Source organism: Molossus molossus, unplaced genomic scaffold (genome assembly GCF_014108415.1).
Source record: "Molossus molossus isolate mMolMol1 unplaced genomic scaffold, mMolMol1.p scaffold_m16_p_16, whole genome shotgun sequence".
NCBI lineage: Eukaryota > Metazoa > Chordata > Mammalia > Chiroptera > Molossidae > Molossus > Molossus molossus.
Window position 1 is genome coordinate 36,562,357 of NW_023425351.1, and position 144,179 is coordinate 36,706,535.

The 144,179-nt window shown below is 35.7% G+C and overlaps 1 protein-coding gene across 9 annotated transcripts; it reads right to left on the reverse strand.

The window, feature by feature from the left end:
* Nucleotides 1–10,472: 10,472 nt before the first annotated feature.
* Nucleotides 10,473–87,224, reverse strand: TRIQK (triple QxxK/R motif containing). 9 transcript variants are annotated; one of them, XR_004959882.1, is made up of 6 exons: nucleotides 57,578–57,605; nucleotides 57,128–57,183; nucleotides 55,497–55,578; nucleotides 36,120–36,205; nucleotides 29,310–29,530; nucleotides 10,473–10,579 (listed from the first exon to the last, which is right to left on the reverse strand). XR_004959882.1 is itself a non-coding variant. In XM_036264167.1 (6 exons), exons 4-6 carry the CDS (start codon nucleotides 55,555–55,557, stop codon nucleotides 29,417–29,419), a joined length of 261 nt encoding a protein of 86 aa, XP_036120060.1. In that variant the 5' UTR covers nucleotides 55,558–55,578; nucleotides 75,489–75,648; nucleotides 86,778–87,053; nucleotides 87,154–87,224; the 3' UTR covers nucleotides 26,558–29,416. The 9 variants fall into 9 exon arrangements, 6 of the variants coding, with proteins under 6 accessions (XP_036120060.1, XP_036120061.1, XP_036120063.1 ...); XR_004959883.1 differs by lacking the exon at nucleotides 10,473–10,579 and adding an exon at nucleotides 23,358–25,818; XR_004959881.1 differs by lacking the exon at nucleotides 10,473–10,579 and adding an exon at nucleotides 23,358–25,903.
* Nucleotides 87,225–144,179: the final 56,955 nt, after the last annotated feature.

Below are 144,179 nucleotides of genomic sequence, written 5' to 3' on the forward strand. Positions count from 1 at the left end.
CAGAAGTGAAAGAAGTGAAATAACAACTCACACCATAGAAATTCAAAGAATAAGAAAATACTATGAACAGCTATATATCAAAAAGCTGGAAAACCTGGATGAAATCACAAGTTCCTAGAACAATACTGTCTGCCAAAAGTGAATCAAGAAGAATCAGTAAAACTGACTAGGCTGATAACAACTGTTGTAATTGAAATAGTAATAGAAATTTTAAAAACTCCCAGCAAAAAGTCTTGGACCAGATGGCTTCACAGGAGAGTTTTACCAAACATTCAAAGAAGAACTAACACCCATCCTCCTCAAACTATTCCAAATAAATCCAAGAGGAAGGAACACTTTGAAGCTCTTCTTACAAAGCCAGCATTATCCTAATTCTAAAAACCAGATAAACATACTACAAGGAAAGAAAATTAGAGGCCAATATCCCTAAGGAACATACATGCTAAAATCCTCAAGAAAATATTAGCAAATTGGATCCAGCAATACATTAAAAAGATAATACACCATGACCAAGTGGGATTTATTCCAAGGATGCAAAGTGGATACAATGTTTGTAAATCAATAAATGTGATATATCAATAAACAAAATGAAGGATAAAAATCACATAACCATATGTGATTTGAGAAAATCTAGCACCATTTTTTATAAAACCTCTCAGCAAAGTCGGAATAGAGGAATTGCACCTCAACATACTACAGGCTACATATGACAAACTTACAGCCAATATCATATATAATGGGCAAAAACTAAAAGTGTTTACCTTAAGAACAGGAACAAGACATGGATGTCCACTTTCACTACTCTTATTCAACATAGTACTGCAAGTCCTAGCCACAGTATTCAGACTAGAAGAAATAATTGAAGACATCCAAATTGGAAAAGAGGAACTTAAATTGTCTTTATTTGCAGCTGACATAATATTGTACATAGAAAAACCTAAAGATGCCACCAAAATCTACTAGAATTAGTAAATGAGTTTCAGCAAAGTAGCAGGATACATAATCAACATCCAGAAATCAGTGGTATTTTCATACACCAATAATGAACTTTCAGAAAGAGAAACTAAAAAAAAAAAAAAAAATCCCATTTATAAATGCAAAAATAAATAAATGAATAAGATACCTTGGAACAAACTTAACCAAGGAGGTAAAAGACCTTTATTCAGAAAAGTACAGGACTTTGAAAAAAGAAATAGAAGGAGATATAAACAAGTGGAAGCATACACCATGTTAATGGATTGGAAGAATTAACATCATTGAAATGTCCAGACTACGAAGGCAGTCTATAGAGTCAATGCAATCCCTATTAAAATACCAATGGCATATTTCACAGATCTATAACAAATATTCCAAAAATGTATATAGAACCAAAAAGACCCTGAAGAGCCATAGCAATCTTGAGAAAGAAGGACAAAGTAGGTGGGATCACAATACTTGATATCAGGTTATACTACAAAGCCATTATAATCAAAACAGCCTGGTACTGGCACAAGAACAGGTATATAGATTAATGGAACAGAACAGAAAACCCAGAAGTCAACCCATATCATTATGGTCAATTAATATTTGACAAAGGAGTCAAGAACATACAATGGAGAAAAGACAGTCTCTTCAATAAATAGTGTTGGGGAAATTGGACAGATACATAAAAAAAAAAAAATTAGACCACCAACTTACACAATACACAAGAATAAACTCAAAATGGATAAAAGACTTTAACTTGTCACAAAACCATAAAAATTCTAGGAGGAAATATAGACAGTAAAATCTCAGACATCTCACGTAGCAGAATTTTCACTGATATATCTCTTAGGGCAAGAGAAACAAAGGAAAAAAGAAACAAATGGGACCATATCAAACTTAAGAGCTTCTGCACAGAAAAAAAAACATCATCATCAAAATGAAAAGGGAACCTGCTGAACGGGTAAACATATTTTCCAATGACACATCTGATAAGGGGTTAATTTCCAAAATATATAAAGAACTCATACAGCTCAACAGAAGGAAGGCAAACAATCCAGTTTAAAAATGGGCACACAACTAAAATAGGAACGTCTCCAAAGAGGACATACAAATGTTCAACAGACATATGAAAAAATGCTCAACGTCACTAATCATCAGAGAGATGCAAATTAAAACTATAATGAAGTATCATCTCACCCTGCCAGAATGGCTACCATAAATCAACAAATTACAAGTGCTGGCGAGGATATGGGGAAAGGGGAACCATAATGCATTGCTGGTGGAAATGCAGATTGGTGCTGCCACTATGGAAAACAATATGGAATTTACTCAAAAAATTAAAAATTGAACTACTGCTTGACCCAGCAATCCCACTTCTAGGAATATATTCTAAAAAGCCCTATACACCAATCAGAAAGAATATATGCACCCCTATATTCTTAGCAGCATTATTTACAATAGATAAGATCTGGAAACAGCCCAAGTGCCCATCAGTAGATGAGTGGATAAAAAAGCTGTAGTACATTTACACAATGGAATATTATGCAGCTGTAAAAAAGAAGGATCCCTTACCCTTTGCAATAGCATGGATGGACCTGGTGAGTATTATGCTAAATGAAAAAAGCCAAGTCAGAGAAAAACAAATCTTACATAATTTCACTTATAAGTGAAATCTAATGAACATAACAAAGTGATGAACAAAAGAAGTTCAGAGGCATGGAGGCATGGAACAAATTGACATCTCAGAGAGGAAAGAGAGGAGCTGGGAAGAGATTAACAGAATGTAAATACATATATGCATAACTAATGGACCCAGACAATCGTGTGGTGAAGGCCTGGGGTGGGGCAGGGGTTGGGAGGAGGGTGGTATTTTTTAATGTGATCTGTAATCAAAACTAAATTTTTAAAAAGGTAAAGTCCTAGATTCTACTAAATCAGAGTCTTTGAGGAAGGGTCCTGAGATGTGCATTTCTATAAAGCACTCAGACGACTCTTGTTCTTTTTAAAGCGTGGCAAGGGATCATTTAGTTGAAGCCAGTGGAAACAGCCTGGGAGGCTTGACACAGGGCTTGGGCTTTCCCGTCTGCAGGAGTCAGACACACTGGTGAACAGCTCTGGGCTGAGACTTGGACTTCTGTGAAAGGTCATAGCTATTCGGAGTCTGAGCTTTAAAGACAGAAAGACTTGAACTCAAATCCTAGCTTTGCCACTTAACCTGCTGTTGAATCTTGAGGTTACTAGGTCACTATGAGCCTCAGTTTCCTTCTGTGTAAAATGTGGGTACTAATGATAGCTCCCTCAGAAGGTTTGGGGGTACTTAAAGGAGATCATGACGCAGGTCAAGTATGAAGTATGACACCTAGAATAATGGGATTGCCCAGTAAATTGTTGTCATCTTCATCGGTCACCACTGTCCTCTGCTCTGGGGAAACACTGGAAGTATTCAATTAATAAAGCATTTCTTGAAAACATACAACAGTTAAGCTGTGGAAGGGTTGGTTGCTCAGTGGGACAATAAGCAGAAAATACATTTTTGACCTAAAATTGGGGTGTTATGACACTTGCTATCCAATTGGGCTACTTTTGTGCAAGACAAATGCTAAAACCAATGGAATGCCTAGATAGCAGGTGAAAACTGGGATCTTCCCAGGTAAATGAGACCACGTGATTACCCATTTATGTTCCAATCTCTATAGTGCAAAGAGCCTGCCTTTGAAATGGAAAATCCCAATAGTGCACAGTCTGGCATCTTCTGTTGGTATCTCCAAAACAAAACAAAAGAGGACCCTGTATTTCCTCAATTGTAGACTAAATCGGGGCTAATAGTATTCTTTGCTATTTTGAATAAAATAAATTATTTCATTGTTTAGCAGATTGTATTTGCCAGGTGAAGTTACTTTTCAGACTTGTCACCTATGCATACCAGATAATGCAATGGATAAAATTACAAACACGTGATTGCTGGCAGGTCATAATTCAACTTCTATGGCTGCAGGGTGAACTAGGATGCAATGGAGAGCCATAAACAAGGAGAGTAAAATTATTTGGATTCTCATCCTGGTGCCATCACCAGCTGGCTGTGTGATCACAGGGAAATTACTAAACTCTACTGTGTCGCACAGCTCCATCAGCTGCAAAATGAGAAAAATGCCACCTGCCCTGAGTTCCTCAGAGACTGGTAATAAGATCAAATGAGAAGTCAGAGTAAGTGCTTTGAAAAACGATGACAAAAGAACACTTATTTTTAGTAAAAGATGGAGCCTCGCTTCTTGAACAGAAAGCAACCATATCTCTTCTTAAGCTAACAAATGGAATCGAAAGAGGGTATGTAGAATTATAATAAAACTGTAAAGATCTGGTCTCACGGGCTTCATTCTCCTCGCCCTCCCATTCTTGTGGCAGATGATTAATCATCAGGTTCTTGACTTCCCCCTTTTCTCACTGGCCACCCTAGAGTCGTAGCCACTTTTCAAATCCATCTTCGGGCTTTGCAGCTTATGCAGAGCAAAAAGCCTTCCCTAGTGTTAGGTCATGCCAAGGCTAAACCCAGAACCCCCATTAGCCTAATTGACAGCATGACTTTCCCCTGGGGAGAAGAGTAATAATCTAGCTATTTATCTTGTCTGTGGGTTTATCACCACTGTGCTTAGGCAGAGATGTTTAAATATAAAAATGAGGTAAGGCACATTCTTGCCAGACTATATGACATTAAAGCCAGGTTGGGGGTCAGAAGAATGAAAGGGGAGCATCTGGGATTGTGGTCCTCTCTGTTGCTGTTTAATGTCTCAAGTGGCCTTGGAGTAAGTGGCTGCTCAGGAGGGCACTAAAGGACATCTCTTTGTAATTGGGAGCAGGCTGGAGCTGTGTGGCCACCACTACCCATGGAGCTGCTGCCTGTAAGCGGCTAGACTGCTGCTTTTCTGCAAGGCAGAAGCCCATTAAAATCTTGAAGGGGCGGTTTAATTCTGCAACAAGATGTGTACAAATGTATGCCTCCTATTGAAACCCATGCAACAGCTTCCAAAGTTAATTAAAAGCTAATTTTCTAATGAGGTGGCAACACTAGCAACATGCTATCAGTATGAGCGGCAGCCAGCAGCCGGTGAGGGAACAGGCAACCTCCCTCTTCCAGGATGGAACATCCTACCTGCATCTATTAATTAGCCTCCAGCTGTTTTGCTTTAATATTAGACACCAGTATAGACTGTCATATAAATCATAAAATGCTTTAAAGGTGTTGCCAAAATATTGTTGATACTTATTTTGCAGTGAGGCTCTTCCCAGCTATAACATCACAGGCAGTCAAATCCATTCCAGGAAATGTTAAATCCAGGGGGCAGTGCCATGGACACCCTGTCAAGCGACAGGAGCATTTTAATCCTTTGGGCAATTATTAATTGTAAGCCAGAATTGCAATTAGCTTTAATAAATAGAAAATGTCTTAAATTAACTGCACTTATGTTGGTTTTGCCTCTTATTTCAATTTGAAACATACAGCCAAGTAGGATGACTCATGGTCATTATCCTAATGACGTGGGTCTCCTGGCCATACTCAGAATGTGCCAGACACCTGTGGCCATTCCTTGGCATTCTTCACAGGGAGTGTGGCATGATGTTATTCAAATAGATGCTGACAATTACAAACAAACAAACGAACAAAAAACCACAAATAAATAAAATAACACTTTCATAGAAACTCCAAAATACTGGCTATTTAAGATATAGCTTTATCTGTTAATTCTATCAATAAAGAGTTTGAAGGCATATTTAAGGTCTGTAAGATAATCTAATAAATTGCAAAGAAGCTTATTACATACTCATTTAATAGTGAGCAGCAGGTAGAAAAATTCAATTTGAAGGTGCTGCTTCTATAGAAAGTTTCTTGTTATCAGCTCAATAGTAGTAAATTATGCGGTCATCCTCTTAGAAAATAGTACAGTTAGGTCTTTCCAGTTAACTGGTCTTTATGTTCACTTTTATCTCTCTTATTCTCAAACTCATTTTCTCTCATAGTCTCTGTTTTAGCTTCTCTCTCCTACTTTCATTCACTTCTTTTTCTCTGTCTCTTATATTTGTTCATTGTTTCTCTTTTTCTCACTTTTGCTGTCTTGTACTCTCACATGCTAGTGCTCTCTAGAGTTCCCTGAAGGTTACTATATGGTATTGTTATGCCTGTGTTGCTACCAGTTCTCAGAAACGTCACGAAATGCCCCTCACATCTCACTGGCCAACACTGAGTCACATATCCATAGTAAAAACAACTGCCAGAAAAGGGAATGAGACTGTATTATTGAATTGGATTATCGTGACCCATTTCTAACCCATCCTGTTGGAAAGGATAAAGAAGAAAATGGTTGCTGAGTCAGCAACCAATAGCATCTGCTATGAGGATCATAAGCAATATTTAGAGTATGGCAGAGTGAGTAAAACAGGATCTGAATAATAACTCCCAGTATTGTTCTAAGAAGAATAAGATGACTAAAGCTGGACCTTCTAGAGAGGGACTTCCATGTTCTATGATACAGTGTCAGCAGGTGTGAGGAAAACCTTAACTTGCCCTAGGAGGAATGAGAGTTACATAGTATTCGTTTGTTCTTTTACAAATGTTTGTTGAGTGCTATGTGCCTAGCATTTGTGAACAAGACAAAGTCCTTACTCTCACAACACTTACTCTCTAGCAGGATGATGAACAAGTTAAACACATAAAGTGATTTCAAATGGTGAAGAAACTGAAACTGTGCAGAACAGAGAATTCCTGGTTTAGAACCTTCGAGGAACCTTCGCTTTGTCACAAAAGGCATCTCTGAGGAAGTGACTCGAATATAAAGGAAGAAAGGGAATTAACAATGAGCCAACTAACTGCTGTGAGTGCAAATTAGCTCAAAGGCACGTTCCAAAGAATCCTCGACTTGCCTGATGATGATTTCATTTCGGAAACATTATTATAACCACTGGGATTTAAAAATCATTACTAAGGACATACCATCTGCTAAGAATTTGTGTACTTTATTAGTTCATTCAATAAGTATTTATGAAGCACCTACTATATGCCAGGCACTGTCCTGGACATGTGCTAAAAAAATAGCAATTAACATTTCTGCAACTGGGGACCTGACATTCCCTTTAATCCATTTCTCATCAATTAAAAAACAAAAGTGATGAAATATATCTTAATCACATTTAGCAGATGGGAATATTGCAGTTAGAGATACTAGATATCTTGATTAATGTACTATTTCAAACCCTTGAATTTTGGTACTATACACACTGACTTTAAATGAACCAATAATATAAGAAAAGTTGTAGAAATACAAGGGTTAATTATATATTATGAAAGCAGTCTTCAAAATATTCAGAGTAAAGACAGGTAGAAACCTGTGATGTGGGATCTTAAAATAAACAGCGTTAAAATTATTTATATTAAAATTTTAATTACCATAATACAATTGTGATAATCCTAATGAAGACAAAAATGAGCAAGTCTTTAATATTGGTGGTTTTAATTAGAATTTTGTCCACAAGTGTTTGTGGATGAAAGTCGTTGTTATATAAAACTCCTAGAAGAAAACATAGGCAGCAAAATCTTGGACATTTCTCTTAGTAGTATTTTCTCCGATATACCTCCTCAGACAAGGGCGGCAAAAAAATAAATAAATAAGCAAACGGCACTACATTAAACTAAAAGTTTTCATACAGCAAAGGAAACCATCAACAAAATGAAAAAACAACTCACTGAATAGGAGAACATATTCACCAATGATACATCTAATAAGGGGTTAATATCCAAAATATATAAAGAACTCATTCAACTCAACACACACATACACACAAAATCCAATTTAAAAAATGGGCAAAGGACCTGAATAGACACTTCTCCATAGAGAAATACAGATGGCCAATAGGTATATGAAAAGATGCTTAGCATCACTAATCATCAAAGAAATGCAAAGTAAAACCACAATGAGCTATCACCTCACACCTGTCAGAATGGCTATCATCAACAAATCAACAAGTGTTGGCAAGGAGGTGGAAAAAAGGGAATCCTTGTGCACTGTTTCAGGGAATGCAGATTGATGAAGCCACAATGGAAAACAATATGGAGGTTCCTCAAAAAATTAAAAATAGAACTACCTTACATCCCTGCAATTCCACTTCTGGGTATTTATCTGAAGTACACCAAAATGGTAATTCAAAAAGATATATGCTCCCCTATGTTCTTTGCAGCATTGCTTATAATATCCAAAATATGGAAGTAACCTAAGTGCTCATAAATATATATTTGGATAGTCTAACTGGTGTAGCTCAGTGGTTGAGCATCAACCCATGTACCAAGAGATCACGGCTTTGATTCTTGGTCAGGACACTTGCCCAGGTTGTGGGGCTGATCCCCAGTGGAGGGCATGCAGGAGGAAGCCAATCAATGTTCTCTCTCATCAATGTTTCTATCTCTCTCCCTCTCACTTCCTCTCTCTCTAAAATCAATAAAGGAAAAATTATATATATAATTAGATAAAGAAAAGTGGCATATATATTCAATGGACTATTACTCAACCATAAAAAAGAGTAAAATCCTGTTACTTGCAACAGCATGGATAAAACTACAGGGTAAGGCTAGTGAAATAAGTCAGTCAGAGAAAGACAAATATCATTGATTTCACTTATATGTGGAATCTAAAGAACAATATAAGTGAACAAACAAAACAGAAATAAATACAGAGAACAGACAGATGATTGCCAGAGTGAAGGGTATTTGTGGGACTGGGTGAAAAAGATGAAGAGATGGAGAAGTACAGATTGATACTTACAAAATAGTCATGGGGATGTAAAGTACAGCGTAGCAAATATAGTCAATAATATTGTAATAACTATGTGTGGTGCCAGGTGGGTACTGGAAATATCAGGGCGAACACTTTGTCAAGTATCTGATTGTCTGATTGTCTAACCTTTATTCAGCACACCTGAAACTAATACAGAATAATATTGAATGTAAATTCTAATTGAAAAAGAAAAAGTTATACAATCATCTCTAAGACCAAAGTTCATAAGTTTAGTACCTACATTTTCTACTATGTAATTTATTGTTTCAAGTCTTATGGTCAACTTCACTAGCTATTAGGGAAATGCAAATAAAAACTACAATGAGCCCTGGCTGGTTTGTCTCAGCCGTTAGAGCATCTACATGGACTAGAGAGTCCTGAGTTCGGTTCCCACTAAGGGCACGTACCTTGGTTGCAGTTTGTCCCTGGCCCCAGGTTGGGGTAGTGTGGGTGGCAACCACTCAATGTGTCTCTCTTACATCAATGTTTCTCTCTCTCTCTTCCTCCCACTCTATCTGAAGATGAATACAAAAATGTCCTTGAGTGAGGATAAAAAAGTAAAAAAAACTACAATGAGATACCATCTCATATGTGATAGAATGACTATTATCAACCAGACAAGTGATAGCAAGTGTTGGAGAGGTTGTGGAGAAAAAAGGAACCCTCATTTACTGCTGGTGGGAATGTCAACTGGTATCACCACTGTGGAAAACAGTATGGAGGCTCCTCAAAAAATTAAGAATAGAGTTTTCATATGATCCAGCATTCCTTCTTCTTAGTATCTACCTGACCATTTTGAAAACATTTATTCACAAACACATATGAACCCCTATGTTCACTGCAGCATGATTCACGGCGGCTAAGACATGAAACCAACCGAAGTGCCCTTCAATAGATGACTGGATAAAGAAGATGTGGTATGTATATGCAATGACGACTCAGCCATAAGAAAAGATGGAATACTGTCATTTGTGACAACATGAATGGATCTTGAGAATATCATGCTAAGCAAATAAGTCAGACAGACAAAGTTAAGAACCACATGATTTCATTCATATGTGGAATATAAAACTGAAAGCAATAAATGAACACAAAAAACAAACTAGAACTCATAGACACAGACAGCAGTATGATGGTTATCAGGGTGAATGGGGGTAAGGGGTAGTAAAGGGTAAAGGGGGTCCAATATATGATGACAAAAGAAGATTTGACTTTGGGTGGTGGGCACACAATGCAATATACAGATCATGTATCATAGAAATGTACACTTGAAATCTTATAATCATATTAACCAATGTCAATCCAATAAATTTAATTTAAAAATAGTCATTGAACTTAAATGAAATTTGAATGTGTATGGGAGGGGTTTCCAGAGCTTTCATCAGATTCACAAAGTTTGTTCATTCAAAATGTTCTAGAACCATCTCTTTAGAAGTTACATATATTCCCAAAGGGAACTATCTAATAGATTTCAATGTTAAATGGTTTATTGAAGGAGAACACATACCAAAAATGTAGCAGAGATTTCTACAGAATACCATCAGGAAGTTTTAGCTCCTAAAGAATTGAGGTTAGTAAAAATTGTTAAAGACAAATATTTAAAAAATTAACTTACTTATATTATAAATAATCTAGAAAGATCCAGGTTTGCCTGTTGCTCGGGTCTGACTGTATAGTACTGACAGATGATGAGAATAGATGTGATAAAATCCACTTTATTTTTCTGCTTTGGTTTTCAAGTGCTCTTCAGATAGGAGAAGCAGGACAATTGCAGGGAAGAGGAAATGGAAGCCTGAAATCTATAAAAAGACTGAGAATTTCGATCAGTTTCAGTTGCATCTGTCTCCTGGCTTTCAAATATTATTTAGAACTCTAGGAAAACAGTATCAGTTCATTAGTCTAGCTTGGACACCCTTAAGAAATTATGAAGATTTGAAATTTGGAAGACTGGAGGTGAGTGAATTTAGCCCTGATGTTCCAAACAGGTCAGAGAATGTGACTGGTGTCAAGAATTTGAAATGGCTTGTTTAAAATATAGCTCGCAAACACTTATTATTTTTTAAAATATGTTTTTATTGATGTTTTAGAGAGGAGAGAGATATAGAAACATCAATGTGAGAAATATTGAATGGCTGCCTCCTGCATGTCCCCCACTGGGGACCAACACTGCAGCCTGGGCATGGACCCTGACTGGGAATTGAACCAGGACCTCTCAGTCCACAGGACGATGCTCAACCACTGAGCCACACAGGCTGTGCTAGCTCGTGAACACTTAAAATGTTGAGCCAACCTATCCCAGGCTTGTTTTCTTTTAAATTAGTGTTTCTCAAATAAAAGATTATGGAAATGCAGTAAACATACTGTGTACCATAATATATTTAATGGGTTCCCTATTTAGGAACTTTTCTTTTCTAGAGCAAAATACAACATGACTTTACAGATGTTAAATATGAAAACTGGAAAACTAAATGGAAGTGGTATCACCTACTCAAATAATGTCCTGCTAAAAGCAAACAGATTTAGAAGCTAAATAAGCACCGTTAAAACGCTGACTCTGGAATCAGACATTTTTATTTTTGGAAACTTAGATCAGTTATTTCTAGATTTTGACATTTAAAAAGTCACTTTACTTTTCTAAGCCTCAGTTTTGATGTAAAATGGGGATACGAGTATTATCTACCTCCCGGGATTCTGTGAGAACCCAGTAAAATGATGTACAGAAACGGTTCACCTAGGCTGGCACGGTCCCCAATAAATGGTAGCTTTTGTTGCTTTTATTATTCCTAGCTAATTAAATATAATGGTTCTGATAGTTGCAAGCCCAAGTGATGCTCAAGGGAAAGGGGCCAATATAATGGCATAATAAATTTTAAAACTGTTAAAGGAATTATCATATGAGAAATATTAGTAATAAGTCTAATAAGCTCTAATCTCACATGTTAATATTAATGCTCCATTAAAATGTAATTAATAATCATTAATGTTAATTTTATTTCAGAGTGAGGTTTGCCAAGGTACTCAGAGAAGTGTGAAGTCATACATAATAAATGTCTGAAACATTATAAAAACATGAAATAACAGTATTGATGTACATATAAATGGCTCGTTGAAAGTAACTGAAAAAAAGATAACCACTCTAATTTGCATGTTTGTAATTGTGTTTCTGTATTTTAGCGTCTAGTTATTCAGAGCTGTGAAGATATCTACTTCTCGGTGAAATTGTGCCATACTCATCACTCACTGAGATGCTTTGTTAATGACACTATTTAAAACAAGAAAAGAATTAGTTTGCTTGGTCCTTAATTTGGGAGTGTGCCAGGCAATGCTGGAAGTTGCTAACTAAATGACCTTTCATAGTGACTATCCTGTGTCATTGTAATATTAGGGCATTCTTATTTCTTTATTCTTCATTTAGTTCATTTATTGAGTTCCAGCTCTTTCAGCCCAATGCAGGAAAGGATGAACCGGATATAGAGCCAGCCCACAGGGGGATAATAGATGACATAAATCATTCTATTGCTGATGAGCTGTGGTAAGTGCTGAGGAAAGGTACAGCTAGAGAGCTCTGGGAGGAGGGGAAAATGCCATTTCAGCTGAGTCTTGAACCCCCAGTTCTACAGATCTTGGAGTGGGTTGGTGGTGAAAGGAAGGAAAGAACCTGGAGAGTAGAGACAGCATATCAAAGGGCAAGGAAGAAGCCCGAGGTGAGCACTGGGGAATGAGCCCTTTTACTAGGTTGGAACAAGGGGCTCACGTAGATTAAAGACTAAGGAGTACTAAAAGGGCTGTGGATTGAACGCCGAGGAACACCCAGAAGGGTGCACAGAACAAGGAGGGGAAGTGAAAAAGGAGGGTGAGGTGGGGTGAGCCACGAGAAGAAAGGGTGTCGAGCAGATGCAGCTTCCAGCAGTGTCAAATGCTACAGACAGGCAAAGAGATGGTCCACCGAATGGGGTAGGTAGGGGATTGTGAGAAATCTCAGCCAGATCAGATGTAGTGGAGATGTGAGGACGTAAGTCAAAGTGCAGTAGAGAGTAATGAAATGGAAGTGAAAGGAGAGTTAGTCAATGTAGGTGGGCCCTAAGAGAGATGCATTTGGTTATGAACAAAAGGCAGAAAGGGTAATATAAGGGCCTGGAAGACGTCCACAGTAAGAAGGGAGAACACACAATGCAAGTGAGAGCAGAGGTGAAGTAAGCAGGACATGGAGCCAACACAGCTAGTCCCTTGGCTACAAGGGAGACAAGAGGAATAATGTAGGAAGCGCTGTTGACACGGGTAGAAAACTTTGGAGAATAAAGATAATTGAGAAAGCAGCTATTGAACTCTTCTTTAGATAGTCTCAATCCGAGGTCCCTCTGAGTCTTATTTTGTAGATCAGTGGTCTCCGAACTAGAATTGTACATCTTAAGACTTTAAAGATGTTTGTTGTTCATTTACAGGACACACTGCAGTTTATGTGCATGTACTGCATGTGGCTAATTTTATGACAGTTAGAATATAATATTTTATAATAAGATTAGAATAAAAATAAACTGTTTTTTTTTTTAAATTTACTTTTTCTTTATTGATTTGAGAGAGAGAGGGAGAAGAAGAGAGATAGAAACATCGACGAGAGAGAATATCGATTGGCTGCCTCCTGCATGCCCCGCACATGGGATTTGGCCCACAACCTGGGCATTTGCCCTGACTGGGAATTGAACCGACGACCTTTTGGTGCATGAGTCGACACTCAACCACTGAGCCACACCATCCAGGCAACAATAAAAATGTTTTTACAAATACAGAGGTTATCTTGCAGTGTAATACCAAAAGAATGATAAACATAAATAAATATTTCAAATTTGCTCACATTTTCTTTATTGAAACTCCTTCTTCACTTGAATCATAGGAAGCCATGCTCATTTTCTTTTCTTTTTACTGTTAATATATACTTTTCTAAGCCTTCTTCACAGGAGATTTCTCATCTTGCGGATTTCTTAGTATTGGCATACCTAAAGATTTTCCGAAGAGTTCTCCTTTTCTCTAGTTTTATTCATTCCCTAGATCTCTTCCAATTTTACGACTGAAAATATCACCCTATATGACTCCAAAATTTGTATTCTTAGCCTGGACTTTCCCCCTAAAACTCAAGTCTTAGGTATGCAAGCTCCTATTCAACATCACATGAATCATTCCACACATATTTTCTTATTTTGAACTTATATGTCAGGTACTAGGTTTAGAACATGTAACATATTAATTACTAAGCAAAAATCTGTTCTTTTGAACCTTACATCCCAGTGGAGGGAGACTGAAAATGGACAATATGCATAATAACTACGTAAACTGCAGAATGTTCAAAAGTAAAAGTGTTAAGGAGTGAGTAAGTATGACTGTAGCAAGTGGCTGGTGAGTGCTGGGGTAGGACAGGTGGCATCAGGTTGCAATGTGAAATAGGGTAGGTCATTGAGAAGGTGACATTTGAGCAAAGACTAGGAAGAGGTGACAGAGTGAGTCACATGGAAGTTGTAGTCAGGGCAAAAGCCCTCAGGTCAAGCACGTTGGAAGGAATCAAGAACAGTCTGGACTGCGCTGTAGTAGAGCAAGTAGGACGACTGGGGACTCTTATTCTCTGCCTCCCCACCTTCTTCTTCTTCATAGCACTTCTCAGCACCCGGCATGTTATGTTTATATATCTGTATTATGTTCATGTGTTTAATTCATCTCTGCTTGTTTATTCCTCCAGAATATGAGTTCTGTGTGGACGGAGATTTTATTAGTTTTAATTCACTGCTATATTTCCACTTCTGAAAAGTACCTTGCATGTAGAAGTGTAATACATATTTGTTGAGTGAATGAATAAATAGGAAAGAATATGACAATATCGTAGGTCCGTGTCTACATTTGTGCATCTTTTGATTAAAGACAGCAAAAATTTGGGTACTACTGTAGCCATAGGCTGTAGAGCCCTTAGAACAGATAAACTGCATATTTTTATAACAATATGAATGTATCATAAAAGTTAGAAGGTTAAAAGCAAAATAATAAATATGTAAACATTATTAGGGAATATTTCTGGATAATATGATTTGGGCTGAATTTTTTACTTTTTGTATTTGTTTTAAATCCTCACCTGAGGATATATTTTTATTAATTTGAGAGAGAGAGAAAGGGAGCAAGAGAGAGAAACATCAATCGGTTGCCTCCTGTACATGCCCCCACCAGGGAATGAATCTGCAACCTGTATGTGCCCTGAGCTGACTGCGAATCAAACCCACAACCTTTTGGTGTAGGGGACGACACTCCAGCCAACTGAGCCACCCAACCAGGGCTTATTTTTTGTATTTTTCTATAATGAACATACAATTATATATTAAAGACTAACAAAACTACCATGTTAACTGCATTTAAACTTTTGAAACAGAGAGACGGGTAAGTGCATATGAAAGCCTTGAGTCGGGATCTTATTATAATTTTTGGTTCAATAAAATATAATTGTGGTATACCTCCACAAGCCACAATTTAATGAACCTGGAGCCTCATTTCTAGGACCAAAGAAGTTTGGGAAACATGGAGCTCAATAATGCTGTTTTGTTTCATTAAATGTCCTTACTGTCTGTGTGGAAATAAATGTGACTTGTTCCTGACAGATGATAAAAGGCAACAGACATCATTAGTGTCCATCACATGACTCCTGACACCTACTGGAGAGAGGGTCTCTGTTTGCTCATGATCAGAGGTAAAATCTTTCTACAGATTGATTTGAAATTACTTCTTAACTTTAGTGTTCAGATCTAGCCATGAAGCAGAGTGGCTTTCTATTCCAACCCTAAAAACCCTCGTGTGAGGTTTTACATCATTTCAGCTCTGCTTTTCTGTTATATATCGTTTCAAGGGGTAACCATGCTCACAAAAGAAGACGGCTCATGGAATAGTTTATTAGAATTTCAAAAAAAAGTGCCATCTCTTGGTCTGCTCATTACTGGGAACAACCTGACACCAGGCAATTTATGATTATTAAAACACATAGTTTATATTTAAATAAATGAATAAATATTACAATGATGCATTATATTTTCTTATTGTTTGCTGCTTCAATATTTACACATGATAAAAATAAATAACAAAATTTATGGCTTTTCATTTGTTTTTTACAAAGAAGTTATTGAGAAAAAATATGTATTGAAGAAATTACTTAAGTCTCTATTTTTTCCATTTTTTCCATGAGAATACATTCTCAGATTGGTTTTTCCTTTAGAATATGACTTCTTTTTAAGAAATTTATTTAGGAAATTTAAAAAAAGCATATTTTATTTGTTTTAGAAGATATTTCTCAATATTAATGTACCTTAAAAATCTCTTTTAAGAGATGTATAACTAACCCAAATGTTTTGTTTACAAATTCTTATAGAAAAAGGTTTTCTTATATCAATAAATGATAGCCTTAATAACTAAATATTTAATATTTATTGAGAAATTATAATGTGTAGGTTATTATACTAAGTACTATGGTGAAAATTAAAACTATAAGATCCCTCCCCTCAAAATACAGAGTTTGCCTGGCAGGTGTGGCTCAGTGGTTGAGCGTCAACCCATGCACTGAGAGGTCGCTGGTTCGATTCCCGGTCAGGGCACATGCCCAGGTTGTGGGCCTGATCCTCAGTGGGGGGCATGCAGGAGGTGACCAATCAATGTTCTCTCTCATCGATGTTTCTATCTCTCTCTCCCTCTCCCTTCCTTTCTCTCTAAAAATCAATAAAGAAAAAAAAGAAAAATATAGTTTCATTAGGGATATGCAAGTTAAAGACACAAAAACATTTTTAAATTCAAAATATAATAAAACCTATAGAAAATAAATCCAAGGTGACTTTATACATTTATCCTAGAAAATGGTCAATTTCAAAACTTTATTTCTTAGGAAATTATGGGACTGTAGACAATGCTGTCCTCCTGAACCTGAATCTCTCAAGTCCTCCTGCAAAATAACAGTATCAAAAAGAGTGTAAATAAAATCACAAATGACTCAAGCCTTTAGCCTTACTTGAAGTAGAAAATTCCACAATCCAGTTACCTATAAATAGAGACATAAACATCAAATTCCAACAGACCTCCTAAGGCTAACACAAGCCTGTAAGTGTGGAAAGTGAGAAAGAGAAAGCTTAAAAGGCATTATTAAAAAGTGGAGCACACAGAAAAGGCATAGATCCAGAAAAAATAAAGTACAACACGAGGTGGCAAAATTGGGGGTCTGGTATTTGTTCGTTCACAGTACCAGCTAGAAGAAAAAGGTTTGAAATGGATTGGTAGTGAAGCCTCAAAAGTATTGTTTTTCTTGGAGAGAATCATAAAAGTAAAGTTATAGCCTGAGGATGTAGCTGAAATGAGAAAGAAGAGAGGAAAACTGAGGATCTTTCAGACATGAAAGAGAAACCAGGCGTGCCGACCCTTTACCTCTCTCTATATCACTAAGAGCTTCCATTCAAAGAAAATGGCCTCACTAGGCTGATGGACGTAGGCACTCCTATACTACAAACTCTACCCCCAAAATGACTAGGAATGGGGAAAAAAAAAAATGAACCCAACCTTATGCAAAGCAAATAAAAGAAGAAAACAGAAAATTCAAATCAAAATACCCCAGCTCCTTACCAGAAAAGAAGAAAAAAAAAACACCAAATCACAAAACAGAATAATACTCTAACATGATTTTTTCCTCAATTAAAATCCTCAAAACAGAGTTTGAAGATTTGATGTAGATATGCAGATATATATAAAAATGTATATATAAATATAAACTAGGATCAGAAATCTTAAATGTTCAGACCATTAGTGGGGGGGAAATGAAATAAAATAAAAGTTGATTGATTTCAGTAAAGAAATTGAAGAGGAACAAGTCCATCTCAGAAATAAAGAATAAATTAAAAGGTACCCACAGTATAATAAATTACAGTGAAACTTACAAGACACTTTGAAGAAAAGCAGGATACCAAACACGAGAATAAAATGAGGCAAAGTAACAAATTAAAGGGTCAAAAAGAGAATGGTTGAAATGGAAGACAGTCAACGTCCACATAACCAAAATCTCTGAAGAAGAAAAATAAAACATGTGCTATAACCAATTTGTAAAACTATAATCCAAGAAAAATTTTAAACTATTTTAATAAACTCTGAGGCACTAGAAAAACAATTAGAATTTAAGGGGGAAAACATTCAAGGTATTCAGGCATTAAGATCAAATTATTTACCGGGGTAAAAAAAATAGGCTAGTATCAAACTTCTCAAAAGCAATATACAAAACAAAGCAACAGTGGAACAACATTTTAAAGAAATTCAAGGAAAGAAATTGCAAACCAAGTGTTTTATAATCCAACTGCCCCTCAAGTGTCAAGGTAATAGAAAAACAATTTTAAAAGTCTACAACAAATCCAGGGGATGCTTTACACATAAACCAGTCCTTGGTTAGATGAGCTTTTTTCAACTAGAAAACAACCTGGGAAATTTTGGCAAAAGAAGTGAGGACAAGTGTTTCATATTTTTAATATGAGTTAAATACCCAAAAAGAGGGTAGTAGCGTGGGTAAAAAAATTGTGTATGAATGTTATGTGTTACATATGGTATGTTCGGGCAAAGTAGAAAGAAAACAAGTAAAAATGGAAGAAGGGAAGATAAAGGAGATAGAATAAAATTATTGACTGCTTTATAGAAAATGAATCAGAGTCAAGGATATCATGTAAGATTGACAGTCCACAGAATAAAACATTATTTATAAAAAGTTAAATTTCAAGGCACTACAAAGGTATAAATATAAGAGAAACCTCTAAATAAAAATACCAGTGTTCAAAAATACCAAAATATTTTTTAAAGCAAAGACACACCAACTATAGAAACAGAATGTGACAAAATACATATGGCAACTATAACATAAAATTATTTACATAATTGATACCAATTTATTAGCCATCTCAAAAATGTGAATGGGCTAAACTCATCTATTACAAGAAAATAATTTCAAAGTGGTTCATAAAGCAAATTTCAACTCTGGTTTTATGCAAGGGACACACCTAACATCAGTAATTTAAAAAGTTGAAATTATAGCTACAGGAAAGCATGTATCAGGAAAATGAAACTGTAAGACAGCAGGAATTGTGATATTTATATAAGAAAAACAGAATTCAGGCCAAAGAACAGCAAAAATACTCTATAATGCTAAAAGTCAAAACTCACAATAAAGATATAAAGCTATGAATATCAATACAACAAATAGCAGAGAAATCATGTTAAAAAAGCAAAAACTAGAGAAGATGCATGGAGAATCTTAGTACCAGGCAAGTCAAATGGATGACAAATAAGTAAGAATATAGAAGATCTATAAATCATAGGTAGATTTTGTGTACCAATATTGAACATTGCATCATAACAGAAGACACCAAGTTTTTAAGGTATATGAATCATTTACAAAATTAGTTATATATTAGGTGAAATGGAACACATCATCAAGGTCCATAAAATAGAAATATTGTAAACAACATTCTGCTTACAGTGTGGCAAAATTTGAACTTAAAAGTTAAAATTTAAATAACAGGCCCCTCTCCCTGTAAACATGCATATACACATATATATACATATATATGTATATGTATATATATAAATTAAATAACACTTGGATTAAAGGGAAAATCCAAATAAGGGCTGAGAAAAGCAATTTAAATTCTCTATTTACAGATGACAGGATAGTATAGTTGGAAACCTTTCTCCAGCTGGTATGGCTCAGTGTTGAGTGTCGACCCATGCACCAAGAGGTCACCAGTTCAATACCCAGTCAGGGCACATGCCCAGCTTGTGGGCCCGATCCCCAGTGGGGGGCGTGCAGGAGGCGGCCAGTCGATGTTCTCTCTCATCGATGTTTCTCTTTCTCTCTCCTTCTCACTTTCTCTCTCTCTAAATTTAATCAATAAAGGAAAAAAAATTTATACTTGGAACCTTTAGAGAATCAATGGTAAAATTAAGTACAATGACAAAGATAATTAGAAATATAAAAAATTTTAAATGAAATACCTTCATATACTCTTCAAAATAGCAAAAATTAAAATGGTCAAACACTATCAAATGTCAGTAAGCTGGACCCTACTTTATATGTGTATTCATCTGATTATTATTCTTGTAGCAACATACATGTAGATATATAGTATGTGCTTCTTTTTTTTTTAAAGAATGGTTTATTGATTTTTAGAGAGGGACAGGAGACAGAGAAACATCAATCTCAAAGTGAAATATCGATGGGCTGCCTCCTGCATGCCCTCTACCAGGGATCCTGTTTGAAACCCAGGCATGTGCTCTGATAGGGAACCAACCGGCAACCTTTCGGTGCATGGGAGGATGACAACCAACTGACCCATGCTGGCCAGTGCTTTTAAAACATTATTTTATCATTTCAGATTAAAAAAACACAGAGAGTAAATGGGAATCAGATGTAATCACTGCATTCATGAAAAATAATGTATACATTGAAATTTCAAAAAGCTCTCAGAATTATGTGTTTCTAAGTCTGATTTAGCTACCTATGTATATAATTTCTCTTAATGCATTTCAGTATGTTTTGTTAATAAATAAAAATTATGTACAGGAGGGCCATGTGTTTAAAGAAAATCCTTTTCTGCTTTAGGAGTTTCATCAGAGAGTGTGTCAAAATTTCTTGGAAAAAAACAAAACGCTAGCTTATTTATTTGATAACATCAATATCTTAAAGTTTCTTCCTTCAGAACCTCAGATTCCAGTTCAGAGTCCTCAGTAACCTATCCAGTCCAGTCCAGTCTAGAGTCCATAATGAGACACATAAATGAGTATTTATCATGAAATAAATTTTGTGAAAGTCAGAGAACAACCATTTAACTTAGTCTTGGGTGGGAGGTGTTGGGAACTTCAGGTGAATCCAGGAAAATCTGAAAACAGACAAATCTTGAAGGATAAATATGTAGGCATGTTCTAGATTAAATAAGAGAAAATGGTTTTAAGTAAAAGAAGTTAAGAAGGTGAAATGAACACAAAGAAACATTAACAAACAACGTTCCAGCCCACTGTATACCAAATACACTCTGTATTCCAGACACCAGCCGCAAGCACTAATATGTTTTCGTACCGCTTTACTGGTTTTTTCTCTTGGAATACCTTTTCACCTTTGTGACATTTGTTTGTTTGATTAAACCATTACCATCTCTCAAGACCATGGTATGACGGCAAGGGTACTCTTTTGTTTCTATTTTTAAGGTTCATGGACTTGTGGTAAGGACAAAGAACAGTTCTGGCATGTAGCAAATTCCCAGAAAAGGTTTGTTGTTGTTTTTTAAATAAACAATCAATAAACTCAAAATCAGCTCCTTTCTACAGCATTCTTCAATTTTTCACTGTAAAAGAAAGAACCACGTGTTCTTACTTACAATGCATATAGACAGGGAATTGTGAAAATGACTTCTTAGTACCTGATAAGTGCACAATAATTATTAAATGAAATAATAGAATATAATGGAAAAAATAAAAAAATTTAAAAAAAAACAAGACACCTAACAGGTCTCTGGACTCATGATGTAGTTCACTAAACAAATTCCCTTGTAGTCCTTCCTGAATAGTGGAGATTGAAGGTTTTGCTCAATATAAAGAAAAGCACTTATGACCCAATAACCAAAGACAAATACTGTTTATTCCTTGTTAAATATTCTTCCAACACATTCATAGACACACATATATACAGACATGTATAGTGAAATAAAACAGAATCATATCACATGTAATCTTTGATCACTGCTTTTACCTTTGTCAGTAGGTATAATTATATATTATTTTAATAAATCCATCACATTTTATTTTATAGATGTAACATTAGTCATTTACATTGGGCATTTACATTGCTTTTTTTTTTTTATTTGTTAATCCTCATCAGAGGATATTTTTCCACTGACTTTTAGATAGAGTTGAAGGGAGGGAGGGAGAGAGGGAGGGAGGGAGGGAGAGAGGGAGGGAGGGAGGGAGGGACAGAGAAACGTCAATTGGTTGCCTCCTGTGACTGGGGCCTGGAATCAAACCTGCAACCCAGGTACATGCCCTTGACTGGTAATCAAACCCTCAGTCCTTCCATCCTTAGGCCAACGCTGAGTCTAATCTCTAAGCCAAACCAGCCAGGACAACATTGCTCTGTTTTTGTTTCTTTTGATGTTATGAACACTGCCATGGATAACATACTTTGTACATTTTGTATATTATAGGCATTGTTATATTAAAATAAATTTCTAAAGTATATATGATATTTAAGACTTTTAACATACACTGCAAGTGTCTTCCAGAAGGTGAGATTACCTTTCCCCTTAGCAGTATATGAAAGAGACATACATAAAGATGTGAGGAAAAACTCACATCTTTAATTAGCACTGGGTACTACATGTAATATTTTATTTTTCTAATGTTTTTATTGATTTTCGAGAGAGAGAAAGGGATAGAAACACTGATGTGACAGAGAGATACTGATCAGCTGCCTCCTGCACGCCCCCTACTGGAGGTCGAGTCGCAACCTGGGTATGTGCTCTGACCCGGACTCAAACCAGGACCTCAGTCCCTGGGACAACACTCAGTCCATTGAGTCACACCAGCTGGGTGTGGTATTTTAATTTAATGTGTTATAATCCAACAGTAATTCCTTTATTATTTCTGACTCATGAATCAATACTAATAATTTCCCTATTAAATATTCTAAAAATGTCCGCCATTTCTTCTAATGGTTTTTATGGTTTCATTTATTTCATATAGAAACCAGATATATCATCAGAAATTCATCTTGCTTTAAGTCATGGCAATAACTTAAATTTTTTAATTTCTAATAAATATTTATTTTTCAATAAATTTAATAAATTATCTTTTTACATGAGACACTACATAAATCTTTTTATTTTAATCTAGTCCTGGACACTGTACTTTTTATTTTGGTTTGTCTACTTTTCCTAGACTATGATATTATTTCAATTAAATAACTTTACAATTCACATTAATATCAAGTGAATTTAGGTTTTCTTTTCTGGTTCCAGATTAGAAGAAAAATTATATTTATATAATGTTGAATCATCTCATCCTAGGAGACAGCTGGTCTCTTTTATATTAAAGTTTTATTAATAACATTTCACCCTGTAATGTTCTTTGTCCAATGAAGATTCTTCATATTTCTTCTTGACTTTTTAGGCAATTCATAATTTTGATTGTGACTGTAAAGTATTTTTTATATTATGATATTTATATAATTATTGTATAGCTAAAGCTATTGATTTTCAAGTGAAACATGTTATATAAATCTTACTCAGTATTTTCTTAGTTTCTAGTCAATTATATAATCTAAAAATATTAGATATTTTCCATGTTTACCACTTATTCCTCCTGATTGCTCCGGCCAGTGCTTTGTAAAAAATGTAAAATAATGTCACAGCACAAAACTTTCATGATTTTAATGAGAATACTTCGAACATTAAGCATGATAATGAAGTTCTCACTTCAGTACTGAAAAGAACGAGCATTGCAATGGGTTGAAACATACTTCACATATGTAAATCTATGACTTTACAATAATGACAGCAATCATAGGAACAATGGCAAATAGCATGACAAATCCTCAGTGGTCATCGTTAGAGAAGACTAACCCATTACTCTGAAATTTGATAAAACTCAAGTATTCATCTATCCTTTCCTGCATGAGATCTACTTTAAACCAACCTGTTTATTATATATTTTAATAATTCCACTTCATAGTGCTGACAGAATAGCAGAAAATTGCAATGCCTAATAAAATAATGAACCTAGGAACCAATTATAAATGGATGCTAAAAGCTTTAGGTAAAATGCTGATGTAGAACCGTAATTTGGAGGCAATCAGGTTTTTACCACATGAACCCACTGATAAATTTTAGCATCACAGTAAGTGAGACAACCAGATATTATGTGTCTCATTAAGTATTATGAAATATTTTTGCCTTAAATAACAAAAAACTTGTTGGGATATAATTTAACCTAAGATAGTTTACAGAAAATAGGAAGAGTAGAGAACTAAATGATTAACACGATAAAAAAAGCAAATCTAGAATGTTGAATAAAGGACACATAACTTAGCTTCTTCAACAAACCAACAGCATTAAAGAAAAAAGGTTTGTTATCGTATAAAATATAAGAGATATACAACCAAATGCAATACAGATGCTGATTCAAAATGTATTATAGACATCTTAGAGACAATGAGGGAGATTTGAATATGGCCTTGGTAACATATGATGTTAATAACAACTATTTAATTTGATTAGCTGTGACAATAGCTTCTTCATAATGCAAGGGAAAAAACAACAAATAACAAATATAACACCAAAGTTCTTGTCAGAGATTTATACTGCAATATTTATAGGTAAAACATCATCATATCTGAAGTTTGCTTTAAAATACCTAAAGTTACAAAAAAAACGTGGGAAATATATAAGCAGCAAAACATTGGTAACTGTTGACACTAGGTGATGGGTAGACTTGAGGTTCATTATACTAGTCTCTGTAGTTTTGTGTCATGCATGTGATTAGTAAAAAAGAAAGCAGGTAAAAAAGTCAGAGATAGTGGACAAAATAGGTAAGGATCGATGCTGATTCTAAGTAAAAGAGTAGAGGCAGTTAACACAGTAAGTACATAATTAAGTACAACAAAGGAGAAGTGAGGTTCATATAGCCCAAGAAAAGACAGGTTAGAGATGGCCTGGAATTGAGAACTGAGGCAGAGGAAAGAAGGTGATGAGCAGGAGAAGGGACAAGAGCACTCAAATAAGATGCCTCGAAGGGCACTTCCTGTCTGGATTACACATGTTTGGAAACTAGAGCGGTAATTTTTTATATCTGAATTATATCTCCTTGATCTACCAACTTCCCCCACACTGTTATTTTATGTCAAGCATCCTAACAAAGGCTGAGATTGTGATCTCCTCATGGCCACTACTGCAAGTGATATCTCACCACTGTTTATCTATAAACTCTTCTTTTGATAAATGAACTGCTGAAATGTAAGAGACTTTTAAATGTTTTTAATCTCTCTCTTTATAAATAGGAAAACTGAAGACAAAAAAAATCCTCTGAATTTTGTGTTATCCTAGGATGCACAGGTTAGGCAATCCACTGACCTGCCTTGTCACATTCGATAGAGCAATCACAGAAACAATTTGTTACAAGCAGATGGATAGTTGAACACTAAAAAGGACGATAAACTAGAATGAAATTAGATATTGAAATCTATTTCTTTAAGGCTTACTATGAAACTTCAGTTACACAAACAATTGTATTTAAAGAAGTCAGGGGGTGGAAACGCCGTGCTAAGATGGGTGTCGTAAAAACAGAACTTTACACGTGCTCTAGCCTTTATAGTCACCATTTACTTGGTTGGTCCAAATATTTATAGTTCATTGTTATGACTGCCAAAACTGGCAACCACAGGATTGTTGTCTCAATTAGGACAGTAAACAGACTGTCTTTTTTTTTTTTAATGAAAAAAAATCTAAAATGTAATACTTCACAGTTTAACATGTTTATTCATCCAAACGAGCTAAAAAATAATGGTGTGACATCTGTTCGAGAGGCATCGGTACCTCAAATTTTGGCTGCCTCCCCACCAAATTGGTTGTTGTTTGTGAAAAATGAAGAATAGGGGGAGGTGCTGTCATCAAAAAATCTTCTGGCATTTAAAGTATCTTATTTTTCTAGAAATAAGGATCTCAAATCTGTTGCTGGTGATAAAAAAAAAAAATTAACAAGGAGGCAAATGCAGAATACAGCAGCAGTTCCACGTTCTAAGTGGGTGTTTCCACACTGCTGTAGTTCCTTCAGTGACTCCATTCCCTGTATACTTACCTGTATAGCTAAACCCTGTACAAAACACTAAAAATGTTTCTGTAGGTGCGGAATTCATCGGCTACAGTTTTTTCCTGTGGGTTGCAGGAATTCTGGGTATAGTGTCAATGCAACAAACTCTAGCCAGCAGCGTTCTATCCAGGCTTCATTGGAGCCACTGTAATGAAAGAAGCCTGTGCCGCTAAGGGAGAAGTGGTAGAAATCTCCCCAGAGAAGCCTCAGGTAAGTGTAAAGAAACCTAACTGTTAGTAAGAAGAAAAAAAGAAAATTATTTTAGATAGTCTTTGACCTGACAACCTTATGTTAAAGAAAAAAACACATTAAAATTTAACATTTAAGTTTATAGACGTTTGCTTCTGAAGTTTATCTAAAGCATAATTTGCACTACTGAATTATCACTGACTACAAATTTTAGAATATGGAAAATATAGTGCTTTAGTATTCATATGAATATAAATGTTATACTGAAAATTTAGTTTTACTTTAGTTGGGAATTAAGATGTATACTAAGTTTTATTAAAAACACTGAGTATGGTTTTTAACAAGATAAAAATAGCACATTTGGTTTCCTAGAAAATAGCCATCCCTCTACTCCACAGTCACTGTAATATTAGTTGTCTTGATAATAAAAAGAACCAAGATGAAACACACATATGTCCCAATACAACCAATGACCACAAATGCTAAACGTTGAGTTAATGAATATTGTGAGTTTTAAGTTTCATATATTAAGTGCAAATAATTTTGATCATTCACTATACGAAAAAACTCTGCCAGACTCTGAAAGAACTAAAAACTATAAACAGAAATTTTAACTTGCATTTAATAAATATGTGCAATCACTATATATTATTGAAATTACAAAAATTAGTAAAAACATATTACAGTATCTTGCAATCATTGGTTGTGATTGGAATATTCCCTCTGTCTTGGTGAAACGTTGAAAAGATAAAAAATTGTCAAGTATTAAAATAACAAAACCTATGCTGGTACTAAGATAGGCTTTTTGTTCATTTGTTTTCAAAGAAATTCTAGATGAGGTTATATTTTTACATTTTTTTCTCAAATAATTTTTACATTCTTTATTTTGTATGCAAAGTAAGCAGCAACCCTTCAAGCTCATTCAAATAGCCTATATGTTAAGTCTGCTGCGTTAGTTGCAATTTATTCTGCAGAATATGTTAACAGATTCTAACATTCTGAAAAGTCATTATAATTTTTCTGTTTTTGTCTTCTGAATTACTCTGAGCAGTCAATTATTGAAGGGGAAAAACCCATGCTTAAAATTTACATCTGGTGCCAGTCTCAGATTTATGCCAAACACCACTTACTATTCAAAAGTGTAGTCCCCTGAAACTGCAGGCTGACTACCACCTCTTCAAAGATTGAAACCAGACTTCAATCTGGGATTTCTCTACAGAGGACTGGCTGCTTCCCAGTTAATGTGAGTATGAAATATTTGCACTTCACAAAAACAGTGTTATATAAACATATATTGTCTCACTTTACCTGCCATTTATTAAAATCAGAATTTAGCCTTTGGGACTTATATAAGTCCATCAGTCACACAAGTGACTAGCCATAGGTTCAAGGTATCAGAAAACTAGGTAATGAAACTCAACTGTTATACTATATTTAGACTAATAGTTATTACTGTCAGAAAGAACATTTTTGTCCAATAACTATGCTGTGTACCTCAAACTAATATAATGTTGCATATTGATTATGTCTTCATTTTTTTAAAAGAAAAGAACATTTTCCCCCTAAAGAATACCTCCAGAGTAGAACAGGATAGTGAAGTTTTTTCAGAGTAATAAATATCCAGACATTTCCAAAAGTATAATCATCTATTTTATATACTGCAAATTCTGTTATATCTCACTTGAATTGGTGTCTTATAAACAATTTTTACATATCCTCTCATTTAAATTACCACTGAAATTAGCAATAATTTTATTTAATAGGACTGTTTTTAATACCATATGGGAGGGGAAATAACTAAATGAAAATTGTTCACGTAAATGTGATAGGAGTGGGAAAAAAGTATTTCTTGACATGTGGCATGTCACTTGGGAAAGTAAAAGGCCCATCATATCCAAAATGCCAGCTTGGATATCCCCTTGCCACCCACTTCACAAACAGACATAGCACATGGCATGAAATGCTGTAACCTTTCTTAAAAATGCCATTTGGATTGGTCTGCTGTGGTGAGTGTATAAGAACTCTTGGTCTGTCTCTTGAGTTTGTGATTTCAAGTTTCAAGGGGAAGAATCCAGTAAATAACACTGTCTAAATTTTGCCCTCAGATGTTTGGCATAATAATTTGTGAGGATATCGGAAATTGTGACTGTTTTCACACTGATGAATAATTATGCCACTTGAAAACAATCTGCAGAACATAATGCTAGAGTCACATCCACTATTTGCAAAGTCTCAAAGAATACGTAGGGTATTTATGAAACCTTTCTTCCCTTGGCAAGTATGAAAACAATCTTAACATTTTTCTTACTCTTCATAAATAGAATGTATATACTATAAAACATTTTGTGCACATACTTAAAACTATTCCTTTTCTATACATTTTTATATAAGGTAGTAGCTAACAACTCTAACAGTAAACACATATTTTTCCATTTTCTAAGCTTATGTATTCATGTGAAGAAATGTGAAGAAATTCCATTACCAGTAAAAAATATTGAGTATATTTGTCATTATATTGTAACAAATGCAAAATAGCTTGAAAAAATTATATCAACAGAAAACTGCATACGCCACTTAATGAGACATATTTTCTTCTATTTATTTTTCATGAAAGAATTCTGATTATCTGTCAAGAAACAAAATATAATTTTGTAAAATAACTTTGTATTGTTCAGCTTTAAGAGATAACCCATGAAAATTACTCCGAGAAGGTAGGACTTCTATTACTGTTAAGTGAAAAAGACTGCACAATTAAATGACAGATTGCTACATCCATCCCTGACAAGAGAAGCAAACTGATACTGCAAGCAGCCAGAACAACATAATTAAAATAGAATTCCAAGTTTATATTAATAGACTAATAAGTTAATTAAAATCAAGATCAACTGAACTTTCTACTCACACCCGTTTAGACAGCCTAAGAGGAAAGAAACTCTGTTTTAGAGACATATGTGGCTCTTTGCGCTTCTGTCATCCAGGTGCCATTTCTGATGGAGCACATGTGCACTGAACAGTTGGCAAAGAAGGAAAAAGATTACTGTGGCTGTATGTGCAGATAGTCTCTCTAATGATACAAAATATGTCTGGAAAGAAAGCAGGACTTCTTGGTAAAATGAAAATTTTCCTACGACTTTTTGTTCCTTCTTCGGCTTCTAATGTGATGAGTATGTTTCTGTAAATAAGGACATGCACTTTTACTTCTGAACAAAAATAGACGTAGTAATCTACAAGTGATGGAGTTATACACGTAGATTGGCTAAAACATCTGAAGGGTTTGGGGTCTGTTTTCCATTTTATCTAAATGTACCATGAAAAGGTTTCCTGTGTAAGTAGAAAGATTTATGAAAGTATTCGGTAGCATACATTACACTACATTGCTAGGTTAAGGTTCTTTTCTTGATGTATTATGCAGCTATTTGAAAAGATATTTCTGCAAACTGAAAATACCAGCAGAAAGAATTCAAGATGTTATAGTTTCGGTACTTCAGAAAGCACTGTTCCCAAGAGGTCCTTTTATAAAATTATTCCGTTATAATGCACTGATTGCTGCTCAGCTAATCTTCATCAGGTCCCAGCTCAGGGTCAAAGTCTGTGGACAGTCTGAGGTAAAAGAAAGCATAGAACGCCAGTAGGAGGGCCGATATAGCCGCAAGGACAAGGCCAACTTCCTAAGGAAGAAAAATACAGGCGTGAAATTGATAAAAGAAGATTGGATAATGTTATCGGTTTCATCAGATAAAATAACCATATTAATTCCAGTCTAGAATGAACAATTTGAACCTAATAATCACATTCGTTTGAACACTTTTTACCATTAAGAAGCTTATTCTGTTTTTGACAATATCTATTTCAGTGGCAAGTACATCAGTGGGTGAGTCGCTTCTGTTATTATTTTTATTTAATTTGTGTTTCATTAACAGTAAAATTAACATTTATAGTTTTAAATATATTTGCATAGTTTACATATCGAAATGTTGCGGGCAAGCAATGTAGTTTGTACCTACAAAGTTCATCTGTTCTCTATTTGGTCATGTTTAACTTTAGTTCTTGCTTCAATGAATTTATTATTAGTTATAGCAGTTTGAGATTTTTAAAAAAATTAAACATCTTTATTAAATATTATTTTGTTGAACCTCTAATTTTTATATTCTAAATTCTATAGTTTATAATGTGGTAGGACAAAACTGAGTACTCAGCGCAGGAAGCATGATACAGCATGATCACAACTATGAAAGATTGCTCTGGATATTTCCTTTAGTGATTTAATGTGGATTATATTAATCAATTTTATTGAACTGATGGCCAGAAAAATTTACTTTGTATAAAATGGCAAAACTCATATTACGTTTCAAAAAGTCTATAAAATTTAAAAATATATACACACCATCAAAGAATTTCCTCAATATTAACATATTACTTGACTATATAGAAAAAAGAGCAAATAGTGCCAGTTCAGTATCCTAAAGGGCTTAACACTGCCTTCCAATTTTCACTCATTTCTCACACCCCTTTCTGCCATTATTTTATGAAGCAGTCATTTATTTGCATTTGCATGAATGCATTTTACATTTCATAAAAATGCAAAATCAATAATTCAACATATGTCAACTAAAAAACTTTAAGAATATTAAAATAAATAAGCTGCCGGTGAAAATGGGGTTCTTCCACGGAGTTATGAGAACAGCATTTCAGGGACCCACAAACAGGAGGATATGGGTAGTGATAAGATTCACTGGAGCAAACACAAACTGTCCCCAGTGCCCGGTGTTTCATCCACGACCAGGTAGCTCGGCTCTGTTGCGCTGTGGAAGAAGTCCAGCCTCTGGGGCCTCAGACCTGCACTCCTGCTCACCAAGCCCAGGAGGGCCAGGGTCTAGAGACGCAGAACTTCTCTGTGCCTCTTTCCCCATCTGCACGTCCACTGCCAAAGCTGCACTTGGGCCTGTGCTTGGGTCCCCACTTGGACCCACCCACTACCATGGAGAGAGAGAGCAGGTGAATGAACAAATGAATGCACATGGGCTAACCCCAAGGGCCTTTTAAAACTTTATTACATTGGCTTGGGCGAGGGTAGGCTTTTTTTCAAAGCAGCCAATCTCTGTCTTCCAATGCTTCACAGGCTTGTGCTGGGCCCTCCCCCTAATCAATCCTTTTTTTGGATCTTCTAGGTTTAGTGTTCCTTACCCAGTCTGATCCTTTTCCAAGGTGTCCCAGGCTAGAGCTGCTCCTTGAAGGTCATCATTTTGGTTTCTACTGAGCATGCCTCAAAGTTCTGCCTTGTAACCTGGTTTCCACTGTGCATGTGCTTACCTCCACCTGTGCCATCTTGCTTTCTACTGCTCATCTGCACATGTGCCTACCAAAAGAATTGCCCAGGGAGTGGACCAGTTGTCCCCCAGGGAGACTGGAAAGTCAGTCCTTCCTCCCTACTAACTGTGTGTGTGTGTGCGCGCGCGCGTGCATGTGCGTGCGTGCGCGTGCATGTGCGTGCGTGCGTGTGTTTGTGTGTGCGTGTGTGTGTGTGCGTGTGTGTTTGTGTATGTGTGTATGTGTGTGTTAACCTCTTGGCAGAGATTCTGGGGTGTGTCTGAAGCTGTAACTTCCAGACCTAATCAGGCTTGGGCATAGCCAGTTTTGTTCCCCTCTCTTTTGTTAATCTCTAACTAGCAAACATGGTTTATAATCAACGTGGAATGTTAACCTGAACGTTGAAATTACAAATGGACACCTTATATAGATTTTTAGCTTCATAATTGCATGTATTTATATTTAAAATTATACAAATATATGTTAATAAAAGCCACAGGGTTGGAAAACTTAGTGTCAACTATTTTTCTAAGATTTTATTTTTCTGATCTAATATACCAATATAAAGTCAAATGAAAGTGAATCTTCCTTGCTGCAGTTTGGAACACTTTGGCATCTTAAAGGGCATGACAGCAGCAGACAGGTTTCATTTATTTTCTTATAGCCACAGCTGTGCTCCCAGACCCATCTGGTTACAAAGCAACCAATTTTAAAAGGATGTATAAACAAGTGACACACAACTGCAAAATCTATTTGTTCTGTATAGTGGACAGCAAAACTGTTCAACAGCTGTGATGACCATTCACACATGTTTAACGCAAGAAGAACGTTTTTACTCTTGAATGGAGGCCATGATTCTCATCTCATTGATAATTACCTCTAATTGGTGTTTTTGATTTCTTCTTATCTTTTCAAATAACTCTATTATCATCTTACTGTACATTTTCAGAATATCCAGAGGCATGAAAAACAGGTTTTAAGGGTAGGAAGCAGAGAATATTCATAAAATGCAACTTCAGAGGATGCATTAATTTAATTAAGTTTCAATATATGGTGTGGGAGGTAGGGCTTAAAATGTATGGGATGGGGAGGTACAGCAGATCTTTTTTCAAAATGTCCCTATTCTGGTGAGAAGATGAGTATTGTATGAACTGCATGCTTGGAGGGTTAAAACAATGGTAAGATTAGAAAATACTTCTTTCAGGATGCTGGTGACACTAACCATAACTTAGAGACCTGTAGGCACTTATGACTCTACAACCCACCCCCTACCCCGGCCAATTTTAGTTTTAAATAAAAAATAACAAAAAATAAAATGTTTCCAGCTGACTCATTTGAAGGGGTTGTTAGAATGATCTGGTTGACACTTGAATATTTTATTTATATAAAAGAGAAGTTTTTGATCCTAAATTTTTTTATCCTAATTCTTTTATTATGATTATACTTTTCAACTAAACCTTTTATTTTATTTTTATCCTCACCCGAGGACACTTTTGCATTTATCTTCAGATAGAGAGGGAGGGAGAGGGAGGGGAAGAGAGAGAGAGAGAGAGAGAGACATCGATGTCAGAGAGACACATCGACTGGCTGCCACCCACACTAGGGCCAGGGACAAACTGCAACCGAGGTACGTGCCCTTAGTGGAAACCGAACCCAGGACTCTCTGGTCCACAGGCCGACGCTCCAACTGCTGTGCCAAACTGGCCAGGGTATCAACTAAACCTTTTAAATAAACTAATTAACTATTCATTTGACAGATTCCGATTATCTTGTTCGTTCTAAATACTAGGAAACACAGGTACTAAAAACATTTTTAGTGATTTTGTAATTCTTGAAATATCTCTTAATTGGACAGCAACCAAATAGCACATATTATTGAGCAGATAGTTTTTAGGCGGCACTCACTGCATTACTGGGTCATATATTAGGACATTTTGTTTATATTGGTAAGACACAGGAAATAAAAATAGCTTCTCAATAGAAATTAATCCTAGATTTTGACAGTCATATTCACATCTTATTCTAAATCCTGACTGTTTCCTCAAAATATTTTCTATTTCTAAACATACATTTACAAAAAGAGCAAGAACCTTTGAAGTTAAGGACCCTATTGCAAAATTCTTTATATTTCCAGTTCACGATTTCTCAATCAACAGTGTTGACTTTACATGGTATTAAAATCTGGAAATGATTTTTTGTACATGTTCTTCTAAAAACAATCACTTCTTATTCATCTTTCTACAGGTTCTACAACATCACAGTTCTTATAGTAATTTCTAAATTAACAGAGGATTAACTAAGATTTTTATAATTTATATATAAAGTATATTAAAACTATGCAATGCTTTGAAAACTTTACAACAGTAATAATACTATGATATAACACTATCTCCACAGCAAAACTGAGAACATTTTGTAATATATTATAGTCACACGATGCAGACTTAGTTGAAATAGGGGCTCTTCAGGTCAATGACAAACATCCAAGGAAAATTTTATTTATATAAACCAGGTATAACTGATTTAAATAAATATTTTCTTAATCTGCACACAATTCATAAATGATTCTATGTTGCTAGGTTCAATGTTAAGTGCTTTCATCTTATTACTTAATTTTCCTAACAACATTGTGAAGTAAGGGGCATAATCTCCATTTCACAAATGTGCCAGCTTGAACTCAGTAAAATCAGGTAAAAGTAAGAGAAGAGGGATTTGATCCTAGGACTCTTTATTTTGTGTTCAGTGTTCTCATTTGTGATTTTTCTATTCCGTGCAGCTATTCATATTTTCTGTAGGTTTAAATTATTTTAAGGCCATAACTATAATTCACTTTAAAGAATAAGTTGGGAAGTGATAAAATATTGTAATACTATGGCCATCCCATATCAACCTGATAAGAGCCAAACATGTTTGATGTTCATTAGTCCCTAGTTGCTTCTCTGACATTATCAATATGGATAAAATCACTCACTGGGGAAATTAAATAGCATTAAATAGCAATTGCTAAAAGAAACTTTGTTATTTAAAATCCTATGCTAAAATGACAACCCAATCAAACTTTGACAGGACAAACTAATTAGTATGCTAGATTTGAAATGTAAAATACCTCCATGGTTCTGATTCTAAAAAGTTTCCTATTATTTTAATGAGCTCTTTACATAAATTTTCAAGCAAAGTAAACAACGTTTAAAGTTAAGGTTTTTCTCCCATAGGCATATAAATCAAAATGATATGCTAGCTTATTGAAAAAAAGTTATGTTCTGATGTCAGAAACTCTTATGCACATACTTCAAATTGTAAATAAAATCTAAAAAACAATTCTCATAAAAAGATAAACAAATCCCACACTGATTTTAAAAAGACAAATAATTGCACTACAAGGTAGACTTATCTGATATTGGAGACATAGCTATTTCCTTAAATTAAAACAATAACAAAAATTATAAGAGGCGGCTTAGTTGGTTGGAGCATCATCCCGTACAACAAAAAGCTTGTGGGTTAGTTCCCAGCTAGGGCTCCGGTGGGGGCATGTACAGGAGTCAACCAATCAGTGTTTCTCTCACATCTCTATCTCTCTCTCTCTAAAGTCAATAAACATACACTTAGGTGAAGATTTAAAAAATTTATAAGAGCAAATAAAAAAGAGGATGTGTATAAGAAAGTGGTATATAGTTACAGATAAACAGCTGCACTATTTTTCAAATTCTACTTTATAGTTGCTCCTTATATTGTGCCACAAGTGGAGTTTGCTACCCCAATATTCTTCTAAAAACAAAAACACAACATTGTGAACGATAAAAGTATGTGTCATATTACCTTGGTAATATTACAAGAGAAAATAAGTAAAAAATTAAATACCACTTTTAGAAATGTTATGTTATGGAAATAATCTTAAAGATAAATGAAATTTCATATGAAATTAGGAGAAAATTTCAAAAGATTAATCATCTCTCTTTTAAAAAAGCAATTTACTTTTTTTGTTAATTTAAAAACTGACATATCACTAACTGAGGAGACTGTTATTGTGAAAATACACCGCATCACACGGCAATGCTTGATCAGAATCAGCAATCAGGAGTAAAAAGAAGCAGTGTTTCATGATCATAATAGGAAATCCTGGAAGACAACCAAATATATCATCTGGCAGTGCAACAGCTATTACAGCTTGGTAGTAATACCTTGGCATTTGCTATAAGCTATAACTCTGAAAAATTGATTTTTTATCTGCCAGATAAAAACGAAAATCTCCTTTTAACATTTAAATAAAATATATGCACTAGTCATAATTTTACACACTTGACAGTAAAGCCACCAAATTAATTTTTCTATCAATAGTTTAATTTAACTCTAAATACTTGGCAAAGAATTGACATGGGTAATAATGGAAATATAATCTTGTGGAATTTCATTGTACTAACACAATGGATTAATATCTGCTAATATTCTCAGTTGCACATATCCCTTTTAAGCAGTTAATACACTGTTTATCTGAGAGAAAAAATTTGGGAACATCATTAGAATTTCACCATAGAGAGTACAGACAATAATAATTCAAAGAGTAAATTTACATATATTAATGATCTAAGATATATAATTACAACTAAAATTTAAACAACTGTCAAATGAAATTTATTGAAAATGAGAGTTTTTTATTTAGGCCACATAAATCACTGAAATGTATATTCAGTAGTTGGAAAAAATAAATTGCAACTTTAATCATAACTGATTCCTGCAAGTGACATTGTGTTTTATTTTAAGACCTGATAAAAATCTCAGGATAAGAAGGATGTTTCCCATTAAGTAAATTCTTTATAAAAACCTTAGATTCTGGCATTCAAATTAGATTTTGAAATGTCATAAAACATTTAGAATTCAACATTTATGCAAACCAGTGTTAGAAAATAAAATGGCATGCATATATCAAATTTTAAAGTTATCAAAAATAGGTACCTTTATGCCTATTGCTGTTTTCTTTGCTTCAGCTTTTAATTTGGTTGCTCGTAAAATAGGTTTGGTTTTCTTATAATCCTGTTTACCTAGAAAGAAATAATTTCAGACAATGAGTTATGCTTATATATACTTCTAGTTTAACAGCCATCTGAAATGTCAAAGAATGTTTAAATAGAATAAAACTGGGACACAAAGTTGCAAAGTAGTTCCCAGTTATGGAAACCATAAATGTGTCTCCCTAAGATCAACTTGTCCTCTTCCTCCACTTTTTCAGGAAGAAGATTTGACAGGCATTTTTGACTTGCCGTGCAGTCATTACTAAAAAAGGTAAAAACTATCTGGCCGGTGTGGCTCAGTGGTTGAGCATCACCCATGCACCAAGAGGTCGCCAGTTCGATTCCCAGCCAGGACATACGCCCAGGTTGTGGGCCCAATCCCCAGTTGGGGGCATGCAGGAGGCAGCCAATTGATGTTCTCTCTCATCGATGTTTCTATCTCTCTCTCACCCTCTCACTTCCTCTGTATCTAAAACATCAATAAACAAAAAGAAAAAAAAATTTTTTTAAATAAAAAAGGTAAAAACTTCTTTTAGAGGATAAGATGTTTAGAGTACAGACAGTAAACCTTAAGGAAGCATTTGGAAACAAATGCGAAAATAAATAAGTATACATAAGGTCCCATTAATAGGTAAAGTTAACTTTGTCTTCACAACTGAAGAATAATAGCTCATTATAAATGTATTTTATTATGGTTATATTAAGTATTTAAATAATCAATTTGAGAAAGTGTTGTTTTTCCAATTAACTAAAAAATACAAATAAATTTTAGTCACTGAACTTATTAGAGAAAATATGTAAATTTTATTTGCTCTTAATAAGACAGAATAAATATGACTAGATAAAAGATATAGGATAGCTACATTTAGATACTAGTTTTCTCTACCACATTTCACAGTAAAAAGTGAACAAAACTTCGTGTCACTAAATTTCTTTTTTTGTGTACCATCTCATGACTCCATCAAGTAATAAAACCGATTAATCTGTGAAGAAAATAGATATAACAACAAGAGCATTGACTAGAATAATATACATTTTTGTTAACCACACTCTAACCAAGTACCGGGGCAAATGAGTCTCCAACATAGTAGTATAAAGTGTCATTCTAAGTGGGAGTTAACATTTGACCAGATAATTTCTTCAACTATTTTACATTGTTATGTGGCCTTGTTTCCATCTTACTCTCTTTCAGTGATTAGTTCCTTTCCAAAACTTACCCTTTTTTTTTCCCCTTTAATTTTCACATTTTCCACACGCTGAAATAAATTTGAAAGCAGTTAATCTAAACTAAAATACATCATGAAAATTCAATGTATGTTTCTTAATGTATCTATGCAGGGAGATTGAGCAAAAAAAAAGAGAGAAACCTTATGAACATGGACAACAGTGTGGTGATTGCCTGGGAAAGGAGGGTGGTGGAGGTGGGGGTGGAGGAGGGTGTAAGGGGGATGAATGGTGGTGGAAGCAGACTTGCCTTGGGGTGGTGATCACACAACACAGTGTACAGATGATGTGTTGTGGAACTGTGCACCTGAAACCTGTGTACTTTTGTTAGCCAGTGTCATCCCAATAAATTCAATAAAAAGGAAAAAAATTAATAATAAATTGATAATAATTTTAAAAATTAGAAATAGCAGAGAGGAATCAAATGGACAGGAACAATGAAGAAATGGCACAGTTGTGTTCATTAGACACATAAAAGTGTTTGTTTGGCTGGAGGTATATTTTTAAAAGAAAGCGTGTATGCTATTTTCTTAACTACTTTTGTATAGCAGTCATTCTGGATGTATGAGCGTGCAGAAGCTTAATAAATGTTATCTGATGATGCAGGTCTAATAATCCAGAATGAGCCAATTGTAAAAATATATATCAAATGAAAAATTTTAATTATGGAATGAACAAAATACAGAAGAATATTACTCTGACCCATTTTATATTAGAAACATTTAATATTTCTGGAAAACCTTGACTAATTAATATTCACTCTGATTTCACATCTCAGTGGTCAGACTATTCATGTCATTTTTCCTGCTGAGATATGAAACAATTCAGAACAATGAAAATGGTGACATATCAAGTGCCTCCCACTTGGGGTTCCAAACCAAGTTTCTAATGAGAATTTACAAAGAAATGTAAAGATTATAGATTTTGGTCAAGAAGTCATTCTTGTTTTATCTCATATATGCCCTACAAGAATTCTAGGTATAATGGGGGGAAAATAAACAAATGAAAACAGATTATCTTATATTAATCCATATGCTTTTCATACATGTATGCAATATCCTGGATGGTGGGTCTCTCAAAAAACAAATTCAAATATACCTCAAAGAGTCTATGTTAAACTAAGAATCTATCACTCACCTTCACATGCCATATAACCGTTGGTTAAATAATGTGTTCTATATCAATTCAAATCTGATAATCTTAGAGAATAATATTCTAGATTTACATTAAATTTGATAGGAACATTTGAAACTGTATTTATAAGCAGATGGTTTTAAAAATTATTTTACATCTGGTACTGCCCCAAACAGTGAACCTGTCATTAATTTAGCATTCTCCTTGCTGACTATGATATCCCAAAGTAGATATTGTCAAACATAGTTTCAGGCTACTCAGTGAAAACATTTGTAGCAGCATCTTTTATGTTCTTTATAACTAATACCAGATCTTTCCATTGAAAGGGGTGGGAGAGAATAATGGAGAACTACTCATAGTGGGGCACTAGCCATAGTTATAAAAAATGTTAATCATCCTTTGCTGTTCATCATGATCGCTTTGTTCTGATGAAAGAAAAGCCCATTCTGAACTGGCTGGGAGTTGTACACCCTGAGAGTTTACCTCAGGAATGCTGTCCATTCCCTGATCGGAGAACAACAAGGAACTGCTTGACATAATGGAAAGATTAACGGCCTAGTTATTGGAGCAATAGAATCCAATAGTTATTGGAGGCAACTCACAGGGTTATCAGAGCACTGGAACCCCAGAGGGGAGACACCGGTGACCGCCATTTGCAATCCTCAGCCCACATTACTTCCCCATGATTGCAATCACCTGCATTTTACCCAATGTTTTTTTTTCCTTTTGTCTACCTGCTTTTCCCCACATAGGTACCCTTTGAAAATGGCTGGCTAAAGAGGGCAGGGCAGAGCAGATTTTCATAGGATGACCCACTGCTTTCCCATAATACCAATAAACGCTCATATATGGAATAAACGCTCATATATGATTCAACCGTGTTTCTGCTTAATTGGCTCAAGCAGTGACAGGTAGCCCAGACCCATTTGTTGTCTAGTTCCACCATCATATCCAAAGAGGTTTCCATCATGTTCTTTTTTTATGGCCTCAATAAGGATACCACCTAGCTGGTGTAGTTCAGCTGGCTGGAGCATGCATCAAAGGGTCATGGGTTTGATTTGCAATCAGGTTGCAGGTTTGATCCCTGGTCGTGGCGCATATGGGAGGTAACTGATCAATATTTCAATGTTTCTCTCTCTTCCTTCCTCTTTCTCTAAAATCAATAAAAAATATCCTCAAGAAAGGATTAAATAAAAAATAATACTTATGTTGACATGATTGTAAAAAAAATATAAAATAACATACTGAAGCTCCCGCCTCCTGAGTACTTACACTTAGAAAATATACATTTACATAATCAAGATTTTATATACAGATGATTTCTTAAATACATTGGGTCTGATTTTGGTTATATCAATAATGCAATAACCGAAGTAGCTATTTAGCAATTGCTCATTTCATTTTATTTATTTTATTTTATTTTTTTATTTTTTATCCTCACCTGAGGACATTTTTCTATATTTTGTTCAGATAGAGTGGGAGGGAGAGAGAGAGAGAGAAACATCGACGTGAAAGGGACACATCGAGTGGCTGCCACCCACACAACCCAACCAGGGCCGGGGACAAACTGCAACCAAGGTACATGCCCTTAGCGGGAACCGAACCCGGGTCTCTCCAGACCGCAGGCAAACGCTCTAACTGCTGAGCCAAACCGGCCAGGGTGCTCATTTCATTTTATATGAAGGAAAACCAACATGATTCGATCCTATAAAGCTAATCTGTGGCCTCAGTCATCTAGTTTCTCTATTCTCAATGGCAATATTCATGTAATTTCCTGTGACATAATATAGGTAACAAGAGCTCTCCCTCCCCACCCCACCCCATTTCCAGGCTTTCTGATTGACTGATTTGTGCTTCTATCCTCCATCATAATCCTATTAATACTATTTTATTATTTTGATTTTATATTTTTAAAATAATTTTTCAAGTACATTTCCACAGCTTTGTCTTTTAAGTCACATGGTATAAGGTCTTTAAGTTTCACCCAAGTTGTATGTATAAGCAATTCAGTGTTTCCTACTGCTGATTAGTATTCCATTTTATGAAGGTACCATAGTTGATCTATTCACTTATTGAAGTGCATTTTGGTTATGTCCAGTGTTTGGCAAATATGAAAGAGCTACTATAAACATAGGTGTACAGATTTTTATATGAACGTAAGTTTTCATTTATCTAAGTAGGACTGCTGAGACATGTGATAAGTATATGTTTAACATTGTAAGAAACTGCCACACTTTTCCAGAGTGACTATATAAGTTATCATTCCCACCAGCAATGAAAGGAAGTTCTGTTAGCTTTGCATCATTACTAGCACTTTTATTGCTTTATCTAGGTTATCTAATTTTATAGAGGACAACTGTTCATAGTATTCCCTTATAATCCATTTTGTATGTGTAATGACTATGATAACGTACCGTTTCATTACTGATATTGGTAATTTGAGTGTTGTTTTTTTCTTAGCTATTCTAACTAAAGGTTTTTAATTCTGTCAATCTTTCTAAATAAAAAATTTTGGTTTTATTGATTTTTTTCTATTCTTTCTCTTCTCTATTTTGTTTATTTCAACCTTAACTTTATTATTTCCTCCTATCAGCTTGTTTTGGGTTTAGTTTGCTCCTCTTTTTCAAATATGTTTAGGTGGAAGATTAGGTTATAAGTTTCTCATTAACAGGCATAAAATTCCACCTAAGTACTGCCGTAGCAGCATCTCATAAGTTAGCAAGGAGAAGAAAAATGTTGTACACAAAAATATACATACACTTCTTTTATATTTACCATTGCAATTACTTTTACTAGAGTTAATTTATGTTTTCTGTTTGTGGACGTGAGTAACTGCCTTATGTACTTTCATCTCAGCATGCAGGATTTCCATTAGTGTTGCTTTGTAGGGCAGGTGTGCTTTGACAAATTACCTGGTTTTGGTTTTCCAAGATTGTCTTAATCTCTCCCTTTTTTGAAGGATAGTTGTGCTAGATATAGAATTCTTACTTGACAGTAATTTGCTTTCAGCACATCATATAATGAGTTATTTTTCTCTTGCTGCTTTTCAGATTTATTTATTTATTTTTTTTGCTTTTTAAAGAACTTTGAGGTATAACTGACATACCATAAATCTGTCCATTTAAAAGGTACAATTTAATAATTCAAAATAAATTTATACAGTTCTATAATCATTACTACAATCCAATTTGAGAACATTTCCAACATCCCAAAAAGTTATCTTATGCTTATTTTTAGTTAATCCCCATCCCTACCCCCATCCCAAGTGATAACCAATACACTGTCTCTATAGATTTGCCTTTTCTGTACATATGAATGGAATCACACAATGTCTTTTATATCTGGCTTCTTTAACTTAGCATAAAAGAAGCCAAACATTATGCTAAGATTTATTCTTTAATTTTTAAAAAAATTTTTTTTCTTGCCCTGGCCGGTTTGGCTCAGAGGTTAGAGCGTCGGCCTGCGGTCTGGAGAGACCCGGGTTCGGTTCCCGCTAAGGGCACATACTTCGGTTGCAGTTTGTCCCCGGCCCTGGTTGGTCGTGCGGGTGGCAGCCACTCGATGTGTCCCTTTCACGTCAATGTTTCGCTCTCTCTCTCTCCCTCTCTCTCCCTCCTACTCTATCTGTACAAAAATTGGAAAAAAAAAATGTCCTCGGGTGAGGATAAAAAAATAAATAAATAAATAAATAAAATAAAATAAAAATTTTTTTCTTTATTGATTTTAGAGAGAGAGGAAGAGAGAGGGAGAGAGAGAGAGAAACATCAATGAGCAAGAATATCGACTGGCCACCTCATGCATGCCCTCCTCTGGGGATCAGGCCCACACCCTAGGCACGTGCCCCGAGCGGAAATCGAACTGGAGACCTCTTGGTGCATGGGTTGATGCTCAACCACTGAGCCGTACCTGCTGGGCTAAGATTTGTTCTTTATGTTTGATTTTCAACAATTTGACTATGATATGGCCAGGTGTGGATCTCTTTGAGTTTAGCCTCAAATTTGTTGAGGTTCTTGGATATAAAAATTAAAGTTTTTCATCAAATTAGTGAATTTTTTGGACACAATTTTTCAAATATTCCTTCTGACCCTTTCTCCCTCTCTTCTCATCTGAAACTATTACTATGTATAGATTGGTTTACTGGATCATGTCCAGGTCTCTGTTCATTTTTTTGTCATTCTTCATTCATTCTTTTTTCTTCATGTACCTCAGACTGGATAATCTCAGTTGTTGTTGCTGCTGTTAAACTTCTTTTGTTGGTGCTAGTGTTTAGTTATTTGTTTAATGACTTTTATGGTCTAATTCTGCAAAGTCTGTATTCTTTGTCACATATAGGCACTTAGCTTAATTTTCATCTACTGACTAAGAAGAATTTTTATAAATGCCTTGAACAGTAAGTCTTCTGGCTTCACTGAGGGGCTATGTGTGTGTTGGTTGGTATACATTTGCCATGGTTTGACAGCAGTTTATAGTTCTGCCTTAGCCTTCACTTCCTGCTCGCTTCTTCAAGACCACCAAGAGTTCCCTGGCCGGTTTGGCTCAGCGGTTGGAGAAATGGCCTGCAAACCAGGGAGTCCTGGGTTCGGTTCCTGCTAGGGGCATGTACCAAAAAAACCCAGACCACCAAGAGGAGAGATTATAGCCCTTTATGTCTTTCTTGGACATAGCATAGCTATGCACAGTCTTATGACTTGTTATGATTCCCAGGAATCCATGTCAAAAAATTTTAAAGACCTATAGACATCTTATTGCCCACTTGTTTTTTTAAGTTTTTAGGTCAGCCATATGCTAGTCCCAGCTAGTAATGCTGATATGGGTAGTTGTAATGTTAAATACTCACTACTCATTGTTTTTGTCAAATGCCATGGGAAAAGGGCTTTTCACAAAGAGTGAGCTCTAAATTAGGTCAAATAAAGACAAGTTCTGAGAATGCGGCTTTTCAGTTAGCTGCCAGACAGGTCAAAAATAGTGACAATTCTCTGAGGATTTCTGCCTTCTCTGGTGGCTGCAGGATGTGGTTTTTCACAACCACTACAGTTGCAAGGCTAAGGGGAGGAAAGTGGAATTTAGACAAGTTAAATAAAACAAAGCTCAGTGTTCTTACTGAAATTCAGCTGTTTTTCTTGAATAACCATTCTCTGGACTGTTGTAAGACTTTTGTTCATTTCCAAATATCTGAAAAACTTGACTTTAACAATTTTGTGCCATTGTTCTTTTGCTTTTATAAAGCAGAATTTTGAGGTCCTTACTTTCCATTCAAGAAGCGTTTATCTTTTTATTTTTAATATCATTATATTTTAAATGATTTTCTTATATATATCTTATATGTAGATCATTTCATAAAATTTCAACCTTTATAAATTTTCAAACCCTCTGTTCTTTAATTGGTAGGTTTAGGCATTCACATTTAATAAAACTATTAATGTATTGATATCTACCATTATATTATTGTTTTCTCTTTGTTCCCTTTGATTCATTGTTTTACTTTTCCTGCTTTTTAATTATTTGAACATATTTTAGTGTTCCATTCACATTATATAGTGTAATTTTGATATAGTTCTTAGAATAATGTTTTAATAGTTGTCCTAGTGATTACAAAATAATACTTAACTTTACAGAGTCTAACACAAATCAGTATTTTATTAAATTTCCTAATTTTGAACATATTATACATTATTTAAAAATGCTAACATGCATAATCCAACATTCACATTGTAATATAAAGGGAAAAAGCGGAACATTACTTTGTAGTGCTAGTGTTACTAGCTGTTTATATCTTTTGACTTTGCTGTGCTTATATTTGAACTTCTTAGACATGTGTCATAAGTTATAAAAGTTCTATATCTGTACAGATTTTAGATAACTCAGCCAGTTAAATGTCTGCAAACAAAGAAATATACAAGTGAATATACTATTGTAGTACAGGTGTGTTTTCCTTAAAAATGTCAGGCAAGACATTGGTGTCCTTGTTGGATGTATGTTCTTATTATAGCTTAACAGTTTTGCAATAAAAAATAAAAAGAACATGTATAGTTTGAAGGATTATACTTGGGTTACTGCAACTTTATATCCATCTTTAAAACTGAAGTTGCTCTTAGATAATACCTATGGTTTATTTCTGGAATAAAATTTACTACTACTCTTCTTTGGAGTTTTGTATTCAGTTTAGTTGAAGATTATTCTGAAATTGCTATATCTGTACTATTAAAAAGTTACTTTATTATTTTTAACTGTGTTTGTATTAACAGAATTTTCTTCATACTGTGAAACCACAACAAGTACAGGAACAAATGCAAATGATGGCAAATGTCATTCCTAATGCCCCATCTCAATCACCTCATCAAAACAGACATAATATTCTCTTTGATTTTCTCTAAAATAACTACACATTACGATTTAAACTTATTAGATAAAATTAGACTGGTAAATGTTATATTTGTATGTTTAAAATAAAGTTCTTTTAGAAAAATTTTTTTTCTTTATAATTTTAGAGCAGCGGTTCTCAACCTGTGGGTTGCAACCCTTTTGGGGGTTAAATGACCCTTTCACGGGGGTCCCCTAAGACTGCTGGAAAAGATATATTTCTGATGGTGATTCATAACAGTAGCAAACTCACAGTTATAAAGTAACAATGAAAATAATTTTATGGTTGGGGGTCACCACAACATGAGGAACTGTATTAAAGGGTCATGGCATTAGGAAGGTTGAGAACCACTGTTTTAGAGAGAGAAAAGGAGAGGGGGAGAGAGAGAAACATCAATGAGAGAGAACATCGATTGGCCACCTCCTGCATGCCCCCCACTGGGGATTGGGCCCACAACCTGAGCATGTGCTCTGACTGGGAACTGAACTGCGGACCTCTTGGTGCATGGGTTGACGCTCAACCACTGAGCCGCACACAAGCATAAAGTTATTCTTATAGAAAATTCCACAATATGGGAACCTGCTTTTGTGGCCTAGCAAGATTAGAGATTCTATTATCTTTCATATATATATACATACTTCTTTTTGTTGTTGTTGTTTTTGTTCAGACAGAGTGGGAGGGAGGGAGGGAGGGAGGGAGGGAGGGAGAGAGAGAGAGAGAGAGAGAGAGAGAGAAACATCGACGCGAAAGGGACACGTCGAGTGGTTGCCACCTGCATGACCCAACCAGGGCCCGGGACAAACTGCAACCGAAGTACATGCCCTTAGCGGGAACCGAACCTGGGTCTCTCTGGACCGCAGGCCGACCCTCTAACCGCTGAGCCAAACCGGCCAGGGCTATACATACTTCTTAAAAATAAAAATATATTTAGATGACTGCATTATTAAGATTGTCAATTCAAATAGAAAATTTCTCTAGAAATCATGACATTAGAGTTAAAATGATTTCAAATGAATCTGAGATTCTTAAGAAATAGTGTATCTCTATCAATGTGAATTAATTACTCATTACAAAACATCTCGTTTTGCAATTAAATTCAAGATCATTCTTGTGAATATTTGGAACAATAAAACATATTTACTTTTATGTGAATGCCTGAACTTACAAAAACTCATATAAAGGGAAAAATATACTTAGGATATATGACCCTTGCTATTTATTCCATAAAAGATTTTAGCAATTTTTTTCAAATGAATGGATTTATGCTGAAAACTGGACTTTTCAAAATTAAAAAAGTGTTAGAACTTGCATTTTCATATAGGAAATTTATATTATATAATTGCTATTTGAACAAGAATTAGAAACTGATTAACAAACTGCTTTGAGTATATGCACATCATTGTTAAGTATAATGTGAGATGTCTGAAGTAAGGTTATTTCGGCTAGGACGTAACAAAATATTATTCTCCATCAGGAAACAAATAATATACATAGTTCATATATTATATAGTGTGTGTGTGTGTGTATAATAGTTTACTATTTTTACCAGCATTGAGGTTCATAATTTCATGAGCCATTATTTTCTTATTGTTAGTAGAGAGAGTTGGCAGAATCTCTGAGAATGGTATTGCAAATAGTGTAACATCAGACATGTCACCGATTATGTTTTCTTAGTTAATTAATTGTGCCTAGCACAACTGAAAAATGTTCACGTATGGTGATAAAAGTTTTTATATCCTATTTTCTTAATTCTTTCATTTGTTAATCAAAAATTATTTATTGAGCACTTACTATGTAACAATGTTCAAGGTACTGAAAATATAGTAGTATGAGCTAAACAGACCAACTGCCAGTTACCTTGAAACTTGCAAAAAGATAGATAACAACAAATACTGAATGTGCTGGGTGCTGAAAGCACTGAAAAGAGAAGTTACGGGGCACAAATAAAGGGGAGAGATGTATTGTTCCAGATAGAACGGCCAGAAAAGGCCTCCTTGATAATATTACTTGACATTATCATGATGTCACTTAGCCAGATGCCTGAATAAATTAGGGAGGAAGCCACATGGATATCTGGTGGGAGCAATTTCAAATAGTACGAATATCAAAGTGCAAAGACTCAGAAAACACTAACACTTGGACAGCCAAACTGTCTCTCAAGTCCATAAAGGTAATAAATAAGTAATAAAAAATTTTAAATGTTCAATTCCTGATAGCAGGCTCAGTAATCCAGAACAGACCCTACATTCATTTGTCAATTTTAGTGTATGGGCTCATATGATAATCTTCAAAATAGGCAAGATCTTCAGCTTGGTTCCCTCATGTAGAATAAAAGAACTATTTTGAAAGTAAGAATGACATAGAAATACTACTCCTCTTCCTTACTAAAATGATAAATCGAAGGCAATGCATATTCCTGGAGGATTTAGAGATTGATTATATCATCAGAAAATAAATATACAATTATACTGATTATTTTCACAGATGGACTTGCATCCTTCCTGTGGCTAGTTGATCTTGGAGACTAACTGAGTACTAATAAATTGAAACTTATGAAAGAATTTTCTTACTGAAGTTACTATAACAGAATATAAAGTCCTTTGCACATGTTTACAGCTAGCTAATTAAGCTATGTAATACATTTTTATAAGTTCTGATCATAGACACCGCAAATGACTGTGGGCTTTTACTGAAAGGAACCGCAGTTTATTTATAGCCCTGCCTAAGGACTAGATCAACTCTCATCATTTCCAGTGTTACAATCTGACTCTGCGACGTTAACCCCACGATATATCACAATGACAATGAAATGATCTAAACTTTGGAGAATACATGAAAACTGCCCGGGATGCTTCATTCAGATATATGCACAGGAGGGAGATGAAAGAACATTCTGTTAAAATACGGAGACTTGTCACTTAAATCTGATTCATGGAAGTCCACTGATGTAGAGTAAGTCAGGATCGTCTCCAAGAAGAAACAGTCAACGTGCTGCACTTGACATTCTATATGCCATTAAGAAAGGGGCATAGGTGCATCTTTTTTAAAAAGTGCCATTATTTGCCCTGGCCGGTTTGGCTCAGCGGTTAGTGTTAGCCTGCGGTCCAAAGAGGCCAGGGTTCGGTTCCCGCTAAGGGCACGTGCCTTGGTTGCAGTTTGTCCCCGGCTCTGGATGGGTCGTGTGGGTGGTGACCACTCGATGTGTCCCTTTCACGTCGATGTTTCACTCTCTCTCTCTTCCTCTCTCTCCATCCCACTCTATCTGAACAAAAAATGGAAAGGTGTCCTTTGGTGAGGATAAAATAAAAAAGTGCCATTATTTGAAAATTACACATATCCACGCCTATGATCCAACATTCTTCTAGGTATATATGGTAGAGAAACTCCTATATGTCAACTAAAGGACAGACCTATCTTTAAAAGTTCATAGAATATTAATAATAGTATTCATAGAAAAAAGGAACTTAAAATAAGCCACTTTTCAAAACCAGGAGAACAGATAGAAAACTATCGGTATATACATAGAATGAAAAGCTATATGCATAGAAAATGAAATAAACTATTTCAACATTCACTAACAAGAATACAATCCTAAAACATGATGTTCAATTGAAGCAAGTTACATAACAATATATATATATATAGTATGATTTCATTTACATAAAGTTCAAAAACTTAATAATATATTACTTGACACATCTAGGTGAAAAATTCATAATCAGAATTAACACAAAATAAGATACTGATTATTGTATCTCTCAGAGGCTCACAGAGTGTTGTAATTGGGCAGGGTCATGAAAAGGCTATTTAAGACACTGGTATATTTTCAGTACATAACCTGGATGGTAGTTACATGGTTGCTCATGCTATTATTTTATTAAGTCTATGTACATATTTTATATATACAGAGAACCTGAAAAATTGCTAATGTTGGGCAGGACATGGAAGAATAGGCTTTCCAGAAAATTCTGTGCAACCTATTATATCTCTTACAGCTTATGACATGGCACAGGCGATAGAACCTGACCTGTGGTTAGCTAACTGAAACAGAAACAAGCCTACAGCAGATCCCAGTAAAACAGAAATGGCAGTCTATAGTGTTTTGGAATAGTGTCATACATTCTTTAGCAGGTAACAGCTTCTAAGAAACAACTTATGACCCTGGTTAGTGGTTAGAGCATCAACCCACACGTGGAAAAGTCACGGGTTCGATTTCTGGTCAAGGACACATACCTGGGTTGCAGGTTGATCCCTGGCTCTGGTTGGAGCATGTGCTGGAGGCAACCAATTGATGTGTTTCTCTCCCATTGATGTTTCTCTTTCTCTACCCCTCCCTCCCTCCCTTCCACTCTCTCTAGAAATCAATGGAAAATATCCTCGGGTGAGAATTAACAAAAAAAAGAAAAAAAGAACTTATGAACATAGAGGTGCATATATTCTTCTGCGGCATTATTTACAATAGCCTAGATTTAGAAGCAGCCCAAGTGCTATCAGTAGCTGAGAGGATAAAAAAGTTGTGGTAAATTTACACAATGACATAAAAAAGGAAATCTTACTTTTTGCAACTGCATGGATAGACCTGGAGAGTATTATGCTAAGTGAAATAAGCCAGTCAGAGAATGACAAGTATCGTATGATTTCACTTATAAGTGGATCTAGTGAACTAAATAAACAAAGTAGAAACAGACTCATAGATATAGAAAACAAACTGACAGCTGTTAAAGGGCAGGAGGTTAGGGAACTGGGTGAATAAGGTGAAGGGATTAGGCAAAAATAAAAAATTCCTCATACTCATAGACACAGACAACAGTATACTGACTACCAGAGGGAAAGGGGGTGGGGCAGAGGGAGGTAGAAAAGGGGATATAAATGGTGATGGAAGCAGACATGACTTGGAAAGGTGAACACACAACACAGTATACAGATGATGTGTTAGAGATCTGTACACCTGAAACCTATATAATTTTATTAACCATGTCACTCCAATAAATTCAATAAAAATTTAAATAAAATAAATTAAAAAAAAGAAACAACTCATGGATTGCTACCAAGATCTGAAGCAGACTGACTACCTAGTCCTGAGACTCTGGGATCATCTGTACTGAGCTACAAGACATAAATTGGGGGTTATCTAACTCAACAAACTATAAAATGTAGCAGTTAATAACTGTTTGTAGAATAGTTGATACCAGTTGGAAATTAACTGGTGTCTTTGGAGATGACCCCAAAACACAATCTATAATGGAAATCTTCCCAGTGGTCAAAGTCTGAGTAGTACATTTTGTTGTGCACTTTACCTGGAAAGAGAAGTAATCTAAAAGAGACACAATACACAGTATTATTTTTCCTGACTTAGAAGCTGAGCCTGACACCTAGTCAGTTTGATTCTTAATGCCTATTAGCAAACAGGTAAAATGGGGAAACACACTATTGCCTGGGATATTGCTGGTTATCAAAGAGTAAATGGTTTGTTAATACATAGTGAAGGCCAAAAGGAACATGAAAATGTGTGTGAATTCCTGGGGTAGTCCCACATACTATGATGACCAATGGTAAAATGTATAAGGTTTCTATGTAACTGTATAACTTAAAAGAATCATCTAGAACCTTCTGAAATGAAGATTTGAGTTACTCACTAAAGGCAAAAGGCTCATCAAACCAAGACACTTGATAGTGACAAGAAGATATAAAATGAATATAGGAGGAGAAAGGTCATAAATTACAACTACGATGATAGCTAGAGAACTGACAATAATAACCTGATCCCATATTTCTTTGCTTGCTCCTAGAGTGTAATGCCCATTTTTGTACACAACCAATTTCTCTGTAAAATCAGCATTATCACATTTTAAAAAATATTTCTTCCTCTTCCTTTAGGTTGGATCACAACAGAAAAAGAAAGAAAAGAAAAAGAAGGAAGGAAGGAAGGAAGGAAGGAAGGAAGGAAGGAAGGAAGGAAGGAAGGAAGGAAGGGAGGGAGGGAGGGAGGGAGGGAGGGAGGGAGGGAGGGAGGGAGGGAGGGAGGGAGGGAGGGAAAGACAAACTATCATTCAGTATCCCTCCAGACTGCAGTCCCAGCTTAGTTGGAAAACACCTGGGTACTTGTTGTGGATCTTCTTAGATCCTCTTCAGGTTTATTTCCTTGATAAAAAAAGACAGAAATCCAAATTGAAATTGTATGAAAACAAGGGAGAGAGGAGATAGAGAGGAGGAAAAGAGGAGGAAGAAATGAAGAGATTAACTAATTCTTGACTGATTCTAGGAATTAAGAATAAGAGTTTAGTTGCAATCGGCATGAACTCAAGTGCTGACTGAACCCAGGACTTGCTCTTTCTGCCACCAGTTTCTGTTTCTTGTTTCACTTTGGAATCACATCTATTTTGAGTTCTGGCTCATATTCTTTTAGAACTAAGACCAAAGTGTAATGAACACTTTTCCTTGGATTCATTTCAATCATTCTTATGTCTAAAACAATTAGCAAGTTTCTGCCAGTTACAGAAGACTAAGATTCACCTAGTTCCCAATACAAGCAACTTTAACAAATCAAAGTAGTCTGTCTCTAATTTTCCCTATTAAAGAAAAACAGATAGAAAATACGTACTTGAAAACTTATGGTACATAATCAACAGAAAGCAAAATCATAACTAAAAAGAAAACACGGATGCAAAAGAATTTGCAAATTCTGCCCAGCTTTTTTTTTAATGTTTTTTTTTTTTTTTAATATGATTTTTTTAGAGAGACAGGAAGGGAGAGATAGAAACATCGATGTGACAGAGAAACATAGATTAACTGCCTCCTGCACCCTCCACCCCAGACTGGGGATCGAGCCTGCAACTCAGACATATGCCCTGACCAGGAATCAGACTGGGACCTCTCAGTCCATGGGACGATGCTCAATCCACTGAGCCACACAGGCCAGGCTACCCGGATTTTTTATAGCAAAGATGATACCACACATATTCATAGTTTTTATTTATATATACTTTGCAGACAATCAATGTGGTATCTGCTTTCTAAACATTTTAAAAAGCACTTCAGTTATAATTTCTAATAAGTAGGTATTATCTGTGTTAAAAATACTTTCTTATTCAGTAAGTTAATATATTTAACTTTAGCATGGGCACTGAGTTTCTATAAAGAACCACAAGTAGCTATAAAAACATATAGTTAGTAAAGATCATAAGTATGTTGGTATTGTCATTACCATTCATTATCATTACCATTCTCAATATTATCATTACCATTCTCATATTACATTAACTTATAAAAGGATAGAATAATTTATATGCTCTACTTAATACAACATAAAAACCTATGTTTATGTCATGAATTATTTAATAGTTAATGAATACTCAGTAACACCTATGCCACTGTTTTACTGAGTTTCCTTAGTTTAATGAAAAAAACAGACTACTTAACTGCTTTTTGTATTTGTGTTCTGATTCCTTAGCTTTGTCTAGAAATAAGACTGCATCTTTGCCCTTTGTTGGTATTGCTTCCTAAGTTCATTATCCTGTGACTATCTGGTTATTATTTTATAAACGTTCATATTTCAGAAGCCCCGTTTTTTTCTTTCTCATCGGTGGACCTGATGCTAACCGCACTCATTATCATCATGCGGCAGTAGTGCTCTTCCTCTGCCTTCGCTGCTTTAAAAATTAATGCACTGTTATTTCTGAACACTACATAAGCTGCTTATGAGTACATTATGCTATCGAGCAAGCACGTCCAGAAAAGCTTCCTAAACTGTTATTCTTTCAGTGAAAATACAGCTGGTTCTGCTTCAAAGGCACATCTTTTCACCTGCAAATGGACTTGCTCCTACATTTATTCCTCAATTCATTGTCTTTTATTTGTGTCTGGAAATCTTTAATTGCCTTTAATTAGAAAAAAGTAAATTCAGGGCTTTAATCTTGCAAATACATTCACTCAAAATTCTGTCTGGGATGAATACCAAGTCCTATTCACTGTCTGATCTCTATAACAAAGATATATAATTTATTGTCCATTTATAGAGACCACCCAATTAAGATACAATAGAGAGGCAAAGAGACAAGTCAAAATATTTATTTGTTTGTTTGTTTATTTATTTATTTTTAATCCTCACCAAAGGATATTTTTTCCATTAATTTCTAGATAGAGTGGAAGGGAGGGAGAGAGAGAGAAAGAGAGAGAAACATCGATGTGTCTCACATCAACTGGTTGCCTCCCTCTCGCAAGACCCTGACTGGGGCCGGGGATCAAACCTGCAACCCAGATACCAGGTATCTATCCTTTACCCCGACCCAAACCCATGACCCTTCAGTCCAAGGGCTGACACTACCTGCTGAGTCAAACTGGCCAGGGCTCTATTTCCAAAGTACACAGAGGATAACTCATATCTATACAACATTCCAATTTACAAACTGCTGTAATACTCTTGGACCTCACACGAACCCTGTGAGATAGGTATATCATGTGTTTAGTTACACAGGTAAGCAAAAGCAGGTTTATACCTGTTTGTATGGGAAATAATACAATAAACAATACTACAAGAATAAACTCGGTATTTTGTGTAAAACTACTTTTGCCCCACCTTGTATTTTCAAAAGTAAAACAGAAAAGGGAACTTTCTGTGGGAACATAATGCGTATCACGGCACCCTTAGAACAATTTAGTATAAGAAGGCTGAGGTTTCACAGTTATACTACTTTTCTGCCTTCTTCTTCTTTGGCTGTAATAAATATAACAACAAAATAAAAGAAAAAAAGCTGTCATGTTAATAGAACAGAAGACTTTGGAGTTCTAATATGTCTATTCTCAAAATTGGTTATTAGAGAAAATTAACTTTCTTTTTTAAAAAAATGTTTTTATTGATTTTTTTAGAGAAAGAAGAAAGAAGAGAGATAGAAACATCAATGTGAGAGAGAAACATCAATTGGCTGCCTCCTATATACCCCCCACTAGGGACTGAGTCCACAATCTGGGCCTATGTCCTGACCAGGAATAGAACCCAGACCTCTCAGTACATGGGACGGCACTCCATCCACTGAGCCACACAGGTCGGGTTAAACTAAATTTCAATAAAAACCTCAGCAGCTTTTTTGTGTAGGAGAAATATTCTTCTAAGGTGACAGAAACCAAAAGAGTGGTTTCATATTGGAGATTGGGTAGACATGGACTTGGACTGGAGTAGACATGGGGAACTACCTGAGAAGATAGAGATGTTCTATATTGTTAAAATTCTAAGAACTATATATTTAAGAGTTGGATTGTGGATTGATTTACAATATGGTTATTCTTCAGTTACGTGGTTAGCACATCTCATTTGATCAGAGACTTCAACCTGGTGAGTCAGTCCTTCTATTTAAACATATAAGTAACATAAGAACTCATACTATTTATCCACAAGGCATCCTATAAGTAAAGAAAGGATAATACAAAATAAAACAACATAAACCTCCCCTCAAGAAATTATCCAGATATATACTGTCTTGTAATTCACATTTATCTGACTAGCAGTTAGGTGAGTTGGATATATAAAGACCTTTTAATTTCATTTTTCATTGTAATAGTTGTTTGTTTTGTTTTTGTTTATTTAGATTTCTTTTTTTATGAACTGTCTCAGTATTTTTAGCCCATTTTACTACTGGCTTTTAGACTATTTTATTTATCTCTAGTAGGACTTTATTTTTCTACATCTAAAATTTAATTGGTTATATGTATTGTCAATATTTTTTCATTTTGTTTTACAGAAATATCTTTTCCTTGGAGAGCAACTTTGTATCACATTTATGATATAGGTACATATTCTTTTAGTATCAACTATTTCTACTTATCATCTGATTTCTATTTCAATTTATTTGTTTTTCCTTCAGTTATTTAGAAGGTTTTTTATTAACTTTTTTTTTAATAGCCAAAAAAAATGGGAACGGGTAGAACAGAAAGAAACAAAAGTAGAGGGTAAGGGGTAGATAAGGAAAATTTACATTTTTTGCTTCTGATTACTAATTTACTATAATTTGTTCAGAGTTGTGATTGTGTATACTGATTCTTTAAAACTGGGGGACTTGGGTTGTGACTAGTATTTAAGTAATTTTTTATAAATATTCCATGAGTCCTTGAAAAGAACAAGTAGAAAATCCTACATCATATAAAGTCTAAAACAGATAAGCTTCTTATCTTTCTGTGCTGATGAGTAGCAGTTCACCATTTTACTAAGGTAAGGTAAAATTTTAATAGAGAATTTTGAGATTATCAAATTATTATCATTAATAGACCACATAAATAAAAGTTTTTACAGGGATAAGAAAGATTTAATAGATGATAATATTAAAAATAGTGTCTATATAAAAGCATCTAGCCTTAAGAATACAAATATTTTTTAGTTTTTATTAAATTAATAAAAACTGAAAGAGCTTTGAGAAAATTACAGGGACACAAAATGTATTTCTCCACTGACAGGCAGGGCTGCACTTTTTGGCTTCTTAAAAACTCTATACTGTCTTTCATTATTCAATCCTGTATATTGTATGCATCAGGGAAAGGTTATTTTCTTAATACGACACATAATTTCTTTTCTCCTAATTTGAAGAAATGTATCAAAAGGAATTTACTGCTTACCAATTTGCTTTCTGTACTGATCAACAGGAAGTTTTATAGTGGAGGCATCTTTTCTACCCATCTTTGATCTCCAAAATGCCTTCTGCAAAGAAAAAAAAATCATGATGAAGTCCTAAAAAACCAAAAGCACTATCTACAAACTTCAGGAATAATTTATTCCATAAAATTCGTTTTTAAAGCAATAGGTAAAAATGCCTTTGACTTATTTCCATTAAATATCAGTAAAGAACACAAAATTATTTCATATAAATTATCAAGGATACCATTGGTGGTAATTAAATTTCCCTATCATTTTATGTTCTTGGTAACACTCATTTTATGAAGTACAACCAATGTTCAATTAAACTATACAGAGAGCATTATCTGCAAATGTGAAAGTGATGTAGTATTATTCACATGGTTTGAGGCTGCAGGCATGCTCTTGACAGTGTGTTTCTTTCCAACTACCTACTATGCCACACAGCAAGGCTAAAGTTTAAAGCTCAGGTAACAAAGTACAGAAATTTGAGTTCTAGTTCTGCTTCTCTTTCTGTAAACACAGTTTAAACTACCACCATTTACTGATATTCTCATTCTTACTACACGATATGTACTGTTTGATTTAATCTACCACGTATCTTTCAAATCCTGTTATTTTTATTGAATTTAAATATTGTGACAGACACAAGCAACTCATCAAAATCCATATTCTCCTTTTCTTCCTGGCTCAGAGTTGGACTGTATTTCCTAACCTCAGTCCAAATATGTGACTGAGTTGGTGTTAATAGAGTATGAATGGGAGTGATGTGTGTCACTTGCAGACTTGAGTATTTAAATATCTCCCTTGTTGAATCCTGAGTTCTCCTTCCTCTTCAAATTAGCTAGAATGGAAATGATCCCTAAATAAACCCTAAGGGTACATTTATAGGAACACAGAACCTTGGCCAGCCTGGGCTGGAGGAGAATATTCTAACTTGTTTACCATCATTGTACTCTACTGACAAACGAATGAACTTCTATTATGACTGAGTACATTATATATAAATTGGTGGAGTCTTACAGACCAACATGTTCCTGAATGCCCTGGAAATTGTTCCTCTGCTTCTAGTAAGGAAGCTACAAGTAAAAAGATTAGGTCAGGCAGTAACTGATCAGTGTTTAAGCAAGGAATACAGAGTCAAATAATTTGGAGACTAATAAGGTTGGAAGAGCCAACCTCTAAAAGCCAAATAGTAGGAAACAAAAGTGAAAAAGGTGTTGAAGAACAAAGGCCTATTAAGACTTCTTAGTTAAAAAAAGAGAGAGAGACAAAGAGTAGGTTAAGAATGGTACCCTCTCACCTGACCCTACCATTTCAGATCACCTACTGGGTGGAAAGAGAAAAGCATACAAAGTCCTGAAGTATAGAAAGGAAGAAGACAAGAGAACTATGTCTAGGACAACAATTGCAATGTGATTACTGGCACATGAAACTAACTACAAATGCCAAAAAGGTTACTATAATCTGAGAAAACTCTATTTATGAGGAAACCAGAAATTCTATGTAAAACTCTCTGCGCATGAAAATCAATCCTTGGGCCTCTAAACTTAAAGCAACAAAGTGCGCAGCCCTTAAGCAATGCAAACACTGTACATTTGTAGCATCCCCATACCTGACCAGGAGGGAGAACCATCCAGAAGGCAGAGCCATGAAGAAAAGGGAATTTCTCTAAAAAGACCATAATTAGGATCTAAGTGTAAACACAGTACCAGCTCAAAATGGTCCTGTCTTATTTAACAAGATACTGAATTGCTTTTCAGAGACAACAGACCAAACCTACCAGTCATAGCCAAAGCATGGGCAGAGGAGAGAACTTTGAGCTCCTGCTGCACCCGAAACCAAAGTCTCACCCCATCTCCTCCCCACCTTCCAACACCAGAAACCTTCAAAAGTGAAGGATCCCTGTCCAGGAAGACCAGTGCCGATGCTTCTTTACCATAAATGGCTAAGCTCCAAGGTCCTCCAATTAAAACCTGCCCACCAGCCCTGGCCGGGTAGCTAGTTGGAGCATCCTCACGTACACCAAAAGGTTGCAGATTCAATTCCCAGTCAGGGCATATACCTAGGTTGCGGGTTCAATCCTTGGGCAGGGCGCATACAAGAGGCAACTGGTCGATGTTTTCTCACATCAATTCTCTCTCCTTCCCCCTTCCTTTTTCTAAAATCAAAAAAAACATATCCTCGGGTAAGGATTAAACAAAAACAAAAACACAAACACCTGCTCCTGCCCCACCAGCACTTCCACATACCCGTTTCTCCTTAACTCCTTAAAAACAAACTTGAATACCTGATTGGGGAGTTCCAGCTTTTGAGCTATAGCTTTACCACTCTCCTTGCTTAGCGCTCTGCAAATAAAGCAACTCGAATTTCTCCACTGCAGTGCTTGGTGTTTAGTGTTTGGCTCTGGCAGTGCTGGGTGGACAAACTCTTTCTGTTGGGTAACACAAGCAAATAAACGTCTACTGTCGGTATAATGGGCCTTCTTAGGGGTCTCCTGTGTAGCAGGTTTAATAACGATAAATCAACGACTCCTGTGTGTTTCTCATTCTTCCCATTTTGCTATCCTCTGCTTCATGATTATTAGGGAAGAGTAGGTCAATTTCAGTCTGGAACCTCAAAGAACCACATTCCAGTTTGAGAGGGGAGACCGTGCATTGGCTCTAGATCCTTGACTTTGTACTGGATGCAGAAGATGGGAACTTTAGGATCTCCCTTCTTGAGAGGCAGGAAAGAGGACGTGCGTGGCTATTTCATGACCAGAAAGCTGGACTACAGGAAAAACTGTTGGCTACTCAATGAAGTACATGTTCTCTCTCTCTCTCTCTCTGAGCGTACGGGTCTACCTTTTCTGGCCTCCTTTGATGCCAGTTGTGGGCATGTGACTGGGTTTCAGTCAATGAAATATGGGTAAATTAATGTCTGCTATTTCTAGAATTAACCTGTAAAAGCTTTCCATATGTACTCATTCATCTTGCTAAAATGGAGGTGACCTCCAGAGTGACACTGGAAAAAATGTGAAGGTGGCAGACATTATATCCTGGGTCCTGAATGACTGAACAGAAAAGGGCTATTCAACCAACTTGTTTTCCTTTCACAGTGCTGAGAGAACAAGAATAAACTTGTAGCATTTGAGCCTCTATACTTTTTGTATCTATTAATTACAGTAAGTAGTATCATCCTAATTAAAACAAATATGTTTAGATGTCTCCATATAAACTGATGTAATTATCAAGGTGTCGTTTTCCTAATGAGCATTAAGGTTCTTAAATGTCAAATGAATTTGAATGTGTTCAGAGCAAACTGTACTGTTTACTTATATATATGGTCACACAGAGCAATGTTAACAATGATCCCACCTAATATAGTAAAAGGCATTTCCAAATTAATAATTTCTACATATGTATAAAAATATAAATTCAGCAAAAATCTATTTTTCTATTCATAATAATCTTCAGATTTAATATTATGGCAATATTTAAGAATATACAAAGAATATACAAAGAATATACAATATTTAAGAATATACAAAAGTCAAATAAATTAAGTCTTCACTCCTCATAAACCATGTAGCTATTACATCAAAGATAACACATCCTTAAAATTAAAATTCCAGCCCTGGCCGGTTTGGCTCAGCGGTTTGAGTGTCGGCCTGCGGTCCAGAGAGACCCGGGTTCAGTTCCCACTAAGGGCAGGTACCTCAGTTGCAGTTTGTTCCCAGCCCTGGTTGAGTCGTGTGGGTGGCAATCACTCGATGTGTCCCTTTCACATCGATGCTTCTCTCTCTCTCTCTCTCTCCTTCCCACTCTATCTGAACAAAAAATGGAAAAATGTCCTCGAATGAGGATAAAAAATAAATTAAAATTCCAATGAAATCAGGACATCACCTAACCCTATAGGGGCACATTTTATAATTCAGAATATTGAAAGCAAATGCTGTTAATACAAATACCATCAAAATGTCAAAATATATATCTGTTCATATAGAAACTGTTTGCATAGTGTTTTGTATCTATTAATCATAAAGAGGAGTCAAGTTATTTTCATCTTGATTGTGTGGGGCTAAAAACTATATCACTTCATTTTAAGATAGAAGTTAGTTTAAATGAATGAATACACAAAATATTATTCCCTCTTCAATTTAGTTTTGTTTTTCAACTTTATGCAATAACTTAAATTTTTAAAAAGCAACTTACTCACTCACACTGTCTACCAAAACAGTCACTCACTATGCTTCCTCCAGTTCCTGTCTGGTCATTTAAACCAACATCCCAACAGAGATAACACTTAGAGGCCAGTATTTTATTCATTCATTATCAGTAATAAACAATTAAATGAGGAATCCACAGACAATGTCTTTTCTCCAAAGTAAATGAAATTTTATTTATTTTAAAATGTACTTTAAATAAAAACGTACACCAAAAAAAGCTACATAACCTAAATTTTTACAATAACCTATAATCTATGAACAGACACATTTTATATGTATAATAACCTGCGAATATGAAAACTTTAAAAGAAAGAATGTCAACCTAGGAAATTAATTAAAGAGAAACAAATTTTAATTTTTGTTATTTTTTTAGTGATTGGTAATCTCTAATCAAAATGTCAAATGTAAACTTGATTCTTGTCTTTGAAATTATTCTATTCTATTCTTTAAGCAAAATGACATTCAACTTAAATTTTGAAACAAAAGTGCCCAGAGAATGCACACATAATTCACGTTTTATTAGCTGTAACAAACACAACAAGTTAGAAAATATTTTACTTTCCTAATAAAAACATTGACGTTATCTAAAATGATCTAAAGAGATACCCATTCATGTGCATGGTGCAAACTGTCAATGCCTCAGACATCTAGAACCTCTAAATATTCTGACTTTTCTTTGTTCTTCAAAGCCTTGCAGTAATCACCATTCTTTTCTTTTGCTTTGATGGTTAGATAGCAAACTCCCAAGAAATCCAGGGAGACATTAGCACATACAGCCGCAATTTCTAATAAGACATCTATTTGCATACAGCATCAGCCACAATTTAAAATGTGCTCCGACAGATGTGGAAAGAGAATAACACATTTATATTAGCATGTACAATACCAAGATTGTTTTCAGAATTTAATTCCTTGGAGAGGACATCTCATCACCTTCTTTTACAAAGAACACTACATTCCCTGAGGAACTAACTTGCCCTGAGACCTAAAAAAAACAAAAACTAAAATATGGATTAATAATAAATTATTTATTATTTATGAATTTTGCCATAGGAATAATTTAAGATTAAATCATCAGGGTTTTTTAACATTCTTAATACTTGATAACACATAATTAGAAAGAAAATACTAATTTAATTTAATAACTACAATTGCATATTAAAATAATTCATAATTTTTTATTTAACTAAAACTTTATATGCTTTGGAACTTTTAAGATAAAAAAGTATTTTTGTTTTGTCTTGGCTGGGTGGTTCTGTTATTTGGAACATCATCCCAAACACCAAGAGGTTGAGGGTTCGACTCCAGGTCAGGGCACATAGGTTATATGTTTGATCCCCGATCTGGGCGCATATGAGAGGCAACTAATTGGTTTCCCTCTCACATCAATGTCTCTCTCTCTCTGTAAAAATAAATAAATAAATAAATATCAATGAACATGTCCTGGGTTGAGGATGAAGCAAGTGTTTTTGTTTTTAGTATCTGTTCTTAAACTGGTTTTGCACAGCAATTTGCCACAAGTATTTTTTTTTAACTTTATTTTTATTGTTGACACTACTATAGATGTCCCCATTCCCTCCTCCTCCTCTGCCCACCTCCACCCAGGCCCCACCTTCCCTCTGGCCATCATCACAATGTTGTCTGTGTCTAGGGTTTATGCATATATGTTTCTGGCTAATCTTTTCACTTTCTTTCATCCTGCCCCCTGCCCCCACCCCTCTGACAGTCTATTTCATGTATCCATGCCTCTGTTTCTATTTTGTTCATCAGTTTATTTTGTTAATTAGATTCCACATATAAGTGAGATCATATAGTGTTTGTCTTTCTTTGACTGGCTTATTTCATTGAGCATAATAATCTCCAGGTCCATCCATGCTATTACAAAAGGTAAAAGTACCTTCTTTTTATGGCCTGTAGTATTCCACTGTGTAAAGGTACTACAGTTTTTTTCTCTACTCATCTACTGATGGGCACTTGGGCTGTTTCCAGATCTTGGCAATTGTAAATAATACTGCTATGAACATAGGGGCATATATATTTTTAAGCATAATATGAGACCTTTAAAAAGAAACAAAAGTAGTGTCATATTTAATCACATTGAAAGCAAGTTATTATATTGCTCATATATACCTTTCTTATGAAATCTAGAAAGAGCAAGTAAAGAAATAAGAAATCTGAAGCCTTCACATATATGTCTCTGCTTCCAGAAAAATCATTCAATGCAATCATTCAAATATGACATTTAAATACAGATCAAAATACAGGTTATTAAAAAAGCCCAGGCTATGACCCCAGAAATATAATCATCTCAGTTTTTAAAGCTAAAAGATAGGCCCTTAGTTAAGAAAACTCTTACAAATAAGCAGAAAATATGTTTGGTTATCACTGGATCACAACTGAGAACCAATCATGAAAACACAATCTCATGCTAGATGTCGGGATGAATAAAGTAGTAAATAAAGAAGACACCTGCTGCTGATCTTATGGTGTATTCAATGTTTCCAGAGTAATGTTTTAAAAATTCAAAACTGATCATGTAATTAACATACTTAAGTCATCCAAATGGGTGAATTCCTAGATAAGGCAAAAATCCTCAGTGTAAAGAACCATTAATGTTCAAGTTTGTCCTCTATTCATGTTCCAATGCACTATCAAATCCAGCTTTCAGTTCTACAGTTTTGGCAAGCCCATTCACATTTTCATGAATTTACGGATGCTCTTCAATTTACTTTAAATGTCCCTTTCATATCCCCCCACTTGTGGAACCTACATTTTAATATGTCAAGCAAGGGTATCTAATTAGATCTTCAGAGATAATGCTCCATATGTAAAGACTTTTGAAGTGTAGCACAGCATCAAGTAGACAATGTAAACCTTGACATAAATATAATATTGAGATAAGTCATTATATGGATGAATAAATTCTGACTGTATGAAACTGTAGAGCTAAACAGTGGTCTTCCTAATGTTTTCAGGGATCAAAGTGACCACCTCATCTCATCTTAACCTTGCCAAATTATTTTATTTTTTATTTTTTGCTTTTTTTTAATCCTCATCCGAGGACATTTTTCCATTTTTTGTACAGACAGAGTGGGAGGGAGAGAGAGGAAGAGAGAGAGAGGGAAACATCGATGTGAAAGGGACACATCGAGTGGTTGCCACCTGCACGACCTACCAGGGCCGGGGACAAACTGCAACCGAGGTACATGCCCTTAGCGGGAACCGAACCCGGGTCTCTCCGGACCGCAGGCGGACGCTCTAACTACTGAGCCAAACTGGCCAGGGCAAATTACTTTTTTTTATAGCTGCAGAAAGAGTATGAAAAAAATTAATATGTGAAAAGGCTATTTCTAAAATGTGATCACTTGCCAACATTGATATAAAAATTAATAACAAAAGTAACTACAGGACAGTTACCTGTGTAACCCCAGAAACTCTTGTTCTAGGAAAGAAATCTTAGCCATTTGGGACTAACCCTCCAGCCATATTTTGGGATTAAAATGAATACAGTATCAACCAATAGTGCTGGAACAACTGCACATCCTTAGGGGGAAAGCAAGCAAACAAAATCTGGACCCCTATCTCACACCACATACAAAAATCTATTAAGGACAGACCATAGATCTAAAAAAAAGAGCTAAAACAATAAAACTACTGGGGAAAAAAAGAGATTATCTTCATGAACTTGGAGTAGGCAAAGACTTCTTAAAGAGAACACAAATAGTATAGAACCAAAAAAACAAAAAAAAAAAGTTGTCTCTGCTCATCAAAAGGTACAGTAAGAAAATAAATGGTGAGTTTTCAATAGGAAGTGGATATTTATAATACCTGTATCTGACAGAACTTACATCTAGAATGTGTAAAAACTACTCAATAATATAAAATACAACTCAATAAACTATGAGTAAAAGACTTGAACAGAAATTCCATCAAAGAAGACATATAAATGACAAGTACATAAAAATGTTCTTAACACCATTAGTAATTGACAAAATACAAATTTAAATTAAAATTTTGATATCACTACACGCCCCCTAGAATGGGTCAAATACAGATTTACTATACAAAGTATTGGGAGGATGTGGAACAACTGAAATTCTCATACATTGTTGATGGGGGTGTGAAATCATAAAACCACTTTGGAAAAAGTTTTGGCAATTTCTTACAAAGTTAATTACCAGCAATTCTACTCCTAGGAATGTCTCCAAGAGAGATAAATATATATGCCCACAAAAAAAAAGCTTTATACAGGATGTTCATAGCATCTTTATTCAGAAGAGCTAAAAATTGAAAATAGCCCCAATACTGACTGACATAAGAACTATGGTTTAGTCACACAGTATAATATACTACCCAGCAAAATAACTGATAATTGTGACACTGAAGCTAAATCTGACAAATACTATGCTGGATGAAAGAAGGAATGGCTCATTTGGACCTAAATTGAACGGGCATTCATCAGTTTTACACGTCTTTGTAATATCATTTAACAATGGCGATCCCTGCTCCTTCCCTGACACACACATTGAAACACTTACTCTCTATGAGCTAAGGAATAAGTAAGAGATGAGAAAGCAGAAATGAAAAGTATAGACACATTTATAACAAAATAAATAAAAGAAAGGAGCGAAACAGGATAGTATGTAGAAAAGTTAGAACTGAGGTTGAAGGACATTTTTTTGTTTTGCTTTGTTTTACTCTTGAGGACTACTGTATTGTTTTTAATACAGATGGAAATTTGAGTTGGTCAAAATAAGTGGAAGGAACCAGTAGAAAGGAAGGGGGTGGGTCAAGACACAAGAAAAAAAAGTAAGATATGATTCAGGTTTCCAAGTAGATAGGAAGGGACAGAATTCAGTGAACACTTGAAAGAATAATATAGCACACTACCTCTTTCACTTTAACAGTAAAGAGAAAAATATGGTTAAAAATCCATGCAAGTTTTGAGGATTGGTAGCCCAAAGTACAGGGAGCTCTGTCTGGTCGCTCTAATTTCACTACATAATAGGAGGCAAGATTATCTTCTAAGAGAAACGGAAGGTGGAAAGTTTGGAGGTTTGAGAGTATAGAGGCTGGAATTTATACTTTGGCAGAACAGAAAGAGCTGTCTAGGAAAAACAGGATTTAATGAGAAACACTAAGAGACTAAATGAAATGGGTAACCAGGAATCCATGGTAGCAGCAAAGGATATGTATCTATCTTCCTGAGTGCTCAGCTGCTCGCTGGCTGCTGGCACCGCAAAGGGATCAACAGCTGGATTGAGCAAAGTGCAGGTTTTCCCAGTCAGGCATGACAGAAGGGCAGTAGGGCAAAAAAGTTTAGGATACCACAAAAATGGGTGAAATACCGTATCATGGAGTCTAAATCTAGGGAAGGAAGTGAAGAGAGCAGGGTAGTTAGAGTTAAGCAGAAAGTAGGTCAATTTTTGGACTAAAAGACTTGGATGAGGTCATATAATAAAAGTATTGGGACTAAAAGAATTTCTTTTACCAGAGAACAACAAAGGTTATTAATAGAAAGTGTGAGGTAAGTAACATTATTATTGATGTAAAGCAGGTTATGCTCCAGGGTGACCAACGTGACAAGAAAACACTATGGCAGAAAAGTTAAGGAAATGAAAGACCAGAATAATACTACATCATACATGTGAATAAGGAAGGCACTGTGGTTAATGGCAGGATTTGGGTTAGGGTAAAAAGACAGACTCTAAGTTAGGAAGACTGATGAGTGACCTGAATATCCACAGATAATAGTACAAAGAGGTAGAGGGCACTATAGTCAGATGGCATGAGCCACAAAGGAGCCGGGGTATTTTGTTTCCTTTGTCTTATTTGTTTTACTATGCCTGGGAAAGTAAATGATCTGAAGGTTGCAATAAGGCAACCAGACTCTTGATCCACAGGTATGTAGAGAAGAGTTTCCATTTAAGATGGCTTTAGGGAAATGGCGTCTCTGAAAGAATCACATTTTGTTTAATGTTAAGAGGTAAAAGTAATAATCACTTAAGTGCTTGAGGATGGATGGAACTCAAGAATGATATAAAGAGCCCTGGCTAGATACTTCAGTTGGTTAGAGCGTCGTCCCGATACACCCAGGTTGCAGCTTTGATCCCCAGGCAGGGCACATACAAGAATCAACCAATGAATGCAAAAATAAGTGAAAACAAAAATCAATCTCTCTCTCTCTCTCTGTCTCTTCTTTCCTGTCCCTCTAAAGTAAATAAATAAAATGTAAAGAAAGAAAGATAAGAGATATAAAGAAAAATATAAGGAGAAAAGGGAATATCAAGAGATTGATCGATTAAAATAAATAAATAAACTACTGAATACTATGAGCATAAGAGTTCAGGGAAAGACAATGGCCAAATAGGTCATCTTGGACAGGAAACAAAGGTAACAGGAATGTGTAGTATCCTGAATCAGTTTATCTCAAAAGCACTGAGTACTGAGGACTGCACTGAGTACTTAGACCTCTCAGGAGTCATCTGTGGCCTGAGTAAAATGGTAAGTCCTAGTCCCCCTGGAAAGGGTCAGCTGGCTGGAACCAAATATCTCAGAGGAAAACCTCAGGTCTCAAGAGTCTAATTAGGCAGACAGTTTCACAAGTAGTGACTAGAGGTTCTAGATCAGCCCTTATCAAAATGGGATACATCCATCGCCAGCATCAGAGTTGTATGGGATGCTCATTAAAATACACATTCCTGAGCTCCACCACAGTCGCACTGAATCACATCTCAAAGGCTAAGGTTTAGGAATCTCCAGTTTTGTGGGGTTTTTTGCTTGTTTGTCTGGTTTGGTATTTTTTGGTTTTTGATTTTTTGAGGGAGGGCATTAGTGTTTGAGAACCACTACTCTTTCTTCAACACTCATTGGCAATTCTTCCGCGTGCCCGCATTTGAGAAGGAGCGCTGGAAGAAGCCTGAACAGGGGTTGTGAGATGGATTGCTGGAGGCTGAACAGGGCAGTATGACTACATTGTGGAAGTTTTCGGTGATTTTCTGAAACTCTAAACTTTTTCTGAATGCAATGGGAAACTGTAGAAGGGTATTGCATAAGGTAACCTTTTAATAAGATTAGAAAGACTGGGACATTTGAAGACAATTAATAAGCTTGAAAAAAAGATCTAGTTATGTTCCAAAGACAATCCACTATGGGAGCAATGCAGCAAGCAGAAAGGAAGTGGTATTTGGTATTTGACTTTTTAGAACTTGGGAACAGCCCAGATAGGGGGTACGAGGCAGAGGAAAAGCTGAAGATAACCATGCTTTAAAATTGAATAATTAAAATATGAATTCCTTGCCCGGCCAGTGTGGCTCAGTGGTTGAGCGTCGACCCATGCCCCAAGAGGTCGCTGGTTGGATTCCCAGTCAGGGCACATGCCCAGGTTATAGGCCCAATCCCTAGTGGGGAGCCTATAGGAGGCGGCTAATCAATGTTCTCTCTCATTGATGTTTCTCTCTCTCTCTCCCTCTCCCTTCCTCTCTCTAAAATCAATAAAGAAAAAATTTTTTAAAAATAAAACACAAATTCCCAGGCCTCATTTTTCAGAGGTTCACCTTCAGTAAAGTAAGGGAGGGTCCAAGGAAGCTGCATTTTAAAGGAGAAACAACTCCCTGCCAGGGTTTTCAAACTCACCTGTTTCATGGACCATACTTGGGAAGATATCGAGTTAAACAGATAATAATGTCATTGACAGCAATGAGTAACATAGAGGGAGAAGTAGTTCAAACACAATTGTATCACAAATTCCTGGCCCCCACAAAAAAGTACCCACAAGTATTTCCTTACTTTTACTTTATAATGCTTTTTTAAGGCACAGACTGTTATGGCATCTGGACAGACACACTTGAAAACAACACACTAAATTTATACAGCCCAGAATAAACAAAAAGCGGCCTTGCAGGTATCATCGACAATGCTCAACACTGGGGGTGGGGGTGGGGGTGGGGGTTCTGCTTTTGCTTGTTTTCATCTAATTATTTTTTTTAATTCTATACTTTGTACAAATACCAAAGAAATAGGCATTTCAAATCTGGAAGGGAGAGGATTTCTATCAAGTAAGGGATCATTTTCCTAAGCAGAAAAATGGTTATTACTATTTACCTGAGTTTAAATTCAGCACAATAGAAAATGAACTGCAGTTAATTTCTTGTATTATATTTGCAAAAGGAGATAGGTTAGTTAAGCTAGGACTGGTGTGTGATACGTTTTTAATAGTTAATTTAAAAAGTTCTTAACGACATAACACTTTCTTTTAAATAAAGGTTATATTTTATGTAAACTACTACTTTCAAAAGGTTTCTAAAGGTTATAATAATATCGTACCAAATAAATAAAACTGCAGACCCTAATTTTACTATTATAGAGTCCTGAAACAAGAAAAGACATATCCAACTTTGCAGAAAGAACAAAACAATCTACGATTCTAAGTATAAAACCAGTAGGGCGGGCGGTTTGGACCACTGAATGCTAAGAGCTGAACAAGTCGAAAGGAATGAGAAGCAAGTGTATGTTTGGCTTCAGGGATTCTCAGTGAAAAAAAGGCAGTTTCATTTATTCTTTGAACATTAACCAATCAACCTTCAGACTGCTTTTACTGATGAGACAAAAAGTTATTGAAAATAGGGTTATAGATTTAAAGGTCACAAACAATTTTTCAATACTTATAATCCCTTTCAACTGAGTTATTTTAAAGGAATTATATGAAACCCAAGATTATTTCCATTATCATATAGATAATAAAAATTTAATTCCATCCACATGGAGCAAAACCTGGTGGCTAACTGATGAGGGAAAACAATAAGCTCTAAAGGCAAACATCTCAGATGGCATCTATTCTTGTTTCTATAATTCTGAAGTAAAAACATATATTTATCTACTTTAATTCCTCAATAGGAACTTCCTCTTTCAATAAGCTGCCTGAGACAAAGGTTTAATAAAAAAAAAAAAAAAAAAATACATTTTTAATGTATAGCCCAACTGTTAAATGCATTTGGGAACTTCTAATAATATATCTCTGTTCAGCATAGATAAAATGCCCTGATATACTCTCAATCTATCAAAATCACGACTTATATCCAAGTTTGGCTTATTCAAAGTAAAAAATTTTATTTTATTTTTCATTTACGTGTATTTTACATTGAAGCAATCATGAACCAACTTCTGAAAACATATTAGTTTTTGTACAATATATTAATAAGTTTGGGAATTCCACTACAAGGCTTTTAGGAGTCTCTACATGTCCCCTGTCAATCTCTAAGAGAGGGCTTGAATATGGCACATTTACAATGTTACTTGTCCAAATTTCAAATTTTGCACAGACTTCTCTGAACTTCCTTGATCTAGTTTAATGGCAAGCATCATTTATGCTAATTAGTCATTTCAATATGTATTAACTATTTCAAGTAATTAGGTTTCCAAACTGAACAAAAACATTCTGGGAAAAGTCACTCAAGTCTACTTAAAGAATAAAAAATAACCTAGATTTTTCTCTCTCTCTCTTTCTCACTCCCTCTCTCTGTCTCTCTCTCTAGCTAACTGCTTCAGGAATAGTGAAATAAAAAAAAAGAAAGTTCGCCCTGGCCGGTTTGGCTCAGCAGTTACAGCATCAGCCTGTAGTCCCGAGAGACCCGAGTTCAGTTCCCGCTAAGGGCATGTACCTCGGTTGCAGTTTGTCCCCGGCCCTGGTTGGGTTGTGCAGGTGGCAGCACAATCCTTTCACATCGATGTTTTTCTTTCTCTTTCTCTCTCTCTCTCTCTCCCCCCCCCCCCACTCTATCTGAACAAAATATCAAAAAATGTCCTCGGGTGAGGATAAAAAAAAAAAAGAAAGTTCTACTTTAGCAACTAGACAACTAGATGGTTTTTAAGAAACATTCAATGTTTGTCCTCTGGCAAAATACAAGCATAGTAGAGAAACAAACAGACCAAAGGACATAAAACCTTAGTTTAGCCACATCTTTTCAATAAAACACTGAATGACCTTGACAAAGTCATTTCCCTTTGTACAAATTTCTTAAATTTCCTTCAAATTTATAAACTTAGTATACATAAGTATATGTTTCAGGTTAAAGATAATTATGTTCATGCCTAGAAACATATTCTTGTATACTAGGATAGGACCAATAATAATACTACATACTTTTTAAATATATCTTTTAAAACCAATTAAAGATATGGTCACTGAGGTAAGCTTAATTTGAGTATGTAATGCAAAATAAACAGCTCCATGGTAAGCATCAGAATGCCCTTTATTGTTATTTTATTTCTAGTAGTTTCATAATTCTGTATGACTTACTAAAAATAGCTTTATTAGTAGACATAAGAGGATAAAAACTAGAATACATCAAACTCATAGAAGCTACATAAAATGCATTCATTATATTGAAGTCTCATATGATGTTATCATTACCAGTTTACTAATATAAGAATATCTCAGGCTTATAGTTTTTAAGCAGATTATGTTATAAAACTTACATTTACAAACAATGATGTAAACTACATGATTATAAAACCACCAAATTTTACTACCACTGATATCCAACTAAGAGTCTTGAACTTAAAATATGAGAAAACAGTGTGGAAAAGGTTAGTGGAATGAAGCACTAAGTTATTAACTAATATACCTCTACAATGTGGAAACAAATAAATAAAAATAGAGAAGAAAGTACAATTCTAAAAAGTATATTGAAATATTTCTAAAAAAAAAAAAAAGGATAGAGAAAATATCCCAGGTATGAATCAAAACACAAATGAGAAAACCAAAAATTCTACTTTGTAGCAGGTTGTATCTCTCATCTCCTAGTCCCTAATTCCTACTATATCAAATGTTTAATGCCTTCAGTAAGGCATTTCAATTAAAAAGATGACAAAGTATCGCTTGATAGTTGGCCTTTTTTAAGAATAATTTCATAAAAAAGAAATAATTTTTAAAAAGCTATAAAATGAAAATATAGAAAATGTAGATTTGAAATTCTCAAAAAGCAATTAAAAAACTCTATATACCATCAATGTTATAGACTATAGAGATTAGAAATGAACTATAAAATATCTAGAAATCATCAGGGTTCTGGTTATATGAGTGAACGTTCATTTTGTTAAAATTCACCATATGAACTTCCATCCAACTCCCCCATCCTTTGGGCTATTATTGTCATACATTTTACATCTTCATATATTACGAGCCATAGCTAATATGTCTGCTTTAAACAAATATCTTTTTTAAAAACTTAAATGAGAAAATGTCTTTCATATTCACCAATACATTTCCTATTTCTAGTATTCTATTTCTTGTATAGATTAATGTTTCATTTTCCTTTTTTCACAAAAAACTTCCTTTAATATTCCTTGAAGTGCCGTTTTAGGGCAACAAATCCTCTTGCATTTTTGTTAGATATAAAAGTATTTATTTTGTCTTCTATTTTTGAAGAATATTTTGCTAGGTATAGAATTCTAGGGTCACAATTATTTTTTCAGCACTTGAAAGATGTCACTGTCTTCTGGCTGGTAGTTTTGATGAACACTCGTCAAATTTATCTCTTTTCTGCACTTCACAATCCTCCCCTTCTCTGGCTACTTAAAAAAAAAAAAAAAATCCCTGCTTTCGTCAGTTTAATTTTGATGTCTGTCTGTTTATGTTGATCCTGGTTAGGGTTCCTTGAGTTCTTAGATCTGTGAGTTTAAAGTTTTCATCAAATTTGGAAAATTTTCTGCCATGATTTCTTTAAATATTTTTTCTGCTCTCCTCACTCCTTTCCAGGACCTTCAGCTAAATATTGTTACATAAGGCACTGAGGCTCACTGCCTTTCATTTTGGACTGATTTTATTACAGTACCTTCAAATTCACTGATTTTTGTCTTCTGTAGTGTCGAACCTACTATTAATTATCCAGTGAGATTTTTAGTTCAGAAACTGTATTTTCATAATTAGAAGTTCCTTTGATTCCAATACCTTCCCTTTCTCTTTTACATTCATGTTTTCCTTAATAAATTAAAAATATTTAAAATAACTGATTAGCTTTCTTGCTGGTAGTTCCACTAAATCTGTCACTTAGTCTGTTTCTATTGAATGGTTTTTCTCCTGCATATATAACAAATTTTCCTGCTCTTTGGCATGTATAGTATTTTTTAATTGATGATGGACATGATAAATGTTACATTGTTGAGGGTCCAAATATTGTTTTCTTCCTTTGAAAAACTTTGAGTTTTTGTGGGAAGGGGAAGCAGGGTAGCTAAATTACTTGAATATCAGTTTGATCAGGGTTTGCTTAAATTCTGCTAGGTTGGGTTGGTGAAGCCTTCACTCCAGATATAGGTCAGCCCTACTAATACAAATTATCTACTCAAGAGTCTCCACTAAATATCCTGGATCATGAACACCATTCTGACTGGCTAAAGCTCCAATATCTCCTCTTTCTTGTAAGCTCTCATAATTGTTTAATTTAAAACTCCCTTCCAAAGCTATATCCTGCCATATGAAGCTTTCCACTGCATAGGCATAGCCTGGTACCCAACCAAGACACGGAGAAGCCCCTGTGCAGATTTCTGATGTGTTTTGGCTGCAGAGCTCCTCCAGAACTCTGCCCAACAATGCAAAGTCCAGTTTCTCCAAACTGCAATCTCCAGCACCTAAACTCAATGAAGTTGCTGGGCTGTTTGCGTTCCTCCTCTCTATACCCACAATCAAGAAATTAATTCCTGGGGAATTTTTATTGATGATGCAAATTTACTTGATCTTATGCAAACTTAGCTTATAGTTTGTTTATTCATTCAATTGACCACAAAATTTAGATAGCTACTATTTTCTTCATGATTAAGAGTTTTCCAAAGTCAATTAAAATATAGTCCCAGAGATCAATATTTGAGATTAGTCTGATGAAAAAGAAAAAATCTGGGACCTTTAGGTGGCAGTTAAAATTATGGCACTTAGCTAAAAGATATATGATTACACCTAAGCTGGAAATAACAGTGGTAGTATTAAAGCCATGGAACTTATCTTAGAGATAATAAAAGGGAGGATCTGAATCTAAGTGGTCAGTACAACAAGTTTATTTAGGATGACAAAATCAGAAGAAACTTCACAGATTAATATGTTTATATATTCTTAACCTTTATACCTTGGACAGCAACAAGCCTTATCAAAGAACCTAGGTTCAATCCTACTCTTACCTTGCTAACAATGACTCAAAATAAAATAACAATAGCAAATCTTTCTCTAAGAAAATCATGCAAATTTTAATTTGAAATCTAATATTACAGAATTGTGTTAAAATTTGATAACTGGGTTTTTTTTTTTTTACACCAGTAAAGAATACCGAACTAGTTGAATACCCACATTTGAAAAGCAACAAATCCACAAGATCAATGCCTTCAAGTATAACTCTAGGAATCCACTAACAAAGGAATACGATCTACTGTTTCTCATTTTAGTCTGGGCACCTGAGCTGGTCTGTGAAGTCACGAAGGGAACAGAAATCATTATGTAAGACTTGCTTACGTTGCAAGCTTATTCTAACTCACATATACCAACACACATTTACACAAACACCAAACACACACAAATGCTCAGACACAAATAAGACACAAAACTGTCCATGTCAATACCTCTACTTTGATCTCAGTGTTAAGAAGAGTCCTGTCTGCCCACCCCATATATACTTTCCCTACCTTTTGTTCCCTTCCTTTCTATCTCCTAGATCATTGTCCTCCTCTGGGGGTCTCATCAGCCTTACTTCATTAGCATAATCATTGTTATTGTCTCCAGTCTTTCTCCCCTCAAATCCATCCCCCACGCTGCTTGCGAAATAATCTCTCACAAATAAGAAATTCCCCTAAGTATGTCATTTAATATTTCTCTATGTCCTTTAGGACAGAGCTCTAATTCCATAGTTTGATATAATCTAACTCCTTTTTTCCCTCCAATCTCTTCACCTGTCTTTGTCTCCAACAGACACTGAGCTCTAACTACTTTGAATTACATACACTTCCCTAAAGTTATACTTCATAATAGCTTACTGACTGCCCATGCTCTTCCTTTCTCTGAAAATGCTTTCAAATATTTCTTTATCTGGATATCGTATACTTCTTTAAAACAGTAGAAAGATATGTCAGTTATTACTTCTACTCATATATCTTCCAATTGTCCTTTTCCTCTATATAGAAAACATGTTCCCCCATTTGAAATCAAGCAGTTTGCTTTAACCAAAGAAACTTGAAATGCCAGTGCTTAATTACCTTCTCTCTCTTCCCACTACTGCAGTGATAATGCCAGTACATCCAGATGACGCCTTCGATGTCTTAGGTCACTAAGCTTTCCTACCCAACCCATTTTGGATACGTAGTTTGTGTGAGAAATAAACATTGGTTGTGTTAAGACACCAAGATTGGGGGCTTGTTTGCTCCTAGAACACAACCTAGGCTATTCTGTCTGATACAAAGGGTTGCCTTTCAGGAGCCCAGCACAGTCTGATTCAAATGCTGCTTCTCCAAGTGTTGTGCTTCTCCACGTGATGACAGCATTCTAATCATACTCTCATCAAAACAACACTGTAGAGCAAGATGGCTGCTGTAATTATCCCTCTCCCATCAAACTGTAATTTTGAGGAAAGAAACTGGGTTTTTCATCCCCATATCCTCATCACTAAGCTCAGTGCCTAGCTCATAATCAGAGCTTAATTAACTGATCATTCATTCATTCACTCATCAAGGGCCAGGGACTACGCTAGTTGCTAGAGATAGAGCAAAACCAGAGCAAACAAAAAACCCTGCCCTCATAAAAGCTAATATTCCTATGAAGAATGACAATAAGCAAGACAAAAAGTATAAAAAATGTAGTTTATCAGATACTGATAAATGCTAAGTAGGAAATATAGAGCCAGAATATTTGGATGGTGACCAGGTATGACCTCTTTTAGAAGATGACCTTTATAATGAAATCTCAAAGTGAAATATGTAAATTGTCCATGCAGATATCTGGGAAGAGCGACTCAGTGGAGAGAACACCGCAGGAACCTGGAGATGGAAACATGCTTGGTATGTTCAAAGGACAGGAGAACCAGAACAGATGAGCAAGTGAGCGCTTGGAGGTGAGATTGGAGATGTAACAAGGGGCCGGGTCTTACATAGAGGCCAGGTTAAGGGTTTTTGCTTTTATCTGGAGTGAAATAGGGGGCCAGTGAAGAATTCTGAGAAGAGTGAGGAGTGGAAGGGTACAGTAGACGATAAGGTCAGAGATAAAATGAGGCCCATTTTCTTTCATATTATATTTCCTCTCCCCCCAATACATGTGAAAAACAATGTACCAATTAGTCAAGAAAGATTAAACATAATGATGAATAACTGATATTTTATGAAGATCTTAATCTGTTTATTACTCACCATGCTGGGACACTGATTATAACCAATATATAATTGTCAAAATATAGAAATGTACCAAAGTATGGTATATCAAACATCAGGAGAGACCAAGTAATTGATATAGCAACAAATTTTGTAAACAATTAGTAATACTGAACAATTTAACAAATAAATCCATAAAGATTTTTAGCTCTATGGATATCACCTCTTTACTTGGATTTGGCCAAATACCACAAAGTAAAACAAGTAAAATCATTTTCACACCGTTATACTGCTTTCCAGAAGATAAAACAACCTTCTGAATCCAAGTTCGTTGCTAGAGGCAAACAAACCAAAACAAGAAAAGCAAAGTGAAAGAAAACAAACCACAATTCAAAAACCTTTCGCCAAATGTGAAATCAAATAAACACACCTTGCGCTGTGTTCTCGACGCTGCCAGGTCTGAACTGTGGGAAGCTGCCCAGGGGGAAGGTGTTTCCAAAGGCAAGCTTTTTACCGAGGAAGCGGTGCTCACATTCCTGGCAAATTCAATTCCAGATACCAATAATAATACTCTTAGCTGTTTTTTCTTACTGGAATTCAAAATCGAATATAAGTATTAAATGGATAATCTGCAGTTCCCTAATTGTCCACAAAGTAAAATCACTGTGGGAGCATTTTCTAAAAGGTGTTTTTAGGTGTGCTAATTCTGTTCTATGTTCAAGTGAATTAAGTTTCTATGACCAAATGTACTTGGAAAATGTTGCATCATATGCCCTTTTCTTCACAAGACACACTTCCATAAAAAGGCTTTGAGAAGTGCTATAATAGAAAACCCTATTTAAATTTGCATGATCCAGTGTGCCCCAAATTTTTAAAGTGAAGACCCCCTTTCCACTATAATAAATAATGTTATTTGTGCAAATTACACTTTAAGAATGGTACGCTGTATAGCAAATATCTGAAAAGCAGTGAAAGATGCTTCCACAGTATTTTAAAGTTGAATATAATATAAATGTAAAGAGACCGATACAAATTTATTTTCTGTATTGCAACTTGTACAGAGTTCACCTATAAAAAGATAAAAAAGCCAATGAAAAAATGGGCAAAGGATCTTAACAGACATTTCTTCAAAGAAGAAATACAAATTGTCAGTAAGCACATAAAACAATGCCCAATATCATCAGTCATTCGGGAAATTTAAACCAAAACTACCATGAGAAACCAATTCACATCCACTAGGATGGCTGCATCAAAAGACAGACAATATGAAGTGGCTGGCGAAGAGGTAAAGAAACTGGAACCTTCATGCATAGCTGGTGGGAAAGTAAAATGGTACAAACATTTTAGAAAATGGCAGTTCCTCAAAAAATTCAAACACAGAATGACCATATGACCCAGCAACTCCACTCCTAGCTATGTACCCAAGAGAAATGGAAACATATATCCATGAAAAAACTTGCCCACAAATGTTCATAACAGCATTTTTCTTATAGCCAATAAGTTGAAAAAAATCCATGATGAATAAACAAATGTGGTATATTCATATCATGAAATATTATTCAGCCATAAAAAGGAATGAAATGTGAATACACATTACAACATGAATGAACCTTGAAAACACGCTAAGTGAAAGAAGCCAGTTACAGAAGTCCAATTAATGCATCATTTCTACAGTTCTCTTTATATGAAATGTCCAGAATGGGAAAATCTATGGAGAAAGAAAGTAGATTAATGGTTAAGGCTAAGGATGAAGGTAGCAGGGATAGGGAATGACTAAGAATGGGTACAGGGTTTCTTTCTGAGGTGATAAACGTAATCTAACATTTAGGTAGTAGTGATAATTGCACAACGCTGCATATGCTAAAAACCACTATACTGTATACTTTAAATTAATAAATTTTATGGTTGTGAATTATGTCTCAATAAAGCTGTTATTAAAATAAGAGTCATACTAATATAGGTCCACAGCCCTTCTCTAAAATGTTTGTTCTAGATGTATCCTGGAAGTTTTAGATTATAGAAAGGGAATATGTTCCATCTACAATAAACCCCAACTGGGTAAACTGAATTTTTTAACAATTAAGTGACTTTACCAAGCATGCACATTTAACAAGAAAAAAACAGCAGCAATTTGAACTCAACTCTATCTAAACACAGAGCTCACTCACTTTCCTTTACAAGGAAGAATGTGTTCAGATCAGCCAGCTGAGATACAGACTATATATCTGCAAAAGGCAAAAAAAGAATCCTTTTATATATATCAAAGAGATTACTGTAAGGATAAAATGAGATTCGTTTTTATGAAAATAATGTTTCAAATACAATAGTTTGTATAAATCTTAGACGATATTATCTGAAAAACTATTTTCACTATATAACTAAACCAAGGTTTAAAATAGGATATGCTTTTAGTCTAATTCTATACAGGCACTCAATAAATATGTTAATTTTATTAGAAGAAATAAGCATTAATTTAAATATTTTTTAATATCCAAGAAAATTCAAATATTTTCAAGTGGTCCATAACTAAACTTCCATCATCTTAGTTTCCATACAGTTTCAACATATAAAAGAGGTACACTACACAAACATACCTATTACGTTTGGTCTTAGAGCAATTCTATGTACCCAGAAGCCAGACAGATTACTCTTATACCTTACAGGTAAGTTCAACAAAGTTTTTATCTTTGTTGTTTAAAGTATTACAGCTGCCCCTTTTTTTCCATTGACCCCTCCTCTCTGCTCCCACTCTGCCCTCTGCCTTCACCACACTATTTTCTGTGTCCATTGGTTATGCATATGTGCATAAAGGTTCTTTGGTTTATCTCTTTCCACCCCCACCTCCAATCCCCCTTCCCTTTGAGGTTTGTCAGTCTGTTCCCTACTTCTGTGTCTCTGGATCTATTTTGTTCATCAGTTTATAATGTTCATTTGATTCCACATATAAGTGAGATCATGTGATACTTATCTTTTTCTGACTGGCTTATTTCGCCAGTTAAGACAGGTAACGTCTTAATCTTTTGAAAATTTAAAATGATTTCAGTTTATTTAACGGTGTGCTCATCTAAGTTTCTAGGGTATGTAGGGGATTGTTCTTATATCCTCCTCAAGGAAACATTTGTTATAAATAGGACATAAGTGGGTATAACCCAAAGCAACTTTTATTCTGTGATAGTCATTACATTAAAGAATTTAATGGTTGGCTGCAATTGAAAAAAATTCTAAGAACCATTATTCTATTTTTTTTTCTTTTTTTTATCCTCACCCGAGGATATTTTTCCATTTTTTGTTCAGATAGAGTGGGAGGGAGAGAGAGGAAGAGAGAGAGAGAGAGAGAAACATCGACGTGAAAGGGACACATCGAGTGGCTGCCACCCACACAATCAACCAGGGCCGGGGACAAGCCGGGGACAAACTGCAACCGAGGTACATGCCCTTCGCGGAACCGAACTCTGGTCTCTCAGGACCGCAGGCCGACGCTCTAACTGCTGAGCCAAACCAGCCAGGGCAGAACCATTATTCTAAAATACAAATCTGATCATGTTGTTCTACAGTTTGAAAATCTAAAATGGATGCTCATTGCCTACAAGATGAAAATTGCTTTCTATGACATATAATAAATAGCCTTTCTAGCCTGGTTCAGACGGTCTTTATTGCCTCAACTCCAGCCACTTTTATCCAAATTATGCTCTAGCCACTGAACTTCTTTCAGTTCCCAACCACAAGATCCTACTGGCAACTTAGTGGCTTTACAAATCTTGTTCTCCTTGTCTCAATGCCTGTGGATTCAGGCTCTATCTACCTTGAATTCACAGGCAGCCTTCAAAACCTCATTTCAAAGTCACTTCCTTCTTTTTAATCATCTATACCTGCCAAACAAATGTTTGCTGATTAACTGACTGACATATAACTCACTTGTTATATACTGTTCATTCTTATATCTACCAGCACATAGAACTTTGGCATGCAATATTATAGTATTGATTGATTTTTGCCTTTGGAAATGAAATTCTAAATTTTTTTTTTTTTTTTTTTATCCTCACCCGAGGATATTTTTCCATTTTTTGTACAGATAGAGTGGGAGGGAGAGAGAGGAAAAGAGAGAGAGAGAGAGAAACATCGAGGTGAAGGGACACATCGAGTGGCTGCCACCCGCATGACCAACCAGGGCCGGGGACAAACTGCAACCGAAGTACGTGCCCTTAGCGGAACCGAACCCGGGTCTCTCTGGACCGCAGGCCGACGCTTTAACCGCTGAGCCAAACTGGCCAGGGCGAAATTCTAAAATTTTTACATAAATTTTGTTTCATTTAAGGTAAAGATGGAAGAATATGGATTAGTAAATGTAAAGAATAATAGATTCTTGGTTTTAACCCAGTCCATATGAGACCAAAGAGATGCTAGAGTAAGCAGAACACTGAAGGGCAGTGACTGAGTAATTCAATTCAATAACTTTTGTTAAGTGTCATGCACTAAAATTTATAGTTCAGGTCAGAAGTTGTAAATTTCTTCTGTAAAGGGCCAAATCATAAATATTTTAGGCATTTTGAGTCAAAAGGCAAAAATCAAGATATGACTGTGTCACTGATTTTCAGTGCTGCGAGAAGCAGTGAAAGCATGAGCCTACCAACTTTGCATTTTTGTTGCAACTACTCTATCCAGCTGTTTTAGTTCAAAAGCAGCCAAAGACAAATATGTAAGTAAACGAGTACAGCTGTGTTCCAATAAAACTTTATTTATAAACAATAAAATCTGAGTTTCATATAATTTTCACATCACAAAATATAGTTTTAATTTTTTTCAACTACTTAAAAATGTAAAAACTATTCTTATTGCACGGGTCATACAAAAACTGGCAGTGAGCCAGATTTGGGTGGGCTATGAGTCACGGTTTGTCAATCAACTGTTTAGGTATATTTTTAAGTCTATTCTTACTCTTGAATTATCAGGTTTCATCTTTGGCATAAATAAATCAGAAAATGACAAAAGTTTACTTAAATCTAGGTTATTGTTATTGAATTAATTTTTACATTATATATCTTCTCTTGCAAGAAGTTTATTACATTTGCAGGCAGTTTTTAACTTGATTTAACATAATTATTTAGAGCCACCTCTATATTCTAGGACTCTAGGATATACCATCTGTTTTATGTTTCTATATAAATCATAGATTTTGTGTTTATATTGTCTTTTAATCAATCATTGTATGCCTCAGTTTTGTTTGGTTTGTTTTTTTCCCCCATAAGCAAACAGGATGTAGTTTAGTCCCTTATAGACTTAGGAGTTATTTTCTAGTCATCACAAAATACAAACTACATAAAAACATTTTTTAAACACTAAATAAATTTTGCTCTGTTGCTTTCTAATATTTAATGCTACAAAAAATAAGTCTGAAACCATCCTATTTTTTTTGATTCCTGATAATAATATGCTATTTTTCTCTCTAGATTTTTAACAAATTTTTTATCATTATAATTTGAAAGTTTTTTGATATTGTGTCTCTTTGGATTATCATGTCTTACATAATTATGATAAGTCCTTTCTGCATTCATAGGTCTTTTTCAGCTCAAAATGTTTTATTTCATGTTACCTCTTGATTTATTTTTCTTAAATGCTATTTTCTTCTTTAGAGACAAATATTTATATTAGTCTCTTCCTCAGAAACTCCAAATATTCATATAGTGAACTTTATTCTTTTGTCTCCATATATCATCTGTTCACAAATTCAATATTTTAGCTAGAAGAATTTTTAAAATCTATTCTCCACACCGATTAAATTTACTACAGTAATATCAATTCTCTTTACTGCATCAAATGTGGATTTTTTAAATCCACACTTGAGGATATGAGAGGAAGAGAGATAGAGAAATATTTATGTGAGAAACACCAATCAGTTGCCTCAATATGTGCCCAACCTGGGATCAAACCCATCACCTTTTGGTATACAGGATGGCACTCCAACCAACTGAGCCACTTGGCCAGGGCAAATGTGGATTTTTAATATGGCATGTGGTAGGCAGAATAAGGCCCTCCACCAATGATGTCAAAGTCCTCCTTCCTAGAACCTGTTAATATGTAACTTTACATGGCAAAACAGACTTTGCAAATGTAACTAAGTGAAGGACCTCAAAATGGAGATTATCCTGGATTATCCAGGTGGTTCTTTAAAAGTGGATAACTTTTCCTAGTTATGGTCAGAAGAAGATCTGACCACAGAAGAATAATCAGAGAGATGCAATGTTGCTGGCTTTGAAGATGGATGGGGGTCATAAACCGAGGAATATGGGAAGCCTTCAGAGCTGCAAAAGGCAAGGAAACAGACTGTGTTCCAGAGCCTCCAGATAGGCATGTAGCCCTGCCAAAACCTTGTTTTTATCCCAGTGATACCTATGTCAGACTTCTGAACTACAGAATTATAAGATAATGAATCTGAATTGTTTAAGCCACTAAATTTGTGGTAGTTTACAGCAGGAATATAAAATTAATACAGTTCTCATCACATTTTTAGTATCTTTGTCATCTTTTTTATTTACATTCCTATCTTCCTACCATTGCTTAATCATTGTCTGTTCCTTTTATACGGAGTTCTCCTATTCACAGAAGACACATAGTCTTGCATATCTTAGATGTCCAATACTTTTCTTAATTGTTTTTCGGAGCTTAAAATTCTTCTTAGATTTTCACAGAATTGCCTCTGAGTCTTCTGCTGAGTTCATTTCCCTTGGTTTTAAGGGATATTTTGTTCTACTTGATTCATTTCAAATGCTAAATTTATCCAGGACATTCTGGCATTGAAAGAGAATGCATAGATAACTTCCACATAGTCCAGTGTTTACCAAATGTGTGTATGTATTGGGAGGGGGATGCTGAGGAGAGAAGAGAGAATGGACCTCTAGAAAACTGACAATATAGAATCAGAAACTGGGAGGTTCTTCTTAAAATTATAATTTCCCATTCTGAAAAAAAAAAAAAAAAAAAAAAAAAAACTATGATATGCCCTGCCCGGAAAGATTCATTACTTTATTGAATCACTGTGAATAATGAGAATGTATTATGCAATACGCAAGCATAGTCTTCATAAAAAAAATGGTAGCAAATCATAAGTCAACTCTTTCTATTCATGGACAAGGGAAGAATTTGATGCCTGAAAACATTATAAAATCCGACAAAATGATATATCTACGCTGGAACCAAGTCTAAAACTTTCAGTCTAGTGTACTTCCTCCCTGCTGTAGGTTATAAATTGTAATACACAATAAGGATTTTGCCACAAATATCCATATAATTTATTATTTTACATACTGGTATTTAAATATTTTTAATATTCAAAATGTTAAATATGCAAAAAATGTTCTTTGGATTAAACCATCTTCCTTCTGTCTTTGCCTAAATTTTAAGTTGTTCAATCTAATAGGTCTGCTTTTTTTGCAGCTTTCTCACTACATAAAACTGCTATAGAAGAACCAAACTTTTTTATTCCTTCTATCACTCTTCATGCTCAGTAGCTTGAAAACCATAAAATTGATAAGATCCTCTCATTTATGGAACTGTTTCCACCTTCTGATTCAACAAAACAGTGTTAGTTAAACCTCCCAGTACTGAGTATTATCTTTCTATTACTGTTGCTTAACATTTCAAAAGTAAGAGGTAAGCTAATCACCTTTTCTTTTTCATGAAAACATACATCTGTCTCACTCTACTGTAAAGAGATTTAACATTTCTATCACATAAGAGAGGATTAAATGTATGTAACAGGTAGAAAAAGAGTTGGTTCAAAGACTCTATGATCCTTATCTGTTAAGTAAAAAATGTCCTGAGGATATCAAATATGATAAAATGTATATCACTATTTTTCATTAATATCATTTTAATCATTCTGAAAGAATACCAGAAAATAACTATATTCTAAGCAGAACTTAGAGCCAAGTCTATTGATATTAAAAATATCGATATGTATGAACAAAGACTAGGGGGAAAGACTAGCCTCACGTTTCTACACGAAGGAACTTCCACTAGAACTGTGGTCCTTACTGAGGTATTTTTGGTTTTGAAGGAGGAGACAGAAATTCTTTGAGCTGGTGGATCTCCACATCATACAACATAGAACATCCCTAAACTGTAGGGTCCCAAAGCCAGTAAAGATTTTTAAAGACATTGTAATAAATTAATATCATCTCCACCCATTTCAGGTGGCCCAGAGGTATCACCCAGAATGGAAAACTGGAGCACTAGATTAACAGTCCTGGCCTCTCACTCCTTAGTCACAGCTTCCCAATAAGAGAATTATCTGATCATTGGTCCACATTATTCCAATGGGTAGAAATAACCTATTATAAACCTGTAAACACTAAAGGTTTGCCTTCTTTTACTCTCTTTCTGTCCTGGACCATGCAGAGCAGTAACTCTTTGTCAGTGTATCTGTTCTGCACACTGAAATTTTCTCTCAGCTGGACTAAACTAGGTTCTGGGGAAGGGAGTAGAAGTATAGAGGACAGGAGGTACTAGTACTCATTTCTGGTCTCTCATCTAAAGCAATATGCCCAATCAGCTCTTAAGTAACAACACTGATACTGCAAACTCCACCTGTTTGTTTACAAACCCAAGAGAGAAAAAGAGCTATTATTTCTAATCCTCAAAAAACTATTAATTCTCTAATCTATTTGTCCTTATTCCAGTTCCTCCACAGTGAATAAAGAAAGGAACAGTCAAATACTCATTAAAAGCAAGACAACAGGCCCAAAATGAAGTTGCTTATGCTAAGCACCACATCACCAAACCAAGACTTAATTACATTATTTCAACTCTCCCAGAAATGGAATCTTAAACCTGTCTATCAGGAATCGCCTGAACAACACTAACTAGTTACATAACCTGCCTGATAGGCCCCCTGCCATCCCCTGCAGAGGTGGGGAACCTTTTTTCTGCCAAGGGCCATTTGGATGTTTAGAACATCATTCTTGGGCCATACAAAATTATCAACTTAAAAAGTAGCCCGCTATATTTGGTCAGGCTAATTTGGAGAGGCTTGTGACGTTAGCTGGTATTGATTTCACGGGTCTTTCATGGCCCACGGGCTAGAGGTTCCCCACCCCTGCTAGGCTAAAGGAAAGTAACCTTGCAATACACCCAACCCACTTTTTTGCCAGAATAAATTCCTTGTTCCCACTTCCTTCTGCCTAAAAGTTTCTCATTTTGTATACCTTCTTACAGCTCTTTTCTGCTAGATTGAATGCTGACCAATACAAATCAATTTTTGCTCAAATAAACTCAAAATTTTTAATATTTTTTCAGCTTACCTTTTAACATGTTAAACAGTTTGAATGAAATTGTAAATGTTAAATAAAAGGTGTTCCTATATACTGTTATGCTTATTACAAAGCCATATATTCTTCCCTCTTCATTGTTTTCCATATTTAATGACAATATCCACTACTAATGCCCACTTTTATTGATAAAGCTAGATAAAAAAACTTGAGCAAAAAAAGAAACTATTTATAACCTTTTATTTTAAAACAGAAATCTGGAAAAGAGCCACAGTGGAACCATCTACAATATTTTTTTAGCCACAGGAAATTAAAATATTATAAAAAAATTTTCACTTAAGTTTAGAGTTTTAGGAGTCAGGTAATAATATTCCAGTAGCATATGTAACCATATTTTCTTTGTCCAGAAAGGACTTTGATCAAAGAGAAAATTTATGTATTTACTATTTACTTCAAAAATACAATTTAATATTTTCCCAAAATATTTGATAAATTCTCTCTTCACGTCCTTAAATATAGAAATATGATTTAAGAGAATGATCAAAGGGCATTTGAAATAAAATACAGCTGATGTAGTTTTGAAAGACAGCAACAATTTATTCAACATTGGTAGTTCCTTTTCAACATTTGTTAAAAGTTTGAAAAAAAAACAAATAGAAAAAGGACTGGGGATTGGCTGAAGATCCTAAACTAAAGTAAGCTATGGTAAGATGCACTGTGGAAGAAAGAAGAAATACCCAATTCTGCTTCCAGCTATGTAGTTTTGGATATAAATTACCCAGTCTCTCTTTGGGATTAGGCAAAGCAGAGAGTAATTTCCTTATTCCTTAAGAAGCTGATCGAAAACACATGTTCTTAATCTAGGGCCCACTTATGCTTCAAATTGTGTCTTTTTCTAAGAGTAGAGTCAAAAGCTTTCCTTGGCTTCTCAAAATGGTGTATGTTATTAAAATGATCATTCATCATTGGATTACAAAGTAATCTTCCCTAATCCTTTCAGGATATGTATATTCTAGAAAAAAACCTAGTGATGCCAAAGGGAAAAGTGTCATGCACGACATTTCTGGTGCTACCTAACCAGCACTAATCAATAATGGAGAGAAATGGGTTTCTTCCCTGTTCTAAATAACCCAAAGATAAAAGAAGAAATTACAAGAAAGTTTGAAAACACTTTAAGTTTGATTGATCTTAATTATGTGTTTACAAATTTAGATCACCTAGACAAAAGGAGAGATTAAAAGTGTAATCAATAACACTTTACATCTGTGGAGATCATTACTTTAAAAATACTTTCACAATCCTCCTCCTTACTTTTTAAGAACAAAGGGCAATAAGTATCCTCCCATTATAGATAAATTATGAAGTTTATTGCCCAAAAACAAACATTCTCTAACCCTGCCAGTTTTCTAATTTCTAGGCCACAGTTCTTCCTATTGTTAACAAGCTGTAAAATCTTCCTTCTTGGAGATTTATACAGTAAACCTAGCAAAAGGAAGTAGCTCCTTTGTTTTCTCTCTGGAATGTTTATTCTGCCAAATCATTTGGGACCAGCTAATATGAGCCAAGAAGATATTTAAAATGGGAATTTATGGTTACCATCTTACAATTATTTAATATGGGCCAATGAATCAAAAAACGGATCACCCCTCTCCACAGTAGAGACTGAAAGGGAGATCATTCATACATATACATATCAACTTCCTGAAAAGCTCCTTGAGACCAAAGGGGCAGCAGCAAGAAAAAGAATTCCAAATTAGAAGAAACCGTATCTTCTATGTCCCCATGCCTAGTCATCCACGTGGACACCAACACCTTGTGGGTTCAGGGATTCAAGCACCAGGAAAAGACCCCTCCCCCAACGCCACCACCCTCTAATAAAACCATCTCATGCTCTCTAAAGCTCTTCTCTGCAAATGTCTTGGTCTGCAGATACTTGTTGATTATGACACAAAGGCGGGGGAAAGTGTGGAGAGGGGTAAAATGGTAGATGAAGGCCTGAGGAAGAACCAGAGACTTTAAGAATGAAATCAATGGACGTGAATTAACTGACAGCACAAAAGAGCCAACCGGCCTAGGGAGGTGGGCGGGGCTAGGTTTCCAGTGTCCAGCCGCCCTCTCCCCACACGTAGGCGGAGCCGAAACCGCGCGTTTCTTAGCAACCATGGCGGCCACGCCCACCCACAGCCCACAACCCCCACCGCGAGCGCTTAGCTCCGGGGAAGAGGTCCTTAAATCACTACCGGACCTACTGGGCTTACCAGGGCCCGGGTTCCTCCTCTTCCAGAGCCTCCCTCAGCCCAGCCCGCCCAAGTGCCGCTCCCAGGAGCGGAAAGATCGCCTCCAAAACGCTTTGGGGGCACGCTAAGGAGGAGCGCCCGCCTGCAGTCCCGGATCCCGAGCTTCCTGGGCAGGGCCTCCCCAGCCTCCCAGGAGTCTCCCTCGCCGGACACACACACCTCAGCTCAGCCAAGGCAAGGGCCGTAAACTTCGTGACCGGCTGGAATGTGGTACAGGGTCCTGTCAGCTAGGGGCTGAGCCCGGACCAGCCAGCCGCACACTTCCACTCCTACCAGAGCGCGGGACGGAGAAGGGGCGGTGCTCGGCGGGAGGGGGCGGGACCAGGCCTCAGCCCGAGTTCCGATTGGCCGCCTCTGCGCTGGTCCTGGACGCGACTGCGTTGTCCCTGCGGCTGTAACTTCCTTTGGACCCGAATCCTAGGTTCAAATACCTTCCTAGAAAAAAGGACGGTAGAAATTTAAAATGAGGACTGCGATTTGTTTTGTAAACATAAAACACAAAAGTACGTTCTTTTGACTATTGAACCCGTCCCACCTAGCACAGTATCCATCGGTCTCCAGGGAGCATCCTGGTGGAAGTAGGAAATCTCTCAGAAAACAATATTGTTTGCCAATTCAAGCTTTTAACAGATTAATCAATGTAGGAAAGATGATTCCTGAAACATAACCAACAACTAAGCTTTGGAGGTATGTCCAGAAATCCAGTTTTCACATCTACAAAATAACTTGGAAAACATTTGGTAGTTGAATAATTTATACTTTATACTCATGTAATCCTCACAACACCCAATGAGAGATACTATCCAGTTTACTAATGATGGATTTGAGGCCCAGAGAAGTTACATTTACTCGGTAATTTAACTAATGAAAAAGTGCCTATAATCATTATTTTTATACTTGTGTTAAATTAAATTTAAAATTCCTCCAAAAAATTATGCAACTTCCAATTTAATTTCTCTCTTGCTCAAGTATGTCACTATCCTTTAGGCCAGTCCAGCATAACTTAAAAAAAAAAAAAATGCCCTTAAGAAAGGAAATACCATATAAAAGAACAAATAGACTAAAATAGTAGGTTCTCTGAAATCTTCCTAGATATCAAGGCCAGAAATAGAGTTCAAGGTATAATATTATTTTCTCTCCTCCTAAATAATTTACTGGTCTCCAGTTCCTCTTACAGAAATAAAGGTACAGTTAAATGATATTATATTAATATTCTTAACCAGATTGGGGGGGAGGGGTTAAAATAGTGAAACCCTTTCCAACTATCTTAAACCAACACCAGGAAGTGTTTATCTTGTCAGCTAGAGTGGTAGTAAGAAAGAAAGAAAAAAAAGTATCTTTGGAGAAGTGCTTTGAAAGTCAGTCAAAATGTTCACCATACTATAACATTATTGGAGTAAAGGAAACATTCCAATTGAAAATGATTTTATTCTCTTTCCTGATGAATTTCCAAATTCTTCTGAAACCTTGCTAACTATGAACATCTCTATACAAAATATTTTTATTTGTATGACTTTTGATCCCCCTTGTTTCTTTAATCTTTTAAAAATATTTTGCTTTAGACTAAAAAGAAAGAGCTATAATTATATATTAATAACTACATTATATAAATAAATACGGTAAGATTAAATAAAAGTGGTGAATTATTTATTTAAATTATTTTCCAATTGCATATTTAAATAAGTAGACCAAATGCATTTGTTTGAATATTCTCACGTATATGAGAGCTTATACATTTAAATAAATGTAGTATAGTCATGTAAATGTGTAATCATTGAAATAAACACAGCTGTGTATTCCTCATGTGTATAGCTCCAGATGTTTGAATCATATATTCAGAATTCTGGAACTCTGCACCTTGGTATCTGATTAGTCATCCAGTAGAAAATACTATGCTGCATATGCACAGGAATACATTTTAAAACTCTCTCAAGAGTGAAGAAACAAGCTGAAACAACCTATAATGAATTTCTGCTACTAAATTTCTTATTTTGAAAGCCCTAGCAAGTTGTTCTACAGACAGTTTACTGATCTGTAAAATGGGTACTAATCAACTAGTCACATGAATATAACTATTGCAAAGTAGTCTTCCGGCATCTTTCAAAATAATTAAACTCCAAAAAAGAATGTTTAAATTAATTTTTAATACTCTATACTTTTGGAATAGGAGAGCCTCATGCGATCCATGCCTCAATTATTTATTTTGCAACTCATGCTTCTGCTTTAAGACTTGGAAAGGTATAATTTGAAATCCCCCCATAGATACAAATGTATATTAGAAGAAATTATGAAGAATAAAGTAACTAAATAAAAAATAAAATATATCTTAAAGACATTGAACGAGAAATAGCTTAATTTAAAATGAAAACATCCATATATATGTAATGATGGTATGCTTATTTTTTTATCATCTAGTGACAGATATGTCATTTAGTTAAATTCATGGTAAGATGAAATATAAACTAGAACCTAATAATTATATAGTAAACCCTTGATTTTGCAGACCTCGATTTAACAGACTTCAGATTTAATGGACAAAATTTCCGGATCATGCGTCATAAGTGAAAAGTAATACCCTGTTAATTTTTTCAATGCTTCTAATCAATATTTGCTTATACTTAAATTAACATGTTATTTTTGTTATTAATTCACTGTTATTTCTAACAAGTTTTAGTGAATTAGCCATATGTTGGAAAAAGCATTATAGTAATTAATTTCACTGACATAAAGAAATATTACATATCTACAACTATAGTCTACATATTTAAATCCAAGAGTCACCACTCATAAACAGTTCAGTGAATGGTTAACATGTGGTCAAACCACATCCAGCCCGACAACTGGTTTTGCTATCCAGTGGCCTGACTTTCTGCAGCAGTTTTAACGTGCTGGGCGATGTTTGATATGCACTAAGCCACACCCCAGCCGTGTGCACTTGTTTACCCTCAGTGACTGATGAATGCACACATTTCCTAGACTTATTCATTATAAATTTAAAGTCACAGTAATACATATAGAAAACTTTTCTGTGAAATTAAACTTCTCATGCATACTTAATTTTAATTACACAAACATGTCTATATAAGTAAAAAGAGGTAAACTAACTTGGCAATTTTTTAACTTCCACATTCAGAAAACCTAATTTATTATATGACAGACTTCCTGCTTTAAAGCACACTCACCCGAATTAGTCCGATATATCGAGGTTTTACTGTATGTGCTAACTTCTTGGGCTTAGAACAATATAAGTACACACTGAAATTTGGGGGAACCAATTTGGATCATTTGCAGATACTATGATTCTGTCAGAAACATATGAAATTCATTGAATATATTAAAATAAAAAATGTAACATCGAATTACTTAACCTTGTTCAGCGGTCCTTTGTCTTAAATTCTAAAAGTTGAATTATCCATCTTAGCCCTCTCAGTAGCTAGAATTGGTTGCTTAATAGGTCATATTACCATTTCTGTGCGATATCACCTAGAACAACATCAAAGAGGTGTTCAGGGTGGATTTTGTTTAAAATGTTTAAATAAATGATTTTTCATGTGAGTTTATTTAAGAAATCCCTGTGATCTACAAAGTCTTGGTTTCAAAGTCTTGATTTTAATCTCTAGTACTGTATTTAAACCACTTAAAACCTGGAAAATGAGTACGCTTCTCTTAGAGAAAAACTTATTTTTCAAAACTCAGAAAATTAATAAATCTTAAAAAGTAATGATCATTAATTTGTATGATATTTTAAATCACAGGTATGTAGCACATACATATAATGAGTTCTGTATAAAATGTTAGCAGACAGCCCCCCTGAGTCCGAGAGGGAGTGCTGTCTCCTCCTCAGCTCTTGTCAATCTTCTAAGATTTCAGAGGAGTGACAGACAGTAACATTGTAGCAAAGCAAGAGAATTTGTTAAGGAAGCAAAGCAAGCAAATTTATTAAAAATAACCTTGGCATAAAGCACAAGCGAGACACCCAGGTTTAGGAATTTTATACTTTTCTGTCTATAGGTTTCAAATTTCATCTGGCAGATATCTTGGGCAGCAGACTAGATTTCGAGACCCCCCTTTTACTTATTGTGGATTTCTCAGAATGTTTGTACATGTATCTATCTGGTGATTTTATCTTCGCAAGTCCCAAGACTGCTGAATTCTTTGTTTAGTGACTGAGATAAAACTACCCCTTCTTTCCCCCCTCCCCACTTTCCTGTATTCTCTGGTTAGGAAGGAGAGGTATTAACCATTTGCTCTCAAGTGTCCTTGGTTGGGGAAGATCAGGTCTTGTTACTCACAGGCTGGCTGCAAGCTGCCCAAACAGTTTGGCCTTGTTTAATTTTCTTGTCTCAGTTTCCCCTTCCACTTGCCCAGGAATTTTCCTGGCTTTTTACTCTCCTGCCACAAAAGAACTGACCCACATTATTAAATAAATATTTCAATTTCTGTTTACTTTTTGAATAATTGAAATGAAGATTACCTCTGAAATCTTGAAAAAAAATGTATTTATCTCAAAATATTCTTCAAATGAATATATAATTATTTCATGTATATGAAAGAAAGAAAGGCCACCTATTACAAATATTTTGAGGATAGCATTTCAAATGTGTAGCTACCAGCTATTTCTTTAACTGGCAAATGACATGTAGGTATAAGGTACGTATTATCTTGTAGCCAGTTGAAAATGTCCACATTGACTATTTTTTTCCACTTTATTGACAATGTAATCCAATATGTCAATAACTCTAAATGTTTTTTAAAATCAGGATGCAGCTTATGAATAATTTTGTGTGTGTGTGTGTGTGGTACAAGCTGGTAGCAGGAACCGAACCCAGGACTCTCTGGTCTGCAGGCTGACGCTCAACCACTGAGCCAAACTGGCCAGGGCAGCTGATGAATAATTTACAGACAGAATTTTCTCCCTTCTTAGGGATACACATAATAATAACAGCTTTTTCAGTTGATAACTTCCTTATATAGTAGTGGTGACTCAGTGATCCAAGCTGCTTTGAACTTGTACCTCTTCCCTCTCAACAAGATCTCCCCCTTCCTCACATTAGAGGAAAAGATCACCTGCAAGTTTACATAGAAATTTTTTCTACTAACGGGCAGAATTGAGGCACAGTATCAGGATGTGTGGTTGTCATTCAATATTATTGCTAAGAGTCCTCAATATTAAGTCCATTTAGTATCACATTGCTAATAGCAGTCTTTCTACACTCCCCCTATATATATATCACCCCCATTTTTTCAACTCAAGTGTTCCAGAGTCCCCTTACCATGCTTCACTTATCCTTTTGTTGATAGGCATTCATCACTTTTTAGTGCACTTTATATATAATTTACTTATTTATTATCTTTCTCCACCTCAAGAGTGTAAGTTGCTTGAGAGTAGAGATACTGTCAGTTTTCTTAACTGATGTTATCCTAGTTCCTAGATTAGTTCCTCGCACCTAATGGGCACTAGAAAAAAAATGCTTTTTATTAAATTAATTGTTGTGCAAAGCTGAGATTGATTTGCTTTATTTAATTCCTTGTAATATTCTACTGCATGAATATGCCATATTTCATATATCTATTTTCATGCGGTGGGGCTTTGGGGATATTTCTGTTTCATCTATAATAAACAGGGTAGTTATAAACCTTCTTATATGCATTTTCTGGTATAGATTTGCAAGTGTTTCTCCTTGGTTTTTAACTAGAAGTAGAATTGAAGATTTGTAGTGCGCTTGTACATTCTAAATGAAAATATAATGCCAAATTATTTTCCTAAGGGATACTGTTTTGCCTCCTAACAGATGATGTGTTATAGAATTGTACACCTGAAACCTATATAATTTTATTAAACAAATGGTCAGCCTTTTAAGAAAATTAAAACAATTAACTTTTATATTTACTCATATATTTACTATTTCTGGTGCTTTTTGTTATCAATTCCTTTCATACTGCAAATATATATATATATATATATATTTTTTTTTCCATATATATCTCCAGGTATGTTGATGATATTTTTCTCTCAGCTTTTATTCATTGAAGTTTATTTGAAATTCTGGGTGGAAAGTGATGTTTCTTGGAGCACTTTAAATATGTCCTTTAATTATCTTCTTGCCTCCTTGTTTCTGATGTGAGGTTTGCCATTTCAATTTGCTGTTCCAAACCTGACTGCTTTAGATATCATATATGTTTTTCAGCGGTGTGACTACCATTTGTCTACTAGGTGTGTAGGTGTGCTTCTCTGTGTATTTTTCTCACTTTGATTTCACTGAACTTCTTGGATTTATAAACCAATGCTTTATACAATTTTGGAAATTTTCAGCCATAAAATTTTTAATAACTTTTTTGGCACAATATAATTCTTATTTTGTTTTGAGATTTCAGTTATGTAAATGAAAATTGTGTCATCCTAATTACAGAAACTATACTAATTTTCAAGCCTTTACTCTCTGCTATTCAGATTCTATGTACACTTCATCTGTCTTTAATCTGCCTTTAAGCTTTGTCAGTAATTTTTTCAATTCAGTTGCTATAGATTTTTGAGAAGTACCATTTAAACGCTTGTATTTCTGTTCTCTATTGAGATTCCATACTCTTTATTCATTAAGGCCATATTTCCCTTTAAGTCCTTGAACATATTTATAATAATTGTTTCACATACTTCACCTGGTAATTAATACATCTGGGCCTTCTCAAATAGGTTTCTATTGGCTACTACTTTTCTTTGGTGTTGGTCATAGTCTTCTGTTTCTTTACAGTGTTTCCACTGTTTAGTAAGAACTTTTTATGCATGCATGAGCTATGAATTATGAGCTGTGTAATTTCAGTGATTCTGCATATCAGTAAATGCTATTATATTTTCATTTAAAACTAGAATTATTCAATATAAAGAAGAATGGTAATAATTATTATTCATGCTAATAATAATTATATTTTACTTAGAATGGCATTAATAGCAACTATAAAACAGCATGCTAAGTTGAGGGAGAGACTATAGAAGAAAGGAATAAGTTTTATATATTTTTGTACCTATGAAGGCAATTATTTTTTAAACAATGGGCCACCCATTCTCACGTTGCATGAGCCCCCAAATCATGTAACTTGCCCTAATACCATTTCAGTCCTATAAGATCTCTAAGATCTTCTCCAAGGACCCCACTTATGCAATAACAGCTCAGAGAGGATAATACTTTTGAAGCAAGAGGGGAGAAAACAGAGGAAGAGGAATAGCCGAGGAGGATGCTACCAACTCTGAGCCTCACAGTACAACATGGTTTCCTGTGGCACCCTGTACTTCACTTAAGGAGTTCAGATGAACACCCACTGTATGTGGGTCTGGGACCGCTTGTCTCAAAACAGACCATTTTCTTATATTTGCCTTGTGATGTTCCTGCTTTGGGAAACTGCTTCCTTCATATCTAGCTAAACTTGTAGCATGGGCTGCTGACTGCCAAGCTTGCCCTCGGCTGACATCAGCTCCTGCTTGATCTTCTCATTACATGGTGCCAGAAGACCAGGTTCCAGTATAGGATCGTCCCCAGTCTATCCTGGCCCCTCCTTTGATGTTGGCCACAGGACATGACTCATTCATTCATTTGATATGTTATAATGAAGCTGAAGATAGCAACTAGCTCAGTCTTCCCTAGAATACTGTGTAAACAGATGTGAAGGTTCAATGGTCCCTTTGGGTACCTTACTAGTTTAAGCTTGTGTCTTCTTCAGGGCCTTGTCTCTAGGACCAGAAAATGGATTTCGACCAAGAAGAGAGGTAAGAGAGACCGAAAGCACTGGTTCTTCCTACAGAGGCTGAGGCAGAAACTAAAAGACACCTGTGTTTTGGGGGTTCTATCTTCCTTTAGTTATACTTCTACTGTGCTATTTCTGGCAAGACTGGCTCTTATAGACACTCACTCTCCATACATGTCGCCTTCCCCAGTCAGCAACAGCAGCCACAAAAGGAATTCCTACAACCAAGGATACTTAGTTGTATCAGAGGTATTATTCCAGCTTACCTGTTCTTACGGCTTTCTCAATTTCTGCTGGTAGGAAACAAGTGATATTATATCATTTCACGTAGAGTAAAAGAACCTTAAAACAGTATACTTCCATTTCAAGCCTTTGTGTTATTGTTAGCATTCATTTTATGTCTATATGTGTTATGATCTCAACAATACTATTTTTCTGTTAACAAGTCAACTTTTCTTTAGAAAGATTTAAAAATATGACATGGTTTTTACATTCACCCACATGTCTGTCATTTGCAGTGTTCTTAATTTCTATGTGTAGGTGCATGTTTCCATCTGATACTATTTTTTGACTTGAAGAACTTTCTTGAACATTTTTAGGGTGTATGCCTGCTAGTGATGAATTCTTCACCTTCAGTATGCCTGAATAGGTATTTATTTTGCCTTAATTTTGAAAGATATTGTTGCTGGATATGGAATTCTAAGTTGGCAGTTTTCATTTCAGTATTTGAAAGATGCTACCCACTTTTTTTCTGCATTGCTTTATTTCAAACAAAAATCTCCTATCATCTTATGTTTGTTCTTCTGTTAGGAATGATTCTTTTTTTCTCTGTCTGCTTCTAAAATTTTCTCTTTATCAGTCACTTTAAGTGATTTGATTGTATATCATGATGTAATTTTCTTCATGTTTCTTGTATTTGGAATTTGTTAAGCTTCTTGAAGTATGGGTTTATAATTTTTATCAAATTTATAAAGTTTTCAGTCATTATTGCTTCAAATATTTTTCTTTCTTTTTTTTTTTAATCCTCACCTGAGGATATTTTACTACTTATTTTCAGAGTGGGAGGGGGGGAGGAGAGAGAGAGAGAAACATTGACGTAAGAGAGACACATAGACTGGTTGCTTCTCGCACGACTACAACCAGGACGAGGGTCGAACCACAGCTGAGGTACATGCACTTGATCAGATTCAAACCCTCGACTCTTTGGTCCATGGGCTGACGCTCTAACTGCTGAGCCAAACCAGCCAGGGCTCAAATATTTTTCTATCCCACCTACTCTTTCATCTCTTTGGAATCCCCAAAAAATACATTAGGCCACTTGATATGTTTATATTTTTCTATATTTTTTCTCTCTTTGGATAATTTTTATTGCCCCATTGCTTTCTATTTGGGTTCATTTATATTTTCTGCTATTAATCCCATCCAGATTTTTCATATTAGATATGTTTTTCTATGTCTAGAAGTTCAATTTGACACATTTCAATTTGACATGTTTCAGGTGCAAGTTAGCTCTGATCTCTATTATTTAATCATATATAGCTGGGAACAGAAGTTTTGAGTTGCTCAATTTTATTTGAAAATTATCAGATTTTGAGGGGTGTAGGAGAAAGCTGCAGTCTTCAAGAACTGATTTGTATTGCCACTCACTGTAAGCACATTATAGCAGTAAGAATGTGGAATAATTTAAAACTTAATTGAAGTATAAGAACCTCAAATTTTGACTGCAAATATATGCAAAGTCTGGTTTGATTGTACAACTTCTGAGGGATTTTTATTTTTACCTCACCTGAGGATATGTTTTTATTGATTTTTATAGAGAGAGGAAGGAGGAGAGAGAGAGAGAGAGAGAAAATGTGTGTGTGTGTGAGAGAGAGAGAGAGAGAGAGAGAGAGAGAGAGAGAGAGAGAGAGAAAATGTGAGAGAGAAACACTGATCAGTTGCCTCCCCATATGTACCCAATTGGGCATTGAATCCACAACCTAGGTATGTGCCCTGACCAGGAATCGAACCCAAAACCTCTTGGAGTATGGAATGACACCCCAACCCAGACAGAGCTTCATGGGTTTTTCTTTTTCCTCTTTCTCTGCTCAGAGTCAGGGCAACCATAGTCCTTTGGAAATAAAAGCATGAGTATATTTATTTTGCTTCTTCCTTACACTGAGGTTTCCCGTTCAGTGTTTGAGAGTACCTTATTAGATTTTCCACCTTGGGTGGGCCCTGATTCCTCAAGTCTGTGAAAACCACTGAAGTTTCTAGCTTTGACATAAACTTTTAGGGCAAAAGCAGTCTTCCTAGTGCTTGCTGAAATACAGCTGTTTTGACTAAATGTTATTGCATAACATACCACCACGAATCTAGTGATATAAAACAATAGTTTTATTATGGTAAAAAAAAATCTTACGGGTCTGGAATTTGGACAGGACTCAACAGGAAGTGCTTGTCTATTCCGTGATGTCTGGAGTTTCAGCTGGGAAGCCTGAATTGCCCGGGAATGGCAGTTGATATCGTCTTTAAGCTCCTCTACACAAACGTCTGGAACCTGGGTTAGGATGTTTTGGAAGCTGGACTGCAGGTTAGCTGGGACTGTTTACAGGAGAACCTCCAGATAGCCTCTCAGTGTGGCTTGGAATGCTGGCAGCATAAGGTCACATTGCAGAAGATCTTGGGATGGCACAAATTATTGTTTAACTATCTTTGGAAAATATTATTTGCCATACCTTCTCTTATATTTGTGGATGAATAATACTTTTATCTCACTACCTGATTGGGTGTCTAGATATAGATAGACTAGATGTAGATTGGATATAGAGATAGAGATGATAGAGATAGAGAGAGATATTTCCAACATTTTCAGTTGTTTTCAGCATGAAGAATTTCAAACGTCAATTGGGACATTTAGGCTCAATAATATAATTAAATATGAATCTGTTGACTTCTGTATATATTTTAGAATCAATTTTCCAAATTCCATGAAAATCGTATTGGCACTTCGGTGGGTATTTTACTGATACTCATTTTTTATCTTTTGATACCTTGTAATATTGAGTTCTTATTCTTGAACACATATATTACTAGTCTTTTTTATATCTCATTAACTAAAATTTCAGAATATTTTTCTACTCAGGTTGTGCACATTTGTTTTTCGTTTATTTTTAATATTATCATTTTTGTGGTTTTATGAATGGCATTCACTACATGCTTTTATGTTTTCTAAATGCTTACTACTGGTTTGTGGGAAAGTTATTTTTTTTTATATATTGGTCTTATATCCTGCCATTCACCTTGCTTTAATTTCTTAGCTGTTGCAAAGGGTTGTTTTGAAATTTTGAAATTTGGAATCATGTACAAATAATGAAAGATTATCTTGGAATTTGGAATCTTGTATGAATGATAAAGTTGTTTCTTCCTTTTCAGTGTATATCTCATTTTATTTTCATTGTCCCATTTGTTAGGACCATCAACATAATGTTGAAGAATAGCAACAATAAAGAAAATCTTCATTTTGGTATCAATTGTAATTTGAAATATTTTTTAATGTTTCACCATTGTGACATGATGTTCTCTTAAATCTCTGGTACTTTATTAAGAATCTTATATTCTAGTCCTATTTTATTAAGTGTTTTACTGTGAATGAATATTTCTATAAAATGTTTATCATTCATTACTTATTGAAATAAATAAGTAACATTTTACTGTTATTACATTAATAGATGTTTTAATATGGGAACATACTTTATCTCAAAGAACACTACCTAGTCATGCCTTTTTTTAAATGCTGCCTAATTTTACTTGTCAATATTTTACATGCTTTTGTATCTATTTTAAAAGTGTAATTGGTGCCCAGCCAGTGTGGCTCAGTGGTTGAGCATCAACCCATGCACCAAGTGGTTGCCAGTTCGATTCCCGAAAAAACAAATAAAAGTGTAATTGGCATTGTGTGTGTGTGTGTTATCATGGCTTAGTTTTTGTTTGTTTGTTTTTACTTTATTGATTTATTGATGAGGAAAGGAGAGGGAGAGAGAGAATCATCGATAAGAGAGAACACTGATTGGCTACCTCCTGCAAGACTCACACTGGGGATTGTGCCCACAACCTGGACATGTGCCCTGACCAGGAATCGAACCAGCAACCTGTTGGTGCATGGGTCGACGCGCAACCATTCAGCCTATGGCTTAGTTTTGGTAACTGTTGAGTATATTAGCTTAATGGTTAGGTAGCTTTACCTTATTTCCTTTACTCTGAGAATCTTTGCAGACAGTGTGAAATTGTTTATTCTGTAAAGTCTTGCCAGAATTCATTATCTGGCTAGAAATGATCTGGGCTTGCTACTGCTTCAATTTCTTCTAAGTTTAAAGAGTTAATTCAATTGTTTTACTTCTTCTTGAAACCACTTAAAAATTCACATTTTCCCAGAAGCATATACATTTTATATAAGTTTAAAAATTTATGGAATAAAATTATACATTTTCTTACAATACTTTAAATTTTATTCAGTAACTTTGTCAATTTGGATTTCTAATGTGTTTTTCCCCTTTTTTATGACTCTAGTACACTGCTGGTGGGAATACAGACGGGTGCAGCCACTAAGGAAAACAATATAGTGTTTCCTCAAAAAATTAAAAATGGAACCCCCCCATTTGACCCAATGATCCCACTTCTAGGAATATATCCTAAGAACCCTGAAACACCAATCAGAAAGAAAATATGAGCCCTTATACGTTCATAGCAACACTATTTATAATAGGTAAGATCTGGAAACATCCCAAGTGCCCATCAGTAGATGAGTGGATAAAAAACTCATGGTACATATACACAATGGAATACTATGCGGCTGTGAAAAAAGAAAGATCTCTTACCCTTTGAGACAACATGGAGGGAACTGGAGAACATTATGCTAAGCGAAATAAACCAGTCAGACAAAGACAAGTACCACACAGTCTCACTTATTTATGGAATATAATGAACAAAATAAGCTGATGGTCCAAATAGATCCAGAGACAGGAAAGTAGGGAACAGACTGACAAACCTAAGAGGGAAGGGAGATAGGGAGTGGGAAAAGATAAATCAACTTCCATGCATACAGGCATAACCAATGAACACTGACAATGGTGTGGGGAAGGCAGGAGGGGGGAGGGAGCAGGGAGGGGGAAATCAAGGTGGGAAAAGGGGAAACATCTGTAATACAATCAAAGTGGGAAAGGGGGAAACATCTGTAATACTTACAACAATAATGATAAAAAATGAACCTAAAGATAAGTAAAAAAGAACTAAATAGGTCTATATATAAGAAGAATTAAGATATTTGTATAATTCTTATATCTGTATAAGATATTCTATAACTCTATAGTTGTATAATTTCTGTTATCTCCTAAAAAAAAGGGGGGGGGCATGGTTTTCAAAGCAATAAAAACTTTTCCCCATATTTTCACATTCAAACTTTTTTGTCTTTTGATCTCAAGTGAGTCTCTTGTGGACATGATGGCTCTTGTTTTGTTTGTATATCCATGGTATCTACTTGCTCCTTTCTTTTCACCTTTTTTTTTTTTCAATTGCTGCATAAAAATAATTACAAAACATATTTTTTCTTCCAGGCTGATATTTAGAGGGGCCAAATTTTTTTTGCTTCTTCTCTTTTCTTTTCCTAGATCATTTATTCCTGTTTTTACCTTTGTTCATTTAGAAGTTCTAATATTTACATGTTGCCATTTTAGTTCTTAGGGGCCATCTCTTTTAAAGGTTCTGTTTGGTTTCTTTGAGAGTACAAATATTTTCCCTCACCTATTCATGTCTTTATTCAACTCTACTGGCTAGGTCAGGTTTCGTAAATTATTAATGTGATGGAAAATATAAATAGTGAGAACACAGATTGGCTTCCTGTGAGCAGGTGATGTGTAACTATCAACTGTCAGGTCTGTGTTGAGGCACCAGAAGGAGGCTTCTCTAATCTATGTTCAGTTAAAAGTCTTAATGCAATTCCAGTGTTGAGCGTAAGAATGAGCTTAATTCATGTTTCTTTCTTTGCAGTAATGCTTGGTGCTGGAAGGTCCTGAATTTGAACACCCCTTACTCCCACCACCAGGATTTCACTTGTTTCCTCCTCCATATGTTTTGACAGAGCTCTTGAACAGATACTGCATTTCAGAAAACATTTTGCTGATAGGATATTGCGAATGTGGGTGTCTTGAATTTGAGTTCAGAATGTCATTTCCCAGAATCTCTCTGAATGAGCTTATAACAATGCAAGTCAAATTATGTCACTTTCCTGATTAAAAATTCTTCAGTGACTTTCTATTGCACTTGAAATTAAATATGAAGTCCTTTCCGTAGCTTGCGGAGTTTGCCTGAACTAGGTGCTGTCTACTTCTCCGGCCTTAGTGTGTACCATGCTGTACTGTGTTTTTTCTATTCTTCCAAAATTCTTTAAAATTCCTGGTCCATTAATTACACCGTTTATTATTTTCTAATGTTCTATGGCATTTTCATTTTATATTTTTTGTTATTTCAATAAATTTAGGAGGTAAATTTATGGTTTAGCCTACTGCCTTGAACCAGAAATCAAGACGTGGTAAAATTGTGTGTTGTGTCCTATAGATGCTATAATAGTAATATATGAGGAATAGTGTTGGGCATTAAGGAGCAAGAAGCTACTTGTATATGGAGTAAATGGTTGATAAGAAAAGTGGTTCGTAAAGGAAATGACATAACTCACAGACTGTTATCACCTTGACATCACAAACTGTGATTAATTCTTTTCTGAATCATTTCAATACTGGTTATTTATTAATATAAGATGGTAGCTATGTATTAAAAAGTGAATTAAGTGAGATTCTGATACCTCTTAAATTCTTGGAAGTCTCTACTTTTTTAAAAAAAATTAATCAACTTATAAGAGCTTCAATCACAGACAGCTTTATTTAGGTTCTTTTTGAAGCTTTGTAAGAAGCCTTTGTAAATTTGCACAGATAGACCTACAGTTAAGACAGGAGTGGATATCAAGAACTAAATTAATCTTCAGAACAGAGTAACTGGAATTTTTAACTATTGAGAGAGTGTTTATGGAATAAATGGAGAAATGGGAGGATCACCTCAGCAGAGGTGAGGAACAGGTAATAAGTATGGAAACAGAATGGGGCCTATAAACACTGATGTCCACTAGAAAATTTCTTGAGGTGAGGAATATTAGATAATTTTAAGATGACCAATACTCAATTATATTGTTTCTCCTTTAGTGCTATGGTGTAATCCCCTTTATATTCTACAAACCTTCAGTGAAAGATATTATAAACATCACATTTTGTTAGTAATGCATTAAATAATAATTGAGCACAGAGGAGCTAAGAAAGGGGGTTCACAGGAAGAGAGACAGTGGAAGTAGAAACTATAGACAGACTGGCACTAGACATTCAGATTGTGCAAAGGAGCAAAGAAATAAGTCCGCTGGGAAATTCTCAAAAATATAATGGAACTTGCAAGAATTTACAGTGTATGTGGTAGACCTTTGAGACATATTAATTGCATATAAAAAGAAAGGATAGCCCTGGCCAGTTTGGTTCTGGTTAGAGCGTCGCTCCATGGGCTAAAGAGTAACTGGTTCGATTTTGGTCAAGGGCATGTACCTCGGTTGCAGTTTGGTCCCCAGCCCTGATCAGGGTCATGAAGGAGGCAACTAATCGATGTGTCTCTCTCATGTTGAGGTTTCTCTCTCTCTGTCTCACCCTCCCACTCTGTCTGAAGATGAATGGAAAAATATCCTCGGGGAGGATTTAAAAAAGAAAAGAAAAGAAAGGATAACTCCAACCCTATAAACCTTAGAAGATTTAAGGACTGGATATCAAGGCTAAAAATTTTTATAATTATTTTAAGTGAACAGTATTATGTCATCTGAAATGCAGCTCAATTCATGTACTTACGTCTTATAATCATCAGTAGTGAGACTTGATGTTTGTGATTTACTCTTAGATTTTGAGATATTGGATAATATTTCTTTGATGTTGAAAGTGCTTGTGAGCAGACATGAAAGCACTGTGCAAAGTCACTGGTATCTTAGAATCTACACACAGCAGATTTTGTTATATTTGTTTAATGAATGAATGATAAATCAATCAATGCATTAATGAGTAAGAGAATAAATATATAAAGAAAGAATGAATAAGAAGTCAAAGACTAGGTTTAATTCTGACTAACACCTTCAGGCTTCAGCTTATTTAGAAACGTAGAGAAATTCAATTTGATCACTGAACATCTTTCTAGCTATAATAAACCAAGTAAAAATATTAAAAGATTTTCAATAATGTAACACTTACAAAAATGAAGTAAATTGGAGTCTATAAATGTTATAATACTAATCAATCCAGACAAATTAATTATTTACAGTATTAATTTTTTAAACATTTACACAAATCAGGTATATACATATATACCTATACACACATACATACATATACACACACACATAAATGTGATTAGTATAAGAAAAGAGCAATTTTGAATATAAATTTAAAAATATAAATGCTGCCCTGGCCAGTTTGGCTCAGTGGTTGGTGTGTCGGCCTGCGGACCAGAGAGTCCCAGGTTCAGTTCCCCCTAAGGGGCACATACCTCAGTTGCAGTTTGTCCCCGGCACCGGTTGGGATTGTGTGGGTGGCAACCACTCGATGTGTCTCTCTTATATCGATGTTTCTCTCTCTCTCTTCCCTCCTCCCCACTCTATTTAAAAATAAATGCAAAATAATAATAATAATAATAAGTCCTTGGGTGAGGATTTTTAAAAAAGTATATATATATATATATATATATATATATATATATATATATATATATATACTTAGTTAGTCCCAAGGCTAGAATTTTTTCTGCCAAAACATCAATAAAGAGTAACTTTTATTTTCTCATATTTTAATCCTATATAGAGACCCCAACACAGCACTTGGCCCTTAATGTTTCCTTAGTGTTTTAGGATAAATGCTTTTGATCAAAATGGCAAAGTAGATAGAAGCTGTACACATCTTGTACCCTTTAAGGAGTCCCATGACCACATAAAAATTACACCTAAAGTACAGAACAACCATCATTGAGAACCACCTGAAATCTATATGAACAGAAATGTAACCAAGAATATACAGAAGAAGCCATATTGAGACTGGTAGGGGTGAGGGGGAGATGCAGACTGGACTAGTCCCACACCCTTGTGTGGTGGTTAAAAATAGGGGAGAAATATCTCAGCTGCAAAGACACCACCTGAGGAGCTAGGGGTCCCAGCCCAATACCAAGCTACCCAGCCTGGGGATGCAGGGCCAGGAAGAGGAGTCCCCATGACTTCTGGCTGTGAAAACCACCAGAGACTGTGGCTGAGTGAGACAAGAGAGGGTTGCTGGAGTACCAAGCATTCTTCCTAAATGGTACGTGCATGGTCTTATTCACTGACAGACTGACTCGCTCTGAGCTCCAATGCTGGGGCAGCAGCTCAAAAGGCACCAGGGACATACCAAGAAAGGAACTTAATTGTCTGCCTTCAGAGAAAGGATTGGAGGGACAGCCTTCCCAGACAGAAGTGCTGGCAGATGCCATTGTTCCTTTGTTGAGCCCTTCCCCTGCAGGCAGAGGCAGGTGCCATACCTGAGTCACCATCATCCTGACTAACACTGTTAGCCCCACTCTGGTCATCCCCTGAGATCCCACCGCCTCAAACTTGCAAGCCCATCCACACAAGCCTATTCCAGTGGCTTTTCCATACAGATTGCCTATCTTAGCTTATGCTGTAGACTTTCTAAAATCTCTCTAATGTTCACAAACCCCAACAAACAGCATCTGGCCTCTGTGTGCCAACTTTTGCTATGTGGCGCAAGCCCAGCACAAGTGACAACCAACTACAGATTATTTTGTAGCCCCTATATGATGTCCCCAAGTAGAGCAGCAGCAGTGGCTGAACTTGGTTGCACATTTCAAAGGCCCCAGAACCAACACACACAGTGGCAAGCTTCAGACAAATAACATGGTCAAAGGGCAGCCTTGGCAGATACCAGAACCCCACTAAAGCAAACCCAGCTCCATAGGGTCATTCCTTGCAAAACAGCTCCTCCACTATAGTCATGACCAGTCCTCATAACCAGCGAGCCTGAGGGTCAGTCCCTCCCATTGATGTGCCAACTATAATCAAGGATCAACTACAACAAAAGAGCACACACTGCCCATGGAAACAACACACCTAAAGCATCCAGCTCAGGTAAGCAGGAAAATTGAGCCACTATGCACAGGAAACCTACTACATAAGGGCCAATTTACCGAGACTGGGAAACATAGTAGCTCTACCAAATACATAGAAATAAACACATGGAGCAGCCAAAATGAAGAGACAAGGAAACATGTCTCAAATGAAAGAACAGAACAAAATGCTAGAAAACTAAAAAAAAAAGTAAAAAGAAAAAGAAACAAGCATTCTACCTGATACAGAATTCAAAATACTGGTTATAAGGATGCTCAATGCTCTCAGACAGAACTTCAACAAAGACATAGGAAATATAAAACATAAAAAAGAATGGTCAGAAATTAAAACACAATAACTGAAATGAAGAATACATTTGAGGGAAATGATACTAAATTAGCCAAAACAGAGAATCAAATCAGTAATTTGGAAGATAAGGTAACAGAAAACACCCAATCAGAACAGAAAAGAAGAAAAAATAACTCAAAAAATTGAGGGTGTTTAAGGGGCCTCTGGGACAACATCAAGCATATCAACATTTGCATCATAAGGGTACCACAAGAGAAGAGAGCAAAAAATTGAAAATCTATTTGAAGAAATAATGATGGAAAACTTCCCTAATCTGGTGAAGGAAATGGACATAAAAGATAAGGAAGTGCAGAGAGTCCCAAACAAGATGAACCCAAAGAGGCTCATAGCAGGACACATCATAATTAAAATGTCAAAGGTTAGAGACAGAAAGAATCTTAAAAGCAATAAGAGAAAAGCAGTTAGTTACCTACCAGGGAGCTCCCATAAGATGGTTAGCTGATTTCTCAACAGAAACTTTGCAGGCCAGAAGGAATTGCCATGAAATATTCACAAAGTGATGGGAAGCAAGAACCTACAACCAAGATTACTCTACCCAGCAAAGCTATCATTCAGCATTGAAGGACAGATTAAGTGCTTCCGAGACAAATAAAAAGCTAAAGGAGTTAGTCACCACCAAATCAGCTTTATGAGAAATGTTAAAGGGACTTCTAGAAGGAGGAGGAGGAGGAGGAGGAGGAGGAGGAGGAGGAGGAGGAAGAGGAAGAAGAAATATGAAAAATAAAATGGTGATGAATACATATCTATCAACAATTCCTTTAAATGGATTAATTATGCAATCAAAACACATAGAGTGGCCCTGGCTGGTTTGGCTCAGCAGTTAGAATGTCCGCCTATGGCCCGAAGGGTCTCAGGTTTGATTCTGGTCAGGAGAGTGTACCTGGGTTGTGGGTTCGATCCCTGGCTCTGGTTGGGATCATGCAGAAGGCAGTCAGTCAATGTGTCTCTCTCACATCAATGTTTCTCTCCCTCCCGTCTCTCACTCCTTTCCACTCTATCTAAAAAAAACTCAATGGAAGGATATCCTCAAGGGAGGATTAATAACAACAACAACAAAACAACATAGGATGGATGAATGGATAAATAAACAAGACTCTACATATGCTATTTATTAAAGACTCACTTCAGATGGAAGGACAAACACAGACCAAAAGTAAAGGGATGGAAAGATATTTCATGAAAATGGAAATGAAAAAGAATATCTGGGATAGCAGTACTTATACCAGACAGAATAGACTTTTAAACAAAGTCTATAAGAGACAAAGAAAGACCCAGCAATTATACTTCTGAGTATTTATTTGAAGAAACCCAAAACACTAATTCCAAAATATATATGCATCCACATGTTCATTGCAGCATTATTTACAATAGCCAAGATATGGAAGCAACCTGTGTGTCCACAACAGGTAAATCGTTAAAGAAAAAGTGGTGCGTCTATACAATGAAATGTGAGTCAGCCATAAAAAGAATGAAGTCTTGTCATCTGCAACAACATAGATGGACCTAGAGAGTATTGTACTGAGTGAAATAAATCAGAGATACAAATACCGTACAATTTCACTTATATGTGGAATCTTTAAACCAAAATAAATGAATAAACAAAACAGAAAAATCATAGATACAGAGAATATTTGATGTTTGCCAGATGGAAGATGGATTGAGGAAGTGGGTGAGAAAGCGGACAGGATTAAGAAATACAAATTAACCCTGGCCGGTTTGACTTAGCGGTTAGAGCGTCAGCCTGCGGTCCAGAGAGACAGGGGTTCGGTTCCCACTAAGGGCGCGTACCTTGGTTGCAGTTTGTCCCCGGCCCTGGTTGGTCGTGCGGTTGGCAGCCACTCGATGTGTCCCTTTCACGTCAATGTTTCTCTCTCTCTCTCTCTCTCTCTCTCTCTCTCTCTCTCTCTCTCTCTCTTCCTCTCCCTCCCTCCCACTCTATCTGAACAAAAAAATGGAAAAATGTCCTCGGGTGAGGATAAAAAAAAAAAAAGAAATACAAATTGGCAGTTACAAAGGAGTCATGGGGATACAAAGTATAGCATATAAAATACAGTCAATAATATTGTCAAAACTATGTATGATATCAGATGGGTACTAGATTTATTGGGATAATCACTTTGTAAGTTATATAAATGTTTAATCACAATGGTGTACATCTAAAAGTAATATAATATTGCATGTTAACTTTAAAAATAAAAAATTATTTTAATAAGAATATTATTCATAATGTTAGTCTCTTTATTTTGATTTTTGAACATTGTGTTCTCATCCCTACCCTCTCTCCAGGCCAGCTAGCTTGTATGTGTCACCCACCACAAGGGAGATATGATGGGAAATAATTGTAAACAAGAATAATTGTAAAGAAATCCTTTGTTGGTCCATACATATTTTGTCATATTTAAAGAACATATTACAGCAATATATTTTAATCTAGGAATCAGAAGACTAGTTTGCTGAAGAAAACTCTTCAGCACAGTTAAAAATAAGTGTTTGTAAGATAAAGAATGAGTGATTAATAATTACATTATATAATCAAATATTAAATATGTACCTTACTTAATATTGATACATTTTAATTCCCTTTCCATATTAATTTTAATCTCTGTTAATTTCCAGTGTTGTAATAAAAAATGTAGTGAGAAGGGGAAATGGGTTTAAGCTTCAGTGTGAGGATTTACATGCAGTTTAAGAAAGACAATTGATGGATAAGGTTGTTGGACAAGAGTGCACTTTATTGATAGAAATTGGGAAATTTCTAAGGAGTTAATGTTAGCACAGCAAAAAGGCAGAAAATTAAACTAAATCAATACTTTTTAAGCTTCTGTACTTTATAATTCATCAAAGACTGTCAAGAAACTTAAGAACTACCATGATAAAATTAAAACTTCTTTATTTTGTGTAAAGGACAAGTATTTTATATGTAACATAAGGCGAGTTGTAGGTAAGTATATATTACAATACCATTTGGGAAAACTTTATTATTGATATAGGTCAAATGCAATGAAAGTAGTAATTTCATTAGTTCTTACTCATTTCAAATATAGTTATAGAGGCCCTACTCTTGTTACTATTTTAAGCATGAAGTTATAGAACTGCAATGACACCTCTAAGATACTCACCTTCAGAGGTAAAATCAGACAAGTAAATCAACATTTCAAAAAGAGCCTAAAATGGTTAAATTGGTAAAGACCAAGGGCCACTGCACTGGGATCATTGAAGAAAGAACATCTCAGAATTCAAGGAAAAATTTACAAAAATGTCTCAGAGACCAAGAGAAAATCTCTTGTATGAAAGGGAATGTATCTTTGGCAGAGGGATGTGGACATGTAGGACTACCAGGTTCAAAGTCATAAAGGCATGAGAGAGCATGGTTTGTCGAAGCACAAAAGATTTTTTTAGTGCCTATTATGTCCTGGGCACCTGAGGTGCCGGATAGACAGCGAACAAGTCTCCAGCTTCTGGGAGCTACAGGCCAGTACTTACAAAGAGTTTGGTAACACTTAATAAAATTCAGAGTGGGGTGTGTGTGTGTGTGTGTGTGTGTGTGTGTGTGTGTGTGTGTGTGTAAGACAGAAAGAGAACAGACAGGTATGAGCCAGATTACATTCTTCTAGCAGGGGTGGGGAACCTTCTTTCTGCCAAGGGCCATTTGAATATTTATATTTATTTAACATTTGAGGGCCATACAAAATTATCAACTTAAAAATTAGCATGTTATATTTGGTCAGGCTAACTTGGTGAGCCTTGTGATGTTAGTTGGTATTGATTTTAAGGGCCTTATACATCTCTTGGGCCGGACGAAATTCCCCACCCCTGTGGGGCATCTGAAATGTTGAATAAATAAATATGATTGGCTTAACAGTATTTAGTAAGGATTTCTTTCCAGCATTCAAGAATGGTTGTACAGTCAAATTGAAATATTTTTAAGATGCAGCAAACTTAGACATTATTAAATATAACTTCCAAATTGATCCAAAGAATATCATCACCATTTGCATAGTTGAGCCCATCTTTCCTAGAACTAAATTTAAAGTGTACCATATATGGCATGAATTTTCTATTGCTGACCAAATTCTGCCTTTCTTTTTTTATCAGTCCTATCATAGGTTCTTTGCCTAAAATCGTTTTTATTTCAGTTCCTCACTTGAGTCAAAACAAATGTGTTTTGTAATGTGTGAAACTCATGAAATAGTCATTGATTTTTAATTATTTGTCTTCTGGTAACTCATTGATACATATAATGAATGTTACTTGTTAAATGTAACTTTTGTCTGTGGTATACTCTAGCTGAACTGTGCAATATTTAGCTTTTAACATTTTATGTATGATTTGTTTTTATTTTAAATTAGTAAACATTGAATTTTTAATTCTAGACAGTGATGATTTTATTATTTTTTCATTTGTCTTACATGTTTGGTTCTTCTAGTATCACATTTTGAATTTTTTTTTAACCAAACCTAAAATTGTTTCATTGTTTTTTGTAAATATTTTGTATTAGTGCCAGGAAGCATAGCTGTACATGGCTACATTTTGGCAAGTCTATTTTATTATTCTTGTAAGACCATCATGCCAATGTTCTACAGTGTTGTTTATTTGACTTTGTTGAATACTAGCTATTGTGCATTAAACCTGTGTTATAGTTCTAGTGGTGGCTTGTGTTTTGTGTGCAAATGACATCTTGTTAACTTTTTAAAATTGAAACCCTAAGTGTTTTGCTTTATTGGTCAAAGACAGACTTGACAATTGAAATTAAAAAATACCTAGACTCTGAATATATACACACTCTTGTTTCTTTCTCCATTTAAAAGAATTTGGTAAATGTTTATTTAATGGAATGTTGTAATCACTAGTTTGAAGTGAATCACATTTTACCAGAAACGGTTTATGAAGTCAGAAGGTTTTGATGGCAATGTTCCAGGATTTTCACCAGTGAAAACAATTAAGCTCCAGAGATCTTATTTTTCTCAACTAATTTGACTTCATTAATATAACTTTCTTGGTCTTCTAATGGGAACTCCAGAATTGTAATTGCTCCTTCTGAGTGGTAAATTTGACATAAATAATTTGTTTATTCTCACTTTTGGCCAACATTTAAATTTTTAAAAATAAATAATATGAGTTTGCAGCCGGGTTGATGTGGCTCAGTAGTTGAGTGTCAACCCATGCACCAAATGGTCATCAGTTTGATTTCTGGTCAGGGCATGGGCCCAGGTTGTAGGCCCATTCCCCTTGGGGGGCATGCAGGAGGCGGCCAATTGATGTTCTCTCTCAGCGATATTTCTCTCTCTCTCCCTCTCCCTCTAAAATCAATTTAAGAAAAAAAGAATATGAGATTGCAGAGATTTTATCTGATCAAAAGTTGTAGGTTTTCCCTGGCCAGCTTGGCTCAGCAGTTGGAGCATCGGTCTGTGGACCAGAAAGTCCCGGGTTCGGTTCCTGCTAGGGGCACATACCAAAAAAAAAAAAGTTGTATATTGATCAAAATAATTTCTTTTTCCTCTTCATTGTTTGGAAAGTAACTGCATTTATTTTAAATAAAATATATATAATGCCTTATATGTAAATTTGATGTGGGTCATATGAATAAAAATCCACTTATCTTCATTATTTTTAGTTTTTAAAGACTTAAATCTCCTCTTTGCAGATTTTCTATTTATTTTTTTTATATTTTTCTTAGCTCCAATTTTATGTTTTCAGTTTCTACCATGTTCTCCACTTGTATTTATTCTCAATGATCAGAACAATATTACAAATTTTTTTTAAAAATGTATTTGTATTTAAAGTGTAAAAACTTAAAATGAAGAAGAAGGTAAGTAAAACAAAATTATTTTAATATATGTTTCAAATTTTCTTTTTCTTTTTTTATTTTTTTAATCTTCACCGAGGACCTTCTTGCATCTATCCTCAGATAGAGTGGGAGGGAGAGAGGGAGGAAGAGAGAGAAGGAGCAACGTGAGAGAGACACATCGAGTGGTTGCCACCCGCACGGCCCCTACTGGGGCCGGGACAAATCGCAACTGAGGTACATGCCCTTAGGGGAAACCGAACCCAGGACTCTCTGGTCTGCGGGCCGATGCTACAACCACTGAGCCAAACTGGCCAGGGCTCAAATGACATTTTCTTGAATATTTAAAATCTTTAATATTAAAAGTATAAATTATAATGAATACCTATCAATTAAAAAACAGTTTAAATAAAATTGATGTAAATGAGAAAAGCTGGTGGTGGTTGTGGTAACTTTTAAAATAGCAACTCAAAGATAAACTTCAGGTTTAAATGGCTTATTTCTTTTTAATAATGTCATGGAACAACATCAGCATTTTCAGATTCCCTTCTCTGGTCATGAGATGGTGGAGGGATGGGAAAGTAGAGATTCTAGCAATGTCATTTTAGTGGGGATACAACTTGTGGGGAGAGCAGAAGAGAAGAAGAAAGAGCAACACCATCGATTAAGCATTTACTGTGTGCCAAACACTGGGCTGTACTTCACAAACACTGGTCATTAAACCATTACCACAAAACTGTGTGGTGGGGGAAAAACCCCTATGTACAGATGCAGCAACTGGGAACTAGAGAGGTTCTAGTTCTACTAACTGGAAGGGATGGGATTAAAATTTAATCTAAACATAAAGCCCATTCTCTTCCAACTATCCTATTTGAAACTGCAAATATATCAAAACCATATATATACAAATGCTGGGAGCAAACGATAAAAGTGTATAATTGAAAGAGGAGGAGAGAAAGGAAATATCTTGTAAGCCTTCAGAAAAGTCTCTGGAAAGGATATAAAGTAAATATATACTGTAGAACTACTATTAAGGCAAGAAAAATGTAAACGCCAGGGGAATGAGACAGGAATCAGAAATGAGTGGGGGGACTCTGGCCAGGTAGCTCAATTGGCTGGAGCATTGTCCAGATATGCCAAGTTTTGGGCTCGATCCCTGGTCAGAGCACATAGAAGAATCAACCAATGAATGCATGAATAAGAGGAAGAACAAATTGAAGTCTCTCTTTCTCTCTCTCTCTCTCTCAAATCAATAATTTTTTAAAAATGGATGACAGGAAATACAGTCTAATTTTGGACTCGTAATTAGATGGAACAATCATACCATGTAAGCCTTAAGCCAAGAATTTTTGTGAGAGAGCAAGGATTATTTGAGTTTTTTGCATTAAAATGTGTGTGTGTGTGTGTGTGTACGCGTGCCACGCACGTGCTTTATTCAGTAATGTAAAAATGATTGTCATTTTTGTTTATGTGTCTCTCTTCCTTGTTAGATGGTGAGCTTCTTGTGGTTAGGGACCATGTCTCACTGACCTTTGAACTGCCTTTGTCAGCTTACAGAGCCTAGAACACAGTACAATATGTGGTCAATAAATGGTAATGGAGGAAGAAAGATAGTAGGAAGGGATATTGGGAAAGAGAGAAAGAAGAGGGATCAACTTGAATGAGATAACGGAATTAAAATAGGGTTTTCAGACAAGCAAATCCAATAAAGATTTCACTCTAGTACATGAATTTGATTCTCAAATAGTGTGTGGTCCATGAAATAGAAACATCCCTGAAATCGCTCAACATATAATAAAACTACAGAATATAAATATGCAGTTAAACAGATGCTGTCAGTGTTTGTAGGTGCCAATTTTAACATATCCTTTTGTAACATTATTCATGCAGTTTTTCTATGTGTTTTTCCCCACAAAACAATCCATTTTTCTTAAATGATATTAATTGTTAGCAGCCCAACTCTAATAAACAACCCTACAGTAAATCAGTATGTGCCCCTATAGAGGAAAGAGAAAGGATTTCCTCAGAAAACAGATGTCAGCTTCAAGCTTCCAAGGATTTATTATAAACAGAAATAAGTAAAGAACATGAAAAATACTTTGGCAGTGCTCTTTGAATACAGAGCTAATGAAAGGCTATATTCACCATCAAATGTATGCTAACAGCCAAACTGCCAGGAAATCTACTGTTTTAGGAGTGGTCTATGCCAAAACACAGACTACAATTATACATAAAAAATGGTTAAACGAAATGTGAAACAGCAGGATTAACTTTCTACTGGGAAATCTCTTTCAGTGTAATTGCATTCTGTTGTGACAAATAGGAAACATATACCAATAATTAATTAAAAATCAATTTTAGATAAATAATGCTACAGAAAAAAATAAATTCTAAGAGTAAAATTTATAAATGAGCAATTATTCTGAACCAATTCTTTCTTTTTAATATTCATTTCAATAAACACTTTGACAATGTAGAGGAATGATGCATCTGTAAGCCCATTTATAGCTAACTCTGAAAACAATTTCATCGTTTTTCATCCTACTCATTTTGCTATATCAACAAAGGCTAGTAAATGTTTTAACATTTTTATTGGTAAAATTCAATATTTTTAAAGACATGAGTCTATTAAATAAATGTTTTACATTTTATAATTTTGTTGTTCTGTTTTATTTTTATTTTTGTCATTGTGTTGCTGTTTTGAGCACCAACCAAGTGATACTATAAAAATTAATTTAATAATTTTTAATCACATATATTTCAAATCTCAAATAGACTATGCAAAAAAATAAACTGTTTAGAAGATCCTATTGTAATCCACAATAGTGTGGGATGAGGAGATGCCACATTTATTTTAAGAGAGGAAGAAAAATCTGTATTTCATTTGCTACACTGCTAACTTCACTTTAGGTAATTGCATTAAGCTTTATTATTGCCCAGAGCAATAACTGATTGTTAGTTATTGAAGTCTGAAATGATTTTCTCATTTCCCAGGGGAATCTAGAGATTTACATGGTACACAGCAGTAACTAATAGATATAATCTGGTCATAATGTAACCATATAATGTGTTATTTACTTGTGGAGAACATAGATGTTTAACATTTTAACATTTCCTCAAGAAGAGTAGAATATTTCACTCAAGATATATACATATTAACTGAATACCGTTCTACATAAAGCTGACCAGAAATATTTTGTTAGAATTTATTAAATGATGCATATATATGTATATGCAATAATATATAAAGTTTTTTCTCTTTTGTGATATTTTTAATTTATTTTTTATTTAGAGACTCCAAATGTACTTAATATTATTTTTAAAGTCTTTCCATATTGCTACAATTTCAGTTAAATAACATTTAACATATAATCAAAATCATAGTGCAAAATAAATGTAGTACGTGGTTATTCTGTGAATGTTTATTTACTTTTTCCTCCATTATAAATTTTTAGTATTGTAGTTTTACTTTCCCCTCATTCCGAAAGTTAAGTAAAAATAAGCCTTTTCTTTATCATGTTAATTTGACCCATAGCTTAACACACGTTTTAGAACCCAAACTAGGAATGGCAAACATAAACCCAGAAAAATGAAGATACATTGGCAAGTTTTTACCAAAATCCTCATTTTCACTGTGCAGAGGCTATTTTTTAACCATGAAAGTATTGGTATACTCTCCTTGTTTGCAAAACGTACATGTAATGTAAATGTATTATAAGATTTTTCAATACAATTCTCATGGCTGCACAATGTAATAGGGACAAATGTTTTATTAAAGGAGGTTTTTCTGTTCTTCTTCTTTTTTTTTTTTTATCCAAACGATATAAATGTTTTATGAAGGTTTCAGAGTATTCCTCCTGGAAATATTATGGGGCCTGTTCTTCTCACAAAGCAGAAGAGATTTTTGCATCTTAATACCATTAACTCTAATGAGTGCTATCCACAAAACACCTTGTGCATCAGAAACAAAAACATCTTTTTCTCAAATAAAAAATAATAAAACAAAAAAAAACTTCCCGGGGCTATGCACAGAGCTTTATATTCCTCAGAACTGAATTTAGTATGTATAATATGTGCTAAATGCATACTAATTCTTTTACTAATTCTGGAAAACCTCTCTGAAAATAGTGACACGAATGCTTCAGAGCAAAGAGTTAATAGCAAAAAATATCAGCGAGGGCTCATTTTATTCAGACTACAAAATAAAGTGTAAAGTATCACCATAAATAATTTAGACTATAGTTTAAATAAACAAAGTGCACAATAAGTGAACAAAATACATTTTGCAAAGCAATGTCCCTTATTTAAAACAAAATGCTGCCCACTTGCTAATTCAAAAAAGGCAAATTTCTTGCAAATCACTGTATCCTCTGGTATTGATATCACTGAGAGATTTTAAATCAATGGCCACGATTCTATTTAATCAGAAATTCTTCAGTGTGACATGTACAAAAGACTGTATGAGATGTACCTTTGGCTTCATTACCAACTAGCTTTCTAATCTAGTTGGAGAAACTGGAGGAAAAGGGGCCACATGCTAACCTGCCAAGCTCAGGAAAGGTCTACGTGGCGGCCTTACAAACTCAAAAACCTATAGTAACCACAATGGATGGTCTGATATTAAAACTTTTTAACTAAAAGCAGTTTATGGCAGGCAGTCATGTCCTAGGCCAGTATCTTCCCTGACAAAGGTCTATATTTACCTTAACTGAGTCTATTGTCTTTTTGCATCTACAATAACATATCTTTGGAATGTCAAAGTAATTGTCCTTTTTCTGGACCCCTGAAAGCACAGGCACCACTCTGCAGAGACCACCAGTCCCCTCACTGTTATTGAGTTAATCGCTGACTGTTAACTATCCTGTAAAAGATGTGTCCATCATTTTACTTTCAGCCAATCCCAGAGGTTTTCCCGCTTTGCTCTCTCCCACCTCCCTAATTCATCACCAATGGATTTCATGCAACCCACCTGCATCTTCTTTGATTGTAATGTCTAAAATAAGGTGCACAACTACCCTTCTCTGGACCATTATCTCAATTCATTGATATTGTGCTTCCTGGCAATTGTCGACAGTTTGGGTTCAAATAAACTCACAAAAATTCTTCACAGGTTTGAACGTTTCTTATGTTGACAAAACAGACCTGTCAGTATCCGAGCAAAGCTTACTTTTCATTTTAATTTTGCTGAGAATTTAATGAAATATACCTGAGAAATATAAATATTTCATTTATATATGGAACTCAGTTCAGTTTACAAAACACTTTCAATTCAGGTCTTATATTTGACATGTGAATTATTAAAACAATCTAGAAAAGGCAAGACATAATGTAGGTTAGAGAAATCTTCATGAAAGAAGAGATGTCTGTGTTGAGTCCTAAGTATTGGAGTTAGCCTGGCAGTGAGCATTGGGGGTTGGGAACGTGATGAGCCGAGTAGAGGCAGGGATTCTTTACAGCAGGTGCAAAGGCCCAGGGCTAAGCTCATTGTGCATCGTGGAGAGCTGACACAGCAAGGAGAGCTGAAGCGCAGCTACACAGCAAGGCGTCAGGCTGGCAGAAAGAAATTCCACCATGGAGGGAATGGGTAAAAATGTGCGTTATATTCATATGCTATCCTATTATACAATCATTATAAACTAGCTATACACAGATTAGTATGGATAGAACTTAATAACAAAATTTAGTGAAAAACAGGCTATAGGATAATATATATCACATGGAACATTTATATAATGTTTTAAAATACACAAACTAATACTCAATTTTTTTGTGGTTGTACACAAATACAGTAAAAAATAAGACAAAACAAAACAAAACCATAGACCAGAAGAATATGCACCAATATTCGGAAGTTATTTCTCTGGTGAATCTGGAAGAATAGGGATAGAGGTGTTTGAGAAATCCCAACAATTGAGCTCTATCAGGACTAAGTAACAAATAAACAAAAAATTTGGCAACTAGAGAGCAAAATATTGCCTCTATTTCAGTCAAGTCTGGCTTGAGCAATGTAATGTAGAAACTCAGCAAACAGTCCTCAATATTGGAAAGAGACATACCCAAATCTGCCCATGGTCTCATGGGCTGCTCTAGACTTACACAGACCACCCCTGCAGGGTCAGAGCTTCTCCCTATAAAATTAACATTGTATTGTTGTTGAAGGGCAATGCCATGCTTCTGCTACCTGAAGAGAAGGAGGTGAATGCCCACACCCAGCTCCTTCTCCCAGACTCACCAGCCGGAGAAACGGCCCCTCCTCACAGGAAAGGCAAGAGGCTGCGGAGGTCAGCATTGCTGTGCTGAGTTATCTCCACAAAGACAGAAACAGCAGGAGTGGTCAGGAGGCTTCTCTCCTCCAAAAGGTTGAAAAATAACTTACAAAGAATGCAAACCTCCCACTGCAGCTACTGGGGTTTGTTAGATATATCCTAAACACCAAGAAGGGTGACTGGTTCATGGTAGGTACTTAAAAATATTTGTTCAGTGAATAAAGATATTTTAAAAAAATTTTTTTTTCTTTATTGAGTTTTAAGAGAGAGAAGAAGGGAGAAGGAGAGATAGAAACATCGATGAGAGAGAACATCGATTGGCCGCCTCCTGCACGCCCCCCACTGGGGATCAGGCTCACAACCTGGGCATGTGCCCTGACTGGTAGTCGAACCGGTGACCTCTTGAAGCATGGGTCAATGCTCAACCACTGAGCCACACTAGCTGGGCTAAAGATCTTATTCCTTAAAAAAATGATCTGAAAGAAACATCACTGAATGTTATCACTCACTTATTTTTGATGAAGAAATCATGGTGTTATAATACTTGCTTTATTTTTCAATAAGTCTAGAATATTTTTGTACAAAAAGTATGAGGCTAGGCATAATTTTAGCCGTAAAGATAGACTAAGAACAGATCTCAAAAACACTTGAATACCTTATAGGTGGTACAGAATAGGAGTTACACATGACAAAAATGTACTGAAGTCACACTGCTTCTGAATTTAATTAGCCTGAAGTCCATTTCTGGGGTTGGCCATCATTTGGACATGAATAAGAAGAAAGAAAAAGAAATCTGATAAAGGAAAAAAATTTGCAAAAGCTATGGTGCTATTTTTGCATCTTTCCAGCTCTGTTTTCTTAGAGTGTGTTTATAGAAAGTTCTTTATCATGAAATACATGAGTGGAGAAAGATGTCACCCCCTCAGAGTATCTGGTATCAGATAGGCGTTGGGACAAAAATACTGTCAGAGTAGCCAGACTCCAGTTTGTGTATGATTTAGCTTTGCTGGGGAATGTGTTCTAACAGACAATATTTCAGCAGTGGTAGGAGAAATACTCTGGCCATTAAAGAGAGTTATTTTACCTCATAGAAAGGCAGGGTTTTTATAATGAAATGAGTGGCAAAAAAAATATATGGCTTTGACAGTTTCTTTTATCTTTGCTACCAAGGTTAAGGGTCCTTGAAATAACTCTCAGTGGCATTGTGATTAAGCAACCAATTTTCAGAGAATCCCAAAACTTCAGAGACATGCCCCACCCCCCACTCTTGCTTTCTCCAATTCATACACCTCAAAATGGACCTAGCATGAATTTAACCAGTCAGCCACCCTCTGCAAGTTGGGGAACAGAGAATCCCATAGTACTAAGACCAGGTGGGATAGAGGCATTACCATGAACAAAAGATGATTTTTTAAAAACAACAATTAAAATTGGTGGCCCTGTGGGTAGTAACAAAATTTTAGGGTAAATATTGTACATGGTGTAATGTGTATATGTGTCTAGATTATGAAAACTAGGAAGATCGTAATATTGGCAGACCAACTCACTCTTCCTAAAAATCAATCTTCAGAGTCTACTTCCCTAAGTGTTTTTTGCCTTCTTTTCAAGCTTCTTTTCTTCTTCTCTTTTCAATCCTTACCTGAGGATGTGTTTGTATTGATTTCAGAGAGAGAGAGAGACAGCGAGACAGAGAGAGAGAGAGAGAGAGAGAGAGAGAAAGGAGAGAAGAGGCATCATGTAAGAGAGAAACATCGAATGGTTGCCTCCTGCAGGTACCCCAACTGGGGAGTGAACCAACAAGCTAAGTATATGCCCTGACTGAACATTGAACCCTCAATCTTTTTGGTGTACTGGACAATGCTCCAACCTATAGGGCTAAGTTTATTTTCTTGTTCCTGAAATTTGTACCCAGATCTTTAAAAGATGAAAGAAAAATTTATTTCCTGAGCAGGACCACACAAGAAAGCTAATTTTCCAGCCAAAGTCAGAATAATTGATTCCTTTAAACATTTCCCTCTAGGACCTAGTATAAAACAGTGATGACGAAGAGAATGGGTTCTAGACTTGGGGTGCCTGTCACCAAATTCTACCCCCAACACTCAACAGCTATGAATTGACCTTCAGCAAATAATTAAACCTCTCTGTCACTTAGTTTCCTCCTCTGTAACAGAGCCAATTAAGATTTGTTCACTCTTTGGGTTGGCATATAAGTTAACTTATCAAAATAACTTGATACATTATTGTGTATGCAACAATAATCAGTCGATAAGTATTAAGAGATGGGCTATTAACATTTTAAATTATTAATAATAAGTTACATGACTTTGCACATTTCTGACACCTATTCTAAGTGATAGATATCTAACACCAAAACATGTGGGTAACAATGAAAATACTGGCTAACACATTGATTTCAGTGCTTGGTTCTTGACCTCCTCTTTTAGTTAATTCAGTGAGGCAATTAACTGTTTTATTTTGTCTTGTTAAAGCTTCACCAGGTACATTCCTAGAACCATAAGTCCTATTTACATTTTATCTATTTTATATAACTCCAGATTCTGAGTATTATTTAAAAATTTTTGTTTGATGCAAAATAATATATTAGCTTCTGGTTTTCAAATTTGTCTACATGCTTCTCATGTTTCTAGAGAAAAATGAAGCCCTTTGACAATAATCCAGTTTTTGGGGGTTTTTTTTTGCAGAAAGAGTTCTCATATCTTCATGTGATAAAGCAGCTAGAAGTATTAGAAGCAAGTGCTATAGTTTAATAAAGGCCTGCAGAGAGCATTCCTGGTGGCAGCTTAGTCATAGGTGGTCGAATTGTCTACCACGTGACCCTGCCATCTTGGTCACAGTGATTTCACTGGAAGAGGCAACTAACTCCAAGGCATCCACAGACTCCTGAGAGAGCACAATGTGATGATCTTACCTCGCAATGACACTGGTACACAGACTAATCAGACCTTCCCCCGGAGTGGGATTGGATTGGGAGACACGCAGAAAGGTAGCTCATTGGTGTGGAAATAGAAGTGAAAAGTACCGAAGGAAGCCCAGACAAGTGGAAATTAGATGTTGTCTGAGGAGGAAGGAGGCCTGGGCAGCGGAGAAAGAAATGAGGTAACTTGAACATTGCATCGGCTCTCAAAGGCTGAATCCAATCGCGCAAGGTCTGGCTGTTCAGCATTTCTTAGTCTTGCTTTAAACAGTTTTTGGAGTTTTTTCTGGCTTTCCCTGATGATTGGCTAAAATTCCCGTTTTCCTTATTTTTATAGGATTCCCTGTATGAGGAAACCTGAATAAATTCGTTCCTTACAAACAAACAAAACTTATATAAGAACCAAAATAAAATGAAAAATGGTTAACTTTGGGACTTAAAATATGCACCACACTAATGCAGTTTATTGGTGTCCCTTTGATCAGTTATGGAAAATCTTACCTTCACAATATTTTAATACTAGACAATCCTTTACATTTTATGGTGAGATTTTTTGGGGTTTGCTTTTCATGCCTAATCTATGGAGGGATTTCTGGGTATATTTCCTAACTGGTTCATATTTGTTTTCCTATATGGAGAATATATAAACATTTTATTTTTAATATCAATTTTTATTTTTATTTTTTTATGAATTTTTTATTCATTTTTTGGTTACAGATATTTTACCTTTTTACCCCATTGGCACCCCCCACCCCACCCCACCTCCACCCTGTCCCCGGCTTAGTTGTCCATGTCCATTGGTCATGCATACATGCATATAAGTTCTGTGGTTTATCTCTTCCCACCTCCCCACCCCCTCTTCTGAGGGATGTCAGTCTGTGCCCTACTTCCATGTTTCTGGATCTACTGTATTCCTCCGACTATTATGTTCATTATATTCCGTATATAAGTGAGATCATGTGGTATTTGTCTTTTTCTGCTTGGCTTCTTTCACTTAGGATAATACTTTCCAGGTCCCTCCATGTTGTCTCAAAGGATAAGAGATCTTTCTTTCTTACAGCTGCATAGTACTCCATTGTGTATATGTACCACAGCTTTTTGATCCATTCGTCTACTGGTGGACACTTGGGCTGTTTCCAGATCTTAGCTATTGTAAATAGTGCTGCTATGAACATGGGGGTACATATATAATATCATTTTTTAAATAGCCAGAAAATAAACACTATAAGAGTAGGTTGTCCATCAAAGTGCTTCTATAAGCATTCTGTGAATTTCTATTAAATGTTTACTGCTTGTCCCTTGCTAGCTTATAAACTTCTAGAGAAGAAGAACTGTATCTTCTGTATCTTATAGCTCCACCATCAGGAACATAGTAGTCATTCAATAAATATTTGTTAAATTACACAAGTAGAAAAAAATAAAACCACCTTTTAAAGGGCTATAAATGATACATTTACATACACGCTAATGGCAGAAACTAAATACTTCCATTGACTATCTACTTGAGTTGTTATTAGACTTATAAGGCCATTGTACTCCAAAGGTGATGAAATCAGATGGGATGTTTCATTGTTTAACCCCTAGAAGAATAAAGGAATTGATCAAAATGTGTCACCAGAGTACAAATTAATAAGGTGTTAAAACATCATTTGTAACCGAACATGGAATGCACCCCAGTGTCTATTAGTAATTTAATTATTGATGATAATTTTTATATTAGAGACCTCTGATACTGAAGTTTTGAAACCATAGCAACACCTGTGTTTCCATGCACTTCCTTTTTTGTATTCAAATATGGAGCACTATGCTCCAGCTACTTGCTGGAGAGAAGGGGAGACCTAGGTGGAAGCCTGCCCCTGAATTTGAATTATGAAGGGAATATAGCATGTTGTGGTCTCTTGCCAACATCTCCTTCCAGCTGGTGCTGACATAATGAGGCACATCAAGTGCAGAAGAAGACATTTTATTTTTTTTGTTAATCCTCACCCGAGAATATTTTCCCCCACTGATTTTTTTTTTTTTTTTTTTGATAGAGTGCAAGAGTGGAAGGGAGGGAGAGGAAAGAGAGAGAGAAACATTGATGTGAGAGAGACACATCGATTGGTTACCTCCCACGTGACCCTGACCAGGGCCGGGGATCAAACCTGCGGCTCTTCAGTCTGCAGGCCTACACTCTGATTGCTGAGCCAAACCGTCCAGGGCAGAAGAAGCCATTTTAAATTCAAAGTACTGTTCCAAGACTTGTGAGTAGCTATGAATGGTGGCTAAAGTAATTAAGAACTCATGGTAAGGTGTGTAGCTCTAGTAGGTTATCTATCCATTTTGGGTCTATTATAAGATACACAACAAACTACAAAAGCTAAGATTATTAATTTCTTAAAGAGGGGGCTTTTTTAAAGAGCATGACTTATTAGAGTGCATTTTACTTTTAAAAATATGCTTAGAATTGAACTTTTCAACATCAGCATAAAGCAAATAAATGAAACACCCTGAGACCATGAAGGTCAACCTCCTTTGTTCTCTCGTATCCCACAGAATCTAGCATGGTGTGTATTCACTAGTCAGCTGTCAATAAGTATCTGCCTAATGGAATGAATATCCTGTGAGGGAAGTGGGAATATCCTGTGCATTATGGAATTGTTATGTGGATTAGAAACAAACTAGATAAAACATCTGTAGCAACGACTGATGCTCCATAAAGTGGGAGCAATACATAATCATAATATTTATATTTTAAATTATAATGGGATATAGTATACATTTTGACTTTAAAAAATATAACTCAGGAATCTGTCCCTGACTGTCCTGCCTGACTTTCATTGCTTCTTTTCTCCCCCAATTCTTCTATTTCACTCATTTCCAGCCCTCTATTTCCTATACATTTGTTCAGCAGAGCAGTTTAGTTATTTTGAAATTGGTCTTCAAAGCTCATGACCTGAGAGTCTCAGGTGCAATTCTAAAAGGCTTACCAAACTATTGTCTTAAACTAGGACAAGTATCTCCCCCTTAAAAATATTGGTGCCAGCTGAGATTAATTTTTCACCTGCTTCAAATATATATAATTTACACTGTCATTCATAGAAAGTTCTGCCACAGTTGGAAAAAAAAAGACGCCATATGGAACAAAGTCTGTGAATACCTTCCTAAAGCCTGTGGGGATGTAAATTCAGTTTGTGATCCCAGCGAATGCAACAATCTACATGATGGTTTTCAAAATGCAAGGTGGAATTCTAGTAGTCTCTGGGGAAGAGAGGTTGAAGGGTTGAGCCTCTGGTCCCTTAAATACTAACATTCTTATTTGTTTAATTGATAAGTATTTGTTTTAATAAAAATCTATACTTAAAGGAAAAAAGGTTTGAAAATTGCTGGACTATAGCATAAAACATTAGCAGAATACATGGCAATGTTTACTGAGAATAAACTTTCATCTATTTACAGCATTTTTTAAGACGATAAATTTAAGGCATCATCTGAACCACAGACTGCACAAGCATACATGGTTCTGCAACATCGCATCTATGTATATTACCCATCCTAACTTGAAACCAAGCAACAGAGTCAAAGCTGTGACATGACACAGCTATTAGTGTTACATGTTGCTTATAGTAAAAAATGTCTCGCACCAATAAAAATGGGATACAAAATTGTAAGGTGAATGGCAGACCTTTTTAAAAATTCTACATGTTTGAAGAGAGAGCAATAATTATGACTGTAACCTTTCAATAGCAGTTAATACTCTCACATGAAATAAGTGTCATATACGTTAGAAGAGCTTGCAAGGATGACTGAACAAATTTTCTATGTTTGGGTCCTCTGAGAAGTAGAAGCCAAGGAACGATGTACAAGAGATTTCATGAGGGGAACTTATGTGCAGGATCAAGGGGAGGAAGCAGGGCTGTGGAAGGGGAGTCTGCTCACCACCAAGCTCCTCTGCACTTGTGACAGAAGAGGAGGAAAGAAGACGGGTAGAAAAAGTCTCAGACTGTAGTGCAATCTTAAGAAAATTTGGCCAGGCCGGTGGAGTTCCTAAGCCAAAGATGCCCTCCAGAGGAGTCCTGTTTCCTGTCAATCCCTGCACATAACCACACCTGGGAGCAGCCTGGAGGAAGTGTGGCTTTGGATGAAGACTTGTTATAGATCTATAGGGACAGCAGCTGGGGTCTGTCAGTCAACTCTGCTCCTTCAGCAGGAGATTTGAGCAGTGTATTTCCTAGTTACCACACATTCCAAATAGGAGAACTCTTTGTTTCTGAAGAACGGTTAAAAATTCTACCCTGTCCAGCCGGTGTGGCTCAGTGGTTGAGGGTCAACCCATGCACCAAGACTTGCGGGTTCGATTCCCAGTCAGGGCACATGCCCAGGTTGTGAGCCCAATCCCCAGTGGGGGGAGGGGCATGCAAGAGGAGGCCAATCTATGTTTTCTCTCATGGAGGTTTCTATTTCTCTCTCTCTCTAAAAAAAAAAAAAAAAATCAATAAAGGAGAAAATTTTTTTTTTAAATTCTAGCAGGCAGACACAATAAATTCACTTATGCCTTTTAATCACCCTGAAAAATTCACCTTTATCTTTGCTTTTATAACATAATCTTTTCTGAACAGGGAGTCTTCTAATGAAGGACTTCTGTCTATATGAAGAATTATGTAGTTCACATTTTGCAAAGTTTGTTATTCTAGTAATATATTTATCTATTTAAAAATCAGAAAGTAATGAAGTAAGTGCCTACTGAATGCAAGGCAAAGCAGATGTTTCTTTCCAACCTTTAAAGTATTCTCAAGCACAGAACATTCACTTAACTCAGCGAGTACATTTTAAAATCCAGAATCTAGGAGACACATCACCTATAATATAGAATATGCTCAACAAGTCTTTGGTGACTGAATGGGCAAACCGGCAGCATTATGAGCAATGAGATTCAGTCACCTTGAGAAGGCATATTGTACCAGAACAGTTCTCAGAAGTTTCATACTCCTCTTTCAATACAATACACTACAATCTCCACCTTAGAATCTTTACTTAAAATAATGTATTTTAAGTTAATAAAAAATTGGGAACTAAAATAGTTATAAATAGTGTTTCAGTCATGTTACATTTCCCCAAAAAAATCTGCTTTAGGAAGAACTGTTTGGTTGCATTGTTATAAAATTTCGAATTTGAGTTTAAGGTTGTATTTTCTATAGTTTCATCTTTGAGGATGATATAAAAATCAGAATACAAACCACACAATTTAATAATGAGATTTTCTTGAACCCCCAAATGAAATATTTTTAAAGCACAGGGCATTTTAGCCTGACTTAAAAACATCTGATTTTTCTGTTTCCAGCTAACTCTATGGCTTTATAAACTCTGTTTCTAATAAGATCAGATTATATTAACTTTAGCAAGAACAATTACTAAAACAAAATCATAACTTTAGAAACAGATGGTACTAGACCTTTTTTTCAGTCATGACATATAATACAGTTTTATAGTAGTAACCCAAGCAGGAAACTATAGTGCTATTGTGGTTAAATATATATATAGTTTCTTTCAGTTCCATCGACTTTTAAAAGATGGAGAGAGCATCTGTTATCACAATGTAAAAAAAGTCAGAAGTACTAAAATCAACCTCTACATTTACACATAATTTCCTGAAATCTTATAAATCACACTATAGTACCTTTTTTCGTACCCCTCTTGAAAGGCCACTGAGGAATTAACTGTAGGGTTTTAAAAGCTGAAGTCTCTACAGGATTTGTACAAACCATCAGACACTACTAAGGCTTGGGAGGCAAACATTTATTATGTATTTGTTGTCTGGCCTATTTTAGGTCTTGCCATATAAGCTCTATACTTTTAAATAATAGAAAATCATTACAGGTAATGATTATAAGACGTCTTGATTTGATTGATCAATTTGGGAATTAAGCCTAAAGTGTTTTTAATTGTTATTTTGTAAGCTTTTAAAGTTTCCAGTTACCCCTGTCAATTCCAAAGATATAACAAAATGCATTTTATAGTTAAAGTGAGAATAGTTCTCTGTCAAAAATTGCTTGTTTTCATTATTGTGAGAATTGGTCCACTGAACTTAGCCCAGGCTCCCAGGTCTCGGAGAGAATGCTATGATTAATGAGGTAGCCATTAATGTCAGTAGACTGAACAACCAAAATCTGATTATATTAAAGTGCTTCCCAAACATTAGGGTCACATTAACAGTTTATTGAAACAAGCTGATAAAATTTAAAATGGCCATCTAATTCCCTTGGGTCCCTAATTGTTGCATGATAAATCACTCTGTAGAGAAATGTTTTACAATGTTCCAAATGAGGAAATGTAATTTACTGTACCATTACCAGGGTGTTTGAGGCACTTCAGTTCTTTAACAGGAGGATTTTGCTAAGAATAGGGGGGAAAAATGTTCAGATTTTTAAAGGAGTCTAGTCTTGAATAAAACCTCTTAATGATAAATCATCCTTTGGGTGAGAAAAATGATGCATTTTATGAGCCTGTATTATATAAGAACAAATTACATTTAAGCTCCTTCTGAGTCGATTACTGAAAGTTCAGCGTGAATGAGCCTTTATTGATGCTCATCTACTCTTTAGGAGGAAATGACTGTAGAAATCAACTGCACCCGATAAAGTAGCTGAAATATTTCTCCACTGTGGAAGTCTGGTCCAGTTCCCTCTGCAGACTGTGTCTGCTTTGAAAGATAATTTTCAGAGGTCCAAGTAGAAGAAGTAAAATCTGTGCCTGTTCAGGCATCTGATTATATATTGATACCTAAATGCAGGATTTCCAGGAACGGCCCCTCAGTTTCATATATTGTTAAGAATTTGAGACCATGTCATCATTTATTCCTGGAAAAACCACTGGCCAAGAGCAGGGAGGAGGAGGTAAGCATTTCTGGAAATGGTCTGAAGAGGTGGTGACCCCCATTGTTTTGGTATAACTGATGACATAGTAAAAGGGAAGATGTGCAAATAATGGGAAATTGTAATCTTGCAGTGTTTATGGTAAGGGAATATTCTGGGCTTTGATGCTCTAAATTACTATAATTATTATTCAAATTCAAAGAAAAAAATGTTTCTGGGCAGCTTTTCTGATCCTCTCTTTCTCCCAACTCAGAGTGGGTTTTGGGCCTCCCTCTCTGCATTTTACGTTGACTGCATAAACCTTTAACAGAGCACTCATCAAATTCTGTTGTAATAATTTATGTGCTTATGTGGCCTACTACCTCTCCAAGGGCAATAATTATATTTTGATACAAGTGTTTAATCACAGATACTATCGTAAAGTCAATGTACAGTAAATGTTCAAGAAATGCTTATTGAACGAATAATGAATGAGAGAATGAATGAATAAAAACCAAATAAATCTCCAAATGTCAAATTTACCATATTATTTCCATGGATATTTTACATGTTTAATTTGTGATCAAGATGACTAAAATTTTTGTTCTGTTCCTCATTTTAATCTTATTTTTCTAATTATCAGAAATGATTGCTTTGGTGTCCTTTCTCTTTCATTTGCTCATATGTCCCACCAGGAGAGAATTATGCTTGGTGTTAGTACATCCAGTATATTTTAGTTAGTTAGTTAGTTTTCCTTTTTTATTTTGAAATACTTTGAAATTTACAGAAAATTTCACAGAGCTGTTACAAAGAACTCATTGATACCCATCACCCAATTTTGCCATTTAAATGTGACCATTTGTCTTACTTGTTTTATCATTCTCTCTCTCTCTTTGTCCCTAAACACTCCAGAATATATGTTCTAAGACATTTAATGTAACACAATACTATTTTTTAGTTTAGTCATTAGTCAAATTTCTTCAATTGTCCAAATAATGCTCTTTATACTTATTTATTTATTATTGAATTTATTGGGGTAACACTAGTTAATAAAATTATACAGATTTCAGGTATACAATTCTACAATACATTATCTGTATAACAAAACCATCAACAAAATAAAAAGACAACACACTGAATGGGAGAACATGTTTGCAGATACATCTGATAAGAGTTTCATATTCAAAATTTACAAGAAACTTATAGAATCAACACCAAAAAATCTAATTAAGAAATGGGCAAAGGACCTGGATAGACACTTTTCCAAAGAGGACATATAGATGGCCAACAGACATATGAAAGGATGCTCATCATCACCGATTATCAGAGAAACGCAAATTAAAATGACAAGGAGATAGCATCGCACACCTGTCAGAATAGCTAATATCAGTAATCAACAAAAAAACAAATGTTGGTGAGGATGTGGAGAAAAGGAAACCCTTATGCACTTTTGGTGGGAATGCATATTGGTGCATCTACTGTGGAAAGCAGTTTGGAGTTACCTCAAAAAATTTAAAATGGAACTGCCTTATAACCCAACAATTCTATTTCTAGGAACAGGTCTAAAGAAATCTGGAATATTAATTTGAAAGACTATAGGTAGCCCTATAAGCATGGCAGTGTCATTTACAATAGCCAAGATTTGAAAGCAGTCCAAGTGCCCATCAGTAGATGAACAGATAAAAAAGCTGTGGTACATTTATTTACACAATGGAATACTACTCAGCTGTAATAAAGAAGGAAATTCTACCTTTTGTGACAGCATGGATGGACCTGGAGAGTATTATGCTAAGTGAAATAAGCTAGTCAGAGAAAGGTACTATATGATTTCACTTATATGTGGAATGTAACGAACAAAATAAATTAACCAAGTGGAGACAGACTCAGAGATACAGAGAACAGTCTGACAGCTGCGGGGTGGGAGGGGGCTGGGTGAAAAGGGTGAAGGGATTAAGCAAAGAAAAAGAAGAAAGTCTTATGGACACAGAGGACAATGTGGTGATTGCAGGAAGGAAGCGGGGGGAGGTAGAAAAAGGTAAAGTGGGGATAAATGGTGATGGAAGAAGACTTGACCTGGGGTGGTAAACATCCAGTATATTTTAGAAACTGGGAAGATAGGTTGGTTTAAGAATGAACTATGTTTTTAAGTGGCTGGGTAGGGTGCACAGAGAAAGCTGTCAGTGCTTGGATAATGGTCACACTTATAGCTTAGATCAGCTTGTGATGAGCCCCTTGGAAAGCAGGGTTATTGGAGAGGCTGGTTGGGCCTCCTGGAAAATGGTGACAACAAATCTTCAAATTACCACCTGTATTTTAAATGTTCCCAGGAAAGTTCAGATACACTTACTACATTTTTCTTACTCAAATCATTGTTAGAAAACTCTAAAGAGTTTTGAAAGACTGTCAGGTGCTTTTTGGTAATCCTCTTTTAGTCTCAGGTTGCGACTTGGGGAAGGGCTTGCAGGAAAAGATAATATGCAGACGTGACCCAATTTCTGCACACACAGAAAGTACAAAGACTTACCTTAGGTAAAAATGGGTGAATCACATGTATGCCTTAAATCAAATGGCACAACTCTGTATTTTCTATAGAAACATTTTTATGAAAATAAAAATGAAATCTATCTGTATCGAATCTCAAAAGTTAAATGTTTCTGTGCTCCAAAGATTACAGAATGGATAATTCAACCAGCAGAACAGTGTGCAGAATTTCAAAAAGCTCTATCATATTCTCTTTACTTCAGAGAAAAATATTCTTTGATATAGCATGAGTATTTAAAACATCATATTTTTATTCGGATGCTAGAACTGCCCCCCAGATTTTAATAGGCATAAAACTAACATTTTGATCGCATTCTTGACAAATACAGAGCTTTTGTTTTTTGATAACTTCATGGTTTGCTTCCTCATTTTCTTCAAGCCTTGACTCAAATTTCTTCTTATCTGAAAGCCTTTTTAAATTTTATTTTTTAATTACAGTGGTTAGATAATCATATACTTCACAAAGTGTTCCCCTGATATTTCCGGTGCCCACCTAGCACCATAGATGGTTGTTGCAATATTATTCACTGTATTCTCTCTACTGTACTTTACATCCTGTCACTGTTTTGTACTAACCAATTTGTGCTTCTTAATCCATTCACTTTTCTCACTCAGCCCTCCACCACCCACCCCCAACCCTGCAACATGGCATCTGTTCTCTCTATTTATGAATCTGTTTCAATTTTGTTCGTTCATTTATTTTGTTCTTTAGTAATATCCACATATTAGTAATATCATATGGTGTTTGTCTTTCTCTGACTGACTTACTTCATTGAGCATAACATCCTCTAGGTCCATCCATGTTGTCGCAAATGGTAAGATTTCTTTTTTTTTTTCTATGGCCAAGTAATATTTTATTGTATATATGTAGCACTTTTTGTTTTCTATTTTGATTTTAAAGAGGGGGAGGGAGAGGGAGAGAGAGATAGAAACATTGTTGAGAGAGAACATCAATTGGCCGCCTCCTGCATGCTCCCTCTTCCCCGGGCATTGAGCCCACAACCTGGGCATGTGCCCTGACCAGGAATCAAACCAGCGACTTCTTGGTGCATGGGTCAATGTTCAACCACTGAGTCACACCGGCCGGGCCTGTACCACTTTTTATCCAAATACACAAACACACATACACACACACACACACACACACACACATACTTAGATAAGGAAATGTGATTTTTTCAAGTAATGAAATATTAAAATGCAGTGAAAATGAATTCATTTTAGCTATATGTCATAAACTTAGAATTAATTTTAAAACAAAATATTCAGTGGAAAAAAGCAAATTGTAGAAGACTGCATATATTATGCTATGTTTTATAAAGTGCAAAACAAACAAAAAACTAAAGATTGTTTCAGAGTATATACAGATATAGTACATTTTCATAAAGATAAATAAACAAAAAAACAAATGAGATGAGAAATACAAACTTAGTGGGTAGCAATTATCGTGCAATTGGACTGGGTAATGTTCTTAAGTGGGGTGGTGGGTTCACATTCACTTTATTATAAATTACATGTTGTATATTCTTCTGTATGCATAAAACATTACACTAAAAATGACAAATACAATTGAAATTTCTAACGTTAGATTGTATATGAATAAAAGAATGAAAAATATTGGCATATGCCCTGGCCAGTTTGGCTTAGCGGTTAGAGCATCAGCCTGTGGTCCAGAGAGACCCGGGTTTGGTTCCCACTAAGGGCACGTACCTCGGTTGCAGTTTGTGCCCTTAGCGGGAACTGAACCCGGGTCTCTCCAGACTGCAGGTCAATGCTCTAACCACTGAGCCAAATCAGCCAGGGCTATTGATCTGTTTTTAGGCTATTTTTATATATGGTGTAAGCTGTCTAGTTTCAATTTTTTTGTGTATATATCTGTCCAGTTTTCCCAATATCATATACTGAATAGACTGTCTTTATTCCATGTGTATTCTTGCCTTCTTTGTCATAGATTATTTGACCACATGGGCATGGGTTTATTTCTGAGCTCTCCATTCTGTTCCACTGAACTATATGTTTGTTTTTATGCCAGTACCATGCTGATCTGATTACTATATTCTTGTAATATAATTTGATATTAGGTAGTGTGATACCTTCAACTTTGTTCTTTCTCAAAATTGCTGTGGCTCTTTGGGGTCTTTTGTGGTTTCATATAAATTTTTGGATTATTTGTTCTGTTCTGTAAAAAATGCCATTGGAATTTTGATAAGGATTACATTAAATCTAATAATTACTTTAGGTAGTATGGACATTTTAATGATGTTAATTCTTTCTATCCATGAGCATGGTAAATGCTTCATTAATTTATATATTCTTGAATTTTATTTCTCAACATTTTACAATTTTATGACTATAATTCTTCCACCCTTTTGTTAAATTTAATTTTAGGTATTTACTATTTTTTGATGCAATAGTAAATAAGATTGTTTTCTTAATTTTTTATTCTGATAATTTGTTATTGGTGCATAAAATGTAACTTATTCATGAATGCTCATTTGTATCTTGCTACATTACTGAATTCGTTTATCAGTTCTAAGAGTTTTTTGGGTGGAATCTTTAGGGCTCTCACTGTATAGCATTATGTCATCTGCAAGAATGACATTTTACTTCCTTTGCAATTTAGATGTCTTTAATTTAATTTAATTTTATTTTTTGTTTGCTGTGGATAGGACTTCCAATACAATGTTAAATAAAAGTGGTGAAAGTAGACCTCCTTGTTTTGTTCCTGATCTTAAGCAAAATGCCCTTATCTTTTCCCCATTGAGTATGATGTCATCTATAGGTTTCTTATGTTCAGTTATGCTCCCTCTATTCCCATGTTTTTTTGTGAGTTTATATCCTTAATGGATGCTAGATTTTGTCAAATGCTTCTTCTGCATCTATTGATGTGATCGCATGATGTTAATCTTTCATTTTCTTTATGTGGTGTATCATTTTAATTGATTTGTGGATATTAAACCATTCTTGCATCCTAAGAATAAATCCCACTTATTTATGGTTTATAATCTTTTACATGTATTGCTGAATGGTTTGCTAATATTTTGCTGAGGATTTTTACATCTATATTCATGAGGGATCTTGGCCTTTCTTCCAAACTGCTGATTGGATCCTCTGCTTCATCTAATCTGATGTTGATTCCTTCTAATGTATTATTTATTTTAGTTATTGTATTCTTCATATCTGATTGATTCTTTTTTATGTTTTCTTTTTTATGCTTACCGTCTCTTTGTTGAAGTTCTCACTAAGTTTCTAGAGCATCCTTATAACCAGGGTTTTGAACTTTGTATCTGATAGACTTATTGCCTCCATTTTATTTCATTCTTATTCTGGTGATGTCTCCTGTTCTTTCATTTGGGACATATTTCTTTGTCTCCCCATTTTGGCTGCCTCTCTGTGTTTCTTTTTATGCATTAAGTAGACCTGCTATATTTACCATTCTTGGCTAAGTGACCTTATGTAGAAAGTGTCCTTTGGGGCCACTGGTACAATCTCCCTGATCATCTGAGCTGGGTGCTTCAGGAGTGTCTCTTGCGTGGGTTGTGTGTGCAAGCTGCTGTGTGAGGGCTGACCCTATGGAGTGGCATTTGCTTCAGCTGACTCTGGTGCCTGCCAAGATCACCCTTTGGGTATTCTGCTTGTGAAGCTAATTGGATAGTGTTTTGTCATGGTCTGAAGCTGGCCAGTATGTTGTTGGTTCTGAGGCCTCTTGGGAGGGCCTGATGCAGGTCAAGTTCAGCTATTGCCTGTACCGGTCCCAGGCTACTTGGTAGCAGCTCCAAAGCAATCTATGCTCCATAACTGTCTATGTTAGGCCTGGAGGATAGTGGGAGAGGCCATGCTGTGAACTGAGAGTGGTTCAGGGGAGAAAGTGTTACAAAGAGGGCACAAGTAAACTTTGGGGGTTGATGGAATTGTATGTTAGCTTGATTATGGTGATGTTTTCACAGATTCACATGTCACAATCATCAAAATACACACATCAGATATGTGCAACTTAGTATGCTATCACCAGTCCCAGGCCTGAGACCACTTAGCAAAAGGCTCATGGCATCCTGATGTTGCCTGCCATCTGCCCATAAGGCTCAGCCACTAAAATACTAGTATGATATGAGACTTGGGTAGGGTGGGGTCAGGATTTCATTAGGGTGGGGCAAGTGGTCCTCACCAGGCTAATGCAGATTGAAATTTGGTCGTGGGGTGAGGGCTCAATACAGAAAAGGTGTTGTCTACTTGATGGTTGTGTATGAGGAAGGCTTGACACAGGAACAATGGTGCCTTTTCCTCCACTGTTCACCCTAAAGGCACACAACTCAGTTTCTTCTTGTATGTTTCTGGTGCCCCACCCCCCAGCCACTGCCCCTCTTCTGGAGCTTAGGGTGAGTGCCTGTGAACAAGTCAGTCTGTATGTGGACCCTTTAAGAGAATGTCTGGGTTTCTAACAGCTTTCCATCTCCCCCTGATAGACAAAGTCCTACTGATTTTCACAGCACTGTTGCTCCATTCTGGAAGCATGCTGTGGGGCTGGGACACCTCACTTCTCAGGGGAGACCTCTGTACCTGAGATACCTCCTGATTCTCAACCACGACATGTGGTGTGAACCAGCCTGTTTCAAATCTCTCCTCTTCCTACCAGTCTCAACATGGCTTCTTCCTTATATCCTTAGCAATAGGACTTCTGTTCAGCTTAGTCTTTAGATGCTTGTCCAGGTTGATTGTTCTATAATCTATTCATAATTTTGAGGTGGTCATGGGAGGAGGTGAGCACAACATTTACCTACTCTGCCATCTTGACTGGAACCTCAATTTTGGGAAACATCTTGAAAATCTGTTTGAAGTTAAATATACACCTAGCCATTAAATTCCTAAGTATTTGCTCAAAAGAAATAAAAGCACATGTCCATGCTACTATTTTGTACACCAATATTAACAGGTTATTTCTGGTAAAAGATAGAACATAGAAATAACCCAAATGTCTATTAATATGCAAATTGATCAATCATTTGTAGTATATTTATACAATGTACTACTACTAGGCAATAGAATAGAATCAAATAATGATACATGCAACAATATGATGAATCTCAAGATAATTATGCTGGGTAGAAGAATCTAGAGTTATACAATATGATTTCACTTACATAAAATTTTAGGAAATGCAAACTAATGTATAGTGACAAAAACACATTAGTGGTTGCCTGGGGATGAGAGTGGTTCAGGGGAGAAAGTGTTACAAAGAGGGCACAAGTAAACTTTGGGGGTTGATGGAATTGTATGTTAGCTTGATTATGGCGATGTTTTCACAGATTCACATGTCACAACCATCAAAATACACACATCAGATATGTGCAACTTAGTATGCATCAAAAAAGTTAAAAAACAAAACAAAATGCAAAGTGATATCATCATGATTAAGAAGTGAAGATTCAACATTCTAAAGAAAAGTAGCCCTTTGATTTTTCTATAAAGAATCTGGGTGGCCCTGGCCGGTTTGGCTCAGCGGTTAAAGTGTCGGCCTGCGGTCCTGATAGACCCGGGTTCGGTTCCCGCTAAGGGCATGTACCTCGGTTGCAGTTTGTCCCCGGCCCTGGTTGGTCGTGAGGGTGGCAGCCACTCGATGTCTCCCTTTCACGTCGATATTTCTCTCTCTCTTTACCTCTCACTCTATCTGTACAAAAAATGGAAAAATGTCCTCGGGTGAGGATAAAAAAAAAAAAAAAAAAGAATCTGGGTGGTGATGGCTATACACATTTCTGCCCAGCAATTTGCTTGATTCTGTGCCATTTCTCATCAAAAATAAATTCACTAGATTAATTTTTGTTTGGAGACTTTTAAAATTATCATTATACTTATTTATAAGAATTAAAACATATATGCATACATAGATACACAAGTTTAATGTACTAAAAATTATTATCATACTTGTTACCTAAATTTCTTCATGTTCCCCTTTTCTATCATGGACGGATTGTATTATGCTTTTTTAGAACTGAATATGCTCAGGTACTTGCCTGATGCTTCTACATCCAAAAGTCTCTTACCATATCTCTGTTACTCCCATCTCTAATTCACTTCTTCTAGTTTACCCAACAGCTTTACCTCTCTTTACACATAATTTCACTGGCCAAATGATCCATAACATCTGCTCCTTCACTTCTAACAATACCATGAAGACCATGATTCCTTCTCTTTGCCCCATAAATCCTGAGTAGTATGGCTCAGTATCCCCTTTTGCCTCTTGCAGTAGCACAAATCACCCAGGAGCATGACAAGAAATGTGTGATAGGCCATCAGTTATGAATGGCATAACTTTATTCTCTTAATGAGGTTATCTTTGAGATGCTAAGAGTAAGTTATCAGAATAGAAGAAAATAAATAAGGGAAGAAAAAGCAAAGAGAAAAGTGGAAGATAAGAAAAGGGGAATAGCACCAAATTCTATCAATTTCATAGGTACTAAATAAGCCCAACACATGTGATGCTTTAAAAAGTCAGTAATCTTTTTTTTCTAAATAGATTTTTATCACTTTTTTTTTTTTTTCGAGAGAAACATTGATGTGAGACAGTGATCAATTGGCTGCCTCCTGCACGCTCCCTACTAGAAATAGAGCCCAAAACCCAGGCACGTGCCCTGATCAGGAATTGAACTAGGACTTCTCAGTCCATGGGACGACCTTCAATCCACTGAGCCACACTGGCCAGGCTGAAGTCAGTAATCTCTCAATAGAACTATGGTCCTAACCATTCATATCTTCTGCATTCCAACACTCATTCAATCCATGCATAGCAGTAAGAACATTCTTTCATAAATATGTTACACTGCATACCTCTTCAGCTTCAAGTCTTTCGAAGTCTTCCCTTCACTCCCACTCATGATGACCAGCAGGGCCTACCTCTTCCAAATGTTCTTATCTCTGCTTACTTCTCTGGCCTTACTTTGTGCTGACTCTCTCTACTTCTTTCACTTTAATAAAAAAACAACAAAACAAAACATAAAACCTCACCTCCAATAGAATATGTCATGCTTTCCCCTCTGCCTCATAGTTCTCACTTAGCTCTCCTCAACACTCCTCATCTCCCCAACTTCCGATCAGTTTTCAGCAGGTCTTAGTTTGACAGATAAACAGTTTGAGGCCTAGTAAATTATACACTCCTGCTATACACCCTTGTGAAAACTGTAAATTGTACTTTCCTTTTCTGACATCGACTAAGATATTTTTATGTTACACATATTTGTATAATTCTTTGTTCAGTGTCTGTCTTTCACCAGATTCATTTTGTCAAAGACTGGTAAATGATTTCTGTTAGTTTGAATCTTTATTTTAGTTTCGTTTTTACTCTCCATTATATCCATATTCCTAAGTATAGTAGTACTGGCACATAGTAGATGTTTGGTAGATATTTGTAGAATGAATAAGTGAATGGATAGATAGATGGAAAATAATTCTGTAAAATAAATGCTTTTTAAAAAAAATATTTTTCTTCATTGATTTTAGAGAGAGAGGAAGGGAGAGGGAGAGAGAGAGAAAGAAACATTAATGAGAGAGAACATCAATTGGCCGCCTCCTGCATGCCCCCTACTGGGGATTTGGCCCACAACCTGGGCATGTGCCCTGACCGGGAATCGAGCTGGTGATCTCTTTGTTGATGGGTCAATGCTCAACCACTGAGCCACACCGGCCAGGTTGAAATAGATTCTTATTCTCTCATTATCCATAAGAAAATTGAGGCTCAGAGAGCTTAAATTTCCAAGTTAATATATGCTCCATTATCCATGGAAGAGATCCATTATCCATCTTTTTTTCCAAAGAAAAAAAGTCAGGTATAACTAAGAAAAACTCTTTAAAGGAAATTAGAATCCTTATCATAAATATAAACTTCGGTTCATTTTTAGTTGCATTGAAAATATATGTAGTTACATTCCTCACTTTAAATTAGAGTGTCCAAATAGATCCAATGCTACTTCCTTAAAACTGATAATCTCAGAACTTTAGCTCAGTAATGCCCTATAGCATATGCTTTTGTGCCCTGGACCACTTCCGTTTAGCCTACCTATGATTTCATCTGCAGCTACCTTGGACATTTCTGTACAGATGACAGAACGTTTTTAAGATTCTTTCCTCAAGACTTTTTCCAAAACCCTGATCTCACCCAGCCGTGGAGCAGGTACAATCTGGAAGAGAGGAGGAATTAATATTGCCTGGGAAACCACTAACCAATGTGTGATGGAGTGAGTAAACAAATGTCCCCATCTTCTTGTCTTTTATAGTGACAATTTGGACATGCTTTCCATGCTGTCCTTAGACAGTTCCCAGAGGTTCTGATTGCTATCCACAGTGGTGACCATCTCAATAACTGGTCAGCCCATTACTGAATGTCCTTCTTCCTCCTTGTCTCATTCCTCCTTCTCACTCACTTTTGCTTGTTAAATTCACTTCTCAAATAAGCTGCCTATGCCCAAGTCCTTGTTTTAAGTTCAGCTTTGGGGAAACCTAAATATAGACATCCCCATTTACTTATTTTGGTACTTAATATGAGCATAGCTAAGCTATGGAATAGAAACTAAATGGTATCCCATTGCCCTGGAAAAATTCACTCTTTAGTGAAGTACAAAGAAATGTAAACATGAGCCCTGGCCAGTTTGGCTCAGCGGTTAGAGTGTCGGCCTGCGGTCCAGAGAGACCTAGGTTCGGTTCCCGCTAAGGGCACGTATCTCAGTTGCAGTTTGTCCCCGGCCCTGGTTGGGTCCTATGGGTGGCAGCCACTTGATGTGTCCCTTTCACGTCGATGTTTCTCTCTCTCTCTCTCCCTCCCACTCTATCTGAACAAACAATGAAAAAAATGTCCTCAGGTGAGGATAAAAAAAAAAACACGTAAACATGATAACATGATCATTATAATACAAATTAACCTTTGTAATAGCTAACTGCTAAAATAGAATTGGAAAATAAAGTACAGCATTGTTATTTTGGTTGAAGAATCAGGGAACAGATAAACAGAAATGAAGATTTGAGAAGTCTTGCATTATCAATAGAGGTTTATTAACAAGATAAGGGGATAGAGAGAAGGTATTAAGAATCAACAGGTCCAAAAAGACATACTGGATCACAGAAAGACATGCTATGTGTTGGAAACAGTGTAACATTCAAAGACTCTGTAACATTGGTACTACAGTAAGTACTCCTGGGATCAGTCACCAGAGGAGGGGTGTTACAGGCAGTGAAGTGACAGAAATACCAGGATAAGGGTTTTAAGGGATTAAAACTGTTTGAAACTGTAACAATGTCTGAGCATGAGAAGTTTCTAAACGGGAGTTACAATATCAAGTTTGAATTTTTGAAAGATAATCCTGTCAGCCATGAAGAGAGTGACTGAACTGGAATTGGGAAGAACTGGAGGCAGGGAGAGATTATGAAGGTGGTGTGAGAGAAAATAGAGGAGAGGATTTGAGAGATAAATATTACAAAACTGAGCTCTGACTATCTTAGGCATTTCAAATGTATCTTAGATTATTTTTAAACAGGTGCCCCCATGGTGGGGGGGGGTGTGGATAGGGAGGAGGGTGTCTGCAGGGGGAAAAGGATAAACATCTGTAACAAAAACAAAATTTAAAAAATAAATAATAAAAATAAGTAAATAGGGGCGCCCATGCCCCCACAATTGTGTACATAATCTATTTAGACTAATCAAATCCTGTAACTAAACATGGGGCACTATTGTCGTAGGGACTGGTTCTTCAGCACCAAATCCGAGATGGAGATTTGCGTGCAGGAAGTTGACTGGGGCTTGCTCCTCAGGCCGGCTCCACAGTGCCGTGAGAGAGGTAGGGTTGGACAGAGGAAACATCTGCTCTGCCATGCATTCCCAACAGAGGCCCCCGCCACTCCCACAGGGGCTGCTCTAGAGCTGAGACCATCCTTCAGAGCTGTTTGGCTCTGCAGCAAGGTGACAGGGCCTTTAGACCTTACCCTGTAGATCAGTCATTGGATGTGAGCTGTCCTAAGGCAGGAGTAGTGACCTTGGGCATAGAGGGCATCTTCTGTTCAGGACAATCCTCAGAAAGGGAATTAGCTGAGACCTGGCCAGCTCAGGCCAACATCCTGACATCAGGAGGAATAAGTGCCTCAGTCCTAAAGGGGGTATCTGACCATATACTGTAGTGTCCACCACCACTCCTTGTTATACCTCATCCCATTTACCATGTTGAGGTCCTGGTAGATTTATTTCAACAAGGTCAGTCTCAACATAAGGCATCACAACTTTGGTAACACCAACGTGTAATCACCATTTTAAAGCAGAAGACATAATAAAGTCCTCCTTTATAATATCAAATTTAAACTGTTGTTTTTCTTTAGGAGATGAAGTCAAAATACTGTATAACCCTTACTGGATTGCATGATGAATTAATTAATTTTTTTCTTTGGTTTTGTTAAAAACAACTTACAAAAACTTTTAAATTTTTCTGAGCATTAGCATCAGGGAGACTCCTTGACAGAAAGTTTTTTTCTTATTTTAAGTTATTGCTATTGCAGACTGTCAAATAGTAACCTACTCTAGTACTGAGAAAATAAGTTTTAAAATAAGTCACTATGTCAAACTGCAATTTCAGGGAAGTACCCATATTTAGCAGCTGTCATAGTACAGATAAATAACCAGAAATGGGCATTTTCTCCCACTCTGGTGACTGAAAAATAGCATTTTAAGTCAATACAGTGTAGCAATGGCATTAAACACCATCTTCCCAAATATCTCCACACACAATTGCCTCAAAGAAGCATGTTGATTTGTTAATTTAATCTGTTATGTTTTCAAAACATGAAATTCTGGTTTACGTATTTTCAAAGAATCTCCACTTAAAATTTTAAGGCATACCCTTCTCCTAAAACATTCTGCAGAGATGCTCTTCCTCATCCTCTTTTTTGGTTAATCCTCACCCGAGGATACTTTCTTTCTATTTGGATTTTTAGAGAGAGTGGAAGGGAGGGAGAAAGAGAGAGAGAGAAAGAGAGAGATGTAAGAGAGACACATTGATTGGTTTCTTCCCACACGCACAGTGACTGGGGCTGGGGATGGAACCTGCAACCCAGATATATGCCCTTGATCTGGAATCAAACCCGTGACCCTTTGCTGTGAGGGCCGGCACTCTAACCACTGAGCAACACTGACCGGGGCTCCTCGTCCTCTTTTAAAAGGCATTTTCTTGGAACATTTCAAACTCTGATTAGAGATATCAATAAATTTCTCTAATAATTCGCTATAAAAATGTATTTGAGACTCTGTTTTCCTACATATTTATTTCAAATACTATATTTTCACGGTAATTTTAATACTAGTGTCATCTTTAAAATAAATCATCATGTGTACTTCATGTGCTCTTTTTAGAATGCAATAAAACAGATTGTTTTTAATGGCTATTCCAGCCATGAAAAATATCTGTGTTAGGTGGAAACAACAAATTGATGCTTTTTCAATTCCTTTTAATAGCATGAGGATCTTTGCAACCTGCTGTGAAAAATATTCTCTTAATGATAAGCCTGTGGCACAACTTAAAGAGTCATCAAGAAATAAATGCATTGCTGTCTGGTTGGCAGCTTAGTGTCCCTTAATTGAAGTGCTGTAAGATTCTGTGTGGAGGGAAGCCTCCAGGGTTTAGCAGCTAACTGGCACAGGCACCTCTGATGAGACATGCAGATGAAGATGTGTCAATACAATCTTTACCAATTTTCTGTAATAGCAGAGACTGATTAATTTTATAACCATGGTGCTTCTATTAGTGAACCTGAGGAATGATTTAGACTTTATTAAGCAACGTATTTCTATCTTTTTTCAAGAGAGACTGTTGCAACATGGTTTATCTCTGAGTGCTACTCTGTGGCATATGTTCTAATAAGGATTTTAAATTTATTATTAAAAAGAGAATCATGAGCTTGTCTTGTCTTGGAGGGGGCTTAGTGGCAGCAACTTTTTCAGGCTCCTAGAGTCTCAAATGCACTTCAACAATCGGAGTTTCTCAAAACTAAAGTAACTGCATATTTGAAGCAATTGCATTGGCAGCTCTTAGATACATTTTTAATGTGCAAAAAATTTTGAAGTAACTGAATCAAGAGTATGTGGTTGTATATTTTTATTTTTGCATGATATAAAATTACTTTAATATTTTATCATAATTGCCCTTGGACATCTAAGATCATTTGGTTACCCATAATCAACTAATACTTTATATTTTAAGGCTTTGTTCAATAAAAAATTAATTTTCGTGCCTGGGTGGGCAATGTATTTGGAGTTGAACTACATGATTTTATGCATAAAACAGGCTCCAGTTTATATATTGAAACCAAAATTGCTGTAACATTCACAGTGCAATAAAAAGCAGATACAAAGAGTCATTTAAAACTTCTGAAATGTAAGCTCAGAGACACACCTTTGTATTTTTTTAAGCTATAAAAAGAAATGAACCTGCATTCACTATAAGTTGAATTTCCAGTAAATTTATTTTTAAAAAAAGACTGGAAGCCCGTTAAAAGCCATTTTATTCCATAAGCAGGCTACACAATGAGACCACTATTAGTACTTAATACTGTTATAGAACTTGGAATTGTAAAATGCCTATTGTGGATGTGATATTGAATAAATAACAATTGCATCCTTCTCCCAGGATGAAGTATGTTTGTAAACAGCCTTTGGAGGGGAGAACAGACACATCTCTGTTCCACTCCAAGGTTCCCTTCTACTAATGTGTGGATTTGAAGAGATCTGGGCTGTCAAACAGAGGAGACATCTTTTACAGGATGTATGTGTTCCTTAAATAAATGCTTTAGATATTTCCATATTAGAAGTTCATTGTAATATGTACAAATGATATTTTTATGACTTTCTTAAAAAAGGATGCAGGGCCCTGGCCAGTTTGGCTCAGCAGTTAGAGTGTTGGCCTGCAGTCCAGAGAGACCAGAGTTCGGTTCTTGCTAAGGGCACGTACCTCGGTTGCAGTTTGTCCCTGGCCCTGGTTGGTCGTGCGGGTGGGAGCCACTCGATGTGTCCCTTTCACGTTGATGTTTCTCTCTCTCTCTCTCTCTCTTCCTCCCACTCTACCTGAACCCAAAATGGAAAAGTCCTCGGGTGAGGATAAAATAATAATAATGAAACAAGGATGCAGGATATTAAGTTTATTTTTTTAAAAATATAACAATGGGAAGTTTAAAAGTATATAAAGGATGAAATTACACATTAAGAAGATGATATTTAATATGGATTTAGTAAGTAAATATAGTGAACTTAAAATTAGTTTTTTTGCTAATATTTTAATATCATTTAGCATTGATGCACAAACTCAGTGCACATGAGTGAAGTTTTAGGAAGTTCTGGGCAGTCCTTCTGTCGGCAGTGGTCAGAACAGCAGCAGGTGTCAGACTGACAGAGTCACACCTAACCTTGTTTCAGCAACCTCAGTACTTGAGTTCTGGCTAAGAAAGAATTCAGAGTCTAGACTCAAACTTTAAGAGGAAGTTTATTTAGAAAGTCACAAAGGTAGAAGAAGGGAATGATAGAAGAAATGGGATCAGGAAACAAGTTACAGAGGCAAAAGAATTGTCATTGGAGCTTAGGAGAGAAAAACGTGAAGGTAACACACCTGGGGGTGGATGGAGAAGAAAGCGAGGGGAAGAGAAAAAGTGTGAGCATGTCACCGGAGGGACAACCAGACTGAGTTCTTCCTGAAGGCTTTCACCTGCTCTCCAAAGGCAGGAATTTCAGGAGAGGTCCCAGGGGAGGATCTCAAGAAAATATTCACCAGCTTTCCAGGTGTGTCCTTTCAGAGTCATGGTCTCCATGAATTGGTTGGCACAAGGGCAGGCCGTTCATCAGTTGTCATTAATCAATACATCTGGTCCCGATATCAACCATGGCATTGCTTGTCTGGTTTTGCTGCTTTTCTGAGCCTGAAGCTGAAGTACAACTAAGGCCTAGAAGTGATCCCTAGGGGTTCACGTGTGAGGGAGTGGTCATGGGAGGGCCAGCATGGGAGTTGCATGAGGCCACTCTTCATCTTGTTCTTCCTCATAGGGGGTCTAACTCATGACCAGCAATACAACGCGTGAGGGGGTCTAAACCACATTACCCATAATATGCTCAGGGCAGGAAAGTTATCTTGGGGCAAGGTCTTTGTTTTCCTTATTTTCCCCAGTGTTTTCCATACTGGTGACCTTCTGTACCTGGCCCATCATCCTTGCTCTGCTCGTGTCTGTCTAACTGCCTACAAAACTTCAGCAGTGCTGTAAGGAAAATAAATGTCTCTTTGTTTGAGTTGTCTCATGATTATAATTTTGTTATGTAATTAGGGTTACCTCCATCAATAATAATGACCTTTTTAAAAAAAAAAAAAAAAAAAAAAAGCAATAAGGTCTACATCAAGTCATTTGTAAGATTACAGTAGATCTTGACTTTGTACCAAAAAAAAGGAAATACTCATGAATGAAGAATGAAAGAGTGAATTAATAAATAAAGAAAACATCTTTCTGATGTAGTTTTTATGACTGGAAATGTTGTTCCTTGATTCATTTTAACTTTCGTAATAAGTCAATATGAAAAATAAAAAAGAAGTAAAGTCAGCCTCTTATTAAAGTTTTGGAAAAAATGCAATAAAATGTTAAAATAAATGAACCTTCTCATTTTATTTTTGAGACTGACAACTGACCAAAACCCATTACGTACATCACATGATACAATAAAAATAGCTGCTCCAGCTACATCTGAAGTCTTTGCAGCTGCAAGGATACTTCTTGGAAATAAAGTTTGTGTTTACACAGGTGCAGCCATATTTAACAAAAAAAAAAAAAAAAAAATTGTGTGCACTATGCAAACAACTCCCTGTGTGTTTTCTTTGGCAGAGCTCTTTCCAACTGAAACA

What these genes read in the sequence shown, in the direction of transcription:
- TRIQK (XM_036264165.1), bottom strand. Translation starts at nt 57,148, where the DNA reads ATGGTTCTCCCTCCTGGTCAG. An exon ending in TGGTTCTCCCTCCTGGTCAG is followed by an intron (nt 55,579 to 57,127) that starts GTATGGGGATGC and finishes TTTTCTTTGCAG; the next exon opens with AAGGCATTTTGGAGATCAAA. An exon ending in TCAGTACAGAAAGCAAATTG is followed by an intron (nt 36,206 to 55,496) that starts GTAAGCAGTAAA and finishes ATTTCTTTCTAG; the next exon opens with GTAAACAGGATTATAAGAAA.